The following is a 131943-nucleotide window of genomic DNA, read 5'->3' as shown; positions in this document are numbered from 1 at the left end:
GGGCAGGGGGTGGCACTGGGTGGTGTTTCGGGTCCCTTCCAACCCGAACCGTTCTGCGATTCCCTATGGGATTTAGGGTAGTGTGGACAGCCAGGGGGTTGCTCAAAATATTTTAGAGGCTGGAACCAGCTGCCACTGGTGCACTGGCGCACGTGGACCACCACGACACTGCCTGGACCCTCATCCCAAATCCACCCCAGCCCCCCGACACTGCCCCCCTTCTCCATCCCAGAGCTTTAATGGAGCTTTTCTCCCATGCGAGGAGCTCGGTGCCCTTTGCCTGGTCCTCGCCCCCCATCCCAGCCCCACTGGGCATCCCCCCCCCCCCCCAGTACCTTGTGACTGAAGGGGTGGCACTCGTCCCCCTCCTGCCCCAGGGGGGTGCACATCCGCAGCCCCCGCAGCCAGAGGCTGACGGCACAGCAGGTCCCACTGCCGCACTGGGGGTCCCGCTCGCAGGCCTGGGGAGAGGGACCACGGTGGGTTAGTGAGACCACCCGGGAAAGCATCGCTACCCCTCTTCTGGAGGGGGGGCAGTGGGGAAACCAGCCCGCACCAAGCTGGTTTCAAGCAGTTACAAGCTGCTGCGTGCAACCCCGGAGTGGGGATTTAAGGGAGGGGGATTTGCTGTTCCCAGCTCTCCCATTTGGGGTTTGGGGCAGGGCACAGGTTGGGTTGGGGGTGCTGGGGTTTGCAGGAGGTGGGGGGAAATCAGGAAAAGTTTGCAGCTGCCCAAGTGCCAAGTCAGAGCAGTGGCAGGGAGGGATAAACTCACTGACTGGACACACCCCCCCCCTTGCGTACACGTCGCCCTTCTGAGCCTGCAAAACCTGCTGAATAACGCAGGTGCCCAGTGCTGGGGGGGTTATTAGCAGGGAGCAGGGTAACGCCAACAGCTCAGCCTCTCCCACCCAGGGAGGCGGCAAATGGAAAATGGTCACCTCTTCCCCCGGGATGGGGAAACTGAGGCACGGGTGGCACTGCTGCACCAGCTCACCACCACACCTGGAAGCCCCTGAGGGTGCTGAGGAGAGGCAGACGGGGGCATCCCAAGCACCAAGCAGGTCCTATCCTGCCCCCCCGGCTCTGTTGGGCAACACCAGAGCAGCTCATCGCACCCCCAACCCCTTCTCTGACCCATTTTCCTGACGTTGGGTTGGCAGCATAAGAAGAATCGATGGGACTCACCCAACCCCCCTGGGGCTACCCCCTCCTTGGGGTACCTCACTCCCAGGAGCTCCCCACCCTAAATCCATTGCTCGAAATTGCAGCTGGGGAAAAAAATCAACGGATAGAGCACAATCTTGGGGTGCAGCTCTCTCACAGGGGGGCAATAAGGGGATTTTTGCAGAATCCTCCCTGTCCTGAAGGGAACCTGATTCTGCTTAAGCATCCAAAGTACCTCATAACACCCAAATACCATTAAAAACCAGATCTCAGCAATGATGGACCCTCACCTGCAAATGCTGGGTGGGGGGGAGGGGCGGATGGGGGCTGCAGGCAGCCAGGGAGCTGCACATCCCACCGCTCTCCTCTGGTTATGCAAAATGAGTCACTGAAGCCCTGGGAATAATTTCAAGAGCTGCTGGATCTATTGGGCTGTGGCTCCCCCCGACCTGGTGTGTGTAGGGGTTGGGGGGGTTGGGGGGGGGACGGGACGGGACGGACATCCAGCCAAAAATCTCATGGGCTTGAAAGAAATAGGTCTGACTATAAGGGGTGCCTGGGAAAAAGAGGAGTCAAGAGCCAGCCGAAGTCAACCACTAAATTTCCATCGGTTGGGAAAAGCTGGGAGGCAGAGAGGCACCCGGGAGGCGAATGCTTCGCCTTGGTTTTAACCAGAACATTTTTTTCACTGCCAGGGGAAAAAAGGGGGAGGTTTGGCCAAGCTCAGCTCTGCTGAAAGCAGCATCTGGATTCCTGAAGCACCACAAATGCCTGATTCTGTCCCCCAAACTCACTGCTCCTCTTGCTTTTTAGCATCACTCTTGGTCCAGCACCTGCTCAGCAGCACCGAGCTCCTGGCCACACCAAGCCCCAAGAGCCCACTAACACAGCAGGGTAAGCACCGTACCTGTCCTTTGCATTCCAAAGTTCCCCCCCTCTTTTAATAATTTCTCTTAATTTGGGAGGGAGAAAGACAACCTGGGGTGCTCAAGCCCTTGTCCCAACTGGGAACACGCTCTGGGGGATGCCCATTATGCCCATAAGATAGATTTTTTTCCCCTGCTGGAAAACTTCCTAAAATCCCTTGTTTCCCTGACACGGTGCTAGAAGAGAAGCAGGAGGAGCAGCCCACCCATACGACTTCACACTCACGTGAGCTGGGGCTGGCTGCGGGATCAGCATCCACACATCTGAAAAATAAGTAAAAAACTGTGGGGGGGGGGGGGGGAAACAACCAAAGCCAACAGCGAAAGGGACCGATTCCTGCTTTATTTACCCCAACAACATAAAAATAAATCAACCTGCCAGGCTGGGGATGGAGCTGGCACTTACCCCGGTGATAATGGCGCAGGGGCAGGAGGTGAGGAGCAGGAGCAAGCAGAGGGTGTGCAGGAGCCAGCCCATGGTGCCACCGCGCTCTGCCGCAGCCCCGCGCCGCCCGCCCTATATAGCCCCTTCCAGCTCCGCCACCGTGGGGTCTGATGGGTTTTCCCCCTCCCCGATGATCTCAGAATAAACAGACGAGACGTGAATCTCTAATGGTATAAAAGAAATATTAATAAACCACATAGGAAAGGGAAAAAAAAACACCCCGCACCACCCGCACCCGCGTCCCAGGGTTATTTTTCAGCTAAGCCAACACAGCTGGATTTTCCAACTACACCTCTATATCCATATTTATCCTTGACGGGCGTACTTAAGAATTGAATTAAGAATTTGTGATTATTTAGCTAAAAGAAAACACAGGAATAAACTTAGCCTGCTACTTCTCGGCTCGTAAGAGCACAATGTGCAATAATGTGGCTCTGTGATAAATATCCTGTAGAAACCGAGACTTGGCTGCATTTATTTGGGAGAATAAAAGGCGGCATAGAGGGGATAATATCTTTTTCAGTAATGAGGGTGTGTTTGAATCTGAATATAATGTGTAAATCTGATGATTTATGGTTTGAAGTATATCCCCCATACCTCAAACTGCATTTGGTGCATCTCCTGGGAGCGCAAGGGAATAAGACCAGGGATTGCTAAAGTGGCTAAAAAGGTAGGAAAAGCTAGAAATACTGGCTTCTTCTTTAATTTGTACATCCTGAGGGGATGCGAGGGACAACATCCCAGTGTGCTCGGGGATGGGGGGCCTTGACAAAAACACCCACTGGCCCCCACGGCCGCATCCATCAGGTGAGAGAGAAGCAAGAAACCTCTGAGCATCTGCGACGCTGGGGCTGTTCGCCACCCGCTGCCTCATCCCGTGCAGTGCCTTTGGGAGTCCAGCTATAAAAAAATAAAAATGATTAAAAAGTTAAATACCTTCCGTGGCCAGTGCATGGTCCTGGGCTCCCTGGATTTTTCTGGGACTCCCTGGACCAAGCTCCCAGCGCCTGCAAGCAGAGACCATGGCTAAGACGCTTTGCACAACAAGGGCAGGAAATAAAACTCCATTTTTTGTTCCCAAAAATAAAGCTGGGTTTGTAATTCTGACCCAGCAAGATGGATTTTTCCAGCCCTGGATAGCTAGGTAGATTGCCATCATCCCCATCACGTCAGGGCTCCTCACCAGCATTATGAATTTAGTCCTTCCTGGCTTTTCCCATCAGGAATAAACATCCCCAAGTCTGATTTTGGGGCTAATTCATGCCTGACTGGGTCCATGGGGACAAATTAGGGACCAGGAGCAGCTGGGGGGGCTTAGCCCCAGGGGGGAAACATGGCCCGAGGTGATGGGCTGGGATTTTAAATATGGGTTTGATCAAAGCCATGTGGTTTAATCAGACTTTTGTGTTCAATTTTTTTGGTAAAGTATCAGCCTGGTGCTAAATCATCTATTTAATTAGTTAAAAATAGCCCCGGCATTTCCCTGCCCGGAGAGCAGCACTTCTTTTGATGTGGCAGCTGTTCTGCTGCTTCGCTGAAGTCTCCTCTACCTGGGCTTGAATTAATTAATCCCAACTCTCCCCAAAATCCCTGTTTCCAGAAATCCTGCAGCCGGGAACGGTTCAGGAGAGGTTGTTGCAGAGAAGTTTCCTTGTGAAGGTGCTGATGCGACAGGGAGGATGCAGCCCCCATCCTCCATAGAGAATATTTCTATTTTTGTCCTGCATTGCTTCCTAGGACCGGGTTGGGGGGCGGGGGGGGGGTGGGGACAGGCAGAATTCCACAAAAAAAAGGCAATATAAATCCAAGCTATCCCAGTGTGATAGGATGCAGTGGGGAGCACCGGGGCAGTCGGGGTCAGATGCTGCCTGGGAGAGCTCCCAGCTCAAGGAAGAAGAAAAATAAAATAGAAAATAAAAAATCCTGCTGCACTTTACTTCGCCCATCAATAATATTTTAATTTTTGGACCTGACAAGCCAAGATCTATCGCCAGGCGCAGTCGGGAACAGCTTCAGCCGGTACCTTATTAGCGCCGCAGAGCTTTGCCATGTACCCACCATAAATTACCTCCCACTCCCGCTGGCAGCGGGGCTCGGGTTTGGGGGGGCTCCTGGCACAGATGCCGGGCTGAGCATCGCTTTTAGCACCTCTCTGCCCCATGGGAACAGGATGGAGGTCCTGACCCCCCAACACCATATGCACGAATCCAGCGTGGTCCTTCTCGCTGCGAACATCGGGCTCCAGCCCGTGTCCCCGCATCCCCCAGCCCGCATCCCTCGGCGTGGTCCAGCTGCGAGGGGATGCTCTGGCTGTGGGGTGGGGGTTGCTGTTAAAACACCCCTTGAATTTCATCTTGCCATGCAAATCCTGAGTGGTGCTGGGTGGGGGGGAGGGAAATAGAAATAAAAAGTTGAAAGGGGGGGGGGGAAAAACCAAGTAAGAGCACCGATTGTGCCGCCTGCCCTGCAGGGGGGCAGGGGCTGGGTTTGCTCTCTGAGGGCACCAGGCCTCGTCCTGCACGCCCCCCCCCCGCTTTGTGGGCATCAGGCCTTTTTCTGCAAGGCCCCCCCCCATTTTTGAGGGCATCAGGCCTTGTTCTGCAGGCCCCCCCCTTTCTGAGAGCACCAGGCCTTGTCCTGCATGCCCCCCCCTTTTTGAGGGCACCAGGCCTCGTCCTGCATGCCCCCCCCCCCTTTGTGGGCATCAGGCCTTGTTCTGCATGCCCCCCCCCCCCTTTTTGAGAGCATCAGGCCTTGCCCTGCATGCCCCCCCCTTTTTGAGGGCACCAGGCCTCGTCCTGCATGCCCCCCCCCCTCTCTTTGTGGGCATCAGGCCTTGTTCTGCAAGGGCCCCCCCTCTCTGGGGGCACCAGGCCCTGCCCTGCATAGGACACCCCCACCGTTATGGGCACCAGGCCGTGCCCTGCACGTCCCCAGGATTAGGGGGCGGTGTGTGTGAGCCTGCAGCGGCTGCTTCACGGCAGGGAGCCCCGGGGGGCTGCCGGAGGGACTGGGACCGTTCGGGGCGCCCCCCCCTCAGGGCGCCTTCGCGCAGCGAGGCCTTTTGGCCCTGCGGAGCCGCCGCCCGCGTCACGTGGGCGAAGCCGCTGCCGGGAGCGGCCGCGCAGGGCGGAAGTGGGGGCGCGGGCCCGGCGGCATGGAGGGGACGCTGGAGCAGCACCTGGAGGACACGTACGGACACGGGGGGGGACGGGACGGGACACGGGGGGCCGGGACAGGGCTGGCCGTGCGCCCCCAGGGCCGTGGGGGTGGCGGGGGTGGGGCTGGGCCGGCCCGAGGCCTGGCGGCGGAGGGGGGGCCCGGCCCTGACCGCCGCTGTCTCTCCCTGTCCCCCCTGCAGCATGAAGAGCCCGGCCGTGGTGGGCGTCCTCTGCACCGACTCGCAGGGGCTCAACCTGGGCTGTGAGTAACCGAGCGCCGCCGGGGGTGGGGGCACGGGGGGCTGCCACACTGGAGACCCCTAGCTGGAGGGCACCGGGCCCTGTCCTACTCGACCCCTCCCTGTTTGGGGGGTACCAGGTCTCGTCCTGCATGGCCCCCTCCCCCTCTTTGAGGGCACCAGGCCTTATCCTGCATGGCTCCCCTCTCTCTGAGGGCACCAGGCCATGTTCTGCAAGGCCCCCCCCCCCTTTTTGAGGGCACCAGGCCTTGCCTTGCGTGGGCCCTCCTCTCTTTGTGGGCACCAGGCCTTGCCCTTCATGGGCCGCCCCCCCCCCCCATCTCTGAGGGCACCAGGCCTTGCCCTGCATGGGGGCCCCCCTCTCTGAGGGCACCAGCCCCTGCCCTACTGTACCTTTCCCCCCCCTGCCCTGCCACCCTTGGGTGTCCCCAGGCCCCCCCAGCACCCACCTGCCCCAGGGTGCTTGGCTTCCCCCACACACCAGAGGAAAGCTGAGCCGCCTCTCCCTGCCACTGGAATTCAGGCTTTTTGGTGTTTGAGGGCAACAGTCTGTGGAGACCCTGCATCAGCCCACAGGGGAGGCAAAGGGGCGCAGGCAGGAGCAGCCCCCCTTGGTCCTGAGGGGGGGCTAAGCTGTCATGGCACGCGTGGCTTGTCTCCCACCTCTCACAGGCCGAGGAACCCTCTCGGATGAGCATGCTGGCATCATCTCCGTCCTCGCCCAGCAGGCAGCCAAGCTCACCTCCGACCCGACTGATACGCCCGTGGTGTGCCTGGAGTCAGACAGCGGGTGAGTTTCAAGCCTGGGGGTGTTACTTTTCCCCCTGTTTGCCTTCACCCCTCCCCATCCCTCCCTGGGGTCCTCCTCAGAGTCGGATCCCTAGAGCAGCGGTCCTCATCTTGGGTTAAACTGGCAGCCGTGGAGGAAGCCCCATCTCTGAAGCCACAGGGGGGGCGGCAGTCACTGCGACAGGCGTGTGAATCATTAGATTAGTGGGACCTCAAGAAGCAGGAACTGTAAAAGCAGAAGGAAACCTTTCAGGGCAGGGTGGTTACTGCAGCTCTGTACTTCCTCCACGTTTGGGGTCCCTATTGATAATAAATCCCATGCTGTAGCCAGCCAGTGTGGTGGGCAGAGTCTTCTCCAGCACCGTTCGTGGGAGGGGGCGGGAGAGACGCAGCAACCCACAGGTCTAGCACAGAGCTGGGGGTTGCTGCGGCCACTGAATGATGCCCTGCCCAGTTCCCCACCCCCATCAGCTCCTCCTCAGCACAGCTGGCCCCTCAACTGCCTCAGCACTTTTCTTGTTCTAGGAATATCATGATCCAGAAGCATGACAGCATCACTGTAGCAGTGCACAAGCTGGCATCCTGACCCTCGGGAACCTGTGCAGCACTCCACTCCCACCTCCGGCCCAGCTCCTCCTCACTGGACAACCACTTTCCTCTGCTGCTCCAGCGCAGAATGTGCTTGTAGTACCAAACCTGGGCTGATGGCTCTCCCTCTCCACTTAACAGCTTCTGTGCAGCTATCGGGCTCTCCAACTCACATTTTAGTACTTGTGCTGGTGAGGGTGAAGTGTGGGTCACTCACCAAGCTTGTGTAATCATCAGATACTACAAGGTGTATGTGTGGCGTGGCCTTATTTGTTGGAGAAATCAATAAATGACCTGCAAAAATCTTTGCTTCTCTTTGCTCCAGTGTGAAAACTGTGCTCGTTGCTTTGCCTTGTTTCCAAAGCCAGGCAAGGCAGCTTCTCCCAGTCGCTTCCTCATTAGCATTTCTCATGAGGAATATTGCACAAAAATTTGAATTAATGGAGGCTCCTCCAGTAGAAAAGGTAGGCTTTCTGAGGAATTTCTCCTAGGAAACGTTTACCCTCCTCTAGTTAAACGTTCTGTGTGAGAGTTACTTGCTTACTACACCCTGGATTGAAGTTCAAACCTATACATGCTGGCCTGCCCCCTCCCTCTGTGAACTGTAAATGAGTGTTGACAACATCCTCACAAATCCAGGCCTCTCTCCCTCTTACAGATTTGAGCATTTCAAATGTTGTAGGGAAACAACCCTGCAAAAAGGCTTTCCCTTTGAAAAAATGCTGCATTCGCATTCTTCCTGTGTGTAAGGGAATAAAAAGGAGCTAGCCTGCAGCTGTCCTCACACGTGGAAGGGAAGCTTCACAGCGGAGCATGAGCTAAAAAGTTGGGCTGGGTCAGATAAAACAACATTCACGCTACTTTGACTTCACTACTAGGAGCAGCTCCATTTATCAGCGATGTTCAGAGTCTTGCAGTTGTTGCTGCGTATGAACCAGGCAGTTGGGATGAGCCCACCCTGCGTGGCTGGGCTCTGTGCTCCTGTCCGGGTCAGTGTTGATTCTGCCCTGACAGCCTGGCCCCAGCAGCAGGAGTTGGTGCTCTTGAAGGGGTCCTCCTCCCCCTCTCCCCGACAGCTCCCTTGCGGAGCTGGGAGCAGCTGGAGCTCCGGACATTCGACAGCTCCCAGTGCAGATGCTGCACCAGATGCTGCTGCCAGCACCAGCACCCCCAGCCCCCACGTCCTTCCAGCCCTTAAACCATACTCGCTGCAAAAATCATTCCACTTCAATAAAAGCGTCGCGCACACACTCGAATTCCTACTATAGGGAAAGCTCCTCCGTAGGCTCAGATATATCCTGGGCTCCTCCGGTAAGATGGAGCATCGCCTCCTCTGCCAGGGGAGGGGAGCAGGGATCGGTATCACCATCCTACAGTTTTATCTGACCTCAGGAACGCGGTTGGGGTGACAGGTCAACCGAAACGGGGCGGGGGGGGGGGGGGGGGGGGGGAGGGGAGGAAGCGTGAGGGCTGTATTTACCCGGCAGTTTGTGCATATTTACAATAGAGGCGCGGAGCCAACTCAAATCCTGCTCAACTACCAGCTCTGCTCAAGAGCTGCTCTGCTCCAGCTGCTGAGCATCTTCAGGCTGGAAAGCCTAAAGCTTTCCAGACTTATCCCCTCCTAAATGACGCCGCTTCCCAGGCCGAGGGCTGCGCAGCAGAGGCAGGACAGGCAGGGATGGGGCTCCGCTCCCCGCCACCAGCAGCCCCAGGCTTCGCTTCAGTCCAGCATTGCCACCTACTGCTCTGCTCAACGGCTGGCGAGACCCAGGGCTGTGCCTGCAGCTACAACCCTCGCAGGCTTCCCCTCCTCTTACCTCCCAACAGGATTTCTGCTCCCAAAGCCCTGGGTTTCCTGCTGCCGGCTGGGGAAGGGGAGGGACTCCTGGTTTTGCTCCCAGTAGCGGAGGAGGACGGGCTCTGCCCACCCGGCCCTGGTGGTGCCGGGCTCCATGTGCCGCTTCGGGGCTCCTTGGGAAGGACAAACACCTTTGGCCTCACCAGCACGGAGTGAAGGACCAGACTTCGGGCTGCCAGGTCAGGAAGGGGGGATTTAGCCTCTGGAGTAAATGAAGAGACGATTCCTCTTTGCAATCCACCATTGCGGGGCGGATTTTCCGGCATGCAGCAGCAAGGCGGTAAGGAAAAGCTTCAGGTTCCTCAGCAGGACCCTGCCGCTGCCAGACGGGATGTTCCCGCTGCACAGGACGGGTGAGAGGATGGAAGGGAGCCCAGCAGGGAAGGATGGGGTAGGGAGAACTTCCCACAAGAGCTCCAAGCTGGATACAGACAGACGGTGCCCCCCTGGCTTCTGGCACAAACCAAACCAAACTATCGATGCTCGAGCGGCAGGAAGGTGCTTGTCCCTTGAAATGCATTAAAGTCGAAGTGGTTACAGTAATTTGCTGGGAAAGAGAAAGGATATTAAACTGTTTTCAGGCAGTGATAACATGCAACTTAACATCTGTTGGCAAAAAGGTGGGGAAAAGCTTCGCTCACCCTCACAAGCTGAATGAAAAATCCCGGTGCCCACCCTGTTAACAGCCAAGAGGCTCCGGGGTTCCCAGGCAGGCGATGCCTTCACGGGAATGGTTTTTCAATTGAAACAGCAACAGAGCAAGTTGTTAACGTGTTCTGAAATTCTCTTCACCAGGAGAAAGAAGGGAGGAAGATCCGGAGGCTCTGGCAGCCGGGAGGAGCCCAGGCGCCGCAGACGGAGGGTGGGCATGGGGAGTGGTGCTCCACTTCTTCCTGGTAAGCAGAGAAGGGACCCAACCGAACCCTCCCGGCGCTGGGGCGGATGGAAAACCTCGAGTCCCACTCACAGAGAGGAGGGGACAGGCTGATCCCACCGGGCTAAGGGTGCTGCACCGAGTGCCATCGCCCGTTCCACAGGGGGCCGAGCACAGACACACACCTTCCCTATGGCAATAAGGTGACTTTCCCTGCTGGTGCACAGCACCACGGTGGTGTCAAGCCCCAGAGGGGTGTCTCGTACCTTTAGGAAGGGCATCCTGGGGCAGCAGAGGAGCGGAGCTGCGATGGGTCCCAGGGACCGACTGCAGGAGCGGCACAGGGCGCAGGCAGCACACACACACTTGGCTGCTCTCTCCCAGGAAGACCGGGCATCTTGCCACCACTTAAAAGCACTACTTCTCCACGCTACAGGCTTTAATGGCACACACCATCCTCCCAGCAGTGATGAAGACAATGCCATCTCCCAGCTAGGAAAGCTGGGAAGAGCAGGACAGCTTTCCCCATTCCCACTCCATCCGAAGTAACGCGCTGCCAATCATTAACCACCCACTACCGTGGAGGAGGCAGAGTTAAAATTAAGGACACAAAGCGTCCTTTGGCCCCGTGGCAGGACAAGCCTGGGAAACTGCACCGGCTAATGTCCATCCCCAGTTCACACAAAAGCTTTGAAGAGTCCCTTAAAATGAAACCGCAGCGTGGCCACCGCCAGGCCACCCTGCTGATACTCTCCCAGAGCCACCCCCACCCGCACCCCCCAGTTAATGTGTCCCAGTCAGTTTCTCCCACAACCCAACAAGTTAACCACACAAGAAAAGCAGAAGGAAAAGCTTTTCCTGCCCCTGACCCCTGCGGCATCTCCCCTCCTTCCAATGCAGGTCAACGTCCTCGTGATAGGGATGCTCAAGACCTTTGGGATTTTCTTCGTGGCTTTCCAAGAGGAGGTGGGGGGCTCCTCCGAGCAAGTCAGCTGGATCGGCTCCATCATGTCCTCCCTGCGCTTCCTCGGAGGTGAGCCGGCATCTCTAAGGACTGGGGCAGCACTTCAACCTCAAACCCATTTGCTTTGATATAAAGGGCCCCAAGGACGCTCTGCGGATCCCATTTCCATCCCAGACTCTGCAAGCCGGACACGGCTGGTACCCGCACGTGTCTTAGCAGGAGCGTGGTGCAAGGATGGGGATCGTGTGTGTCACATCTCGCTGTAGCGGGTTTATCACGTACATCCAGAGCAAAACCTCCCCCTAACACCGGTATTATCGCCTCCGACAAGCCAGCTGCTGAGCAGTTCGCAGTCACTGAGCATGGAGTGCATTAGGCTCACAGGATCACGCAGGTTGGAAAAGACCTTTAAGATCCTCAAGTCCAGCCAGGAACCCCTAACATTGCCAAGCCCACCACCAAACCGTGTCCCTCAGGGGCCACAGTTTTGCTAGATGATGCAGCTTTCTCAGGACGTCTGAAAGTTTGGGCTTCGATTCCTTCCCCTGCCCTGTCCCCCGAGCTCCCAGCAAGGTCTCTTGGCTGCTCTCCTGAGCATTAGCCCATCCCAAATTTCTTGTCACTCCCTCCCTCCCACGGTGGCATGTGGACCATTTGCCGGGGCACCAGATGCACCGAGCCCCGTGCAAGCCCCCAAGCCCTGCAGAGCAGCGTTTGCCACCCTCATTCCGAGATGTTCTCCTTCCTCTCCCTTCCAGCCCCGCTCGTGGCCGTGGTCTGCCGGAGGCTGGGCGAGCGGCCGACCTCCATCATCGGGGCCGGCTTGGTCGGCGGGGGCTGCCTGCTCAGCACGCTGGCCACCAGCATCCCCTTCCTCTGCGTCTCCATGGGACTTCTCCTGGGTGAGCAGCCTGCGACGCGCGAGCGGGCAGGGATTTTCCTGGGCACCACCAGTAAAAGCAGCTCCTTTACCGTTACACCAGGCACCCTTTCACAGTAAAACATGCCCCGCTCCTTTCTAGACGTGTGAAACCCCAAAGCTCCGTGCTCAGGAGCATAAAATACCAATTCCAACATGCTAGTCCCAACTAACCTTGATTTTTTTTCCCCGGACCTAACATGAATCCTGACCTTTTAAAATCCCTTGCTAAAAGCACACATCCTCAAAACATCCAGATACTAAATACCACGCATGAAATCTTGTTTCTGCTGCTTGCAACAGCTCAAGTCCCCCCCCCACTTCCAGCCCACCAACCCCCCCGAGCAGCCCCACTACGCAGGCAACGAGCTTGGGGTGGCACGGCTTTGAATCCCTAGAGCTCGCGACACCAAGCAGCCACTTTTGGGGCACAAACCTCTTCTTTCTGTCCCTTACCCACAGGTGTGGGGTTCGCCTGCCTGTACCAGGCGGCGGCAGTGATGACGGCCAAGCGCTGCAGGACACGGCTGGCTTTCTCCAACGCCATCGCCCGCTCCGGGATGGGGCTGACGTTTCTGATAGCGCCGTTCACTCAGCTGCTCATCGATTTTTACGGCTGGCAAGGTGAGCGCATCTCCCGTTTATTCAAATTCATCAGCACCGAAAGGGCGTGTGAGGACATCTGGGCAGGGTAAGAGGCTCTTTTTTAGAATTGGATGCGCCGAGGAACGGCTCTGCCTCCTCTAGGATAGTTTGGGGACATGATGTTAATCATTAAACACTTCATCAGTCATTAAAGTCAGAGTCAAAACAGAGACCTCAGAAGCCAAAAGCAAAACTGAAAATCCCTACTTTTACTGCACCGTTTCAAGCCACCTGGAAGGTCTGTCAGGCGTAATGGACTTCTAATGAGGGAAAACAAACGAAATTCCCAGATCCCAGGGGTAGGCTCAGGATTTATTGCATGCATCCGTGTGGAAGGGGCTTCCCGCTGGAAAACCAGGAATAAAAGCTATTGTAACACACCTCCTCCTTACGGCACAGCTTTCGCCGCGTTCAATGCAAACTACCCCCTGTTCTAAAAGATCATTTCCTACTGCCTCTCCCCTCGCATCCCAAGGAAATTGCACCTTCTCTCTTCCCTCAGGTACCCTCCTGATTTTTGGAGGCATCATGTTAAACCTCGTGCCTTCCAGCATGCTGCTGCGACCCGTCAGCACCCAGCTGCCTCAACGCTGCTCTGCTAATGACCAAGACGGTGGGTTTTTGATGGCAAAGAAGGATTCAGACACCCTCGGTGGATGCTTAGATGAAACCACCCGTGGGGAAACACGGCTCTGCAGTGCGCGGGACCTTTCTGCCACGGAGGGACTCATGATGTCCCATGGCAGAGATGTTTCTGGTCCAGGAAATACATCTGCTTTGGGAAGGCTTGAGAAGTCGCCCAAGGACAGCTGCTCACCAGAAATAGCCACCGAGGCCAAGAGAAGCCACCCATCCCTTCCAGCGACCGAAAAAAAGAATTCACAGCCTCTCCTCGACTTCTCCCCGCTGAAGGATCCCATCTTCTGCATTTTCACGTGGTCTTTTTTGTTCAGCCACTTGGCTTACTTTGTGCCCATCTTCCACCTGGTAGCAAGAGCCAAGACGCTGGGCATCAGCAGCATGGATGCCTCTTACCTCATCTCAGTGGCTGGTAGGCAAAAAGAATCTTTTCAACCCATTTATAATTACAATGAGACCAAAACAGAAAAGAGAAGCAACACACATCTTGCCAAGAAATAGTCCCAAATACATCCTAGAATAAATCTTCATGGAAAAGGTTTAGCTCGCAGCCCTTGCCCCCCTTCTGTATATATAGCGTCGCCTTCTGTACATGTACAAAGTCGCTCTCACATGGTGGGTGGTTCTCTCAACCTAACCTACATGATCCCCCATCGCTGCACCCAACACACACACGTTTCCAATTACATAGGTGCTATCTGTCCTCCTAAAGCCTTCCCACCACAGTCCCTGCTTTGCTTAAACCCACGAGCCACAGACATCCGGAGCCACCCTGCATTCAAAGACCTCCCATTTGATCCAGGAATGTGTGCAGAGAGAGAAAAATTCAGTATGGGGGGGGGAAAAAAAACATTAACTTGCATCTAGCTATTTGGATTTGGCATGTTCACCCCTGAGAGGGAGAAAAAAACCAACCTACAACCCCCCAAAACCCAAACCCATACCTGATTATAAGCAGGGATTAACACTAAAGTCGCATTGGGTTAAGAAAGCAGCTCCAACCTCAGTCATCATCAAATATTTTATTGTACAAAAATAAATCTTACTTCTACACTGCTGTATAATATTTAGAAATGACGTACGCTGTCAAGGCATCCAAAAGGAGAGTGCAGCAATGAATCTGACATTTTGAATTAAGAGTAGGAGGGACACAGCGGTCAGCAAGATATTAGCTGGCAGCGAGCACTCCTCTGATCTTTAGTTCATAAAAATGTATCCAGAAATGTAATAACCAAGTATCAAAAGTTTGCTGAGCCTTTAGAAATAATGCCAGGCTTCTGTACGCCTTTGCTTCTTTATAAAAATTAAAATGTCATAAGCATATTTCTGCTCAATATTCTGCTTTTTCTCTATCTTGAAAAAGAGATCAAACAGCGAGCTTATTTTCACTGAAGGGCATTTCAGAATTTTCTGCTGAGTGCACAGCCCTTAATTGAATTTTTACAGACCACTTTGGTGCACCCACAGGCACTTGGCAACAGCAGGCACCGAGGTAAAGAAAAAAAAATAAATAATAGCATGAATTTTACAACAGGCTAAAAATGCCTTCTCGTGTAACTTCCCAGCACCTCGGCCCTTTGTGGTCACGCTCTTAGAGCGAGCGGCAGGTGGAATTGGGGGGCGCTTCAGAGCGGAGCAGTGCAAAAGAGAGAAAAAAAAAAAATTAAAAAAAATCTTCTTTGAGGCTCCAGTGAACTCCTCTTCCCCCCAGGCATCACAGAGACTGTCAGCCAGCTGCTCTCGGGCTGGGTCGCCGACCAGAACTGGACCAAGAAGTATCACTACCACGTGGCTTACCTGGTCCTGGGTGGCATCACCAACCTGCTCTGTCCTCTGGCCACCACCTTCCCCTTGCTCATGACCTACGCGGTGGCCTTCGCCATCTTCTGCGGTGGCTTCATGGCTCTGATCCTCCCTGTGCTGGTGAGTAGGAGATTTCATTCAAAAAAAAAAAAAAAAAAAAAAAGACGCAGTAGGTGGCATTTCCCACAGTATTCCAAAATTATCCCAACCCCCTTTCATGAAGGCGAATTACCCCAGGGCTGCTGCAGACCTGCACGACAGGGCTCTGCCCCCCAGCCTGCCCACTCTGAGCCCCACATCTCTCCCAACCGGGATCCATGGCCCAGATGCAACAGAAGCATTGGGAGCTCGTTGCAGATTTTTAATGACCTGGCTCTGCTAATTGCCTTCCACATCCTCCTTTCCGAAGGAGACTGCTCCAGCTCACAGGAGCCACAACGAAGCCATTCATTGCCTAATGTTAAGACAAGAGGGTTGAGCCTATCTGCTCCCCATCCCAGAATTATCTTTAACATGCACAGCTCGGTTATGGCAGGATCCGGAGAAGGAGGCATCGTTGTAATTTGGCATTTCTTCCTGGGAAATAATTCAGGAGTTGAAAATACCTTCCCCAAAGCCTTAGCAGCATGACTACTTTCAGAAGATGCCCAAGCCCTGGAAGGCAGAAAAGCATCTCGCATCCCGGTAATTTCTATGCTGGCCTTAAGGAGGCAAGCGGATTCCGGGCTGGATCAGACCTACAGGTGTAAAGTTGTTTCAGAGGAAACACCCCAGGGGAGAAAAAAAAAAAATCTTAGTAAATAATAATAATTTAAAAAAAAAATCAATCTCTTGTGCTTGCACATTCTCCTGAATTCAATCAATAATGATGCACTTTGTTTGACGAATAGGTAGATCTTGTGGGTGTGCAAAAACTCCACAGCTACTTGGGGTTTGCTGCTTTCTTTGCTGGGATAGCAGCCGTCGGCGGCCCTCCACTAGCAGGTAATTCTTTTAAAAGTTATATATAATATATACCCACTGCACGCATCCAGGGATAAACCGTGGCTGGTTCATTCTCCTGCCCATATGCATTCCAAGGATGGTGTTTTCTGTCCAAGTGGGAAAAAAAAAAAAAAACAAACCAACAAACATATTTCAATTTGCAGCAATTTATCTTTACAGACAGGCGCTATTTGTCTCGTGAATTTGCAAAACACAACTAGCAGTTTGGAAAACAGCTGCGTGGATAAAAGGCAGCTAAACCCCAGGGGCACCTCTTAACCCTGACCACAGCAGAAGAGCAACGACCACGTTTACCGTGGATTTTACCCCAAGTGGGGCGTTACAGCACTGAACCCGGGGAACAGAGGGACTGGAGGGGAGACAGGGGGAGGCAGGTACGGCAAGGACGGGCTCAGCAGCAGTCCCACCAAGCAGAGACACTGAAATATAAGGAGAAGCCTCAGTAATCTCGTTGTTGAAGAAGATTACACAGCTCAGCCCCAGGAGCTCCTGGGCCCAGAGATAAGGAGGACAAACAGCCTTTCCTCCTCTTTCTCTGCCAGAAAACCAAGGCAGTCTTGAGTATCTGGCAGATTTCAAGCGCTTAGAAGTCAGCCTCCAGTCTCTGCTTATGAGCAAGGGACTTGTTTTCGTAAACCATCTTGGCCAGGACAAAGCTTTTCCTTCCCTGCTGTCCCTTTAGCCATACCTCACTGCTGGAAACAGGATTGGAGCTCTTCCTAGGTCCTCATGATGCAAACAAACTAGAAAAAGCCGCAAGGTCAAACGCCAGCGTGAACAACGCCCCATCACCCACCTAGCAAACGTAGCCTGAATAAATTAAGAACAAGTTGCCAGCTTTTATTGCTCCGTGCCCTCCGCTGCCCCACGCCTGCAGGGGTGCTTTGCTCGAAGCTCCCAAGGATTCTGCAAACACCAGCTCCGTGCAAAGTTTTAGCAATGCTGCTGTACCACGAGCGCGGGGGAAAATTGATTTCCCCAATCGATATTTCTAGGTTGGTAAAACACTGTATATGGATGCAATTTCGAGCAACCAAAGCGTTTCATTGACAGGGTGCTTTACGCTGTGACGGTGATAGATGCCCTACAGGGGACACGATCTCTTCTGCTGATAGAAGACAGACGTCCACCAGAAAGCAACACCCCCACTGCAGTAAATCCCCTGACGCAGTAAAATCCAGTTTGAAGAGAGCTAAAGAACTTGGCTACCTCTTCTCCATGCATCACGTATGCTGAGATAGCGGTTAGACTTTCATCCGCTTCCGATATATTTTCGCTAATTGGAAGCCGTTTGCTTTCTGCCAGCGCTAGTCCCCTTGCCACGCAAACGCCTCTGAGTTTTGTGAAGCAAGCAGGTTTCCTGCAAAAAGCCTTAGACAGAAATCAGTCTTCTTAATCCTGGTGGGATAAATAAAGGCCACGCAAAGCCAAGAAGCAAAACTCCGTCGGATCCGTCTCACTGTAGGGCAGAGTGAGAGGGAAACGATTCCCAGTTCAGGATCGAGGTTTGTGATCCCAGATAAATTCTGCAGTTTTCTCTTCCAATACAGCTGTCCTAAGCGTGAAAACCAAATGTGACCAGAACCTACTGATTACCCCAAGTGTCCAAACGCATCAGCTCCTTTCAAAACACGCAACAAGATCCCAATGCCGTGTGAGACCCTGGGGTTCAGTGCCTCTGACTGCTGCTGGCCTCCCCAAAACCTTGACTTAATTACAATTTTATAAAACTCCGGGATTTTTATGCAGCGAAACCCAACAATGAGAACTGCAAAGGTTAAAAATGCTTATTTTGAGTACTAGAACAAAGCCTGACCGCAATGGAATGAAAAGGTGACTTACCTGCAAATCTGTTTCACTAAAAGCCCTTCAATCCAGAGGCAGATGGCCCGACCCAAAGCCCAGGGTGACAAGTTTGAAGGTTCCTTCACAGCTCCTCACCTGCCAGCACTGCTGGGTGCTTCTGCCACGCTGAGAAAAAAAACCCACCCAAACCAGAACAAGACAGGATAAACACTATTTCAGCAAGCCATCAGCAAGCTAAGGAGAGAAGAGTCCCTTCGACTTCCATAAGCAGCACAAATCAGTCGCTCAGACTGCAAAAGAAATCGAACCAACGACGTAAATCCAAAATTACAAACCAGATTCCAGCAGCCAGGGCGCAAACGCCAGCCCCGGCAGATCTGGGTGGTGAAGGGGGAGAGGACGCAGTGGTTTGAAAGCTCTGCTGGTACACGGACTTCGACGCTCTCATCTAAATTTTTTCCTGCATCCTCACACTAGGTGCTGCTAATTAGGGTGTCAGGAACATGCAAAACGCTCGATTACGGACGGGCAGCACAGTTCAAACAGCCTGACCGCAGCCTGCAGCACCAGTGTGCACCGTGGACGGTTAGTGTGGAACACTCAGGGATTTACCAGCTTTGCTTACAAAACTGCTGCTCCGCTGAAGTTTGCACACCATGAGCTTCCAATTCAGCTTCTGCAGCAACAATGATTTTTTTTTTTTTTTTTTTTTTTGGAGGGTGAGAAGTGGGGGCACAGACACTGTGCTTTAAAAGCGCTTTAAAAGGCTGGGGTGTGATGCAGTGGAAGGTGGTCGCTGTGCTGCCAGCGAGGAGGCAAGGCTGGTCTTTCAGTGCTAAAAAAACCTAGAAAAATTTAAAAATACCTTAAGGATATTTAATAAATAAGTTAAATAAATCAGAGCTCAACTGGAGCACTCTGTCCTACAGACCTTACAAACGACTGTGTTAGCATCCCTGCTCCTGTCCAAATCCCAGAAACTTTCAGACAGCAGGAACAGATCCCACCTTGGTGGGAACAAGATCCCACCTTGGAGAATAAACCACTCCGCAAAAACCTACGGGTCCCAGGAGGGCCACCCACGTCACCAAGTCCGGCACCACGGGATCCTCCTTTCCAACAGCACGCTCCATCCTTGCCTGCACCGTGGCTCACACTATCCCTGAGGAAAAAAAAAATAAAAAAAAACAACAGAGCTGAAACACCCCTGAGAAAGACACGAGCCAACAGAAACTGGAAGCGGGGCAGAGCGAAGCAGCCCGCAGCTTTCCCTCTGTTTTATAAAACCTTCCTGCTGCAACGTAAATCTACAGCAAGGGAATGTCACCCCCTCCGCTTTGTCACAGACCCCCCCACGTTACCAGCCCTGTTCCTTTCCCAACCCAGAGCTCGCAGGGAACAGCGGCAGCTCTGCTCCCACGCAGCGAGACCGGCATCTTCGGGGACCACGTTATCCCCCCTCCTAACCACAGCTGCTCTTAAGAATTCCAAATTTGGGCCAGATGGTGCAAGTTCACGGAGGAATTCCAGTTTATGCCAGCAGAAGATCTGGCTCAGCTGCAAACCCACCCCAGATACCCACCATCCCGTGCCAGATTTGGGAGTAAATTAAGGTTTTTATTACGTGCAGCAGCAACTCCCGTGGCTTTGTATCTTTTAGATTCAAATGGATGAATCACCCGCTTTGAAAATGATTGTCTAGACACGAGATGTTACGCCATAACTAAACAAAACACTTCAAGGTCATTTTAAAAGGTGACCTGCTCTCCTTGCAGATTCCAGAGCCTTTATGGAATGTAGGTTTTCCTTTTAAGTGCTCACAAAGTTACTTTTAAGTGAGTTTGCTTCCAGCTCCTGGCCCAGGATCTCTCACTTTAGACAGTTGTATTAAACTGGGGCTGCTCACGAGAAGGCGATGCTGAAGAATCTGGAGTTTGCAGCCCAGATGTTGCAAACACCAACACATGCAAGTCATCTCATTAGCCCAACGGGATCTCCCATCTGCCGCAGCAGCTACTTTTGGCCCACTTATTTAAACAGGAAAAAGAGCCAGGGATTAAATCAATCAAAATTAAGACCCGTGTCCGCTATACGGATCAGGAGAATTTAGCTCTGGGAAGAACGACCTCCACGTCTGCCTGTTGCACCAACGGCAACGGCCCGAAGCATCCACATAAATGCTGCACAGCAGCAGACATACAAGAGGTTAAGATAATTCAAAGAAAATACCCGAGGAATTCTTAAATAAGAACACACATCCTTTGCTTCCCGCCCACCTCCCCAAAAGATTATTTTTTATTTTTTTTTCGGTGAGAAAAATCCAACAGCTTTAATAACAATCTTTTCTCCTGCAGGGTGGCTGTATGACTACACGCAGACATATGTCTGCTCTTTCCTCTTCGCTGGAGCCTGTGCTCTCGTCTCACCTATTTCGTTCTTCTTTGAGCCCTCAGCCCAGAAATGGAAGCTAAAAAAAGCCAACCTGAGCAATGGCCCTAGGCTCGGCTGAAGCAATTCCTCGGTAGGAATCTTAAAGGATGCTCTTTGGCTGCATCTGTGGTTCGAAAGCGATCGCCAGCACAGACCTGCTGTACTGGGAAACACGAACAGCAGCAAAAATGAAAATAGGGATTTTTAGATGACAGATTCACAGTTTGCATATCTAGATTATTTCTCCTGCACGCGTGATTAAAGCCATCTGAGAAATACATAGTGTAAAGCATTATTTGATGGGACAAAAGAAGTCCTGCAGCCCCAATGGACGTGGGCTTCCCTTCGACTCTGCTCCTGAGCCGTGTCTTTCTGTATCCCAGCCTGTATCTGTATCCGAGTCTGCCAGCTCGGCATCGCAGCGGCAGAGCCCCCCCGGCCCCCCCATCCCCCCAGAGAGCAAAGCTGACTCACCTCTTGGCACCAGGCAGCCCAGGACCTCCAAAGTGCCAAACCCCAGCAGGAGGTTTTAGCTTATTCTATTCGGATATAAATAATTAACCCCCGGGAGGGATGCGAGGACAGAGGCAGTACAGGGAGATAAGGATTAAACTTCCGTGAGGATCCAGCCGTTCCATCAAAGCCTCTTTTTCTGCGAGAAGGATGCTGCAGCACGGCCACTCGCTCTCCCAGGCACAGTGTTATTTGCCACAGCACAGAGGACCTGGAAGCAAATCCAATTCTAATTAAAGCCAGTACCACAACCCAGCAAGTTGCAAGATCAGACCCAGCTCTCGGGCTCCTCTCCCCTCCTCCCCACCCTCCCAACCACCCAGCAATCCCCTGGGATTCCACGAACGCACAAAGACAGCTTCCAGAGGTAGGCAGCACCGCTGAGCCTGTGTTCAACCAGCACCCTACGGATTTAATCCGGATGGGCAACGTGGAACACTGTTCCTTTGATCCTCTTGTCAGTAGTGAGATCGCAATTTTTTGCATTATCACCAGGTATTTTAAATTATTACATGGATCTGGCATACGATAAGGGGTTTACAAGCAACCATCCCAGCCACTGGCACTGACTTTTTTTTTTTCCCCTCCCCTTTTTTTAAAATACCAAACTGTCAAGTTGTTTCCCCTATAGAAACACTCCTAACTGTCAAATGGGTTATCTCGAGCACGGAATTAAGTGGTCTATATTTAATAAAAAGCTACAAAACATTACAGCGGTATTAAGAAGCTAAAATATTGCCACAGGCAAGAAAGTTTGCTCGCAGATAACGGGTCAAATTCCGCAGTTGCACAACTACACAACGCCAAAGAAACTAGAGCTGCTTAAACAAGGGGAAAATTTAGCCTTGAATTTGCAGTAGATGGGCAACATCAGGGCTACAAAATGGTTAATTTTTCAGGTGCTAATTCACGGTCTGAACTCCTGCGGGAATCCACGGGCAGCCAGTGCTTCCCAAGTTGTCCTTTTACACCACATCACGCACAGTATGCCCGTCAGCTGCACCAGTTAGTATCTGTACCCACCACAGGATCTCCAGTGGGTTATTTTCTGAGCCACTGGGGTTTAAGGATAAGACGAGTATTTAAGAAGCGTTTAAAGCACTGGGAGTTGGAGAGGGGCGAGCGGGCACGGTGTGATTTGGCTTAAGCCAGTCCCACACGAAGCCTTCAGCTGAGACCTTCGGTAGCAGGGATGAAGCTTTTATTTGCAAATTTGGGTTTTCACCTCTTGAAAAGTTACAGTTCATCGCTCTCCTGCTGAACAACTTAAAGACGACCAGCAGCGCTGCTTTGCTGTCCTAACAGCAACTGTTAGGAACACCGGGCTTCGGGTTTTCCAACCCAAAAAGCTTAAACTCCCCTCTTATTCTGCATCTTTTTAACAGGTATTTGAGCTCAGCAGTGATTTTCGCTATTAACAGCGTGAGACCCAGCGACTAAAGCAATGTGGGGATGAAGAGCAGCCAATACACCACAGCTTCGTCCCACTGCTCTTGCTCCACACGATTTATAGCACCTATCTCCATGCTCTGATCTCTGCCTCTCCCTGTAAATAAAGCCACTCTGCTCAACACCATCTGCCTTTCAGCGCCAGCCCTGTTACATCTTCCCCCATTTTGCCACCAAGAAACGAGTTGCAGTGGGATGCGGTGTCCACACCTCCCATCCCATCTGCTCCAACAAACAGGCTCCCTTCCAAACCTCCAGGTTTTTGAGGAGGAGAGTCCTCCCCTGTCCTCTCCACCAGGCTAACACATGCCACCAATTCTTTACCTTATTTAAAGAAGCTGGTTTCCCACTGTACCCCCTCTTGCCTTCTGCAAGCAAATAGCTGAGCTCCCACTTCCCACAGCACCTTACCCCATGGATGGGCACCACCAGCCTTTATTTGCCCCCCAAAATAATTTTGCACAGGAATAATTAATCCCTAGCCCAAATTACCTCTTGTCTATCAAAAGAGGTCGAGGAAACCGGTCCCCACAACGAGGAACTCCTCCCAGCTGCCCTGCACAGTCCTGCCGTCGGGCTGGGAGGTGGGAAAAGTGTCTTCAAGCCTTTGTCTTTGCAACCGAGCAGGCTCAGGACGACGTCTGCCAGCCAGGACCCTTCTCTCCTCTCGCAGCTTTTGCTGAGAAGGCAAGCACAGAACAGATGCTTTAGTTCTCCTCGCAGCTCTGAAAACTAAAGGCATTTATTTACTTGCAAAATACACGCGTTAGAGAAACAAACGGCTGTGACGATGGGAACATCTGCCCGGAGGAAGACTTCTCCATCCCATTGAAGTCACCTTGCAAATAACTTCATAAAGCCAGTTTTGCATAGCAAAAGAGCATCACGTGCTGTTTGGATAAACACAAAACCAGGGTTTGCCGGGACGCAAACGAGTTTAAAAGCTTTCATCTCTTAGGTTGACTAGCAAATCCCCTTCGTGCCCGTTCCCTCGCTCAACCATAGGACACAGGGTAGGGAAAATGAGCAGCAATGGCTTAATATGATTTGCAGCATGAAAAACACTTTGCTTAAATGAGGTGTCCTCCCAGCCCTCCCTGGTCCTGGGAAAGCAGCAGCCCAACAGCAGAGGACTGGATCCTCTCGGGCTTTCCAACCCACGTGCACCTCTCCAGCATCATCTCTGCACCTTGCGTGGGAAAGAAAATGCTAACAACCTCCTAGAGATCTTCCCAAGAAAATAATTGAACTCACAAGAAATAAGAAAAATACTGTAACACTAATGACAACCTCAGCACTCCGTGCTGAGTCACTCGGCGTAACCTTCTCCTGCCCCAAGCTCCTTCTGTGCCTGCGTGATGCCCGGGGTAACGCGCTACGGCAGGCGGCACTGCACCTGTATCTCCATGAGAAATCGGGTTTGGAAGCATTCTAAAAGATCTGTGGGTTCAAAAACCTTCTAAAATTCATGCCAGGAAAACGGGGCAGAGAAACCAAATGCTAAGGATCTCTCCAAAAGATACAGTGGCACGGCACAGTGACATGCAGGCTCCCAGCACATGCTGGCGAAGCACCCGAGTGACAAAAGGCTTTTGCACGAAGCCCAAGGAAACAGCCTCCAATTTTCCCTGAAACCTGGCACAACACCCCAAGTAACTCTGAAGGAAAAAAAAAAAAAAAAAACAAAAAACCAACAAAACACTTCATTCAGATAAACAGTTTTCTGAGTACCGATGGACGGGGGACCGTTACCCCGAATCCTGATTAATTTTAGCACCGAAAGATGAAGAAAGCAAGAAGAAAACGTGGAATTGGCTTCTCCAAGGCACGGCAGCACACGCTGCTGCAGTTAAGGATTAGTCACTCCTGGGTTTGTTTCATCCAAACAACTCTGCTGCCAGGCGGCCACCCTTCCCAGGCGCTGCGGGGCGGGGGAAATGCTTTTCCCTCATTATTCAGTGATTTATTCCCAGGTATAATCCTGGAGCTCCGGCCAGAAAGGGAGCCAGCAGTCACCCTGGAGCGTGGGGACTTTGCTTCCATCCCAGCCGTGCCCAGAAGAGCCTGGTGTCCCCCCCTCGCCTGCCGGGACCCGCTCCCAGCGCCCATGCCAGGGATTTCGGCAGGGCTGATTTACGGGATGGGCACCTGCTGCATCTTAATCCCCACTGCAACCGAGTTTACACAAGCCAGGATAAAAAGCTGCTAAGACTCAGCTCGGGTCCATCAAAGCCACGGAAGTCGGTGCAATCGGAGAAGCACGCCACCCAAGTCCTTCCCTCACCCTGGAATTATTTTATATTATTATTTAATACAGTCATCGTACTGTATTAAATAATAATATATTTTATTTGCACGCTCCCCTTCCTTGCCCTGTACCTGTGGGAACCTGCTTTGGGTGACGGAAAGTCAGGGCAGATATTTTAAGAAGTGGATTTAGCCCTCGCTCAGTACAGAAAATAAACCTCTCCCTGCCTCGTGCTCTCCATGGTCAGAGTCTCTCCTCGAGAAAAAAAAATAAATAATAAAAATCTACTAATAACCAAAGCTGGGACTTCCCCACCGCTCTTCTCAGATGCCAACAACAGATAAATCCAGGCACTGAACACATAGAAAATTGATCCTGACATTTACCATATAAGAAGGGACAATCCTTTTCTCACAATAAAATCCCATTCCCGCGCTGGAAAGGGACCGTTTCACTCCTTGCTCCAATGTGCTGGAGCCAGCCAGGAGCCACGCAGCCCCTCGGAGGTCCGACACCGGTAGAGGGGCAAAAAAATTTTGGGTTTAACCCATCACCCGGGATCTCACGTCGACCCTTTCTCAGCACCTCAGTCGCTTTCTGCACAAAACCACTGCCAGACCTCGCGCCAAAGGTGACACGATGAGAAAACCCAGCGCTGCAACACGCTCGCCAAGACAGGGCGAGGGAGGCAGCTCCGTAATTCAGATTTTAAAGCAGAAGGAGAAGCTTTTGGATGGCTGCAGCAGGCACAGGTCTGGTCCTTGGGCTGTGCCACACAGCGCAGCCCAGACGGGACGCGCCAGCCACCAGCGCTCCTCAGGTTTCTGCTTTTACCTTGAGCCGCAGGAAGCAAACAAAAAGCAATTTAAAATAGCTGGGTAAGGATATGACAACCCGGCCTTCCAGCAACAGGAAACAAGGCTGTTCTTCCTCCAGCCGCTTGTTTGGCAGATACCATGTGCAGTTTCGGCTGTTTACTTGCCCTTACGCACGCTGATAACAGGGACGCCCGGCTTGTTTTGGTGCTTGCTTCCCTCCCTGCCTGGAACATGTCCCACAGCCGTGTTTGCCCGCTGAAACTCAGCAAAGCCTGAATTAAAAAGTTTCACTTCCAGGGAGATGAAAGCCTTCCCAGGAGGTGGAGAGGTTTGGGTTGGTTGGTTGGTTGTTTTTTTTTTTTTTTTCAAAAACAAACCCATCTTTAAAGGTAGTGTAACTGTTTTCATTGAAGCGGATGGGAATTTATCAGCTACCCTAACAAAAAAAAAAAACTTAAACCAGATGTTGGCAAAGCCAGAAGTTTTAGCTTGAGCTAAGAGATCCTGACAGAAAAGCTTTCCAGCCTGCAGTAACCACAAAGATGGGAGCTCTTGCTCACGGCCACGGACAATTTCAGAAGCAATTCATGGGTCAAAGTCTCCACTTCCAAAGCGATACAGACTTTGCCTCTGAAGTCACCACCGAGCTTTTGCAAAACTTTCCCCTACCAATATTTCTCATGTGGGCAAGACAGGGCAAGGACTGCACTCCGCTTCGGGAGAGGCAGCGGGTGTCTCTGCAATGCCTCGGTGACTAATACAGCACCAATAAATCCATCTCCAACCCCTCCAGCCTTCGCCCAAGCAGGGAAAGGGAGCGACGGCCACGCTGGCTGAGACAAGGATGGTCGCAGGGATGGCGTTATCGAGGACCAGGCTCTGCCAGCCTCAACCTGCGTGCGATGAGGAAGAGCAGAAACAATTCTTAAAAGACACCTGCCAGCCGGGAACGCACCCGTGCCGGTACGCCTTAGCAAGAGCAGAAAGCTGGGCTGGCGGAGGTGAAACATGGCATCTTGGATTCATCCACCCAAGAGGAGCAGCAGCAGAAACAACGAGGTCCCCTTCCTCGCCGTGCCCACCCCGCAAGCCTCAACGGCAGCAGCTCGGGGGGGCTCAGGAGTTTATCCTGCACCAAACCTCTGGCCAGGCTAGCAGCAGCGGGGGGCTCCAGGCTGGAGCACCCGGGGGTGCCGTGCCCACGCTGCCCCCCAGCCAGCCGGGCTGCACCCCCCATCACCACCCAAAGGGCAGTACCTCCCCGCGGGCAGCCAGAGCCCAGCAAGCACCCTGGTGAGACCTCATTAGCTTCCCTTAATGAGCAACCTGCCCGCACCCTGCGTGCGTCCCCAGGCATACCTAAACCATCTAATTTTACAGGCTTGGAACGCAGTACCCGTGGGTGAAAGGAGAGGCAGGGTGAAGGATCCAAGTGCTCCCTGGCTACAAATGGCAGAAATGACAGGGAGAAGTGCCAGTTGGGGACGGCCCGCAGGATCAGGCTGCACGCCTCGCTGGAAGCCAGCCTGACCCGTCCCTGGAGCTGGGGACAGGAAATACTGAGGATAACTAAAAATCTACAGAGCCATGGTCAGATCCGATTGCAGAACTGGGTATGAAGGTCAAGGCAGGGAGATAAGTAGCTGGAATACGTTACCCGCAGTGAACCTACGGCTCACCTGCTCATCTGTGCAAGCCAAGCACAGGCGTGCACACCCCATCTCCCAGTCCTGGGACATCACCGAGGAGCTCAAACCCAAAAGCACGAGCACAGGAGCTGGGCTAGGAGGCAGCAACTCGTTAACCCACAGCAACACCATCACGTTTGATAGCATCCCTATCTCCATTTTTCAACCACATTTAATTAATGCATCCCTGGAGCGGGATACAGAGGACTGACAAAACAGCAGACCTTTGTGCCACCACGTACACATTCTCTGCTCCTACCAGAGACACCTCAGCTCCACCAGGACATGAACAAATAGGATGAAGACCAGCAGGCTCTTGTTAATCTGCTCCAAGTAACCCATCACACCGAGTTCTTCAGCAGCTTACCCTGCCTTAAGAGTTTTTACTTCACCCAGTTCTCAAGTCAGCTATAATTAAACTCAGGCACACAGCTACTAGACAATAACCCAAGCACAGACAATAGGAATGACAAAGCCATCAGTCCAAGAGACTTTCCACTTCTCTTCCCGGCCCTTCTGCAGATGCCTTGCCTGATCGACTCGCACCAAAAACCAGGACACATGGTGAGAGCATACCCTCAAAGAGCATTTGCCATTCCATAGCAAACCGGCAGCACGAGGCGAACATAAGCTAGTTATTAGCAAAGAGCAGAATCTGGGCCATCTGATGTTTTAAACTTATTAATTCAGCCACGGCTGGTAAAAGCACAATTCTAAAAAAAATGTGTGAATTCAAATAACCGGTTCCCTTGTCTAATCCACTCGCATCGCTTTCCACCGCAGTGCAGTTAATTAAATGGTTCTCTTTATAAACCCACTTTCCCCAGAAGTCTCATTAGCCAAATTAATATGATGCATATAGAGCACTTAACCCTTCGGAGAGACTAGTTTTAACAAAAGCCTGGTTTACCTGGCAGCCGAAGCATCCCTCTATCCAATTCTGAGGGCAGAGGGGCAGAACCAGTGCACAAAAACCAACTCGCTATCACAAAGCAGCCATAGGAGAATCATCCCACGATACCTCCAAGTTTCCAGCATAAATACGGAACGTAAAGGAGACAGTTAAATACACAGCGAAACGTGAGTCAGAGAGGCAGACATCTCCTGGAAGAGCCACCAACAGCCCTGCTTGCCCTCACGCAAGCCAAAGCATACCCGACAAGTGGGAGAGTGCTCGGCTAGCCAAGAGGCTAGCCAGCTTGTCAAACCCACCTCCTTTAGCTGAGTTACGCTGATAGATCACTCCTCGCCTCTTGGCATCAACCACCCGGCCCTGTCAAAGAGGCTGAAACACGCCGCCCGTTCCTACCAGCCCCAGAACGTTCCTCCACCGCTTCCCATTATACCTGATTCAGAGGTCATATCTCAGCAGAACATGAAATACATTGCAAAAATATGAATTTTAACTACAAACAGCAATTTCTAGAGGTAAAAGGCATCTCACGAGCCTCCCCTCCCCGCTTCCCTCCCCTCATTACCATCAACATCTACAATTATGCCCATTTACAATAAAAGGCTTAATTTAAACGCTTACACCAGCACCCCCAAATGCATAGACAGCTTTGCCTAATCATCAGCTTGGCTTTCTGTATCAACATAGACAAATTACAAACAGTCTTCTGGGTTAAAGCAGTGTTAATTCAAGCAGCTCACAAAAGCAAAATAACAGCTTCAGCCTGCCAAGCGGAAAACCTGTACTTTTATCCGCGCGCCACCTTGCCCCAGGTGGGCAGAGAAACCTCGGGTTCCTCACCGGGAGCCCCCAAAGCAAACACAGAAGCTACATCCAAGACTTTGCTCCTTCGCTGCCATCCCGGAGCAGCCGGAGCAACACGTTGACCAAAGCAAACACGTTAGTAAAACGTTAGTAGACCAGAGAATCAAGAAAACAAAAGAAAAAAAAAAAAAAAAAAAAAGGCAAACAATAAAACCATCTTCTTTTACATGACAATTCAGTTCAACCTCTTAAACCCCCTTACCTGTTTCAGGGATTTACTCAGCTCTCTGCCCCAGGAACAGCCACCTTGCAGAGCACAACCGTGGCATCCTTTTGTTGAAAGGCACCTGCAGCCTAGCAATGATCCTGCAGGGCTGCAGGACAGCACTAGGTTCGTTATCCACGGGAGGTTAAAGTATGTCAAGGCAATCAGGGCAAGGCTTGCATTTCAAGGTGTCTTCATCTGCATGTCACATTAATTCTAACAGACCGGCAAGAATAACACGAGAGGTTTCTGAAGCCAACGATGCAGCAGTGTTAGCTTCCTCTTGATGTCTGCGGTTGTCAAATGCGCCCCGAAGTCTCCTGCAGCAAACATGGAGTTGTGCTCCTGCGCTGGAACAGCCTTTCCACAGCTCAGGAGCCCCCAGTACAGGAGAACGCAGCAACTACAGCACACAACATTTTCAGGCCGCCTCCATTTTTTTCCTCTCACCATCTGTACTACACCGTGCGGCGACTGCAAGCAAACATGCAGCCGTACCTGGGACGCGATCAGGGTGCATGCACATCCGAGGCGTGTGGAACCATTTGCTTCAAAACCGGTCAAAATAAGGCACTGAGACACCAACGCAAAGGTTTTAAATTACCGACTCTATCGCTCTCGGGAACTCTTCATCCATTCAGCACTAAACCCATAACTGCTGAAAAGCCCCTGGAGATGGAGGAGCGCCTCACGTATGTCAGGAATGGCTTTATTAACAGCATTTAAACACTTTTAAGGACTCATTTCTCTTTTTTCTTTTGGCAATTTGGTTGCAAAGGTTTACGTGCAAGATTCAACGCAATCTCAAACTTTTTTTCTTCGAAATTAAAAAAAAAAAAAATAATCAAAACTAAAGCCAAACATGTTGGGTGAACAAAATAAATCAGAAACTTAAAATTCAGGAACTCCAGCTCTTCAAACCAGCGAAGCCCCAGACTTGTACACCGTTCTGAGATGCAGGGTGGTGCTTCCCTGCTTCTTGCATGCCAGCATCAGCACCGCTTCCCCGTCAAGGTGAGGAGTAAAGCAGCAAGTGACCCCCTTTTTCACTGCAAACAAAGGGGGTGCCACAGCAAGACAATCAACTAGATTTCTTCAGATTTGGTACACCAGGATGGTCAACGCGAAAGTGTCGGTTCTCCCTGCTTCTTGCTCAAGACCCACAACTATCAGATCAAACATTGAGCAGCAGCAGCAAGTAACCCCTCCGCTGCAAACAAAGGGGTCAAAACGTTTGTCGTCAATTCACTTCCAGGCAGAAAAACCATTTTCCTCAAAAGAAACAATTTATTTAGAATGAAACAAAATCAGCTCAACTGTGAGCGCATGTTTGAGTGACAGCTACTTTTAAGCTGTGTGAGCCATAAAAAGGGTATTCCTTTACTTTTCCAGCAATCTTGTGTACACAGCACAAAGCAAAGAGGTCATTTTTTTTTCCACTTAAAACACGGGCATTGGCATCACAATAGCAGATACACAACTTTTTTTTTTTTTTTTAAAGCTGCCATTTTAGTAAAATGCACAAATACTAAACAGATAAGCTTTCTTCCATCGAGAGGCCCATGTAAATTCCACATAAGCCACAGCTTCTCTTCCCAAAGGTCCATTAGAGCTTGGTATCCTATGCGGTTGTCTTCTGCAGTCCACCAGCTTTGCTTGCAGGAGGAAAGAAAATGTTATTTCAATACAAATGTATACAACAGGGTTTTGTTTGTTTTTGTTTTTCCCCCTCCCTACATTATACAGATGAACATAAAGAGCTACAAGGCCTTTCTGAATATTCTACTTGGACTTCAAAAAGCACCAATACCACCCACGGGCACGAAACCTTGAAATGAAGTCACCTTCTATGTATAGATGCATAACAAGTAGTGCAGGGCTTCTTTTTGGACCAAGGTTAAACTAGACTTACAGTACTGCTGATTATTCAACTTTCAGTAACAGTTAACGGGACGCACGAAAATAACCATGAGAAAAACCAACCAAATTATTGGTAATTGGGTTGACTTTCCTCAAAGACCATTTCCTGAAGGCAACTGATCAACAAAAACGTGAAATGTAGTGTTAACACGTTTCTCTTTTGTTCTCATTTTGCTGCGCAATTCTAACAGCGGACAACTCCAATACTAAAGGAAAGGTCAAATCAAAGACACACCTAATATAATTTAAAGTTGTTACTATTCAAGTAGTATTTCTCATCCATCGTTTTCACACAATTAAAACTGTATGAAGTTGAATATTCAATTAAGCATTCTCTGAACCATATGGTCTGCTTTAAGCCCGATACAAAAGTCACCTCATCATTTCGTTTATAAAATCATTGGAATATCTGTCCTTCGGTGCTATCTGCAGAAAGTAATAAAGGGGCAGACGAAGGGGAAAGAACCCCAAAAGCTCAATCACACGGCAATTATTTCTTCCACTCTTGTTTCTGTTCAACAAGCATACAGCAGACTCCCCAGGAGTACTGCCCTCAACACTGTTTTTCTTAAAAGCCAGGAACTATGATTTTCCAAGCCATTTTTCCCTGAGTCCTCAGAGTTTTTGAACCTGTCTTCACAATTTTGATTCACTCCTCCTCCCCATTAATACTTAAGGCCTTTCACCTCAGTTACCATCAACCAGATGGTTCCCCCAGCCAATGCAAGAAATCTAAAACTCTTCTCCGCTCTCCACAGGGGGGCTGAGCAAGTTGTTACCAAAACATTTCAATCCTTTAACATCCTTGTTAAAAAAACAAACAGACAAAAAAAAAAAAACAAACCAAAAAAAAAAAACAACCAACCAAACTACCACCAAAGAACAAAAACCAAAGAGAGAGGGGAAGATTTGTCTGCCTGGCACAGAATGCCCTTCTCTCTCGACAATGCTTACAAGGATGCGTCGGTATTTGTAACCAAGGGGCCTGAAACCTCTGGATTTGAGGGTAACCTCAGTGCTCACGCTGCAGCCCCAGCGTACAGCAGGCTGTACGCTAGATGGGAGCAAACAAAGCCACTGGCCGGCAGCCAAGGAAGTTGCATAAAGTTTCCAATTAAAAAAAAAAAAATACAACCAAAAAACAAAAACCCAAAACCAACAACAAAACACAACCAACAATCAAACCCAACAAAATACTAAAAATCTTAAAACAAAAGTATGAGTCATTTGAGGTTCTTTCCCCAAAGCATAAAGCACAACTATGAAATGATTCAGGAAAAGGACATCCTTTTTCCATGCTAATTCAATAAACTAATGAAATATAGGAACATCAACTGCACACAACGTTTAGAAGAAATACTGAGCTCTCGCTAGAGCAACGTAATGCCAAACACGACGAGAGAGCTAAAGTCTGCTACATCTGTTTTGCTCTATACAGAAGTGGTATTACACACGGACTTCTACTCGTGTTCAGCCCTGGCCAAGACAACTTTGAGTGGACAGTTACTCCAATGGTGCACACTTCAGAACCTAGAAGAAAAGCACAGCCGACCAAGCTGTACCAGCCTTGATGGCAGCACGTGAACTTAAGTGCCAGCAAAAAACCCCCAACGTTGCCAGTCAACTATGTTTTGACATTAAGAACCCTCAAAGGGTGTTAAAAATCCTTGCTTACAAAACAGAGCAGCAACCACAAATAAACCAGATTTAAAGAAGCAGGTACTCCATTAAATAAGGAACCAGAAAACCTGGAGTCAAATTCAGCCTCGCCTGTTCCTTATTACCCTCCAGCGCAGCACAACTTTGACTCATAAAAGCCCGTGGCAGGTATAACCACCGCTATTTTACAAGGAAAAAAAAAATATGGAAGTGCACCTAGGATGCTCTTTCCAAAAGGGTTCCCACACTGAGTTTGCTTTGACAAGCTATGTTGACCCCAAGTTTTATGGGTTTTATAAACAGGTGCCTACTGCATATCAGCGTAACAAACACCGTTCTCAGCACATGTAAGTGTTGAACACAAACAACATTAGTGCTTCTCTTTTCTTCTTTTTTTTTTTTTTTTTTTTTTTTTTCCTAATTTTTGGGCAGATTTGAATTCCCTGCAGTTCAAGTTTCTTTCCTTTAAAACTCTGCGCTTGCAAATGACTCAAGTCAGATGCAAGGAGAAAACTCTCCCTAAATGCAAGCAGCACTTCAAGGGAGTTAGCAGCAGTGTTGGTTACTTGCTGACACGCAACAGACACCTGCTAGAATTAAAACAGACATTCTTTGCAATAAGTGATAAATACGCTGTATCTTTTAAAACACAGTTATTTGCGTTATCGGTGTCATTTCAAAATATTCTCATTGTTAATAGGAAGATGAACAGCTGAATTCTGCCATCTATTACATTCACGCTGAAGGACAACCCAGAAATCCTGGATTTTACCCTCAAACATTTAAAAGCATTAAATGAGGCTTCGATGTTTCTATTCAGAAAGAAAAGTAGCTATAAAAACAAAACCATCCGTTTTTTCAAGATTATGTGGCCACATTCAAGTTCTCAGATCATCGCGATGCTTGGGATATTACATCTACTCATTCCGGTCAGATAAAGGAAATCAAAGCCCACGCAAACCAAAGCACTCTCTGACGAGTGGTTCTGTAAAGCGGGTATTAGAGGTTCATATTTTTGACAGCGACTCTCAAGCAACTACAGTCACGCTTCAGAACTGTTGTGCCCGTAAAATACATTCAAGATATTTTCTCCTTCACCTGCTACTCGCAACCGATTCCGCATTTTGAACTCAATTTTTGCGGCGGAAGTTGAAACAGAAATCAACTTGTCCCTGCACCAGTTGCCCAAGGAACGTATCAGAGGACTGACCGAGCAAAGCAGCATCGCGTTTACGTTGCCCAAGCCTCTGAAAATGTGGCTAAGTGCAAGATTACATTCTGGGTTTAAGTGCAAGATTACAATTTTGGGGCCTGTAAGTAGAAAACAGTCAGATTTACGCTTCAGTTCAGAAGCTAGCTGCACCATCCTTTCGGTTGTTAAGCCAAACAACAGGGATCTTAATCCCTTCTCACCTCCTAAATGCCTGCATTAGCAAGGTGGCCAAGACAGCGGGTAAAAAAAGTGCCCAAGGAGTGGGCAAAAAAACATTAAGAGAAAATGAACCAAGTTTTTTGGGGAAAAAAAAAAAAAAAAAAAGCACGCAAACTGTTTTCTCTTAGAATTACAGGAACAAGAGCTCAAACCTCAGCATCCCAGACTACTTTTAAGACTTATCCAAGATGCCAAAAACCACTTTACTCCAAATGCCTATAAAATGATAAACCTCATGTAATGCCCACTGTACTGTACCTGAAAAGTCCCTAGCAGACAGCAGTTTCTTGCTATTAACAAAGAGGTAAAATGTTAATGAGAACTTTTATGTAATTAAATTATCACAGAATTAAAACCATCTCTGGAGAGAAGCACACTTGCTCAGAGTTTGCACTGTGGAACCAGACCCCACTGTACCTGCAACTCTTTGAAAAAAAGGCAGTAAAAACAAAAAACCACAATATAACTAAAGTTATTCTTAAAGCACCTCCTTGTTTCTTGCATACCAGAGTAAGCACAAGACATTCACGGTTTGTAACAAAGTCCTCAGCTATTTACCCAACATTGTCACTGCTACAAACCCAAAGTGCATATATGGGATACAACAGAACTCAGAGAAATAGGAGAAATACACCTGTTAAAAAAGCATACCTTCAGTGCATGCATTTTGAGGGGCTGGATGAAATTATCAAACACCCAATAAAGGAATTCAATGTTCTGCAGTGTACCCGAGAGCAGGTGCTGGTCACCTGAAAGACATCAACCTTGAGCCGTGCAACTCAAAGGGAAACCGTTCAGGCTCCCGAGGAAAGGGATCACGCGTGCCAAAGGGCCGCTGGCCTGAGGCCATCACAGAATTTCAAGGACTCGAAAAAATGAGTTGACACCAGTCCGCTAGTACGTCTGTGGTTTTCCATTTCAACTGAGTGCTTTAAATCTGGTCTTTTAGGTTTGAAACTCTATCGAGGATGAGCTATTGAACTCGCTTTAAAATACATGAAATGAAAAAAGGACACGAATCAAAATTAAGAAGACGGGAGTTTGTTCTTTCCACAACGCACACCCCCCTCCCAGTTTTTTTTCCTCTTTTTTTTCTTTTTTTTTTTTTTTTTTTTTCTTTTTTTTTTTTCTGTAAATCAAAGCAGGCCTAGCCTCCCTGCTGTCCCCACTGACAGGGGATTTTCAAAATATCCTATTCACGCTAATGACTAACCAACCTTCCTGGGTCCTAACTTTATAGAAAAATGTAGTAACAGAAAAACGGGCAGGGAAAGTCACCTACAAACAAAGATCTAATTTAAAATAACGACAGGGCTGGCTAAGGCTGTATCCCATAGCACCTGGCACACGCTGGAGGGGCTGTGTGGAGGAGTAGGCAGGGTTGGGTACAGAGAACACGAGGGCCTTAGGACGCCCCACGGACAATGATCATGACCAGATAGTCGTCCTCCGATTTGGCCAGCGCCTTGGCCGTGGAGTCCAGGAACTGCTGGGAGAAATCGCAGGGTGGAAAGGCGTGCAGGACCCCGCTGTTCTCCTTGTCTTTGTTACCCCCCACAGGGAGGCTGATCACCCCAGCAGCCTGCTTTTGCTTTAGATAGGACACCAGATTCCTGAGTGGCCTCTGGGTGGAGGTGGTGGCGGCCTCGCTAGCTCCGGCTGCGGAGCGGTTGTCTGATGCGCCAGGCACAGCCAAAAGGATGGCGTATCCGTTGGGACCCGCCACTTTGATGCGACGATTGACCTCGTCCAGCTTGGGCTGGTCCAGACGAAGACGTTGGGTGATCTTGAGCTGAGCTACTTTCCCACCAGTCGCTCCCTCCACGAGGAGACTGCTGGCAACACCGAGGTCCCCCTGAAGCAGATGCATGTTGGACGGGAAGTTGCTGTTCTTCAGCAGAAGCATCCCCTGCCAAGCCAAGCACAGCTTGGGGGCTCCCCCGGCCTGCGACGCTCCATCCTGCTGCTGTTTCTGAGGAGGAGGTTTGAGGCGGGAGCCTCCGCCACCTCCTTCCGTAGCACGCTCGTCCTTTTTGGCTGGACTTTTGCACTCCTGTGCGGCAGCGGCCACAGAAGCACGATGCTTCCGCTCCCGTTCAGCGGAGTTCTTGCGGTCACGCTTTTCGTTCTGCCCCCGATCCAGGCTGCCCCTGCGTGATTCCCGGATGGGCGAAGGCCGCTCCAACAAGAGCAAGCGGGAGGACGAGCGCTCAGGGTCACTACTGTAACGCTCCCTCCCTCCGAGGAGCTCGGGGCTGCGGTCCGGTGGAGAGGTCGTGGCTAAACAGTGGCGCTTACGGGAGGAAGAAGAGCGCTCGCTGTCTGGAGAGCGGTCCAAGTGCCGGCCTCCATCCTCCGCCAGTCTCCGTTTCCTAGGCTGATCCCTGCTACTACTGCCCAACTCCCTCTCCCCTCGGTCCCGCTCCAAGGACCAACCATCCCGGCGGCGCTCTAGGCTTTCCAGTGGGTCATAGGCAACTGCCCGATTACTCCTATCCCGTACAGGGGGTGGGGGGGGCACCCACTCTGTGTCAGGATAAAGGTCTCTGTCGCGGTCTCTATAGAGTAACGGTGGCGTCCTGTCCCGGGCCCCCCGAAGAGGATCAGGTGGGGCTCCCCGGTGAGCCCCAAAAGCAGCCGCCTCCGCCACGAGCTCGTAATGAGCAGGGGGCGGCAAGGGTAGAGGCTGCAGGTAGGGCTGCTGGTACCGGTGCTCAGTGTCAGCAAAGTCTACGCGGAGCCGGCGATCTGGCCCGCCCAAGGGAAAACCACGCATGTGGGTGCACGCTGCCTGCGCCGCATCCAAGCTCTCATACTGGATATAAGCCCACGAATCCCCTTTGCGGTAATCGATCGTGCGGATGGTGCCAAACCGATCAAACTCCCTGGCCAGGGCAGCAAGGGGCACCCAGGGCCCAAGGCCACCCACCCAGAGCCTGGTAGTCGGAGTGGCTTTCCCATACCCAATCTTGATGGGGTTGCGCAGCAGCACCTTCCCTGACATGGCCAACTTGGCCCGGTGTGCCATGTCCAGATTCTCAAATTTAAGAAAACCATAGGTGCTGGTCTGCCCGCGCCCCGGCCTTTTGATGTCCACCTCAGTGATGACCCCAAAACGGTCAAAAGCTCGCCGTAAATCTGACTCGCTGACCGTGATGTCCAGGTTGCCCAGGAACAACGTGCGGTTGGCCCTCTGGTCATCCTCGGGGCTGATCTCCTCCTCGCCAGCGGCTCCGGCACCCCCTCCTCCTCCACGAAAGCCCCCAGCAGCCGCCACGCCAGCCACCCGCTCCAGCCCGTAGGCTGGCCGCACTCGCGCTTCGTAGAAACCCCCGTAGTCCCTCTCCCTCTCCAGCTCCCTGGGCAGAGGGGGCGGAGGCGGCAAGCGGCCCAGGGCGAGCTGCTGCAGCCGGTAGTCTCGATAACCCAGGGCCCCGCCGCTGCCAGCGGGTGACAGCGCCCGCTGCGTTGCCCCGGCCGGAGGGTGCCGCACGGCCGCCGCCGCCGCTGCCGCCACCCCGACAGCCGCTGTGCCGTAGGGAGACTCCTTGTCCAGCAGTGCCGGGGAACGGCTGCTGCGACGCCGGCTGCTCCCCCCGCCGCCCCCGACGTAGACGGCCTCGATCTTCAGCGGGCGGTCGTAGAGCACAAGGCGGCCGCGGGCGTGCTTGGCGGCGCGGGCGTCCTCGGGCCGGCGGAAGTTGACGAAGGCCACGCGCTCATCGGCAGCGCCGGTGCCGGGCGGGAGGCGGCTGATTTTGACGCTCACGTCGCCGAAGCGCTTGAACTCGTGGAAAAGCCCGTCCTCCACCGCCTCGTCGCTCAGCGCCGAGCCCAGCTCGCTGATCTTCAGCGTCTTGTACTCCCCGCCGCCGCCCGCCTCCGAGGAGGAGGAGGAGGAGGACGGGGCCGCCGCCGCCGCCCGGGACTCACCCCCACCGCCGCGGCTGCTGCTGCTCCGCGACGCCTCCGCCGTTTTGCCGCCGCCGTAGCCGTGCCGGCTGCCCCCGCCGCCCGCCGCCGCCGCCCCGGCCTCGTACTCGCGGCTGCCGGCGCGGGCGGCCTTGTCGGGGTGCGGGCCGCGCCGGCTGCTCCCACTGTTGCTCTCGTTGGAGGCCGCCGCCGCCGCCGCTTTCCCGCCGCTGCCGTTGGAGCCGCCGGAGCCGCTCGGCTTCTTGCTGCTCCGCTCGCCCCGCGCCGACGAGGAGGAGGACGCCGAGTCCTCGCCGCCCCCGCCGCCCCGCGAACGCTTGGCTTTGGCCGGCGAGCGCTCCTTGCCCTTCATGGCGGCGGGCAGCGGGGCCCCCTCCCGCCCCCGGCCCTGCTCCCGCCGGCGGCCTCACCGACTGACTGACCGCCGCGCTCACGCACCCGCCGCCATCTTGGAAGCCGCGGCGGCAGCGAGCCCCGCCCCCCCGGCGCCCATTGGCCGTCCGGCTGCAGCCCGCCGCCCTCGTTGGCCGCCGAACGCGTCACCCCCACCCCCTCTCCCCCGCCGAGCGGAAGGCCCGCCCCCTCCCGCTCGCCGCCCTCTTCGATTGGCTCGGTCAGCTGTCCTTCCGCCGGCCGGCCTCGCGCGCCCGCGAGGAGGGGGCGGGAAGAGTTCCCCCCCCATTCCGCCCAGTCCCGCTCGCTCATTGGGCGATTAGAAAGGGCGCGGCCTTCTTATTGGTCACTGTTCCCTGTCAATCGTAGTGGTTCAACCACGGGCGGCCTTCCCCTGTTCATTGGCCATTGGGCCGACCTCACCCCCTCCCTCTGATTGGCTTTCTTACCTGCCACTTATAATGGTCCCGCTGCGGCCCCGCCCCGCCCTTCCCCATTGGCCCGCTCGTTGAGACGCGGGTTCCCGTCGTCCCTCTCAAATTCTCGCGAGCTGCTCTTTCTCCTCTCCCTTTTCTCATTGGTCACTGCTAACCTGCTCTGCGCTGCTCTGATTGGCTGAGCTCTACGCCGCTCCCGAAGAAGCGCGGGCTGCTGCCCAAGCTCCGCTCTTCGTTTATCATTGGGCGAGAAAAATCTCCCCAGGCATCTGACTGGGTGCCGTCCGAGCGCTTGCGGATAGGCTAAAGCGGAGATCAGTCACGCTGACTCTGACTCTGATTGGTCTCGGGGGAAAGAGGGCGGTTCCCCGGCAGCGTCGGCCGTGCCGTCGCGGCTGCGGGCCCAGATCGCGCTGGGCTGCGGCGCAGGGCGGAGCCTGCGGGTGTCGTGAGCTCCTCCCGTCTCCTCAGCTCGCAGGGACGCGCCAGCGGCCGGGGAATAAAAGTTGTCGGGGTGGGCTGGGGCTCAGCTTCACCGGAGGGGAGGGCCGCGGGGGAAGGGACAGAGCGTTCAAGCGGCTCGCAACAACTTGGGCCTACAAGGCGGTGCCTGTTGTGCCCCCGCCTGCTTCCTTGTACGCGCCCGTACCAGGACGTACAGGGAAGCGGGTCCCTGTGTGGCTGCGGGAGCCCGTCTGGGCTGTGGGCTGCCAGCGGGTCGGGGTCTGCCCGGGGCCTGGCCCACCCTCCCGGGTGCGGGGAGCAGGCCAGGGCTGCCCACATGTCACGGTTACACCTCGCCCTTCACTGCCTCACTCGAGGCCTTCGAACCATTGGCAATAATCCCCATGGGAAGCGTCACAGAAAATAGTTACGCTGATACATTTGCCTTTTTATCGCCAGCTTTCCCACCTTTTGCTCGGGAGCTGGAGCTGAGAAGGTGGCCGGGAACGGGAAGGAACAGCTTTGGCTTCTGTCTGCTGAGGCGAAGGGTTTGGAGCCGCTGTGAGCCCCAGGGCAGGGAAGGCCAGACCCCCTGAACAGAAGCGGCTCTAATCGGGGTATGTCGTGAGGGTCCCGCTGCCCTGAGCACTGCCAGGTGGGCTCTGGCACTTGCTCTTCTGCTCTCCCTGCTCTGCCAGTGCATAGTGCAGAAGGGGAAAAAGCAAGGCTCAAAGGGTGAGAAAGCTGTGGCAGGGGGAGATTACACCATCCCCAGTGGAAGCGCTGCCCCTGTATCCTACTATCCCATAAATCATCCCCCCCCAAACCCTAATTTCACACTCTTGGAGCTGTGCTGGAGAATTCCTGTTCGTTCTTTTCAGCTGCCATCAAAATGCATCAAAATCAAATGAATTGAACCGTTCTATGATTCTGTGAAATCCAGCAGTACCGGAGGAGCAAGAAAAACTGCAACCACACTGCAGTGGGAAGAACTTCATTTAACCCAGCAATGCTACGGCCCCCCTGAGCCATGTTTTATAATCACAGCCTAAGTGGTTTGAAATAAGCAGAGCAGAAAGCACAATGTTCCCTCCCTGTGCCTCTGAGTGAAATGTCCTCGCGTCTCTGTGTCACCCCCTGGAAATAAGATCGCTCCCCAGGAACGTCTTCATCCAACAGAAGGAGAATTGAATCAGCTTTTTTAATAGCGGTCCATTAGGCTGCATTTCTCCCCGTCATATCATCTTCTGACAGAGATGGTACACAGAAGCTCCTGAAATTGTGGGTGGGTTTTCAGCGGTGGGTAAATAGATGATGTCTAAATATAGACCTAGGAGTGATAGAAATTGTGTTTGAAATATATGTTGAGCTTCTGAAAATGAGATCGTCCTATGTAACAACATGGAGTTAACCTAACAGGCCTATCAGAGACAGACCCGCAATGATACAGGAGCTCGGCTCATGTGGATATAATTAGCGTAAAGTATATGGAAGACAGACACAATTAGGTGGATGTGGATCATCCAGATGAAGTGATACAAAGGTATGTGCAGGAGGGGCGGCATCAACCAGCGTGGAGGAGCCTCGGCTGAGGGAGACATGGAGTCTGTCAGACAGGCTTATCGCAACCGCTGCTCTCGTCTGGGTCAAGCCACTTTCCTGGGGAGACACCACCAAAGGATAAAGCTCAGGCATTACTGTTTTCCCCTAGAAAAGTTGCTATTCTGTCAAGGTGTTACCATTTTACAGAAATATCCCACTTCCAGGGCCAGGGTCGCTCAAAAGGTTTCTGGAGGCTGGGTTGGAATTAATTGAGGAAGGAGGCCCAGCCCACAGCATGCTTTGGGGAGCAGAATATCCTAGTTTACAATAAAAAAAAGCATCACTTTAGTCTGGATCAGATGCGCCCATATCCCATGCAGATACCCCTTCTTGCCAGCTCCCCTCCTGCGTGTCCCATGGCATCCATCAGAGCATCACAGAGGAGCTGAGAAATCCCTCCTCAGCTAGGTAAGATAGAACTGAGGGGAAAAACCAATTTTTCCATATTTCAGCTTCACCTTCGAGGTTACATCTGGTTAAACCTGGCACAGCTCCACCGGCTTGAGAGGAAATGCATCACTTTAAACAGCTAGTGATAGAGACTTCTATCTGCCAAGGTCCTAACCACTTCCTCGTGGTGCCTCGAGTTGGGAACGAAAGACAGAAATTAAAATTCCTCAGCTGATGAGTCACAGCGTAAAAGACACCTTGGGGGATCGCTGGGCCACATCACTGCAGGGACAGGCCCTCCTGATGGACGTTTAGTGTGATTTCGGTCCTCCTGACCCGCTCCTTCCAAGGAGGAACTCTTCTCCTGGATTTTTCCACCTCCGCATCAGCCGCCTTCAACGGGGATCTCTGCAGCGCCCAACTGGGTGGCACTGGTGTGTTTTGGAGCAGGTTTTGGCACTGGGAAGGGCACCAGGAACAGGCAACACAGCACCAGAAAGGAGCCCTGGAGAGGATCATGCTTTGTCAGGCCATGAGAAACAGCCCAGCATAAGCGGGACTCTCCCCCCAGGCCCAGGCTAGATCAAGAGCACTCTGTCTGTGCTTATATATGTGTGTATGAATAATTAAGGTGCCAGATGGCCCTTGAGCCCCTGGCCTAGATATAAACATCTAATTACATTTGGTGTCCATGGGAGTTGGGCATCCAGGTACCTCTGTGGAGATGGGCTCATCCTAGAGGATGCTTGGGCATTACGGAACCAAAGAAACTTGCTGTTTTCCTGCAAAAAAAAATTCTCTAGGAGTTTAACTGTGCATCTTCCTTTCAAAACCTGGCTGAAGGTGGTTGCGGAGGAACAGGTCGGTCTGACAGAGGAGGAGAAGCAAAGAGGGCTGCCTGGCAGGACCCCAAAGCCCCCGCTCTGAGCCCTACAAGCATCTCGGCTGGGGAGGCAACAGCTGGTTTGCAGTTTTGCATTCAGACAAGCTGCTTTTCTTCCTGGAGATGCACTTGTATCCCAGTTGGCCATTAGAGATGTCGAAACACATTAGCTTCAGTTAGGCGAGGCCACGAGAGCCCTCCCGGGACCAGAGCTGCCAGCCCTGAATGAGCTGTCACGCACTTTGACCCAGCAAAGAGGCAAAAGCTTCCCCCAAACGCTCGCTGCAGTTCTTGCCACGATCTCCGCAGCGGCCCAGACCTTGCCTTCGCCAGCAGGAGAAAAAAAAAAAAAAAAAAAAAAAAAAAAAAACAAACACCACAACAACAAAAAAACCTGGAGAACATCCACCCTGCAGGATGCTGGTGAAGTTTGGCAGCGAACACCAAGGCAACTCCCAGCACCTCGAGGAAAGCTGGGAGAGAGCAGATTTCTTCCTGCGGCTGGGAAAGCGGGCTCCTGCGCTGGCTGGCAGCGTGGCAATGGGGTCAAGTTCAAGGGTCCTCACCCTGCCCCGTGCCTCTGCTGGAGTTAACCGCTGCCAGGCGCCCTTTGCCGTGGTCCAGCTCTGCTCAGCACCATCCCCGCGGGCCGCAGGGACAGCTTTTGCAGCATCTCCCCAGGCAGGGAGCTCCCTGAGCCCCATCCTGCCCGTGCTCTCCTGGGAGCATCCTCGCAAAGCGCAGCCCCGGGCTCCCCGGGGTCCCCCAGCTCCCTGCCCCCGGGGACCCCAGCCGCACGCCCCGGGGCTCTGCCCGCTCCTGCCCGTCCCGCTGCCGGCAGAGGGCAACGGCAGCCCACGAATTGCCGGGGCCCGATCCGGCCCTGCTGCCGCAACCCAGCCCCGGGTGGCTGCAGGAGCAGGGCCCCCTGCCCTGGTCCAGCCCCTCCTAACCCCCCCTCCGCTCCCTTTTCTTCTCCATTTCATCTCTTTTCCTCTGCTGCGTGGGGAGTGCTCAGGTTTAATAAGTAATGAAGGAATTTATGGAGTCATTAGCACAGTAATTGTTCGCTTTCCACCTAATATTGGGAGATTAATGGAGAGGGAAGAATAAACCCCCAACGTACAGAGAGAATTAAGGCAGGATTGGGCATCCAGCATCACACCGCAGGGCCACATCCTTCACCAAAGCCCTGTGTCCTGAGGACAGCGGGTGCACGGACGTGAATCTATAATTACAAACATCTGAGCACCCAGGGACCCTCCTGCCCTTTCCAGTCCCCACCTTCAACCCCTGGAGACTTGCCAAGGATGGCCCCACTCAGGACAGCGATGTCTGTACAGGATGGAGGCACCCAATTTTGGGTGCCCGCTCCTGGTCCCTCCTGGCAGGGCCCCGTAGCTCCTCCTGTGGGGATGCAGTCCGAGGAAGCCAAGCAGGGCCCTGGGAAGCTGCGTACATCCATGGCCTTCAGGTGGTTTGGCTGGTGACCATCCATCTGGTTTCCAGTCCATCTGCCCCCTGCAAGCTGGTGCCTTTGCCTTCCAATCGCCGCCAGTGCTCGGAGAAGCCCAATTTTGCATCCCGCTCGGCTCAGAGACCCTTTCAGTGGGAGGCAGAGATCTGGTCCATCATCACTCTGTGCCTCAGGTCCTCTCCCTCCTCGAAGCCCGGAGGAGCAGCACAGCCCAGAAGGGCTCAGCCCGGCTGTGCTCCCACCAAGCAAAGACAAGACCCGTCACGATCCTGGTAGGCAGGCGCCTTTAAACGGTGGCGCCTCTGTTTGAGCCATTGCCATGTCACCGCACAGTGACATGTCACCGCACAGTGACACGGCTGAGACACGACGAGCACGCAGCAGCCTCGCATGAGCTGGGTCTGGCTGAGCAGATGGCAAACAGGTGGCAGCTCTGGAGGAGGGGGACTTCACATACCCACAGGGCCCCAAAACGACCCAGACACCCGAGATGTGACTTGTTCTCAGCCAGGGCTCTTGGGTGTGTTTGGTGGAGGAGGCTTCTCCTTGGAGAGAGACAAGGGAAATATGGGGGGGAACCTGAGGGGGGGAAATCCCCCCATCTCTGCTCTGAGCTATAATGTCACCACCGAGTGTGACGTGTTTGCAGAGTGAGTGGCACTTGCTCTGGCAGGGAGAGGCAGTGCTGAGGGCTGCTGTGAAAAACCAGCATCGTCTGGCTCCCAGCTGAGACCTGCACCCATTCCCTGTGTCCCAGCGGGGAGGAAAGCAGGGACACAGCCTGTGGCAAAAGCCATTTCCCAACCATTTGCACAAGCAGCCGGGAAGGCAGAAGCTGGACAGAAGCTTGCAGAGAGCCCAGCACTCACACGGGGACACCGAGGAGATGGCCCTGTGTGCCAGCCAGCTCCCAGGCACCTGGCACCTCTGCTCTGCACCTGTAAGGATCAGTACCTCGTCTTCTGCTGTGCTGAGCACTGTCACAACAAGTCCCCCATCTCCTGTCAGTCTTCAAGGCGGTGTGTGTCACGTTCTCATAGCTCTTCCCTGTGACACGCACCAGCTGTGGTGGGAGCAGAGAGCATCATGCCAAACAGCACGTCCTCTCCTGGCCCATCAGGGCATCTTTGCAGCCCTAGAGGAGAAAAGACTTGGTCTTCACGACATCTTCCTTCCAACTTCTTCCCAAGCAGAAAAGGTGTCGTGCTGAAATGCATTGCCCTGTGCGGCAGGCGAGAGCTCAGGAGGTGCCTGGAGCTCCTCTGCTCTGAGGACACATGTGCTAACCACAAAACTCTGGGTTTTTTTCCTAGTTTCCCCCTTTCCCACCCTGACACCCCCCACCATGCACGGGCAGCCCAGTGCCAGTTTCTGTTCCCTGTTACCGGTGCACAATTTCCCACCTGCTCCTAACCAGCCTCAGTTTCCCCACACTGCGGGTTTTCGGAGAAGGGTTTTTCTTCCAAGGCAGGTGGGGATGGACGATGCCCACAAATGCCCCACAGCACATCCCAGCTTAGGTCCTCTAGCACAGGTTTGTCACGTCTTTGTGTAGCTAGCAGGAGGGAAAGATAGCAATTAAAATAAATCAGAGGCTGGCAGCTCCATTTGTCATCTCGAGGGGAACAGTTACAAGCTGGATGGGGTGGAAACTCGGGCAGAAGATAATCAATAAACCTGCAAGTCTGTAAGGAGACACCCACCAACCTTCAGCCGGGGCCCCAAAGTCAAAACCCCGCCTGACTCTGCTGTCGGAGCGATGCTGGACCCGAGGAAGGAACGTGCGTGTTGGATTCCCTCGAGCTCTTGGGTTTCCAAGCTGCCAGCTCTGGGCAAGGCTTTGCTGCTCAAGGAGACCCTTCTCCACATCGTAACGGGATCTTGCACACCATGGAGGAGCGGTGAATAATTCACGGGCTCTGGCTGATCACACAGCTCCTGGGGCAGAGCTGGGCAATGAGGGCTGCTCCCCAGATGGGGTCTTTAGCCCAGGGTGCTCCTAGGAACAAGGGGGTCTTGTAACTTCTAAAAGGACTGGGAGCTGGAAAACACTTTGGAATCTCAATGCCAATGGACCAGCTGCTGCAAGGAGCATAGGGCTGCCCCCGGCCATCCCGGAGCTTCACACCCATCCAGCATCATCCCCGTGGTGCCATCGTACTCTTCCTCCGGTGTGACCATACCTGCCACTTGTGTCTCCTTATGGGCGCTGTGTTACGGATTTAGCGCCCTGCCTTTCCATCCCTCGAGCTGGTCCATCAGCAGTTCACTTCCACAAGGGCTGGGCTCTGTCCAGCACCTCCTCATCCCCTCTCAGCCTTCATGGGGACAAGGACCCAAGCCGGGCTGTCCTCACTCAGGCAGAGGAACTAGAGCAGGTTATTCCCGAAGAAGGAAAACCATGATGGACGGGGCGGTGGCATCACAAACCTGCCACACACGGGCTGGTGAGAGCCCGCAGGGCTCCGAGGGTTGCATTGCCAGCCCTATCCCATCAGCAGGAATCCTGAGTCCGGCCTGTGGGGGGTCCTTGTTTTAGAGACCCAAAAGGCTCAACACATGGCTTTATGCAGCAGGGGGGCAGTTCGTGGGCACGGGAGGGTGGCCGAGGGCAACCCTGCAGCCTCCTGCCCCTGGATCTCCCCCATCTCTGTCCCACTAAGAGATCCCACTATCCTTCCCCTCTAAGCTGCGCTAGCTCCCATGGGTCTTCATCAAAAACCGCTCTGTACATTTGGTGCCTGGAGCTCCCTCAGCCATGGACTATGAATTCTTGCTAAATATATATTTAAGGGAGTTATGGGGATATTTTTAAATGACCCCTGAAGCTATTTCTGCTTAATTTCCCTCACTTTTTCCTCCATGCCTCTCCCTGATCTTCTCCTCCACAAAGGACAAGAGCTCATTTTCATCTCTCCTGTCTGGGAGACAGGGTGCCTGGCTGGCTGAAGACAAAAAACAGTCCAAAAAAAGAGCAGACATGGCTGAGCAAGAATAGCAGCTGGGGCTGGCCCAGGGCAGAGCGCGGCGGGGTCCGTCCCCCCTCCTGCTTCAGGGTGCTGCTAATCACCAGCCAAGAACAACCAGGTGAAATATTCCCCTCCACAGCCCTGCCCAGGTACCCAACAGGGCTGTTAGCCCCTCTGTAGTCTTAAATTAAATTAAACCTACACAGTCAGGACAAGATCTGCTTGCAGACCTGATGCTTTGGGCCAGTCTTTAGTCCCCGCTCAAGAGCGAAGGCACGTGCCCGCCACACTCAGCTTGCTGCAAGAAACTGCGGGTCCATCCATAGCCCCAAAACCAATTTACTTTCCACCCTGGGCCAAACCCTTTCGCTGCTTTACATCTTCAGTTTTCCCACCTGACACCTGTGGATAATCACCCGTTCCTGGAGCTAATAAGAGCCCGGTGCCTCCTGGCCATGAGCCACGCACGGACCCCGCAGATGGAAGAGGTTATTTTCCAAGGCAGCCCTCAGGGGAAGGGCAACGTGTATGTACACACATGTGGCTTTATTGCATCTAAACACTGCCAGGAGAGAAATACAAGCGTGGAAAACCGAAGTCTTTGCTGCTGCTGAGAAACTGGTTTGTTAGGTTAACCTTTCCATCTCTGCCATGGTCTCCTGCCCCATCATCTTCCTGCTGACGCCCTTGAGAAGCCACCGTCATTCATCTTGGCCCATTGGCTCGTTCATCTTCCATGCAGGTGTGATTTACCCTTCAGGCTCTGCCCCTCACCCTCACCATTGGTCCTTTGCACAGGCGATTAACTCCCAGCACTCTGCTTCGTCCCACCTACTGGTGGCCATCTCCCCCCGCATCAGACTCCCCTCATCCTGCCTGCTTCGGTTTGGCCATTTCCTACGTGGCCATTGGGATTCTGTCTGGCTCCTTTGGGTGGCCTAGGTAGAAAGCAGCGGGATTGCCTGCTGGCTTCCAGCAGAAAAGGGAGAAATGCTCCTTGCTTCTTCTCCATGGCTTTCCGTCCCTGTTTCCCCTCCCAAATTTCCTCACCTGCAGCCCACTTTTAGCTTTCTTTTTGGTTTTGGCACTTCCCCAGCTGCTCAGGCATCTCCAGCCCTTGCAAAGTGGTGACTCACTGGGATCCCTCAGAAAATATGGACAAGAGCGTGTAGTAGCCCAGGAAACAGGGATCCCAAGAAAGGAATGGGTCCCTGCCAAGGTCCTGCCTCCCGGGGAGCCCCCCCAGCCCGGGGGCAGGATTTTAATCTGTGCCTGCACCATCCCGGGTGAGCAGCCCCAGGATTTCACCGGTGAGATTTAACCACCAGGGTCCAGCCTGGATTTCCCACCCAGGCTCCTCCGAACTGTCCCACAAGGCAGGTGGAGCAGCACAGATACAGGAGCAAACGCATCTCAGAGTCTGAGGACACTCAGAGCTTCAATTTTGGTCCAGAACTCTCCAGAAAGCTTTAAGGGACCCCAATTGCTCTTTCCTGGTGTTTAATGACCCCAAGGTAGAGGCTGCTGGTTAACATGTTACCATCGCTCCACTGAGACGCAATAACCATCACCAACACTCTCGGTGCATTCACAGCAAACTAAATTGCATGAGCTGGTGCAACCCCTTCCTCCCTGGGCGCTTGCTACACGTCCGGGGTTTGGCACTGAGGTTGTTTCTCACACCTCACTCAAAATGCAGGCTGGAGCTGCCGTGAATATTTGTCTGCTTGTTGGAAAAAAATTTCCCCAGGTTCTGGCTGGGAGGTGGGACAGAGAAGCCGAGAGCAGAGGAAAGTGCATGGCTCACTGCAAAACTTCTCAGCCAAGGTCCTCTGAAAGTCCTGTTGCACTTGCAGTCCTGGAGATGCTCCATCAACTCCTGCATCTGTATTTCCACGCAGGATGGATCCGGGATCCTTCTCTGTTAGGAGCTCTGCGGCACACTGAGACCAAGCACGGATGGGGCGAGATGCCCTGAAATACCTCTAAGAGGGGGAACCAGGAGACAACCGAGACGTGGAGAGGACACCCTACAGCTTCAGAAAACATACCAACTGAGAAAAGTTAAGTGCCACGACCCACGCACCAGATCTAATCACCCTCCCCAGCATCACGCGGATGGCCACAAAGCCCTGGGTGTTTCTGCTGGGCTGGGACAGCCCCGGCCCACAGCCTCGGACCAGCCAGGCCGGCTGCCAAGGGCTTCTGCGAAGGCGAATTGTTTGCAGATGCTCTTGGTGCTGGTCCAGGACACCCCGAGCTGCTGCAAACCAGAGCCAGGCACGCGGCACAGAGCAGACCCACGCTGCCCGCTCCTAGCTCCCGCTGGGCTTAAAGCCATGCGGATGCCAGAGGGATGCAAGAGGTTGAGCGGCGGAAAGGCAGAGGGAGAAAAAAGCCTGGAGAAATGGTTGCATCACTATTTTCTCAGTTTTAACCGAGGGAGAGCAGTTGTCTTTTGCACTTCTCGGAGCTGGTGGCTGCCATCGCACAGCAGGGCAGAGGCGGTCTCCAAAGGCCCTTAGCCGGGATGCTGTGCACTGGGCAGGCTTTTCCCTCGAGTACCAGCACCCATCCCTTCCCCGGCTCCTCAGGGGAGCCCAAGTACATGGGCTGGGGTTTTGCCAGTGACCAGACTGGCAGCCCCTAACGCCGCCTCTACCTCCTGATGCTTTTTCTTCTCACCTGCTTCTTTCACCCCAATCCTGTCCCCCAGCACCGATGGTCTCCCACCGCATCCCCAGCAAACCACAGCCCCCCAGCTCTCCCCTTCCAGTGATCCCTGCTCCTGCAAAGACGGTGCTTGTGGCAGAAGGTGGCTTACGGTGGGCTGTGCCCAGTCACCCAGCATGTCCTTGACCCAGTCCTGCCCCCCACCCCCCCCAAGACCTCACAACTCGTTACAGCAATGACAAGAGCCAGGTCTCAGCAAGAAGCCGGCAGTAGGCACCAAGAGCCCATGTCCTCCCCAGGCCCAGCAGCTATGCAGAGAGGGTGACTGGTTTTGGGGTGCTGGCACAGCACTGGGTGCTGCACGGAGGGCGAGGTGGCAGTTGTGTGTGTTGCTAAATGGTGGCGCTGCCACAGGAGACCAGCCAGCGTGCAGGAGCAGAGGGGACAAGTGAAGCTGAATCCGCTGCTGGCAGCCCACAGTCAGGGTTCGCAGAGCTGGGACCCTTCAGCAGGGTTGGAGACTGGCTCCGAGCTGCCCAAAGGGAAGAAGGTCCCCCGACCTTGACTGCGGGTGCTCACCCAGAGGAGGCTTCACCTCTGAAGACATCCCGAGGACCGGGAAGATCTTTCCAAGCTGAACAACATGGAGAAAAGGTCCTTCCTCAGCCACCAGACCAATTCATATCTCCCCTCTTTGCAGGTACCACTTGCAAAAGCAGAAATGAAGCAAAATCCCACCCTGAGCTAATCCGGGTCTGGCTCAGCCCCAGTTTGCCATTCCCCATGGTGGCTGCAGACCCTCCGTCCTGGTACGCTGCATCCCTCCTTCCTCCGAGCCACAGCATCACAGTGAGAGCTCTTATCATCAAGCAGGTGCTGCTGCTCAGAAAAGGACTCCCAAGGACACGAGCCAAGGAAGGTCACACCCCGCTCGGCTTGATTAGATGCATTAGAGACCAGCCCCTCACCCTCCTCCAAGGCCAGCGGAGCTGGGCTGTGATCTCCCCGAGTGACCGGCTGTGGTTTGCCTGGAGCTGATTGCCGGGGTCCAGAAGGGGAGATGACACCTACCTCCATGGGAGCCACATTTTCCCCAGGTCCAAAGGTGCAGCCCTGCAGAGTTCACCCTCTCCCCCAGCTCCTCTGGTCACTGTCCCCCCAGGGAGACAGACAGCAGCTGAGATAATTTACCATTTAATGTGGGCAGATGGCTTAATTTAAACAAAATCAGACAGGAGGGAAGCCAGTCTGTGAGTATCTCGATGCACTCAGCCTGTTCTCCCATCTCCCCACCTCCCTGCACTGCCCTTCTCCAGCAGCAGGTAAGGTCCCCACGCTGCCCAGGACATGGCAAGCACCTTGCTGCAGGGCTGGATCTGGCCCCAAAGGCTCCTCAGGTCTTTTCATCCTTTCTCCTCTCCAAGTTTTGCTATGCAGGAGGGAGAAAAAAATAATTCCAGGTACAGCAAAAATGCCAGCCTCCCCCCAGCCCCTTTGCAACTCAGTTTGGTCTACAGAAGCTCTTGAGATCTTCACTTTGGGGGCTGCGTTGACCAACGACAGGTATTGGTATGGTTAGAGGTGGTGGCTGTAGGGGCAGAGACCGCCCAGCCAGTGATGGAGAGAGGGGCTGAGGTGGGCAGAGTCAAGGGAAAACTTGCTGGGGTGGGAGGTGGGTGTGGGGAAGCTGCTGAGCAGAAGAAGGGTGGGATAGAGACCAATAGGACTGCAGCTTCTCTGCTGTACCGGGCTAAATCCCTTCTTCCTTCTGTCCTGCTCCTCGGGGACACCCCAGTGACCATGATGCCCAGTAATCCCTTCCTAAACTCCCCTCCAAGCTGTGCCCCTCAGACTCTGCACCTCCACCCAAGACTTCATCACGCTTCCAGCTCTTCCCCATCTCAAGGTCCTCCTCCACCTCAGGGCACCTCCTGGCTTTTGCCTTCCACCCAAAACCCAAGCCTGCTCCGATACTCAGGTCCTATTTTATGCCCATCGAGCCTGGATCCTGCCCAGGCTGTAGCTTCCAGTGCTAAAAAACACCAGTGCCCCCCTGGCCAGACTGGTCAGCAGGGGCGGAGGCGGCAGATCTGAGCCAAAACCATCACCAGAACCCACCGGCAACCGCAGAGGATGATCAGGCAAAAGTATGATCAGGTGTTCAGCACTGCAGTTTGCTACCCAAGAATTAACCCAGCACGGCTCCCCGTGCTCACGAGGAGAGCCAGGCAGCCAGCCCCAGGCTGGGCAGGCATCGCAGAAGCAAACACAACACCTTGGGTTGCCAACCGCTACCATCCCCGCCTGCACAAGCAAAGCAACCCTGAGACGGGGGGGGGGGGGGGGGGGGGAACACCCACAACAACTGCACCGACCCCCCTAATTTCCAGAACAAACACGGCAGGCTCTTATCTGTCAAGAGATGGTGATTTTCCTATAATTACCCCCATCCCCTATGCACATAACAAATCCATCCTGGTTATGCGGAGAGTTTTCATAACAGGTTGCATGGCCGTAGGTGATTGCTTTAAAAAGCTCCCCACCCATGGAGCCGCGCTTTCCGTGCCTGTTCCCTCTGCAGTAATAAACGGTAATAATAAGGCTGGGTACCACGCAGCATTTTATGGCCTGTCTAATGCAGGAAGTCAAAGTTACTGAACACAATGGTCTCTTCTAGCCACAAAAATAAGCATAATCCCAAAGAAAAAGACCAAACAGCCCTTTGGAAGTGGCAGAGCCTGCTGGCAGCCTTGATTTGGAATATCAAAGCTGTGTCTGGGAATTAAGCGATGTGCCCGAAGCTCAATGGTGCACCGGTGGCAGAACCCATGGCTAGTGATTTGCTCCTCTCCCACCCGTGTCCATGAGCCTGCCTTGGGCACGATGGGTTTATGCCAAATGTGGCTGGATTATTCCCATCCCCCCCAAGCAATTTTCTCCCCCATTAGACTAATTAGACTCCTCCCAGCCCCAGCGAGTTGCTGTTGTTCCCAGCCTGATCGCGTGGCTCTGCCAAGGCTGGGGGGTCTTGGGGAGCTGCTCGGTGCCATATCAGCAAGAAGCAGCTGTTCTGCAGCGGCTCAGGGCGGTGATTAGCAGGGCTGATAGTCAGCCAGGACACACTGATCCGAATTTCAATCAGGCCAAGCAAAACCCATCCATCTGCGTCCTCCACAGGGGAAATTTGGGGGGAGAAACCCAGAAAAATGCTTCATCCTGCATCTTGGGAAGATGCTGATCCTTTGGAAGGGCAGTCGGCATGGGATGTTGAGGTGACACAGGGTGCGGGTACTGGCTGGGGTGGCAGGGTAGAGGGCAGCTGCAGAGGGGATGGGTTTGTCCTGCAGGCTGGAAACTGGGAGGGTAAAAGCAGCAAGGAAACGTGGGGAGAAGAGCCAGGAGCAAAGGTGATGGGGCTCCCTAAAACTTCTCTTTTTTTCCTTCCTCCTGGTGAGGTTTTGAGAAGGATGGGCACAGACAAGACCTTCCCTCAACAGCACAGGCAGCTTCTTGCTCACTGTGGAAGTTGGGGATCCCCACCGGCAGCAGCGAGGGACCCAAGTGCCTCAGAGAGACGCAAGCCACCCTGATTTACACCTACACTTAAGCTCCCCCCTGCACCCCCTTCGTCCCTGCCCAGCCCACCGCCCTCCGCCTGCCGGGGTGGTGCCATCTCTGCAGCAGACACAACGGGATTAGCATCGATTTGCCAAGAGCAGCAACCTCAGCACGGGCTCTGCCTGCTTCCACGAGCAGCCGAGAGCACCCACCGCCCCCATGGCTCCCTCCCCACCCCTCTTCCCCTCCAGCCACCAGCAGATGCTTTTGCAAAGCACCTGGGTTCCACATTGCCCATCAGAGGGTAAAACAGTGGGTCCTGACCCAAATATTCTATGCAGCTTTGAGACCTGAGCCCGACATGTGCATCACCTCCCTCCTGCTGGCTTGGCTTTCTGGATACAGCCGATACAAGAAAAAAACTGTTTTCTTATACCAGAGAGAGAAAAGCATCCCTGGGACCAAAGCAGCCTGTTTCATCCCCAAATGGCTCCCTGACTCCAGTAACGTCTGTGCACAGAGGGGTTGAATGTGCAAACAAGGCAACTCCTGGTGCATGTGCTGCCGTTTGGGATGGGGAGATGCCTGCAGCCCAGATTGCTCCTGCATTTAAATTGCTTTTCATAGGAGCCCAGTCCCCGTTGCGGTCCCTGGGGGCTGGTGTGGAGGGGAAGCTGCAGCACAAGGCGGCTCCCCACCACCACGCAGAGGCCAGGCAGTCACCAGTGATTTCAAAGAGGTGCTGGGGAACCGAGGCACTTGAACATTTTTAATGATGCATGTCCCCGTCGGCTCTGGGAAGCCTTTAAAGTCGGGCTCCCTTTGATTAGACAATGGACCTGGAGAGACAAATGCTTCCCCTCCTCCCCCCCCCCCCATCCACCCCCCTCCGTACCCATCCTGCCCCAGAAGGGCTACATTTAGAAGCAAAACCACCCATGAATTGTGAGTAAGGGGCGAGGGATGCTGCCGGAGAGCCGAGCAGCAGCCTTACATCCAGGTGCATTTAGCCCACGGTGTCTCCTGATGGGTTTTAGCAGATGGGGGACACCGAGGGGGCTCCTCACCATCCACCCCTAATTTACACCCATCATTTTCTGGACTACAGGAGCCCTCGTTCTGCTGCACAGAGCCACCACGCTTCCTCTGCCACAACCAAGCACAGAGAGCAGAGAGAACCTTCACCTCTCCCAGCTTCTCCCCAGCGCTCCCGAAGCTCTGCTCTGGAAGGGTTGTTTCAGTTCAGCCCCAGCTTCTTAAAAGGCCATTTCTCCCCACAAAACCCAGCTCTGACCAGCTCGTCAGCTCACTCTGGCTTTCAACACGCCAGTCAGCACCAAGGACACGTTTGAGCCAGTTACGGGAATGTGACGTCCTTCTCCAAGAGGGACAAGCGCTCGGGAAGTGTGAAGAGCCCCCAGCTCCAGCTGACTCCCAATTATTCTGCTCAGAAATTGCTCTGTGGTATTTTTTGAGTCGTTAACGTCCCATTAAAAGCATCCCGTTAAGCAGAGCTGGCTGGCAGGGAGCTGGGCAGATGCAAGGCTGGAAGGAACCCCAGCTCTCCCATTATGGTAAGTTTTCCAAAACCCACTAGTTATGTCCCTAAATAGTTTCCTTCCACAAACAGCGAGATGGTGTCAGCTGCTTTTTTTAAATGAACAGCAGAAAATAACAAAAGAGCTGCAAATGGCAGCTATAAATGCAAAGCAGAGGCTGAAGTGTGGGGGTCCCACAGAGAGGGACTTGGGGTGGGGGGGGTGGGGGGGTGTTGCAGGGAGAAGGGACATGTTCAGAGAGGATGATGCTGGCAGTGACCCTGCGAGGTGCCACCACAGCCTGGCAACGCTGCTTGGCCACAGCTTGCTGGCAGTCTGGAAGGAGCTGGTATTTACTCCAGCTGGAAGCAAGCAGAGCATCCTTACTGCAAGCTGCTCTCAGGGCTTCTCCCTTCCAGCCCTGGCCAAGCCCCCCACAGCCTCCATGCACAGGGGAGGGCACGATGCTCTCCTGCACACAGGGCGATGCTTCCCCAGCAGGTTTAGGATGTATCTCTGCTCCCCCCCATGTGCTACCCACCCCCTGCCTGACCATCCTCGCTTCCCACCTGTGCTGGGAGCCAAGGTGCACAAGTCCTCCTCTCCCAAAGGATGGCCACAGGCTCCTGTGGGAATGCAGCCAGGTTACCACAATAAAGTCAATAGATAGCTGGAGTGATGCAGTTTGTTTGGGGTTTTGTTTGTTATTTCTTTAGGGTTTTGGTTTGGGTTTTTTTGGTTTGGTTTGTTGTTGGGGTTTTTTTGTTTGTTTTTTTTTTTTTTTTTTCCTGCAGACTGTTCCACAAATACCGTTTTTCTTTGAGCAGAAAGCAAAGATGAACGCTAGCTCACCCCGGGGAAAAAAAAAAAAAAAGCCTGATGATGGAGCAGCCCGGGCAGCTGGCAGTGATAAGAGGCAATTCATTTGCATGTGTTTCATGCAGCCTTCAAGATACACGTGGAAAAAAAGCCCCTTGTTACCACGGAGCAGCTGACAGGGTCAAGAGTCTGGCCTCAAGCGCATGGTCCCCAAGCCCAGGGACACCGGGGACTCCCTGGGACACTCCGGCTGTGCTGTGACACCATCCCCAGGCACCCAGCCCTGTCACATCTTGCATCCCAGCAGCATGGCGAGTGCTGGGGGGTTAGTCCTCTCCCAACCCGTGCCAAACACTGGCCAAGACCAAGCTCCATGAGCTGAACCACGAACCTCAGGCAACAATGTCCCCCTAGTAACACCCCCATGACTCCATGGGGAAAAGACACCGTTTTACAGGACTACACAAAACCAAGGAACTGGGCTGAAATATGACTTTTTCTCCATTTATTACCCATAAAAAGGTAGACAGACCATTTTCTGAAAGCAGCCTGAATAGGAACAAGTCTGCCTAAAATCGCTGTGGACACAGATAAAAGCCCATCGTGTCGGCTGCTTCCAATCCTGGAAAATCACCCCTTGGACAGGAGCTGTTTCAGGCATGCTGAGTGCAGGCTGGGGGTGGGAGAACAGCTATTAATGAAAGTGGAAGTGGTTTTCAATTAAAAAAAGCAGATGACAACAGTTTTTTAGATCAAAAGAAGCCTTCTCACAGAAAGTATTCTGCTCGGGCAAAAAATATTAATCAATCAGGCTGAGAAATGCTGCAGTAAAAATAGTTTTGTTTGGTACAATTTCTCAACTCTGATTTTGCTGGGAGGACATGGGGTTTTAAACATCCATTTCTTTTTTCATGAAAATGCCTTTGAGAAACCAAAAAAGTCTTAATGCAGATAGGATTTCCCCCCCCCCCCCCCCCCCCCTTAGGTGAAGGATAGGCAAGCACAAACTGCTTTGAAATCTGAGTAGATTTGCTCAACCGTGGCTGCTCTCGACTGGTTTGAAAACATTAAAATGCCAAACCATGTTGCAGAGAACGTGGCCTTGAGGTACCCGATTGCATCGTGGGTTTGGTGGCTCATGCCTGTCTGTGGTTGCAAAATCTCCATCTCCCTGTGAAGCTCATCTGCCCTCAGATCCAGCTGTAGGACAATATCTCACCAGGAGCAGCTCATCCCTCCAGAGATGCTCCATCCCAACCCTGCCCAGAAGTGGCACCACGTCACCCATCACCCACGGACCTGTCCCTGCAGATCCAAGGGAGCATGGATGGGGCCGGTCACTCCAAGAGCTGCCTTTGCTTTGTGCTGTGCAGCATCGTGCTTTACTGGAGGGGTTCAGCCCCTGCTGGGGGGGTCCCAGCCTGGGGTTTTGAGGTTTCTACACACTGGATCGCCACATGGAAATGTCTCATCATAGTAAAGAGAACACAACTCTGAGGAAACGCCTTGGCTCCAGCTTGGATCTCGGTGGGTTCAAGGATGGGGTTTGCTTGGAAAACTGATGACCAAGGCAGGATGATGACCACAGCCCCTACTGCTGGGGGCTATATGAGCAGAGACCAGCTCCTGGGGTCCCCCACAGAACCCACACCCACATCCACATCCCCATCAAAAGAATATCTCCAGGGGTGCCACCAAATGCATCCACAGAGCTCGTGGTTATTAGGACAAACAAATGACCATCCCGTTGCTGCATACCAGCCAGTCCTGGGTCTGGCTTGCCAAATCTTCCCCAGTGCCAAACTGGGAGTGCTGGGTTTTCTGTACACTGACCTGCTTTGCCACCCAGCGCTGTCACTGTGCCAGCAGGGATGTGTCCTAACCACAGTGCTGGGGACAGACAGGAGAAAATATATATAAATGTCTAGCAAGAATTAGTATTTTTCTTTTTTGTTTTCCCCTAGAAATTTCCAAGATTGATGCAGCAAGAAGGGGAGAAGGGAAGATTTCCCGAGCTAGAAAATAAAGGAGAACAACAATGTTCCAGTCTCTTCTCCATGGGAGACTCTTGTGGCTGATGTCTGTGTTGGCCAACAGGCAAACCGAGACAGGATGGTCCTGCATGTGACCCTGAGCAATCACCTTCATCATCATCATCATCATGTCCTTTTAGAGTATCTCTGCCCCCACACTGTGGACTGGAGACAACCAGCCCCTGGCAAAGCTGCTTCAGAGGCTCCTCAAGGCAGAGGAGAACACTGCCCCAACATGGGTAAGATCTGCTGACTTAACTCATTTCATTCCTGGAGATGGGGGGCAAATTCCTCGTTCCACCATTCCAGGAGAGCAAACTCAAACCCATCTCTTCAGCACCGCATTGCTCCTTTTCCCCCGTAGCAAGGCACCAAGACCTCCCACTAGCCTCCGCCACCAACCAAGCACCCAGAAAGCACATCCAACCCCCAAAAAGCCCCACCAAAGGGGTACGGGATGGGACAAGCAACGCAGCTCACCCCCAACCAACTTTTAACAGCATTGCACAACCCAACGCCCCCATCCCGGGTGGGAAAGGACCGGGATTTATAGCCACCATTCTCCTTCTGGAGCCAGAGCTTGGCCATCCCTTGCATAAGCTCCCTACCTGCTGCTTTTTTTTGTCTTTTTATTTTTTATTTTTTTTTTCCCAAGGAAAACGGGTTGCCCTGGAGCTGAGTCTCCATGGAAACTTGGGTTTTTCAGACACTCAATGGAAAAGGCTGGCACGGAGACGCTTGTGCAGGAATACTGATTCAGCCCCAGCGTCTGTAACACTGACTGCATTTTAATCCCGCTCTGCTACCCAGCAAGCTAAAAATACCCTACACGCTGTCGCCTCCTGAACTCGCGTAAACAGCTTAAAGCAACATGGTGCTGCCAGAGCAGAAATTTCATGAATCAGCTAAAAAAAAATATATAAAAAAAATAAAAGGGTTGGGGGAGGTAACGGTGGGGTCTCCTCCTCATCACGGTGTGGGGAGCACCAGCGTTGTGGGGAAGGGCATGTCCCCACCCCAGGGATGGAGAAGAAGGAGCAGCGGGAGATGTGCACCGCACGGGTCCTTGGGGTTTTGTTTCACCTCTCCAAGATGCCCCTTTTCCAGGTGTAAAAGCAAGAAAACAAGGTTTCTCTGGGTGCCCAGCCAGCTGGGAGGAGCGGTGGATGCATCGGCACGCCAAGCTCAACACGTAGCACTAACGCAGGCTGAGGGGAAGGAGCCAACTGTCCCCAGCAAGGACTTTGGGGACAATCTGGGGAAGGGGTGACCTTGGCTGCCCGCTAGCGAGCTGGGACCTGGCACAGTGCTTTCCATTCTCACCCCCATCATCTTTGAGGGGAAAAAAAAAAAAAAAAAAAAAAAAAAAGGACAAGGTCCAGCAGATGGTTACCTCTGGGATGCGGGACATGGGGGCTGCCTACGCTGCCAGCGCCCTCGCTGTGCTCACCACCGCGTCAGCCCAGTGTTACTGGGACCGTAATAGGCAAATAAGATCATGCTTTCCTCTCTCCAATTAGCTGGGACTGTCCTCAGCTGACTCCCAGAGCTTCTTATTGCAGAATACACAAACACCTTTTTTTTTTTTTTTTTCTCTCCTTTTTATAAGGCTTTCTTTCAGCAGCACACCCTTCCCTGGGAAGGAACGCCCAGAAGGGGAAACTGAGGCACAAGCCTGTTTGCTCAAGACCTGTCTGCAAGCTGGGAGCAAATCCAGGTTTCCCAGTCCCACCAGCCATGCTGGGAGCTGGGTGTCAAGTATTGCCCTTCACCTCCAAAGCATTGCAGCCTACAAACCCTGCCCCATCCATCGCAGAAACTCTCCTACCCTCAATTAGCACTGCCTCATAATTAAAAGGCTCTCAAAAGCCCAGAGCAGGGGGATGAACCCACATCTGGGTGGCTTTGTGGAGGCTCATCCAATGCAGCAGCCAGCTGGAGACTTGGGGTTGATTTTTTCTGGGGGAAATTCTGCATTTACACGTTTACTTTTGTCTCGGCTGCAGGGGAACAGCCAGCATTCCCAGGATGCTGCTTTAAAGCTTTATTTCCCCTGGGAATGGGAGAAGCAGGGCACATGCCATGGTCAGCTCACAGTCAGAGGATCTAGGGTTGGTGCTAAACAGGGACATTTCCCCCCTGCCCTGCCCAAAGTTCCCCAGTAAAAACCATTTCAGGGCTCAGCCATCTCCAGCATCCCCTCCTAAGCCTCTCCCCTGTTTGTCTGGCTTTCTCAACACAGATTACATTAGTGCAAAATAGGGATGGGGGGAAAAAAAACCCAAACATTTTTTGGTCACTTTTTGTGGATTCTAAGAGCCAGAGCAATAAATCCACGCAAGGCTTGTGCAGCCCAGCTCAAAACAGGCTGCAAGTCTCATTCATTCCTTGATGGTACAGAAACGTCATTCTGGGCTTGAGATATTTATTCAGTTTCATCACATTAGAAGAGTGGGAACTGGACACATTCCCCGCCACCATCCCTAGCCCTCCACGCCAAAACCCTCAGCGCCAGCCCCATTAAACTAAGAGCCTGAAGCATCGCTGCTGGGGGATGCGCAGAGATGGGGCGGCAGGGGACCGCTGCCCAGTTCAGCGGCTGTAAATCTCCAGGGGGGGCTTGAAGAAGGGGGGAGGGGCTCATCCACCCCAGCCCCACGTTTGGCTCAGCACCCTTGCATACAGCAGCAGTTTGCCAGGCAGAGACACAATGGGGTGCTGGGACCCCAGTGAGCTCACTGGGCACTGAAACCCCATTGGGGGGAAATCTTGGACCCCCCTTCCCAGCAGCAAACTGGTTCCAGTTGCTCTGAAGTGTTGCAATGCACCGGTAGAAAAAAAAAGATGGTGGGAACAAAGCTGCCAGGAGGCTGGAGATGGGGGGGGGGGCTCCGAGGGGTTTCTCAAGTGATCACACCAAGCGTGGGGAGAGGGATCCCACCCAATGCTGACAAGCACCCAGGGCTCTGCAGGAGAAAGGGGCTTTGCAGGGTCCCACCGATCCCAAACAGAGCAAGGGAGCCCCTTGCAGCATCTCTCTTACCTTCGCCATCCCTGCTCTGAAGCCACCATCAGTGATACCAACTGTACCAGAAACTGGGCAGCCCCCACAGCTGCTGGGGGTGGGTTTATAAACCCCCAGTGCCCCCAGCCCCACCTCCTGCAGCCCCCAGGCTCCTCCAGGCAGCGGCAAGCACAGGTAGCCTCAGTGAACAGCTGGGATTAGGGCAGCCTCCTCCTCTTTCCAAAGGTATTCAGTAGGAAGGAGGAGACACACCTGGCTCCCAAGGAGCCTCCCCCCTTTCCAAATCCCCCCCCCCCCCCCCCCCCCGGCAATGCCACAGCCCCAGGGATGAGCCTGCTGTGAGGCCAAGTCAACCAGGCAACGCAGCGCACTGGAAGGTGCCCCCTGCTCGGGGCTGTTTAAGGGAGCGAACACGTGAGCATCACTGCTGGGTTCATGTGCACCTGGTGGGGACCTAAGCAGGTGCCAGGGGGTTGGAATTTCCCAAATCTGGGGGCCTGCGTGGCCACCAGAGAGCTGTCACCCTGCTCAGGTCACTGCAAGAGAAACACGGGGGGCAGCAGGGCGAGCTCCTCCCGGCCAGGGCACAGGATAACTGGATAACGCTGATTTTTATCAGGCGTCTTCCAGCCGGCGGGGAAGCGCGCGTGGGTCTGCTCACGTCGAGCTGTGTCCCCACTCGAAAGAAGAAAATCTTTCTTAAAGGGGTGACTAAGCATCTTCACTTAGGAAAGGGGAAACTGAGGCACGGGAGAATGGTACCCGAGCAAACCCGCTGCAGAGAAACCCAACAGCCCCATGCAACGACCTTTCCCCACCACCTCCCCCTGAAACAGGACCCCAAAGGTGGCCTGGCTCCGGGTGGGAACCACCTCTCCCAGCCCGGATCCGGCCCCTCCGTTATCCCTGGTGTGGATGCAGCTCTTCGGGAGCCGCTGCCCGGCCGCGTGCTGTTCCCCTTCCAGCAGCTACTTTCCTAGATTAAAAATCATGCGCTCATCGCCTTGGCGCGGTGCCACGGAGCCTCTTGCTTGTTTTTATTGATGGCAGCGTCTTTCACTGATTAAAATTCCTTTAAGTGCACCCAATGGCTAATCCCAGCCCCGAGGCCGGGGATGCTGTCGCTGTCCCCCACCTCTAGATCAGGTCCTTCTGCTTGTGTTCGCTCCCCGCTGTGCGTCCCTGTGCCTCCTTCCCTGCTTGGTCTTTTCTTGGCTTCAGAAATAAAGGAAAAGTGTTAAAAATGCTCCTGGAAATGGGGGAAAGGGTGATTTTTATTTGGGAAAAGAAAGGGGCTGGTGTCAGGGTGTGCGAGGCTCTGTCCCCATCCCTTGTCCCCCTTCTCCCACTTGGCTGGTGCTGGATTTATACCTAGAGGGATGGAGAGCCAAGAAACTCGGGCCAAGAGGGGAGTCGTGCCAGCAGTGCCCGGACCCAAGCCTCATGGCTCCAAATGAGCAGCAGCACTAACGAAATCCCTGCCAGCCTCGGGCTGGGACTGCTGGAGCTGGGCTCGGTTGGGATCACCCACCAGCAGGGATGGGCTGTTCCGTGGGGATATGGGGAACGCCGGGACCATCCCGCTGGGAAGCCGGATGCCTGGGTTCAAAACCGGTTTGAATTCCTCATGGGGACAGCCGAGGCATCGATAAACCAGCCTTTCTGCTCCCCTCTGGGCTCTCTCATGGCTGGCCCTGGTGCTCCCCCAAGAGCCTTTTTGCCCCCACGGGGGTCTGCCCTCTCCCACCTCCACCCCCCACCCACCACGACCCTCCTGTGTCTCCACAGTCCGTTGGGAATTCAGGGTGCCCACGGCCATGCCCAGTGCGCAGCCCCAGCCCAGCGTGATGGAGCATCCAGAGCACGAGCTCAGGGAGCCCTGCGCTGGCTGTGGGTGTGGGATGGGGGCTTCACCCCCCTCCTGTGACACCCACGGTGTCCTGGGATGAAGGACCTTACCTGGGTGATGGCTCACGTCCGCCTTTGTGCAGCTTCAGAGAGGCTCGGCAGCACTTCACACCCACCCTCCTGCCCCACACCCAGGCTGGGGCCATAACACCCTCCCCCTATAGCCCCCGGGGGGGTGCAGGGGGGCTTACCTCTCTCTCCCAGCCAACAGCCAAAGAGGGAGGAGGAAAGAGAGGGGCACCCTGGAGAGCCGGGGGATCCCTGGGGACACACTCGGTCCCTGAGCCACCGGTTTGTCCCTCCTGATTAATTTTTTGCACAGGGGTCCGTGGGGAACGAGTTGCAAACAGCCATTGCGGTACAGAAGGGTGATGGGAAGAGGCTTTGTCGAGGTGGGAGATGGGACCTCATCCTGCTGCTGGGGGACACTAGAGGGGACATGTCCAGCCAGCTTCATACTGACCACCCTGTCCCTAAACCCACCTCCCAAAGAGTCAGGCTGTCTCAGTCCCCTTGGGGCCACCCTCAAGCATCCTGGCAGGTCCTGAGCACCACTGAGATGCTCTGAGCGCTCACGGTCCCCAAACGCTGCATGAGCAGGACCCTGCAGGGGGGATGCAGGTGCTCAGCATCACTTGACCGAGCATCCCGGCTCAGCCAACCCAAGCAGTCCGCATCGATCCTGACGATCCATCCGTGACCACGGCCATACCGGGGAAGGGCCCGGCACGCTCAGCAGCACCGCGGGGCTCTTGCCTGGGCTCCCTGCAGCCGCAGCGGGAAGCAGAACACCTCGCTCCCACCCTCGCAGGAAGGCTCTTGCTTTAATTACTCTTTGGCCCCCGGCCACTGATTGCTCACACTTGTGATGGCTTCCTTGGCAATTTTGTGGCAGTTTTTCTATTCCACCCCCACCCCCTCGCCATGGTTTTAACCATCCCAGCCTCTCCCTGTGCAACAGGTCTCAAATAAAAGACCTCGTGCCCTTGGGGTGGGTTGTCAGCAGGTAAAGCCTCAAAATCTCCATCCTGGCGGTGTCAGCTGAGGCCCCTCCAAATCACTGCAGCAGTGATTTAGAGCATCGGAGCGGTGCCAGGTCTCTTGGGCAGCTCACGCTGTGCCTTGGGGGGTGCAGAGTGATTAAATCTCTTTGGGAGCCGGCCAGGGGGCACCCCAGCCCCCCAAAGGGTGGGAAATATTAACCCCAGACCCATGAATCAGCTTAGTGCCATCTGCTCGGCTCTGTAGCCAGGCAGCCCAGACAGCCTGGGGAGGGCCAGTCCGTTCACCTCAATGCAGCGTTCACTCTGAAACCTAAGGATGGCACCGCTGTGGCCATAATGCTGATTATTTCAACTTTGATAGTCAGAGCGGGCAGAGCCAACGCGTTTGTCAGCTCTGCAGCGCCTTTCCTTCAACAAACGAATATCGCGTGGATGTTGAAAACAGTCTGCCATGGGCTTTCCAGTGGGCTCTGCTCCAAGCCCTGCAAGAAAGCCAGGAGCTCGGCCACAACATCCAGGCAATGCCGCTGCTGAAGTCACCATCCCTGCTGCCAGGGACATGCAGGGTGGGGACAGGGCTCCGTGGGCACGCAGGGAGCTGGTGGCGAGGAAGGACGGAGGCGGGAGGGGGTACGGGAGCTGACTCAGTTCGTGGATGTCTTTATTCGAACTCTAGTACGGTTGGACAGGTAGAGGCATGCGTACAGGACAGACGGAAATGGGAGTAGTATTGCCTTGATCACAGAGATATGTAACAGCATTAGAAAGACACTGACCCTTCCAGGCCAGCCAGGTTCACCCCACCTCACTCACCTATTGCACCCCATCCCCATCCCTGCGCCCCAACCGACCCGCTCGTCCCCCCCATCCTCTCGGGGTCTGCACCCCAGGGGAAGCACCCATGGGAGGGGGGCGATGGTGCAGCGACCCACTCACGGCACCTCGATGGAGCCTTCGAAACCCCAGAGGGGGGTCCCCAGCGGCCGTGTGACGATGGAGGGGTTCAGAGCATGGATGGAGCCGCGGGCGACGACGACGTCTCGGTGAGCAGCTGGCAAGTCTCCGGAGGCGGAGGGGCGAGGTGCATCCGAAAGCATGGGCAAGGGGAGGGGGGCAGCCCGGGGGGGCGCTGGGGAGAGGCAGCGTGTACGTGGCAGGGCTGGCAGCAGGCAGGGGAGTGGGGCCGCCCCCAGCACCCTGACCCCCCCCTCCCAGCCCTGCTGCTCTGCAGCACCTCGCGGGGGGGGACGAGGCTGCCAACCCCCCTGGCCACAAAGCTGGCGGCTGGAGCTTTGGGCTGCTGTGGTGGGCAAGCAAATCTCCTTGGGGAAGAGCATCCCTCAGCCTCAGGGAGAGCATCCCTGGGGAATGCATGTCCCAGCCTTGGGGAGAGCATCCCTGGGCTCTGGGGAGAGCATCCCTCAGCCTCAGGGAGAGCATCTCCCTTGGGGATTGCATCCCTCGGCCTCAGCGAGAGCATCCCTTGGGGGCATGCATGTCCCAGCCTTGGGGAGAGCATCCCTCAGCCTCAGGGAGAGCATTTTCCTTGCAGAATGTATCCCTTGGCCTTGGGGAGAGCCTCCCTGCACTTTGCGGAGAGCATCCCTGGGGGAATGCATCGCTCAGCCTTGGGAAGAGCATCCCTTGGCCCCAGGGAGAGCATCCCTGAGCCTTGGGGAAAGCATCCCTTAGCCTCAGGGACAGCATCCCTCCACCTTGGGGAAAGCATCCCTCGGGGCACACATCCCTCTGCCTCGGGGAAAGCATCCCTCGGGGTACACAACCCTCCACCTAGGAGAAGGCATCCCTCAGGGAGAGCATCCCTCCGGGAAGGCATCCCTCGCCGGGGCACTGCCTGCATCCAGCTGGGGCTCAGGAGAAGGTGACCACCTCACCCTGGGGGTAACTGGAAGAGAGGACATCTTGACAGGTGTCTGCAATTAAAAACACAAGTAATAAACACACCGTTAGACACTGCTTTCATCAGCTATTTGTGGAAAAATAGGAGAGGGAGGGTGAGACTGAGCTTCCAGGGGACGCAGGCTTTGCAGGGTGCAGAAAATAGTGTAACTACAAAGTGAAATGGCCTTCTCCAGAGGGATAAAATGCTGCTATTCCATCAGTAAATCAGGAAAAAATGTTTTAAAAAAAGCCTCAGAATGGACCCAGAGATAGAGACTTGGGAAATGACTCTCCAAGAGAAACCAGACATGGAGTCAGGGTGATTTTGAGGGCAAAAATGAAGAGGAGAAGAAAGAAGCCATCCCTGCAGCCCTCTCCTTCCAGAAATCTGCTCTGGACCAAAACTTCCCAGGCCAACCCCAAGCCAGATGTCCCAAAGCCAAGCCTGGTGCATTAATATCCCACAGTGTTTTTTCTTGTCTCTCTCTCCTTCTCATTCGTTATCATTGAATTAATTAACATTGATTGGAGTTCTGAGTCACAGCACCGCCTCTACCCATGTGCCAGGACCCGGCTTCCAGGCGAGGGGCCGTCAGACGGAGAGACGGCACCTGATCCACCCGATAAGCCCTGGAGCTGCCCTTCCCAGCCAGGGATTTTGCTGCAAAACCCAACCTCAGCTCCCAACCAGGGGTTTGACCCAGCTTCCCCCTCTGCAGACCCAACACCGCTCCAAAAGTGTCTCCTTTTCCCCAAAATAAAGGTCGCATCCTCCATCGAGCATCACTGCGCAGCTTGGGTGAGTAGTGCCCAGACGCGGAGGCTTTTCAAAGCCCCACATCCCAGAAAAACCCTTGGGATTCAAATCCCTAAATCCCAGGGCTTGCAGATGTCCCCACCTCCCGGGCTGCCACGACGGACCAGTTCAGGGGACCCAGCATCATCCCCCAGCAGCAGTTTGGGGACCAGCCCCGGCCACGCACCAAGTGGCTGCTAAAAAATATCACTGCTCCTGGTTCAGTCACTCCTGCAAGCAGCTAAAAGCTCATGGCAGGGCTCGTGGCTTGCTAGAAACATTCCCCACCAGGTCGATTGATTTACCAGGGACACGACTCAGCTTTTAACTCCCATCTCCTCCTCTCCGTTCAAAGCCATTTTGTGCGCTGGCTCAAGACCTGCTGCCCGCATCCCCCGGGGACCTGCCTTGGAAAGCAGCTTCCCAGCCTCGGAAAAAAAATTAGCACGACTAAAAATAAATAACAACAGCCGAGCTTTTTGTGTGGTGGTGGTGGTGGTGGTGTTTAATTGCTGTCCCCCAGACAAAGCCGCCGAGAGAAAACTGCTCGCCTGTCTTGATTTATCATGATCGGCTCGATTGCGCGTGGCCGGCGGGTTCCAGCCCCCCTCCCCCTCGCAGACCCTCCGTGGGACACGGGTCTCTCCTCAGCCCTTTTTTTTTGGGTGCAGATCTGCCACCCGACGACAGCGGGGTGATGCCCCAAGGCGGGAGGCTTGGCACAGCCCGGCCATCAGCCAGCCCCCCAAATCCCCAGGGTTTGCTGCGGTGCTGCCGGGGCCAGCCCCTCCACATTTCCCGGGATGGTGAGTTCACACAGTCCCACTTGCCCCCTCCAAGCACACACCCCCCCCCAGCCCCCTTAAGCGCTGCCTCCAGCTGCTCCAGCACAATGTTTGGGTAGGTCCTACACTAACTCCGCTTCGGTTTGCTGGTATGCTCGCTTCTCTTTTCCCCCTTCTTCTTTTTTCACCTTTTTCTTTTTGTTTGCAGCCAAGAGGCTCACCTCCCGCCAGCATCTCCACCCCCACACACACCCCCTCCACCGGCGCCCATCTCCACAGACCATGTAAAGATGGGGGGTTTCATGGCGATGCAGCAAACTCCCGTGCTGCAAGGACCACAGATGCTGCCCTGGGGGGGTGCGCAGCCGCCTCGAGCATCCTCCACACAATCCCCAGAGCTGGTCCCGAGCCTCGCATGGTGCTGCTATCGGGCTGGTTCCCCTCTCACTCTCCAAAGCCAAAGAATTATTTATTTTATTTTATTTTTCACAGCCTGCAGGACGTGTTCCCTGCCCCAGCCTGTCCCACACGAGCATGAGATGCTCCCCAGCAGCTCACAAAACACTTTCTGAGCCTCCATTTACCTTTTCGTGGGGGAACAGCGTAAGGATCGATTGCCCGGGCGGAGGTAATGAAGTAACAGACTGGGAGCGGGGAGGCACCTATTTATAAGCTCAACTGCATCTTATTTTGCATCTGCCTCTGCTCTCCCTGTTCCTCGTCAGCACGGGGAAGGGATGGGGTTGTTATATTATTATTTTTTTTTATTATTGTCATCAAATTTTTTTATTGTCATCAAATAAGCACTGAGGATTTTTCCTGGCAGTGCTGGGGAAGCCAGAAACAGGCTGCTTCTGGGTAGAGCAATTACTCTCTTGACATTTTAACCTCCTGCCCGGCTGCCTGACAGGCCTTTCTATTTTCTCAGCTCTTTCAGGCATCTCCTGAGAAACAGAGCAGTTGTTGCAACAATAACAATTAATACTTTGCACGCAACCAGGGATGGCAGCGCAGCACTGGACTCCGGGTCTCCCAGGAGGGAAGAAGAAGGCAGAAGCTGCTGCTGGAAGGGGTGAAGTGCCCCCAAATCCCTCCGGATCCAAAGGATGAGGCTGCTCTGCCTTTGCTCCTTGCACAGCTGCTTGCTGCACCGGCTGCAGGTGGTTACAGGGGTCCGATCCGTGTCCCACAGTGCCGCCGGTCTCGGCAGACAGACACACAGACGGAGGGATGCAAGGACTCCAACAGCACCAGGGCAGCCCGATGCTACGCAGCATCCCTGATCCTGTTCCCGCTGTTGAGGATCACGTCGCATCTGCAGCCACGACGGGGAGAGGAGCACGGGGCGCTAAAGCTGCCCTTGGTACCATGCTGGGGGCATCACACTATACATTGCAAGGGGCACGTATGGGTGGTATATGCAGTGCTTTATCCCTGGGTTCCTGCTCAATCACAGCATCCTGCTGGAACAAGGCAGCAGCTCAGTCCCGACACACTCATCCCATCCCATGGGAAACTCTCCTTTCCAGGCTGGGATGCTGGCAGCGAGCTCACTGCCCTGACAGTCGCTACACACCAATTTTGTAATATTTTTTTTAATGCCATTTTAGGACTTGGGCAGAGGCAGCCGGACTCCTATGGATTTATTCAGTTCGTCAAGAATAAATCAAACAACCTTGCTTTCTCTCGCTGCTTTTCGCCTTCGCTGGAACGTGCGCTCCTCGCCAGATCCCTAAACATAGATAAGCGGCTGGGAGGATATTCAGGGGAAGTATCGTATATTCTTGCTCTATTCTTATCCTATTCTCTAGGCAGCCAATTTTGGCCACGGTTTGAGATAAAACCCTGGGCTACAGAGATATTTAGAGGTCTGCTCTTCTGATCCACTACAGGTCCTCTCATAATCCTACCCGGGGAAATAACTCCTGCTAACTCACACACACACACACACACACACCCCCCAACCAACCCAGACCCCACCTAAAAATAACAAGGTGCTGTTTTCCCCCTCCTGCATCCCCCAAATCACTTGTTCAGAAGAAGGCGGGGAGGAAGAGGGAGAAGATGCAATGGGTTTTTCAACAGTTTGGTGCCTCCCACTGAAATCCCTCCGTCTCCCATTCGGGGCTCGGTTGTTTTAGAGGAGCTTTTTGCACATTAGTCATCCCTTCTCCCAAGTTGCATAACGCCACTGCTAAAAATTGCATCGCACCGGCTCCATGTCAGCTCTCATAGTCAACCCGCATCGCTCCGGCGGGGATGAGAATTTGGGGGGGGGGGGGGGGGTGTCCACCAAGGGTTTGACACACCAGGCAACCAGCTCCAGCGGCTGGATGAGCTGCTTTGGGAGCCTGGGGTTGGGAAAAGAGAGGATGGGATCTCTTGGGATCTGTGGCTGCCTCTGCTCCAGGGTTAATCCTCTGCTTTCAAGAGACTCAAACCCCAAAGTTTGAGTCTTTTGATCCGCTGCTTCTGCAAAAGACAGGGCAGCAGAGCTGGTTTTTCATGCCTGGCTCATCCCCAAAGTCAGCGCATGACCTTGGTTAAATCATTTATGATTCAGAGACCACTGAAATCACAGAGGGTGACCTTCCCTCTCGCACCGGCTGGGGATATTCCAGCTCCTCCTGCCTCGAGAGGAGCCCGCTCCAAGGGGGAGGATGCGCCAAAGGTGCCACCGTACTCACCCCTTCGCCCAGCTCACAGGGTTTTGGGGCGATTCACAAACCTGCCGAGTTTCCCCGGCTATTCGGTGTGGGAACACGCTTTAATTACAGAAATTCAAGGGATGCAGCCACACCACCAACACACGGTAAACTCAGGTGCTGCTGGCGAGGGGTGAGTCACCACCATAGCACAGGGGTTGGAAACCACCACGGGGCATCCCGAGCAGAGCATGGATGCAGCTCATCCGAATTTCTCCTCAAATCCAGAGAAATTCCAGCTCCAGCACTAGGTCTGTGCGGTGCTCGGCTCCTGCCATCAAGCCCCAAGATCCAGCTCACGGCACCAAGTGTTTTCGCCTCTTTTCTGGGTCCCTTCGACTCTTGCTGCTCTGCTCACGCAGCTGGGGCAGGGGAAGAAAAAAAAACCAAATTAAAAGGTGAGGGCTTCTTGTGGGCCCCGGGCAGGGCTTGGATGGGGGTTGTTTTGGAGATGTTGTGACTGGCTCCTCCTGGCAGCTCCTTCAACTCAGTGGGGAGGAAAAATATAAGCCAGGTAAGGCATTTAATGCTTCCTCCTCACCTAGTCTCCTCCACTGTGGCAGCAAGGAATTTGGCTGCAAGAGGCTCTCGGTCCTAACCGTGCTCTGCACAGAGGGAAACTGAGGCATGGGAAGCCTGGGGTGGAGCAGGAGAGTCCTGGCTGTGGGATGTGCCAAAATCCAGCCTGGCTCCTTCGGGGTGCAGGGACCAGCCTTGCACCAAGGGGACCCTCACTCCGCATCACCCCCAGAGCACCAGCTCTGGTTTGGCTGTGATGGAGGGGAAGAGCCTGACCCCCAAAAAGCTCTTGGGGCTGTTGTCGGGTTTTTTTTTTTAAACACACCTAAAGCTAAGCTTTGCTCCCCATCCTCCAGCTGGAAGTCCCCAGGCTCCAGCCCCATGGAGGTGGACTTGCTTAGAGTAAGGGAAGGGGGTCGAGAGAGCAGCAGGATGAGCATGGAGACCGGGGCTGCCCCCCCAAAACCAGCCCCTTACAGCCCCCCCAGACCCAGACACCTCCGGGGGAGGGGACACGCAGAGCCAGGGTGACAGAGCTACAAATGAGCCCCAAGTCAGGGGACTGAAGGTGTTGTTCTAGTTCAAGAAGACACCGAAGATCATTGAAAATCATCCCAAAAAACCTAATTAATATACCTGAGCAAAACCCAGCAGCGCAACAGGGAGCTGGCGCCCCACCCTCACCCTCCGCGATGGGCAAGGACCTGGCTCAAACCCAGCTCCCATCCCCAGGGGGATGCTCTGCCCCACCACCCTGCATCCCATCTCAAAAGAGGATTCACACCCCCACCCCCATCCATTTAGGCATCATTTTATCTCAAGTCTCTCAGTTCCTCAGCACCCAACAGCTGCAGCAGCTTCCCCAGCCGCTCCAGGGACCCACATCCCTCTCCCCACCACCTCCCACCTCTCCATAGGAGCATCACACCTATATTTTGCCAATCCTTTATCCCAGCCTCCGCATGCTCCCCCCACCCAGCCCGGGGCCCTACAGCCTCCGTGGGACCTCGGGGCTGGTTCCCAAGGCTGCCAAAGCCACCTGCAGCCCCAGGACCACGCCTGAGGTTGGATGGAGAAGCAGACACAAGCAGGGAAGGAGCAAGTGTGATTCAGGCAGAAAAAGGCACAAAACAAGAGGGGAACAGCTGCTGGGCAGGGAATAGAGGTTTATTCATCTGTTGCCTCCAGAAACTTGAGGCTGTTTTTAAAAAAAAAAAAAAAAAAAAAAAAAAGGCCTAAAATTATATGAACTCAGCCATTTCCAGCACAATAATATATAATTTTATGAGTCAACATGTCCTCCTTGCATTTCCACCACCCTTTAGCCCAAGTGCAAACGGCCCACGGGAAGGAGGGCTCGACACCAGAGGGAACCGCATGGGTTGGCCCAATTTATTTAGGATGAATAGGGTTTCAACAGGGGAGGGGGGAGGGGAGGAGGAAAAAAGAAGCAACCAACACCTACTTCAGGGATTGTCCCAGACACGTGGACATGAGACAAGTTCAATGGAGACGTGACACGTCCTGCAAACTGGGCAAGGGGAGCAGGGCAGCAGCGCTGGGCTGGCGAGGGTCAGAACCCGCTTCTCGGGGGTGGAGATGTCCCAGCTCAGCCTCCTCTGGGCACGGGCACCGCTCCGGAGACACGGCGTCACGGGGACCGGGGGGGACAGAGCGACACATACACACACGACACGACAAAGCAGGATCCGGGCGGCGTTTTAGAGGATGGAGGGGACGGGAGAGCAGGGACGCCGCAGAGGACAGGGAGAGCTGCAGCGGGACGTGAGGGGAGCCAAGCCCACCGTGGATCCTGCCACACCATCTATGCTGCTTAGGCTTCGGGATTTTCCATAGCCTTGGTGAAGAAAACGGACAGGTTAGAGCCGAGCAGCCTCCTTCCCAAGGCTCGGAAAGCACAGAGCGCCAGGGAGAGCATCGCCCAGTCCCACACCCCGGTTCAACCCCCTCAAAAAATTCAGGAAGGGCTTCTGGAGGGCAACCAAGCTTCGGCAGATCCTCCAGACCTTCCCCTCCCTACCCCTCGGCTCCCCATGCAGTCCAGCAGCGCCAGCCAAACCCAGGACCCAGGAATCATCCGATGCTGGGAGACCGAAGCGGTCCTGGGGGCGGTGGGTTTTGTTCCCCAAATTGCTCTGAATGAGGAATGAGTCTGGGGATTTTGTGGGCTGAAGCAAACAGGGAAAAGCAGCAGAATTCAAACAAATATGGGATTTGGAAGGAGTTATTCCCCCGGCTCTGTTTTTCAAGCTGGCTGTCGCAGCAGGCTGCTGCTGACACCTTTCTGTACGGAAAGGAGCAGGTAGACGTGCTCATTATTTTCCACAAGAAATTGCATTAAAGAGCAAATATTTCTATTGCTTTAAGCACAGGAACCCTTCACATTTCCCCAAAGAGCCAGAAATTGCTCCAGCTGTTATTGAAAAGCAACAGCCAGGAAAAAAAAAAAAAAAAAAAAATGCTCTCACAGGTCAAAAGCCCCTTTTCTTTCTGGAAAGAAACTAAGTATTTGCACTGAAAATTCCATTTTTAGGTCCAAACAGCAGCCCTGTTCAAAGACGAGACCCAAGATCTGCTCTCTGGATCATCGCACCTTGTGGGGACAGCTCTGCTGCCAAAATATGGAAAATTAAGGATGCTCCCAGCCGCGATGAGCCCAACCTCCCTGCGCTGTGCCATGCTGGCTGCGTCTTCCCCGAGAGCGCCCAGGCAAGCGAATCCAGCCGAGCCGTTCCCTTCCCCGCAAGCACAGCCAGCTCCGAGCTTCAAGCCTGTGTGCGCACACGGCGGCTCCCTGACAGCAGAAAAACAAGGTGATGGATGGCCCCTTCGGCAGTGCCAAGCTTGAAACCGTCCCCGCATCCCTCCCCCCGGGGAGTGAATGGCGCATCTTCGGGTTCTGCTTTGATGCGAAGGCACCAGCGGCGGGTGCTGGCCTGGCCAGGCTGCTCCAGGCTCGGATCGTGGATTAATGCTCCCACCGGAGCGATCACGGCATCACCCCCCACACACACGCCCCCGAGGAGGATGCTGAGACATGAGCAGCGTCTGGAAAGGGCTCCAGAGCATTACCCATTTAAATCTGATTTTTACCCCCTTTTTATACTTTTTTTTTTTCCCCCCTCATCATTTCCCAACCGGAGCAGCCGGCAAGGAGGCACCGGAGTCTTCAACCCCTGAGGATGCCCTGCTCCTCCGGCTCCGCAGCAGCGGCAGGGCCAGCGGACAGAGGGCCATCTGCCTAAACCTGTTGCTGACTTCAGCAAAGCTTTTCCAGTTCCCACAGTGGAAGCGAGACCAGAATCAGGCCCCGAAGAGAAGAGCAATTTCCTTATTTACTGTTTGGCACGAATCCACACTTGCAAGGAGGGAAGCGAGCACAGACAGCCCTGAGCCGGAGTCGGGGCCGGGGGAAGCTGGGGATGTTTCCCACCTACAGCAGCTGATGCGAAAACCTCCGGCTCCCCCCCAAAATCCCCTCAAAAATCCCCCGGGCTCCCCCTTCAGCAAACCTTGCTCTTTTCCTGGGAGCACTGAGGCTCTTTGAAGGGCTCACGCGCTTCCCTGCCGCCCTGAGCCATGCACATGGGAAGCAACCGTGCCGAGATGCAATCGGTCCCCGAAAGCTTGGGGCTGCCGGTGGCTCCGGCACCCCAACAACATCAATTTGGCAGGGAGGTGTTATGGGGTCGGGGCTTGCTGGCAGCTGCCTTGGCGATGCGAGGACCCACTGATGCGGCTGAGCACTTTATAGGGATGCTCTTTGCCTTCTTGCTCAGATGACTGAATAGAAAAGGATGCAAATGGGCGTAGGAACAGGGCCAAAATCACACTGCCAGTTTTGATTAAGTCTCAAGCATCACTGTTTGGGGCAGCACTTCATAAAGATGCCTGATTGCCCCAGGGCCCCTCTGCAACAGGACTCCAAGGGCAAACCTGCCCCAAACCCAACACTTAATTTTCTCCATCAATTTATTCCCAAGCCATGCTCACCGGAGCACCTGGGAAGGAGCTCAGCAGTCCGTCCCTCAAGGCCATCACGGTTTTCCACCAAGCTCAGGGCCAGGTGCCACCACGGATTCAGGCTGCAAAGCACCAGAGGGTTGTGATCTGCTAATTGCCACCGGTTAACGGAGCCAGTATTCCAGCAACTCGCATAGGTGCTAAACCAAGGGCACCGGGATTGCTTTGTAAACGGGTTTGTTGCCAAGGAGCCGTATAGAGGCATCTTCTAAAGAGGGTGGTGGGGCAGCGTGTAACCCCCGGGGGCTCTTGGCCAGGCCCTGGCGACGCCGCGCTCCCCACATGCAGACGCTCGCGGCGCCCAGGCGCACGTGCAGGCTCGCACAGGCTTGGAGCCGGCAGCAGATGGGGACGGGGTAATGCAAGCAGGCAGCATTGCCCAGGAACGCCTGTGCTTGTTTATAACGGCGGCCTGGCGCTCGTCTGTGTGTTGCACGCACTCACACGCCTGTCCCCGTGCAAACGTGGGCTTGTCCTCGCTTCCCCCCGCCCAGCCAAGGATCACTCCCGTGAGCATCCCCGCGCTCGATGCCACACCGCCCAAGCCACATGCTGGTCATGGCCCTGCGCGGATAGCAAGCAGCGGAGTAAAAGGCAGCGGCACGATGCTCTGGGTTCTGGCAACCAAGCCGAACATTGCCGCTTTGCCATGCCGGTGTGCCGTCAAAGGAAGGTGCTGGAAGGTAAATCCCCTTCCCTCCATTTAACCACATGCCCTGTGGCTCCTCTCAAAACCCCACTCTGGTTTCAACCACTACCATTTCCTACACCATCATAGCCAATCTTGCTGGCAGGGGGGCTGTCGGACTCATCCTGCCGCCACATCCCTCCATCCAAGCAAAGGACAGGAGCTCACATGCCAAGACAGACCCACGCCAGGACACATTTTGGGGAACTGCTGAGCAGGACTTGAGTGCTGAAGGGAGATAAGGGGTCCGAAGCCAGCCCCAGCAGCAAGGCACCAAGGTGACACCACTGGAAGCAGCGATAGGGACAAGAAACACATGCCACATGCCGATCCACTGCAATCCAGCTCAGACTTCTGCAGGGCCCAGGTCCAAGGGGTGGTGGGCAGGGACTAGCTCTTCTCTTTGAGCTGCCCCAATGAGACCAACCGCTGGAACCGGGCTCCAACCATGATGGATGCCGAGATCTGCAGCATATTCCTGAACCAGCTCCATCTCCTGATTTCCACAGCTTGTACAGACATCAGTACCTGTCCCAGGATCTGACAGATGGCCATCAGCAAGTCGGGCTCAGAACCAAGCTCATCTCAATTTGCAGAGCTGCCAACATCCCAGTACCAGAACAAACAGCCTCAGCAGGAGATAAATCAGGACCGAGGGAAAAGGCAACTCTGTGGCTCCCAATGGCTTTTGGCCGGAGCACAGGAGGCTGCTTTGCCCCTCTGACCATCTCTGGTCACCACTAACCCTGACCACCCTGGAGCATTTCACCAGGGAAGGCATCAGCCCTGACCTCCCAGGACCATCCCACCGGTCCACCCCCAACAGCCCAAGCAGGACGCAGCTGTTGCCATTTCCTCTTTCCCCAAATTTTGGTCTTGCACGTCATTCAAGCCCCTCTGGACACCAGATCCACCTTTCTCCAGGTGCAAGACCGTTTCAGCAAGGTGGGGATAAGTGATCCACATACACATCTACTTTTAATTGTGAAAAGCACCCTGATCTTGGAAGAAAGACACCCGAACAAACCAAGAAAGCTCCCCGAAGTGCCCTTCCAAACAGCTGTTGCTGCCACCGTGCAAGGAGAAAAACCTCCTGGTCTCCCGCAACCGAGTCCTGCGATTCGGGAGCCCGGTGAGAGCAGCACTGGGTCCTCAACTCCTGGATCTGCTCTGGTTCTTGCTTCAGCGGGGACTAAGCTCAAATGCTTCAGCTGAAGAGATGCCTGACTTGAGCATCTTGTAAGGATGAAGATCAGCGCTGGCTCTCATCCCTGTCCTTCATCCCATCCAGTTCAGCATCCCCCCCAGTCGGGAGTGGGACGAGAGCCCCCTCACCTCTCTGCAGTAGCAGGTGTTAAGAAAAGAGACCAACTTCACAGAAAAAGGCACTTCCAGGAAACAAACACGAGGCATTTCAAGCAAGTATTTGTATAGTACCCTTCTGCCTGAAGATGAGCAAAGCTTTTCATTGTTTTCCTCTTTCTGAGGGATGAGGTTGAACAGGAATGGCAGGGGGATTCCTCAGTTTCCCAGGAGGAAGCAACCAAATTGCTTCTACTGATGTGACAGATGTGACTGCCCCCCAAACACCTCCCTATGCCCCAAGCCCATCCAGTCCTCACCATCCCAAGCAGAGCCACAGCAGCAAACCCTTGAGGGTCTCCAAAGCAGTGACACCACAAGCCAACAGGTCCCGGTGCACAGCTCAGGGACGTAGCCCATCACCTCTTCTCCTGCCTGGTGCCAGCTCACATGCACTGTTCCCTGTAACTGGCATTCGACAGTACCAGGGAGGTACCGTCAGAGGTAGGTCAGCTCTGCAGCTGCATCACCCCACACCACCCCAGGCACACAAGAAAATCCACAGAACTAAAAAAACTGAGCCGCGTCCTGAGAATTATCCCAGCGATCAAGGATGTAGCTGGATTTTGTGGCTCAAGGTAGGTGCTGGATTTAGCCTCCCAGGGGCTGGGGGCTGGGTGCTGGGCACAGGTCACGCTCACTGGTGGAGCGGAGAAGGCTGGAGGACAGCGTGAAGGGACCAGGCTGAAGAGGACTGTTGTTTTGTCATGGGAAGAAGAGGTTTGTGTTTTCCTGACTCATCTCCCCCACAGTTTGCCACAGAAAACCTCAACCCTCAGCAAAGCTCCCTTTCCAAACCCAGAGGAGACAGCCTTCCTGGCAGCCCGGTGCTTCTGGCACGGCAGCACTCGACACATCGCAGCTCCCCATGCTCGAACCCACCAAGAGACATCAGAGGGGGAGAGGAAAGGAAAAGCCTGGGGATTTTTTTTCCCTGCCAAAAGCCTTCTTGACCACCTTCACTTACCCCCTCACCTCACTCCACCCCGAGATGGGTGGGTGAAGCTGAGGGAGAGGAGCTGGAGGGATGGGAGAAACTGGAGCACTGGGGAGCAGGGGGACAGAGCTGTCCCCAGAAGAGGCAGCGCGGCCAGTGTGGGGTCACAGCCCCCGGATGGTGGCAACCAGGGAAGGAGAAAACAAAAAGTGTAGAGCTAGCAGGGCGAGACGCGGTGGACGGAGATGCAGCAGATGGCGAGGCAGGAAGGCAGGTGGATGCCGGGAGCAGAGACCGATAGCCAGGCAGGCAGATGGAGATGAACCACCCTCTTGGACCAATGCAACCAGCCACCCCACCCGCCCCAGCCCACGGAGCGGCTCACACCTCCAGCACCAGCCATACCTTTCTGGATGCCTCCGTCTGCTGCGCAGGAGAAGTCCCCCGTGGCCAGCAGGAAGCACGTGGAGGATTTCTTGTTCTTCTCCCGGGTGCTGGAGCGCCGCATGGGCCGCTTCTCCTCATCCATCGGTGACAGCGGCTGCTCCTCGTCTGCCAGCACCACGTTGGCCTCACCGTTCTGCTTCGAGTCTGCAAGAAGGTGGCACAGACCCATCAGCAGCTGATAAACCCAGGGGACAAGGTGCTTGGGGTGGCCCCAAGGGTTTGCTTACACCACGCAAGGAAGCAGGAGACCAGATTGCAGATGGTCCAGAGCAACACCTGCAAATTCAGGTACGGATCCCAGCCTGGAGATGCTAACTCAGAGTGACCAGGGAGCAGGACCACGCCAGATTTTAATCCCAAGCAGCAAACAGCAGCTCTTGGTCCTGCTGAGCGTTATCTGCCCTGTGTGAAGCCCAGCAGGGTTCTAGCCAGCGGAAAAACCACCCCTGGTCCTTGAGAACCACCCACCTAATTGGTGCGAATTAGCTCTCCAAAATTCACACTGCTGGGATACTGGCTGCTCAGGGAAGTGCTAATTTATGTCGTCTGACTCGGTGGTTCATTAGCTGGGAGGATGCTCTACCAGGGGAGGGTCTGGATGGGTGCTGGGGTGGAAGGGATGGGGCTGACCTGCCCCTCCAGAGCAGGAGAGCTGCTCTCCCTGCTCAGGATGCATAGGCACGTGGAGAAGGGATATTTATAAAGGAAAAGAGCATTTGGAGCTCCCTGTGTCCCCACAGGCGAAGGACCATCACTACAAAACACATGTGGCCAGATGTGCAGCTGCTCGGGGCTGACCTCAGTGAATGCCATGTTGGCTCAGGACCCCATCCCACCGCGGTCCCTCCTCTTTCCACACTGCAAAGCTGGCTGCTCCAGAGGTGTCGCTGGCAGCGAACCAAGACGAAAAGGGGCCAAGCAGCCTCTGTGGCCAGCAACAATACTACAGCAGGGCTCTGGTGGTCCCCCAAGCTTAGCCCAAGCGATGCTGCCCACCCACAGCCCCCCACAGCTGGGGCCATGCCCTCTCCCCACCTGAAGGAAAGACTGGCCAAACCCCAAGCTTCAGCTCAGTGCACGAGACCAAAATATAAACATGCAGGGGCTGATTTTGCTCCTCTGTGAGCACAGAGAAAAAAAAAAAAAAACAAAAAGAAAAAAAAAGGATTTGGAGCAGCGCTGACCTTGCCATGCAGGGACGCTACTAGAAGATGAACGGGGAGGTGGGCCACACCCCGGGGAATATCCATGGATTTATCCATTTTGGTGAAGCTTGCCCTGGTTTATGGTGGGAGGAAGCAAAAGAAAACCTGATCTGAGGGCGTTACCAGGCTAAGATGGGAATGGGGACAAGGGTCTTACCTCTGTCAGCGTGAGGGAGAGGTGGGCGAGGTAGGGACACCGTGAATCACACCGCGGTGACTCCATCTATGCCACCAGGAGAGCAGGGCATGGCCTTTCCCCCCCCTGCCTAGCGGGGGATCCTGCTCTGCACCATCCTGGTCCACCAACAACCTGGACACCCAAGGGTCCCAGCCCCTTCTGCACCAACGTCTCGCCAACCCAAGAGCTGGGGGCCGCATCCTGTGGCAGGGAGGTCCCCAAGGACCCTGGGACACAGGGGGCTAAAAATGCTGCCCTGGGGTCTCCCGGAGGTCTGCCCCTCCCTCTGCCCCACCTCTGGGGTCTCACCTGACCCTTTCCGTTCAGCCGCCCCCTCCTCCACCGCCAACGGGCAAGTGTCGCTCTGGGTGCTGTTACGGGGGGAGTTTTCCTCGGATTTGCAGTAGGTAGGGGAGTCCAGCGGGGCCGGACGGGGTATATGCTTTTTCTTCTTCTTTGGCAGCTTCTGCTTGGCCATGGCCAAGGAATAGTACATCCCAAAGTTATTGACAATGACGGGCACGGGCATGGCAATGGTGAGCACCCCAGCCAACGCGCAGAGAGCCCCCACCACCATGCCTGACCAGGTCTTGGGGTACATGTCGCCGTAGCCCAGGGTCGTCATGGTGACCACAGCCCACCAGAACCCGATGGGGATGTTCTTAAAGTGAGTGTGGTCGCTCCCACGGGGGTCGGACGTCTTGGCTCCAATCCGCTCGGCGTAGTAGATCATAGTGGCGAAAATCAAGACCCCCAAAGCCAGGAAGATGATGAGGAGCAGGAATTCGTTGGTGCTGGCCCGGAGTGTGTGGCCCAGCACCCGGAGACCCACAAAGTGCCGTGTCAGCTTGAAGATCCGGAGGATCCGGACGAAACGGACCACCCGTAGGAAGCCCAGTACGTCCCGGGCAGCTTTGGAGGACAGGCCACTGAGACCTACCTCCAGGTAGAAGGGCAAGATGGCCACAAAGTCAATAATGTTGAGCAGGTTTTTAACGAAGAGAAGCTTATCTGGACAGCAGATGATGCGAACCAGGAACTCGAGGGTGAACCACAGGACGCAGACCCCTTCAATGTAGGTGAGGATGGGCTCCGTCTCCACTTTATGCGTCAGCAGGATCGTCGTGGTGTTGCCAACCACAAGGGTCTCCGTCACGTTGACGTCGATGTTGAAGGCTTCGTGCGTCTCCAGGCAGAAGGTCGTGATGGAGACCAGGATGAAGAAAAGCGAGGCAAAAGCAACTACCTGCAAAAGCAGAAATTACATGGGCCGTTAGCTGATTGGGGTCAACCTCCCCTCTTTGGAGGAGAGCAGCAATTTTATGAACCACCACGACAAGAACTTCGGGGCAGCCCAAGACACACTCCTGGTGTCACCTGCCTTTGGTACATTTTTTCTAATCCCTGCTAGTGAACAGCAATAGCAGGGATGGGAGAAGCCCTCATTCAATAAAAACGAACACAACAGACTCAAAACCACCCCAGGAGCTACACTGCTGCCACCTGCTCCTCAAGACCAAGGATGGAGAACGGGGAGGGTTCCCTGGACCTGTCGCGTGAGTTGACAGCAAACCTCAGTGTCTGGGGCCACCAGTCCAGAACCTTTCTTCAAGTGCTACAATAGATGCAGGGGAAGGTGCTGAGCTTCGGCTGCGGCTGGAGATGGGTCAGAAATGACAGCGATGGGGATGAAGGGAGACCTCCAGCAGCCTGGGTTTGGAGCAAGCCTCCGCTGGGAACACACATGAAAAGGGAACTTGGAGAGGACTAAGCCGAAGAGCTTTCCCCCACATTCCGCCTAACCTCCCAGGTGAAATGTTTGAGCCATTCGTGACCTGAGGTTTGGGGTCTGGATGTATCAGAGATGTCCTTTTGCCACTTCCCTGCTCCCTAAGGGTCAGTGGGGGATGAGGTGCCCACGAATGGTCCCAGTACTGGGCGGGCAGGATGAGGAGGAAAGCAGCAAGCAGAGCTCAGGGTGCCTGGACCTGGTGACACTCAGATGCTCCCATTTCTCCCCCTCTGCCCCACCGGTGAGACCTTTGTCCCCTTCCCTGCCGCCTCCTCCCCACGGCACGCTGCCGGGATGCGAGCGAGGAGGGACCGGCTGCACAGGGTGGAAATCGCAGGCTGTGTCAGAAAGAAAACGCTTTGTCCCCCCCCTCAATCCTGCTCAGCCCTCCTCCCCGGCAGGATGAGCTCATGATGAGTCCATTACCCAGAGCATCTGTTTCCAAGAGCCCCCGAAAAAAAAAAAAAAAGCCTCTGAGCAGAAAAGCCCTTCTTCTACCTTTCTCCAGCTCAAGAGCACGGTGGGTTTGGCTTCCTGGGAGCAGACCCTGTGACAGCACCTTTTGCTGCTAACTCATCCCACCCGCACCGAGCAGGATGTGACCTTTTGCTGGCAAACCCACCCGACCGGCTGCGTTCAGCAGGCAGCCGCGCCGCGAGCCTGCTCGAGATGACAGCCCAGGTCCTCGGCTGGAGTGAATCAGCAGCAGAGACAGCCTGAGTCACGCTGGAGAAAAACCCGGCCCTGGACACCAGCGGTAACGTGCCAGCAGCCCTGAGCCTGCCAAGAGCATCCTTGAGGGGTGTCCCCAAGGGCAAACCTGTGTGGGTCCGGCACAGAGAGTGTCAGCTCCCCAAAAGTTAGGTGTGAAGTTTAAGCCAGGCTCTAACTGATGGAGAAACCTCTGGAAGGTGATTCTCCCCTCCTAGTGACAGACGCCTGCTGGGAGGGTGGGCTGAGATGCTCCAGACCCCACAGGTCAGACCACTCTGGACCACACACCACGATGGGGCTCTGCTGCTGGCATTCCCATCAGCCATGCACAGTTCGGGAAGCAAACCCAACCAAAAAAAACAACAACCAACAAGGCCAGTTAACCGGGCAAGTGTGTCTACACGGCGGTGCCATGGCCAAAATAATCCACTTTTCAGCTGAGGGCTGAGCAACATGCCCGAGCTTCCCTGTATGGGGAATCTCAGGGAAACTTGAAGAGTAAAAGCGAAGTCAGAAGAAAAAAAAATTGCCAAGGAAGAGAGTGAGACCCTGCGAACACTCCGACAACGAAGCAGCGCTGCTGCATGAGCCGTGGAGGTGAGATCTGATTTAGCCCCAGGAGCAAAAACAACCTCTAAAAATAGGAGAGCCAAGTTCACAGCCAGTGCCAGCCATCGTCCCCCTCCGAAGTCAATAATGCTGCTCCAGTTTGTGTCAGCTGAAGATCTGACCTGAGATGTCTCACCTCAGCTCTGGCCTCTGCTCCAAGCTCGAGGGTTTTTTCCCAAAACTGTCTTTAAAATAAAAAAAACAACCCTACGGATACACCCAATAGCTACCAACACAGCACCAAAAGTCGCAGCGAACAAGTCCTCCAGGACCTGCTGACGATTTGCATGATCTCAGCATGCCCTCAACAGCTCGAGATGGGGGTTCCCAAAAACCGTGACCCTACGGGGGGTCACCAGCCTGGAAGTCCCAATGGAAGTGGGGTCAGGACCCCACAAGTCGGTCTGCAAAGGGAAAAATAATGAGGATCTACAAGTAGGCAGTTTGGAAGTAGAAGGAAAATCCCAACCAGGGCAGTTTCCCATGGGGAGAAAAAAAGAGTTTTAAACTCCAGCTGGGACAGCAGCTGCACCAGGGACCACATTTTCACCGAGCCTGGACCAGACACGCAGCCAGTGATCCCGTGGGCATCGATGCTACAAGGAAAAAAGGCTAAAAACCAGGGGGGGGGGGGGTCTATCCACATGCAGTTGCCAGCTCAGGAGGTGCTGGGAAGAGACATGTTGGAAGGAGGAAAGATGGAAACAGCCAGGAGCCAACTGAGTCAGGGCCCGAGGGGCTGCTCCGTGGCCGAGGAGGAGCAAGAACCGGAGAAACTCAGCCCTGGAGACCCTTAGTCACGGCTGCCGCAGATCCAGGGAGCGGGGGCACGCACAGGACCTGGGGCCGCTCTCCTTCCCGCTGCTGCCGAGCTCCGGCAAGGCACACCGGGTCAGCTGCTCCGGCGCTTCCCCGGGCCCAACGCTGCGGCCGGCAGCACCCCTTTTGCTCTGAAAAGGGAGGGGGAGACTCCAAAATGGAAAATCCCACTTCGGCCACCCCAAAATGCCCAGGCGGCACCATGGACATTGCACCTGCAGAGATGCTCCTGGGTCCCGGAGCATCCATCCATGACTCCACACCAGTAAGAGTTCCCCGCATTAACTGGGTGCACGGGGCAGGTTGTGCTCATTTGGCTTGGTTGCGCTGCTTCGTGCCTCAGTTTCCCCTTCTGCCAAAGCAGTTCTCCTAAGCCACTGCAAAACTATACTGATATTTTAGGGTGGAAAATACGACTCAGGAGAGCCCGTGAGCATTAGCACTGGAAAGAGACCATCCCTGTGGCAGTGCTATGTCCAGCATTTATCTTAGAGCAGTAAGAAGGAAGCAGGGAGCTCCCAGCGCAGACTGGTCCCACTCCAATCCCAGTCAGGGCTCACACCACAGCCATCTCTGCTCCCTCCAGCATACTTCTCCTGCTGATGCAAATGCCCTTCCAAGAGCAGCCCAGCACATGGCAAAAGCAGAACCAAATAACAAGGTGAAAAATTTTGAGTTGAATTACTGTGCTTGGGTTTGGCTTTTATTTTTTATTTTTTACGTGGAGCTTTGCAGAGCATCTCTCGGAGGCGACAAGCCCTCAGAGATGGGCAAAGGACTGGGTACCCCTTTTAAACCGAGTAAAGCTCTTGCTGCCCAGGCATCCTCTGCATGTGCGTGTGTGTGTTGCTCTTACGTTAGCTGCAAAAACACCGCCTTGACAAGCTGACCCCCTGCCCCGCGCGCTGCTGGTGGGTGTGAAATGCCTGCAGGATTTCGTACCATTGATGGGTTTTTTTGCACCTCTAAATGTATCCAGGATTCATTTTGATCCCAAATGCCTCCATGTGTGTGTGCGGCAGATTTATAGGCTGGGCGTGATGGGAGATACGCACGCAGGGATGGGACTGGATGGGTATGGGTGGGTGTCTGGGGGTCGGTGGGCAGCATTTGGGGGATGATCTAGGAGTAGCTGGGAGAGGAGACGCATGTGCAGAATAGTGCCCGTGTGAGGCTGGGAGCCCAGAGATGCGACTGGTTATGGGGGATCCGTCCTGGGAATGTCAGTGCCTGTGGGTAGGGATCGTCTCCATGACCAAGGAGGGTCACGGGTGGACATTGTGCACGTATGCGCTCACGCCTACGTGTACGTGGTGCACCAGCTCCCCAGGGATGTGTGTGGATGAAGGGGGCTGGGGGGGGGGGGGGGGGGGGGGGCTCTGCGTTAACGCGGCTGAGTGCCTGCGCTTGCACGTGCTGATGGGCACCGTAGACTGCGCAGGGGCAGCATCGACGCGGTGACGGTGGGGGACAGGGGTGCGGGGACAAGGGCACTTGTGTGGCACAGGGAGAGCTGCTTGCGCAGAGGCGCACAGTGTCCTTTGGGGCTGCCGCTGCTGTAGAATTGGAGCAGGAGATCCTTGGGGACAACCATGAGGATCCCATTTGCTTCAGGACCTGATCTGGGTGCCAACAGGCACCAGCCCTGTCCCCCCACTCCACACCTGGGCCACTAAACGTGGGTTTTGGCATGGGCACGCACACAACCCAAGAGGAACCCAAACAATCCTGCCTGTTCTAGAGCATCCTGAAACTCCGCCAGGACTCAGCCTGGCCAAGGACAATCCCTCATCCCTGTGTGCCCAGCAGGTGCCCAGGCAGCACCCAAGGGTGCAAAGGAGGCAGGGAGTGGGCCTGTCCCCAGTTTCAGCCCAGCTTCCCCCGATGGGATGTGCTGGGAGGAGACGGGGAGGCGATGGAAGGGACTTCCTACAGGATTGGAGATGGGAGAAACTTCCCGTAGGATGGGAGATGGCTGATGTGCCCCATGGTAGGAGAAGAGTGGCTATGGAGGGGAGGGGGCATATAGCCCACCAGGAGAGCTCACCTCTCCCACGGGGATGGGGAGATGAAGACGCAAGCCCAGCACGGCCCCATCCCGCCTCCCCACTGGCACGTTTCGGGAGCTTACCCTTGCTGCCTTGGACGAGTAGGGATCCTCAAAGAGCGCCCACATCCTGGGCTGCCAATTCCGACAGCAGCCACCCCCTCCGGCAGCCCCTGCCGCCCCTGGTGGCCTGTCATCCATGCCCAGGCGCTGAAGGGCCATCTCCCTACCCCCTTCCTCTTCAGGCTCCTCTCCACCAGCCCCTCCACCCGGCTCGGGACTCTCGAAGATGTCCAGGGCCTCTTCGGCATCCCGGTGCTGGCGGTAGGTCATCCAGCAGCACGGCTCCACGTCCGTCTCGTCGATGCCCCAGTAGGTCAGCTCCTCCTCGAAGAGGGGCCCGCAGATGTCCGCGGGGCAGTGCAGCTTGCCCGTACGGTAGTAGTTGAGCACGTAGGAGAAGATCCCAGGGTGACGGTCGAAGAAGAACTCATTGCTTTTACCATCAAAGTCAAAGTTGCTCTGGGCATCGGGGTCAGCCAGCCAGGCCAGGCGGGTGCCCGGCAAAGTCCGTAGGGTGCTTTTGTAGGTCTCATGCCGGGTACCACCTACGTTGATGGTGATCTTGTCCGACTCTTCCCCTTTGCCCATCTCTTCCTTCAGGCATGTTTTGGAGGGTGGTTTGTTCCCAGACTTGCGTCCACGGTAGGAGGAGACACACACCGAGCTGATCATAGATTTCGGTGGATGGGAGATGCACGCTACACGCACCCTTCCTCCGGGCGAGGAGCTGGGGGTCGGCGGAGGCAGGAGAGGGGGGCAGAGATGGGACTGGGGAGGGGAAAAGAAGGGGCTCAGGCTTGGCTCTGGCCTGGGGGGGGAGCAGGCTGGAGCCGAGCCGGGCACCGCTGGCTGCTGGGGGACAGCAGGGGAGGCTGCAACCTCCACCCCCTCCAAAACCACCCACCCCCACCCCCCCGAATAAAACCGCCCTAAACCAGGAGCCAGCCCAGCCCCGCCGGGCAGCAACAAGTGCCCGGAGGAGGGGGCGGCGGGGAGGGCTGGGGGGGCTCCGCCGCGGGGGGATGCGGGCCGGGCTGGGGGGATGCTGCTGCCGCCGCCGAGGCCGGGGGGGCCGAGCCCCGAGCCCCGCAGGGCTGCGTGTGTGCCCGTGTCCCCGGTACCTGCAGCGCCAGCGGGGGGGCCCCGCCGCCCGCCCCCCCCCCCGCGCCGGCAGCGCCGCGCTCCCCCCGACCCCCCGGGCCGCGCTCGGGGAGGGGGCGGCGGTCGGGGGGCGCCTCCCCGGTTCCCGGCCGGGGGGGGATGGGCCCCCTCCGCCTCCCCTCCCGCTCCCCCCCCCCAGCCGGGCCCTGCCGGCGCCGGGGGGGCTGCGGCGCCGGGGGGGCCCCGCTGCCGCCGGGCCGGGCCGGGGGGGCCTGTTGCGCCCCGGCAGTTGCCTCCCGGCGCGGGGGAGGCGGCGGGAGCGGCTCCGGGGCTCGGCGGGGGAAGCGCCGCCGCCCGGGGCTTTTATAGGGCTGGGAGCGAGCGGCGGGGTTACGGGAGCCGGCACCGCCCCGCCGGGGGGCCGGGGACCCCCCCCGCCCCAGCGCCCAGCCCCACAGCCCCCCGCCGGCGCCCCCCGCCGCTGCCCTCCCTCCCAACCACGCTCCCGCATCCCCGCATCCCTCCCTCCATCCTCCCATCCTTCCATCCCTCCGGCCCCTCCACCCCATCCCAGCGCCCCCTCCCCCCCCCTCCCCGGCCCCCCGCGGCCCCCGGCCCCGGCTCACCTCCCCGAGGGGCAGGTGGGGCTCTCGGGCGGTCGGTGTCAGCGCGGAGTGAACCCCGGACACCCCAGCTCCGCTTCGCGCCGGAGGGGAAATGCAGCCCAGAGCTGCCTGCGGATCTGGAGCCAGCTCTTGGCAGAGGCTCGAGCAGATCCCATCCCTCCCTGGCTCGCGATCCCTCGCTCGCCGAGAGGTCAGGAGAGACCGACCCCGGGAGCGGGGCCGTGGCTGGCGGGGAGCTGGGGGGCCGCAGGCAGAGCTGGCCCTCCTTCCCTCCCCCGACCCTCCCCGAGCATCCCCCGCTCCTGCCTCAGCTTCTGTGTGACAGACGCCCCTTCCCCAGACCTGCACCCGCAGGCACCGAGGCTGGCACTCAGGGTACCAACCCCCCCAGCCCCAGGGGCCCTGTCCCTAAACCCCCCTCCCTGGGGGGCTCTTACCCCCCTCCCGGGGTGCTGGTGATGCTCAGCCCCATCTCCTGGGGCTGGGGAGGAGCTGTGGTGCCCCAGGGGACAAGCCTGTCACCAAGGCGAAGACCAGAGGGACCTGGTCCTGCCAGCGCTGTTTACTCCCACGCTGGCGCTGCTGGTGCTGAGGGGGTGCAGGTGGGTGCTTTGGGGTCACAGGCGGGATCCAAGCCCAGCAGAGACCTGTTCTGGGGGGTGAACCCGGGGGGGGTCAGCGCTTGGGTAAAGGCGTCCTTGGTGCAGGGCAAGGGGACAGTGAGTGGGGGATGCTGCCCGCTCCAGCATCCCTCTCTGCAGCTCTCTGGGCTCTGTGGAGCATCCCCACCAGGGCCCCCGGTCCCTTCCTCACCCCCTGCCCAGCTTTGTCCCCTCGGTGACATGCTCACCCCCTTACCAGGGGGTGGGGGTGGGGGTGGCTGGGGCAAACGCTCCACCCAAAAAGCCAGGAGGCATGAGAGCCGCGCTTAAAATCTTACCCCCAAGAAAGCCCTGCTCCAACTGTAACTGCAACTCGACAGCTTCCAGGGCCGGATCCTGAGCGGGTGGAGGCTGGCGTAGCTCCACACCCAAACCACCCGGGGCTGCACCAGCGGGAGAGCCTGGAGCCCGAGGGAAAACCGTGCTGGAAAAATCGAGCCTTGCATCACCAGCCAGGCATCGCAGCTCAGCTCCTCATCATCGGTAATGCGAGTTTGGCCAGGAGGAAGGAATGCTGCGACCTGATGCTAATATTTTATCCGGCGACTTTCATCCCAGGGAGATCTTCGTGCACCCAAGCGCGGCCGTTCCTGGGGTGGGAGGAGGTGGCCAGGCAGACAAATGGGTTGTATCTGGGGAAGGAAGAGATCTTTTAGCCAGCAACACCCGCCCAAAGCTGTCTGCTCTCTAAATATGCCTTCAGATTTTTAATGTCCATGAAAAAAAAAAAAAAAAGAAAAAAAAGAAAAAAGAGAAAGAGAGAAAATAGAAAGAGCTTGATGAATAAGGGCCTTTTTGGAGCAAGAGGGAGTCACTTCTGCAGGGACCTCCTGCCAGGCTGAAGGCATCTCGGACAACATCCAAGTGAAGGATGGAATGAAGAGCAGGACCTGGAAGATCTCAAGGAGGATCAGCTCCAACCTGGAAAGCCACAGCACTTGGGTGGGTCCTGAGGATGCAGTAAGGGGTCTCTGGGTTACCCCCTCACAGGTCTCTGCACTGTCTCTGCCCCTGCCCTGGCACAGCACCCTGAGCCCTGCCCATGGCCCAACACATCGGACACGTCCCCAGCTTGGCACACCGAGGCCAACACAATGTGGGATGCTCGGACAGCTGTGTGGCCCAAAGGAGAGGTTGGGGACACGCTGGGATCATGCAACGCCTCCATCCATGGAGGGATGGAAGAGAAAGGCGGGCTGCAGCTCACTTTAGGGAGAAACAATCCTGTTTTGGGGTAGAGATGGACAAGCCAACCTCTTCAGGTGCCTCCAGCTCCAGATTCCAGTAATAAAAAGATACGTTGACCTCAGCAATGCCTAGGTGCTGCACCCAAGGTCTCTGCCCTCTTCCCTTCTGCTTTGGGTGGGACAGGTCCATCCCCAGCTTGTGGGTGGTGGCAGCCACGGCGCCGCAGGGTGCTGATGCCCCAGGCAACCTTCTGGGACGCTGTGTTGGAGGTGGGTCTTCTCCAAGAAGCCGTTGCAAGCCACGGGCAAGGTTCATCACTGCCGGGTGAATCTTTCCGCCACAATTGCTCATCACCAGCTGAGCACGGGTGTTTGGGCTGCGCCGGCTGCACGGACAGAGCCTGCAGCCCCATCCCTCCGAGACCTCCATCTGGGAGAAGAGCTAGCTCATCCCCCGACCCCCACGTGGGGCCTGCACCCCAAATTTCTCCCGAGGCCGCGGGTGGCAGGGTCCCCATGCTGCTGTCACACAGTGCCACCTTGTGGGTCCTGCAACGGAGGCGAGAGCCGAGGCAAGGGAAGGAGCGGGCGGCGGAGGGTGACAGCGAATCTGGCTCCATCCATGTCATCATTGATGCAATTTGGCTCCGTAAAAGCAATTTGGGAGCGGGAGGAGGCTCGGCTGGAGCGGGGATGGGGATCGTCTGCCTTTGGAACGGCTGGGAGCGGTTCATGACCTGGTGCTGTGCCTCTGTTTCCCTGTCTAGAAGAGTCAGGATAACTGTCTCCGTTTTTCTTTCTGAGATGTTTGGGGAACCACAGTGAGATGTTCCTGTTAGCAGCTCCACCGTGTGTCCATACCCTGGTCCAGAGCTGTTTTGAGATGGGACATCGGAAAACCACCCCTCAATCCCATGGCACCAGCCTTTGCCTCCCACTAGTCTCCGAAGGCTCCCTGCCTCACTGTCACGGGAAATTCAATTTTATTATATTTTTTTTTCAAAGCATGTATTTAGCTTAAATTTTACATCTGGTCCCATCTCTCTGGATCTTTTTTCTAGTCCCGCAAGGGCCATAATCACCCTTTTCAGTTTGTTTCATCCATCTGTTTTGCAGGGAGCCCCTGGCACCGGGACCTGCATGTTTCTGGCCCCTCCGGACCAGCTCCCAGTCCTCATCGCTCTGCAGGGTGGGTGAAGCCAAACCCTGCCCCCCTCACCCTCCTGGCCAGGGCTTTTCCACGGCAGCAGCTTGCCCAGACACCCCCCACCCCGAGCAGCCACGATCCCAAAGATGCAACAGAGCCACTGCTCAGGGGTTCTGCAGGGTTTGCTTTTGCAGGCGCTGAGGAAAGAGGGATAAAACCAAATGAGGCCCCTCCACGCTGGGGGTGGCCTGGGGACAAGCTGGCGTGGCAGCAGCCTGCCAGCACCTTGTCCTCATGGTCTGGAGGTGGGGACATGTCCCCTCCCTGGGTCTGGGGTCCAAGCCTCTCCCCAAGTGCAGAGCCACCCAGCGCACCACAGTGGGAGCAGAGGGGCAGGCTGAGGCCGGCCAGCTCAGCACAGCAGTGAGCACCACATGTGGGTACCACAAAGCCCTGGGCATCACCCTGAGCCTGGCTCAATGGGTGCTGCACCTGTAATCCTGCATCCCTCCACCGTGCCACTTCGCTGAGGAGGAGCTGGGAGCATCTTGATCCCTGCTGCCACAGACCGGGCCGTGCTGGGGTCAGCACTGCCCTATGTGTGCCGTCACCCTGGCTGTCACCCCTGGGGGACGTTTTACCCCCAGAACCAGGTTCTGGAGAGCCTCTGGGCAAAGATAACCCGTGTGTCACCACGAGCAGTGCTGCTCCTCCAGCCCCAATCCTGCACCAACATCTCCAGGTGATGCAGAGATGCTCAGAGAACCTGCCCTGCTCCTACGCGGCTGCCACCACGGTGGGGACAAGCTCAGCTCACAGCCACAGCCGTACCCCGACAGCATCCCTGGTGCTGGCGGATCTCACCTGGTCCCCTCCATTCTGTTTTCTTCCCCCCTTCCTCATGCTCCCTGGGGCTGAATCAGCCCTGGAGAAGCCAAACAAAAGATGGGAGGGAAGGGAAGGGAAGGGAAGGGAAGGGAAGGGAAGGGAAGGGAAGGGAAGGGAAGGGAAGGGAAGGGAAGGGAAGGGAAGGGAAGGGAAGGGAAGGGAAGGGAAGGGAAGGGAAGGGAAGGGAAGGGAAGGGAAGGGAAGGGAAGGGAAGGGAAGGGAAGGGAAGGGAAGGGAAGGGAAGGGAAGGGAAGGGAAGGGAAGGGAAGGGAAGGGAAGGGAAGGGAAGGGAAGGGAAGGGAAGGGAAGGGAAGGGAAGGGAAGGGAAGGGAAGGGAAGGGAAGGGAAGGGAAGGGAAGGGAAGGGAAGGGAAGGGAAGGGAAGGGAAGGGAAGGGAAGGGAAGGGAAGGGGCAGCCCTACTCTCCACCAAGCTAATACCCAGCAGCTGGAGTCAGCTGGGGCTGCTGGAAATCTCTGGTCCTTCCCCAGGAAGGGTGTCGAGACTCCTAGTACTTCCATTGCCAGCCTCCAGACTCCCAGTACCCCCAGTGCTCAGGAAAAGCCACCAGCAACATTAGCAGGGCATTGTGCAGAGGAGTAGACACTACGTCTTACCAGTCTATCCATCCCATAAAGCCAGTGCGTACTGGTTGAACTGGTCCAGGATCGAAGATCACCTCCACGATGGTCCCGAAGCATCTGCGGGGAGTTGTGCCCCGAGCGACCCCCTTGCAGGGGCTGATGCTGGGTGGAGGAAGGGAATCAGAGGATGAGGGGAGACAGAAGGACAGTAGCGGTGGCAGGACAGGTGAGGATGGAGACATCGACGCGCATGGGTGCCGACAGCCCCAGTTCCATAGCTTTAGCTCTCTGTGACCCCCAACCTCAGAGAGACCCCAAAGCCCACCCCAAGAAAGGAAACAGAAGCAGAGAAAAGACTCGGTGAGAAGAGATTTGGTAAGAAGAGACTTTTAATCAGACTCCATTACAGCTGTTACAGGGTTTCTCTCGACTGCCGAGGAGTCCGGCCGGCACAGCACGGCACGCATGGTAAATACACCGGCTACGAGGGTACATGGGACGAGTTACTACGAGATCTGTGCTTTTACCTGTAGAGGAGGGGGTTGCCAGCATTGTGCTTGCCCACAGGGGAAGTGGCCACATCCTGCTTACTGCCATGGCTCTGTCTGAGCTGTGCCATGTCCCTCCCCAGCCACCAAGGCCACCCGGCTCTGCTCCCCACTCCCACCAGTGAGACCCAGGCTCAGGGAAGGCTGGGGGACAGAGGGAAGGCAGTGGAAGTTGCTCCAGGGAGGTGCTGGGGTTTAACATGACCTGCCAGGGTCTGGGTGGGTGCCAGGAGGTGAAGCAGGGGCTCGTTCGGAGGGATTGGGGGGAAGGGGCCAAGGGACACCCCAGGATGGTGCAAATCAGCAGAGCACAGCCGGCTCCAGCCATCCCCTCTGCATTGCACCAGCGTCAAGGGCAGATCCAGCCCCTGCCCACAGCACCAGCAGCAGAGCCCGGGGACTGCACATACCCTCGGACCCACAGAGCCACCGTCACGGGCTGGGCACCCTCCTGCAAAGCTCCTTTCTGCCCTCAGCACCAGCCATCCCCTCTCCAGACCCACTTAACCCCTCCCCAGAGAGGGGATGGGGTTTTGACCCCTCCTGATCTACCCAGCACCTCCCTGTCCCCCAGCCAGGGACCCCATCCTGCCCCCCAGCAGCAGGATCGGGGCTGGGAACCAAGCGGGGAGCTGACGTGGGGGGACAGGAATATTGGCAGCGGTTCCCCCCTCCTTCTCCCACTGCCTGGAGGAAAACTGAAAAGTGCCTGTGCTCACAACTAGCAGCTATTCCCTGTGCCTCTGTGGAGAAAAAAAAGAGGATAAAAAGTGATTTTTAAGGGCTAAAAGCCACGGGGGATTGGCCTGATCTGCAGCCCGGGACCCCGAGAAGGTGTGTGGAGGGAGAACCTGCCCCAGCGAACGGGAGAAACCCCCAACGCAGGCTCCAAAAGTGACCGAGTACAGCGAGAAGTGGATCCTAAACAAACCGCACCCGCGCACACATCCACGCACGCACAGCCCCACGCACGGCATCTACGGACGAACACGCGCACGCTCACACGGTGACGACACGGATCACTGAAAATTTTAACACGCGCACACACACAGACCCCCAACACCCTGTGCCTAACACCGAGCAAATGCCACGAAGAAATACAGTATCTCCACGGATAAAAATAAAGGCGACGTCCCTCCTCCTCCTCCTCTTTGCTGAATCCCCAGGGCAGCTGGACCCCCTGGGGCTGGGGCAGGGGGGGGATGGACGGCCACCCACCACGCACGAGAAATAAAAAGGTAAAAATATGTCCCAGTATACAATGAGAATTGATCTGTACAGCACGGGGGATGAAAATAGGTCACAGGCCACTTTGGAATACGTTTTGTCATTTAACAGCATTTACAGTGACATTTACAGAATAAATATACAATAGAAATAGAGAATCTCTACGTTATTATTCCATCTCCTCGCTCTGTATATATTTTATATATATATAATATAGCTTTTTTTGTTACCTTCTTATTGACTTTGCCTCTTATTGATGCTGCAAGAAGAGGGGAGGAAAGCAAAACGCCTCCCTGGCTGGTTCGGGAATGGTGATGGGAGCGACGGAGGGCCGGATCCTTCCTCCCAGGGCTCGAGGAGCATCACGCCACGGGAGCGGATGGCACTGAGCACTTGGGCCACAGGAGGTGTCCTGCTCCGTTAACTCCATGGGAGCTATGGTGGGAATCCGGCCCCTGGGCTCAGGGGCATCGGGAAGGTGACACTGGGCAACGATTAGGCTCATCCTCTGTTTTGCTGGTCGGGTGGAGGAAATTGGGGACAGAGGGAGAAAGAAGAGATGGGAGGGGACATCTTGGCTAATGATGGGGAAACGCCACGGGTTTGTGCTTCTCCCATTCAGAGATGACGCCGTGGGGATATTTCTGCGTCCCTCTGCACGGGCAGGGGAAGGAGAAAGACGGCGCCGGGGATGGTGACAGGGGGACTGCTGGAGGAGGGACAAGAGCACGGCTGATCCTGACCTGGCGCTTCGCAGAGCCATCAAAGACTGGGCTGCTTCCATGCCTCCATCTTCCCCCTGGAAAATCGGTTAACGAAGGACCTGAGCTAATCGTCCAGGAAGAGTCTCCAGGTCACCAGCCAAGCCCATGGAGAAGGACTATAAACAAGGGATCACAACCCACAAGAGAAATGTCCTTGTGGGGCACCTCCTGGCCCCAGGGAGGCTAAGAGGAGTCAAGGACGTGGCAAGTGGACCAGGATAATTTCTGCCTTCACCTCCCAGCCACAAGGAGAATCAAGGTGGAAGAAAGCCCATCGACAGGAAAGCGGAGACAAGGGCTCCTGGCCACAAACTTGGCCTTCCGACTGGCTTGAAATACCATCACGCACGATCCAAGCCCAGCAGAACCAAGGATGAAGAGCTCCCTCAGCTTCTGGAGGCCACAGCAACGTGCTGAGAGGGAGAAAGGGCGCAAGCAGGCTGCTGCTACCCTGCCCCATGGGGAAAGGAGGAAGATGCCATGAATACCGGTACCCTTGACAGAAATGCTTGGCTACACGTAGGATTCAGGGAAATGACCTTCATTCCCAGTGGGAGAGACTCGGAGCTGGGAGATGCCAACCTTTCCTAGCCAGCCTGGGGAGACACAACGTAAGGTCCCATCAGTCTGGTCCCCAGTAACATGGATGGGCACGACAGAGGCTCCTAGGCTCTAACAAGGGCTCACCAGCCTGGATCGAGAGCTCCCTGGCACTGACTCCCCATAACTGCTGCTCAGCAGACCCCAGAGCTGGTTACCCCCATCTGAAGGTCGGGGAGCTCCTGTGGAGGGGCGACAGGAGGCCATGCACACCCCCCTGGCTCGAAGCTGAGAAATGAGGACGCACGTCCAGAGATGCTCACTGTCCAGCTCACCTCAGCTGGTGGGTGCAAGGGGGGTAAGCCAGGGGGTGGTTTCCTGAGAGCTAAACCAGGACTGTGGGAGGACTCGATGCCCCACAGCTTTGCCTGTCCCTCTGGGACATCTAAAGAGAGTGGCAAGAGGAGACGATCGCTATGCCAGGGATTTTGGTTCAGCAGAGCATCCCGTGTGTCACGAGTCCTGACCCCCATCACAGTAGCCCTACCCAGATCCCACACACGCTCACACATCCAAACCACACTCGCTTCAGAGGTCCTTCTGCCACTCAGCACGACAGCTGCCCAGCCACGGGGCATGCCGACCACCTCATCCCACGGACGTGGCAACTCCGTGTCTCAGAGCAACCCACAGACGCCGTCCCCACACCGGTGGTAACGACACCAAGGAGCCAGCATCCACCGTCTCGCACGTCGCAGCATCTCAGCCAGCCCCGCGCTGCTCCCTGCCAACCCTGGCCAAAACCTGGGGGTTGTCCGGGTGTGTCCACAGCTATAAAAACCTACAGGAGATACAACAACAACAACGATGGTGACAACAACAGCACCTTTTTGTGCTATGAACATCGATGGTTAATTGTGCTCGTTGGAATAAGGCCATGACTCCTCCCGGCTAAAGGACAACAAACTGGGAGGGAAGAGCACTGGGATGCCAGGTCCTTTTTCCAACCATCAGCTGCTTAGGAAAGAGAGATTCTTTGCTTCAGATTCGAGCTGCGTGAGAACAGCTCTTGGAAAAATATTGCAGCTTCTCTTGTTCCTCCTCCATTCCCCGAAGTCAAGCCCGGGGGATCCTGCCCTCCAGCCGAGGGTTGTCGGAGGAGTCCTGCCCCTCCCGCAATCCCTTCTTCCCGATGTCACCTTAGAAATGGCTGCTTTTGGTTACGATTTTAAGAGGGGTTTCTTCTTCGTCTTCCTTATTAATTAATTTTCCTGTTGCCTGGACAGCCAGGATCCACTCCCCCGTGACCTCCTCTCCCGGTGGGGGTGGTTGGCAGGCAACCATCACAGTTCGGATTCAGGGGTACTGGCCAGTAGGTACCCGCTCCCGTACCGTCCGTTGGGGGCACTGCTCATTTCCATGGGGGAATTGCTGCCAGGACCCAGGTAGGAACGGTGCGTGGGCATGGGGGATGGGGTCTCGCTGGGCACTTTGCTCAGGATGAAGCGGGTCTCGTCGTTATCTTCCAGATTGGAGATGTCCTTCATCATCCGGCCCTTCTTGTAGGTGACCGAGAGGGCGTTAGAGCCATCCGACACGAGGTGGAACTGCCGGAGGATGAAGACCAGAGGCAGAGGGAGGGATGCCAGGATGATGAGCGAGATGAGGATAGCCATGGCCCAGGTTGGGTAGAAAAGAAACTTCTCTGCAGCCTGGAAGAGACAGATATTAGCATCAAGGGGCTGTTACAGCAAGGGTGATGCACACCAGGTACAACATCTCCGTGGCCAGACAGAGTACAGGTACATCTCCAGCCAGCAGCAGCTCCTCAGGGTCACCACATGAAGGTATCAGAGGGTGGGTTCAAATCAAGGAAAAGGACATGGTCCTTCACACAGCGCGTAGCTGTGGAAGCAAACCAAAATCCAAGCTCAAACTTGTGGTCAGACCCAGCTGGAGACTTCTGGGCAGCGCGGACAAACCTGGCTCCTTGTAGAGGATAAACAGCCACAGGCAAGGTGTCTCCCAGCAGGAGCAGGGAGGAGAAGCAAGCAGAGCTGTGAAGAGCAGGGTGGTCTGCAGCTCTTAGCTCTGCCCCTGCTCAGCCCGGACCTGGGCTGGAGGTGGCTGTGGGGGGGGAGCTGTGCTCACCTCCTCTCTGATCCACGCGCTGTAGCCCGGCGGGCTGACCCCCAGCTGGATGATGCTGGCGGTCATGAGCACGGCCATGCAGATGGGAGAGACATACTTCCAGGTGTAGTAGTAGAACTGATAGGGCCGGAAACCCAACATTTCCGTCAGCTCCTGCATGAACCTGCCGAGAAGAGGAGATGGAACCACGCCGTTCCCCACCTTCAAGTGAGAAGTTCCCTCCCAGGAACCCCCGTTGTAAATTATGCTCAAGGTAGAGCCTGAAGAAGAACCCAGCTCATCCAGGTGAGCATGTCAGGGTCCCTCAAGCCTGTAGGAGGGAACCTCCTAAGGAAAAGGACATTTGAGCATTAGCCACAGCCTCCTTTGCTCTGGCCAACCTATGAGCAACAGAAGCAGGCACTGCGGGGAACAAGGTCACCTTCCAGAAGGACCTCAAACCTCAGACAAAAGGGTCATCAACAAGCAACAGAGCATCACAACCAACAGTAGATACCCCCGGGAAGGACCTGCTCCTGAGGCTGGGTTACACCTAGGGCAGGGCCAGAGGATCAAGGTGAACTGAGTTCCTGCCTCTATAAGGCAGCTGCCCCTGGGGCATTCACTCCATCGGAGTTGGCCTCTTGGGGAAAAAGTCATATGGAAAAGAGCTGGAAGGAGGTTGGGGGTTTTAGCCAGGAGTTATGGCACAGTTATTCTTTTTGTTGTACTAAACGTCTTACTTTTTGGTGCCGTAAATCCAGGCCACGGCGATGTTCTCCAGGATGACCACCACCGTGAGCGGCAGCGTGGCTGAATAATCGTCAAACATGGTGACAAAGTAATTCCCAGAGCGCTGCACAAAGATCAGTCCCACTACGAAGGCGAAGATGCAGCAACCAACTGTGGGGAGCAAACAGGCATGGTCAGCAGAGCACCCCAAGGGGAACCAAGGTCTCCACCACGAGGTCCGTTCCCTGCACCAGCCAGGGCCCAGTACGCATCCATTATGTCCACACTCTTCTGGGGTGACTCCCCAGGGCAATGGCGACCCTCTACCCCTTCCCCAGGAGGTGGCAGGAGAAAAGACCTCACCTGTGAACACTTCCTTCCGCACCTTGAAGGTGTCGATGATGGGCGTAGTGATGCCTGACATGGTCCCGATCATGCTGCCCAACCCCAGGTTTATCAGCATCAGGAAGAACATGACGGACCAAAACGGTGAGGCTGGGAAGTGGGTCATGGCTTCCGTGAAAGCAATGAAGGCCAGACCAGTTCCTTGCACGGACTGTTCAGGGGGAGAGAGCACCAAAAGATGAGAAAAAACACGTCAGGGACACAGCCTGCAAGCCCCTGCATGCCTCAGGTGTCTCTCACTGAACCCCTCTTCAAGGAAAGAAAACTCCAGGCTGGGATACCAGCCTGGAAGCAGTGATGACCCCACTAGACTTGCTATGGGCAAACCTTTCCCCCACCCCAGGAAGGACCACTGTGTGCTGAGGAAGATCACAGCAACAGGGAACCCTCATCCTTGGAGAGTCTCTAAAAACAGTTTTTCCAGATCCATGTGCCAGGAGTGATGCAAGTAGAGCGGCTCCTACCAGGGGGAGGCAACAGGATAGGTGACCTCCTGATCCTACCAGGAGTGCCACCAGGTACCTTGTTGAGTTCGTCCTCCAAGAGGCAAGCATCCAAGCCCAGTTCTTTGAAGTGCCCCTCTTTCACGGTCATGATCACCCTGTACATCTCATTGTAGTCTTTGGCGGTGAGGTGGGAGAAGTTCACGTGGGGCGGGATGAGGTCGTGGCTCAGCACGTTGGTGTTCAGGTAGCCTAAGATCTTCTCAGCGTTCCTAGGGGAGAGCAGAGCCTGGTTACCCAGAGGTGTCCCCTTCCTCCTGGGGGGAAGGACAGGGTCTGACCGTGCAAGCCCTTTGCACCAGGCAGCATGAACCTCCCTGGGTTGCGTTACCCAGGTCTCAGCCCGAGGACCTCTTCGCATCTTCCCAAGGCCACAGACAGAGAATGCAGACGGGGTCCCACCAGTGAACGGGCTCTTTACACGTCCATCCCAGGTTTATCTCCTGCTCCGGGACTCCACACTGCATAGCCCGGACTTTTATGGATGCAACTCACTGCCTAAAGGTCACACCAGGTGCCCAAATCCACCCTCCCGCAGCTGCTTCTGGGGTACAGCACAGCAGCTCCCCTTAACCCTGCAGGCAACTGGACCGTGACGAGTGGCAACTGGGGGATCCCAGGTGAGGTGACCAGGCATGTTGGGTTCACCTCAATTTACAGACTAAGAGCCCATCTAAGGGCTGGATTTTAGCTTGGAGGAGCTAATCCCCAACTCCCTCGGCTACAATGGGACATCGCTGGAGATCCCAGGTCTTGACCATCAGCAACCTGGGTCCACCAGAACACAGCATCACCCAGCTGCAGAGCACTGACTCTACTGCCTCCAGACCCACCACGACCAGCAGCAGCAAAGACCCACCCACCCCAACGAGAGAAAAAAGCAAATCTTACTCCACCACACATTTCTCATTCATGATATTGGCCTTGAAACCCAGCACAGCAAACACAACCAGGGTGGCCAGGACAGATGTGAAGAAATTGATGAAGGAGACAAGCGTGGCATCAAAGTGGCAGTTGTTGTCCTGCTTGTTGTAGCTGGAGAAGGCGATGACTCCCCCAAAGCCCAGGCCCAAGGCGAAAAAAACCTGCGTAGCTGCCTCCCGCCACACCTGGGGGTCCAGCATCTTGTCCAGCTTGGAAGGAAGACATAAGAAGAAGTTAGGGGGTTTGGTGGTCCCACAACTCGTTCCAGTGGTGCCAGAAGCAAATTAGAAGGCTGCTGTGCCAACAGCCTGGGCTGGTTTTGCAACAGACATGGGGATGCTTTGACCCACCATGATCAGGTCTTGCATCACCCAGCACTGGTAGGTCCTTAGTGTCTTCCCACAGATGGGGAAACTGAGGCAGAGAAAGGTAGATGAAGGTTTTACCTGACTCCGTCTGCCCCAGAGCCCAAGCTGGGTGCCCAGTCTCCCAGTGCAAAGCCCTACAGCTTCCCAGTGCACCACCCCAGCTGCCCTGGAGAGCTGACGTCCCCGTCCCTCCACCCAAGGGAGCCACATGCCACCCAACAATGGGGTCTCCATCCTCCCCTGGCCATCTGCTGCCTCCAGAGTGTCTGGAGCTCTGGAAATCAAATGTCTTGGCCAGCGGGTTTGTTCAGCCTCCCATTCCCCACCACCACATCCCCCCCACCCCACCCCGCCAGCCAGAGCTGCAGGCTGGAGGCCTCCGAGCATCATTCGTCAAGAAATCATAATTAATATCTTCTAAAAGCCTCACCAGCTAAGCTGACTCATCTATATTCTGCTTAATGAATTAATTAGCTTGTTAATTAATGGATGCATACCACCAGCGGAGGTTTTGCTGCCAGCCAGCATCTTCCCATGAAGTCTTTAAATATATCGCCTTGGGCACCCCCACCCCGCCACCCTGGGCACCTAAAGGTGACGGGAGTGATACTAAGGCTCCAAGCAGCTCCAGGGCGGTGAGTCTGCGAGGCTCTTGGCTGTCCTGGCCACGTTTAGGGTGCTGCTGGCACATCCTGATGATGTATCAGGATCTCCGAGGTGGTTTGGGGTTGGTACTCGCGTTTTTTGGGGTGGGGAGCATGCGGAAAACCAGGGTGCGACGAGCCGGGAGGAGAAGCTGCTTACGAGTCTGGTTAGGAGAACCTGCTCAGGGGTCTCTCACCTTGGGTGTGAACATGTGCATGATCCCATCCACCGCCCCACGCAGCAGAAGTCCCCGCACCAAGAAGCAAACCAGCACCACGTAGGGGAAGAGCGAGCTGAAGTACATCACCTAGGGGAAGAGGGATGCAGTGTGGGCACGGGCTCGTTTTACTGCCTGCTGAGCTCAGCCACCCCCCCATCCAACCCAGGGACAGCACAACAGGGGTGAGGAGGGGGTGTCACACCCCCAGATGAGGTCTGCTCCTCGGGCAGCACAGGGCTGAGCTGCGGGGCGCCTCGGTGCGGGATGTAACAAGCGTTGATGCTCAGGTGGGTGCGCGAAGTGCTTGGGCACACTTAAGAGAGAAAATCTGTTGGGGCTGCTGAACAGGAAGATGCTGCTGTTGGCTCCCAAAATCCCTGAAACAAACTGGTGGTGCTGGGGGAGCCCGAGGGAAGGACAGCTCTGCACCCCCACACCCCCTCCCATCAGCACTGCCCACAGCCCCAGCTGGCCCTGGCATGGGGCACGTTCCCAGGGCTGCGATGAGCACCTGGGACCTCATCCTGCCTGGGGGAGACCTGCTGCCGTGGTCCTGTGCCTGCAGCTCCCTCCCACCCCGCCGCTCTCAGGGCCGTGGGGCAGGGGTCTCATTGCCCTCTGCTACCTGCTAACACACCAGATTGTCACAGAGCAAGTCTGGAGACAGGGATGCTCAAGTGTCCAGGGAGACCATACCCCTCTGCACCTGACCCCACTGCGGACGCAGCCTGGCTCGAAACCTCAGTGGCCTCTGCACGCGAACGGCATCCCTCTCCCAAAGCTCTCTGTTCCTCCTTGCCCTGCTTCTCCTGTGCAGAGTCCCCGTGCTCATTGTGCAAAGGGGGGGCTCAGCCCTCACCCCTGCATCCTACGAGCATCCATGGAGGTGGCACACATCAGGGGACCGGACCGCTGATGGCCCCTGAACGCAGGGGCTGGGCAGATTTGGTGGCCTGATGTGGCTGAGCCCTGGGCCATGGCTACAGGTGGCAGCTGGACTCAACCCCTTCCCTACACCCTCTTTTGACCTTTTTGAGATGCCCCCAGCTCTGGAGCAGGCGTGAGCATCCCAGGGGACACAGCACCCTCCAGCCACCCCAGCTCCGGGCAGGAGAGTGTGGTCCAGGCAGGAGGGTTCTGCCTTGAGGACAGACCCCAGCCAGGCTCAGGTGGCCACCAACACCCACCTTCCCCGAGGACTGGATGCCTTTGATCATAGCCAAGCCAACAAGGCTCCAGGCCACCAGCAGACACAGGGTCATCTTCCAGTTGAGCCCGCCGCTCTCCGAGATGGAGTTGGAAATGTCCAGGGTCTCCCGGTACCAGAAGTAGGTGGTGGCCGAGCTCCTCTCACATTCGGTCTCCACAACTGCAACCGAGCAGAGGCAGGAGAGCATGAGGGGCTGGGGGAGAGTCGTTCGCTGCCTCTTAGGGAATGAGCATCAATTAACGTCAAATTCCTGCCAGAGCCAGCCAGGGAAGGCAGGCACCCCCCGTAACTAAAGGACAGGAATTAATGGGGCTCATTTTTAGCAGAAAGAAGAAGAGACAGGACATAAAGCCATCGTCAGGTAAAAATAAGATGTTAAATACAGGGAGAGACATTTACATTTGCTATAAAGCCTCCCAGAGTGTCCCAAGGAGATGCTCCGATGTGATTAAACACCATTAGCACCATCAGCATCTCAGTTAGGCACTGATGGAGCAGCCAGGTGAGCCCTGCCTGGGTCTCACCGCCTCCCTCCACGGCCCCGGGTCAGATCCTGGCCCCAAGCACCGAGGCAGCCTGGAGACCCAAGCTCTGGATCTCCCAGTTGGCATCAAATCCCACCAGTGGGGACAGACACCAAGGGGAAAGCATGGGGGAGATTCGTCCAAGGGAACCATCTCCGTACGATCCAGGCAGCTGGACTGGAGGGGACCCAGTGCCCCAGGAGACACCTCAACCTCCGGTGTCCCCAGCCTGATAGCTAGAGATGTTGGAGTCCCCAGTGTCCCACAGCCCCCCTTCACTGGGAACTGTCCCCTCGCAGCCCACCGTGCCGGTGGCCGTCCCTTACCGGCCATGGAGCCGTTTTTCACAATGGGACACTCGCTCCAGGGAAGAGGGTACTGGAAGGACTTAAAGAAGTAAAAGATGCTCCAGCCAATGATGACGTTGTAATAGAGACCGACAAAAAAACAGACCTGGGGGGACAGAGGAGGACAAGGTATTGTCACAGGGCAGTGACCACGTCCCCAACACACCTCCCACTGGGCAGGGACCTGGGGGTGGGATCAGGGGATGGGCCCATTCCCAAACCAGCCCCAGACCCACAAGTGGAGCTGGAAAAACTCCCTTTGACCTCTCAGACCTCTGCATGGGACCCCTCGAGGTTTGCTTGCAGACCACCCCCAGCTTTGCAGCTTCCAAAGCCATCCCGCACACCCCAGGGTGGGGGTCCGAGGGGACCCAAGGGTGCACTCACGAGGCAGCTGGCATAGCCGATGCCTCCCAGGCGGGGGCAGATGTAATTCCAGACGCCGATGCTGCCCCTCCGGATCCGCTGCCCCACTGCCAGCTCCAGGAAGAAGAGGGGGAGCCCGATGATGATGAGCAGGACCAGGTATGGGACCAGGTAGGCACCTGGCAGGGGACAGAAAGCTCATCACAGACCCGTCTCTGCCTGCTCTCATGCAGCCACAGATGGACGGACAGGGATGGACAGGCAGAGCAGAGCTGGGACAGGCGCTGCCTGGTCCACCGTTTCGTTTGCAACAGATCTGGGAGTGCAGATCAGTGCTTGGGAGCAGAGAAGGCAGCAATGGAGAGAAGCAAACACGCACGGAAGGAAAGGGTGCAACATCCCCTGCCAGCGTGGGTACATGTGGGATAGATCCCAAGGCACCTAAGGACACCGCGCATCCCTACGGGCACATCGCCCCATGCACAAGGAGACCCTCCGTAAGCCAATCCATGGGGACACATACATGTTCCCGGCTGTCTCGGACACACAGGCGTGCAGGAGCCCTCCTGTCCACCCAGGTCCTGCCTGCACAGGCATGTGTGGGCACAGCCAAGCCCCCTGCACCAACACACACCCCCCCACAGACACCCCATGTCCCCAGCAGCAGCATTCACCCCACCACGTGCCACCCGGCACAGAGCAAGGTCCTTCGGTAGAGGTAGAAACAGCTCCAATTAGAAACTCGGTTAATCTCTACCTAATTGAAGAGGCCAGAGAGAAATTAGCAGTTCCTGAAGCATAACCAAATGGCCGTAAAGGATGCGATGACTCACGCTGCAGCGTAAATTACTCCAACCTCCTGCCAGGGGCTGAGGAACAGGCTCGGAAGCGTGTGGCTCATTCCCACAGGGCGGCAGGCGATCCAAAGGCATATGTACACCAGAGCCTGGTTGCATTGAGCAAATTCCCGGCTGGATTTACACCTCGGTGACAGCCACCACCCCCTGGCCGCAGACAGGACCTGTGGCAGCTGATGCTGCTCCGCGCAGTGGAACCACAAAGCAGCTCAGCCCACAACAGTGTCCCAAGCCCAGCGCCGCGGCAGCAGGGTGGGGATGAATGTGTTAGGAACACAGGTGGGGAGAGAAATGAAGAGGCAGCAGCCCAGCGTGATGAGGAGGATGGAAGGAGAGGCAGAGAGCAGGACAGAGCGTGGTGTAACCCGGGAAGGACCACGAGTCTCTGCAACACCCTCCTGGGCATCCACACTCAGCCCGTGGACAGACGGATGGAGATGAGACAGACGGACAGATTCAGATGCAAATTTGTCCAATATTGGAGAATTTCTTCCTGTGATCTCTGGGAAGACGGGCGCCAGCACGGTGGTGCACCACGGACACGATCCGTGCATCACTGCGCTCGGCAGCACCGGCGTGGAAGCACGGCAGGCAGCGCTGCCAGCCCATGCTGGCTCCTGGCACACCAAGTCCTGGAAATTTGGCTCCAGCCCATCCTCCTACCAGCACGCAGCCATCCTCCCCCGCAGACACCTGCTTGGGGACCAGGAGAGAAAGCAGCAGCCACCACCCCATCCCGGGGCTGCTCAGCACACCCGGCGGGGTCTGACCATCAGTCCCCAGCTCCCGCATCCATCTGGCACCGGCCTCACAGCCCGGTGGGAACCCCAGCCAGGGGCCGAGAGGGTTAAATATGGTTGGAAGAAAAGGCAGAAATTCAGCGTCTGCCCCACGGGACAGGGGAGATGATGCCACTTGGCCAAAAGAAAAAGTGCAGGAAAGCTCAGCGATCTGCTGCTCAAGGCAGTTCCCAGTTTGTGCCTCAGTTTCCCCACCTGTAAAACAGAGCAATGCTTGGGGCAGCTTGTAAAGCCGTTTTTGAGACCCGCTGCAGGAAGATATTTTGCAACAGCAAGGAGCACCTCAAACCAGCTCCTTGTCCTGGTCCCTGCCTGGCTCCGTGCCCCTGCATCCCACCGCAGGATGGGGCCAAGCTGCCAGGTTCAAACCCAGCACACCCGTCTCCTCTGCTGCAGCAGGTCTCCGGGCTGCTGTAGTTTCAGTTCTCTGTCCCCATCTGGCCTTTTGTCTAAAACCACTTGCTTAATGCTCCCCACGGATAGACAGCAAATTCAGCCCTGGGTTTGCTAGGGAATACACCAGGATGAATCCCAGCCTGGGAATACAAGCTGCTCCTCCCGTTACCCAGCACCTGAGACAGCCGAGGCTAAAGCCCCGCAGACACACAGGACAGTAGAGACCTTGGCATAAGTTGAGAAATTTTCATTCATTGCACTAATTACAGTTAGCTATTGACTGCTGTGCCAGTGGGGAAACTGAGGCACGGCTGGGTTAAGTGCTTACAGAGAAGCAGGACCGTGGATCTCCAGCCTCTGGGTCTGAGCTCGTTCCTAATCTCATTTAATCAGGAAAATCTGCTTGGAAGTCAGAGGCCAGATGCTGAGAGCTTTGTAATGAAACCAGCAGGGACGTATCGATCTATCCCAGCCCCGAATTTACCGGGGCGCTGCCCCCACCCTCCTTCAGGCCAGTGTACAACCCTCCCCGCCACATCCAACGCACACGTGCACCAGCACGTGCAACGCAGCTAACACGGGTGCCCGAGCCCCACAGCGCCCGCGGATACTCGCTGCAACCCCAGACCACGCTGAGACACCCCCCAGTCAGTTTTGCAACGCGCCGTGCAAAGCTGTGCTGCACCGAAACCCAGCCTGGCCTGGACCCAAACTGGGGCGCAGGGAGCTAAGTGTGCCAGCGGCTGGGGAGATGCTGGGATGCAGGAACCGGCCGCAGCGTGCTCCATCCCAGCCGGGAAGGGAACGGGGGTGCGAGCAGCCCCCGGGTGGGAAGTGCTGACTGCACAGGTCTTCCTTTGGGAGAATGACTCATCGTGAAGATGACACCAGAGATGTTTTAATTATTGAGAGTGCTGCAGGCTTGCCAGCCCTGGGGCTGGGGGCACGCCAAGTGACGCAGTGCCGGGAACAAGGGGAGGGCAAGCGGGAGAGGGGAGAGCTGGGCTGATCCCGGCCGCGTTCAGTGCCTCTCGGCAGCGGCTGCTTCGCATCACGGCAAAGGTCAGGGCTGCGGTGGAGCGGTCTCAAGGGCTGCGTTTGGATTAACGATGAACACCTAATGATGCCCTCTCATCGCTGTCATGAAGGGTGTCAGGTCTCAGCCTGGCTGGAAGAGACCCGGCCCTCTGGGCTGCTCCTGGAAGCCTAGGGTGGGATGGGAGGACGTGCTGGCTGGAAGGAGGATCTGGGAAGGGACCGGTGCCTACCCAAAATGGCTTCAGGACCTAGGGAAATGGAGGGACTCTCTCTTCCTTTCCCCCCACCCCACACCTAGTTCCCACGTTGCCCCAACAGGAATTGAGGGCTGCAGCAAGAAATCCGGGCTCCTAGCCTGGGATTCACGCCAAGTTTGGAGCGGGCAGGTGGACACCCTTTAGGAAGAGGCCATTCCCGCATCGCTGAACTGATGAACGTGCAGCCGTGAGCAGCTCCTGGTGGCCCCTTTCCTCCTTCAGAGCCCCAGTAACCCCCGTCCTGCCCCAGGACCCACACCCTGACATGCCAGGAGGCAGGAATGGGCCATATCCCCCTCCCCAAGGGCTGAGCCCACCCCTGCCCATCTCTCACCTCCTCCGTTCTTCTGGCACAGGTAGGGGAAGCGCCAGACGTTGCCCAGCCCCACGGAGTAGCCGATCTGCGCCAGGATGTACTGCAGCTTGCTGTTCCACGCCGGCCGGTTCTCCGCATCCAGATCCTCATCTCCATCCTTCTGCTTATCCCAGGTCTCCCCCGTCACGTTGAGGACGCTGCGTTTGTAGTCCACGGGCTCTTCGTGGGCTAGCAGGTCGGCCACCGACTCGGTGACATGCTCGCTGCTGTGCTCCCGCTGCGTCACCTTGCTGTTCTTTGGCATCGGGACGGCTCCACGTGGCCCCGGGGGGCGGGATGGCGTGAAGGGAGAAGATAAACGTCCCGCAGGGAATGGCACCTGTGTGAGCTACAGCTCAGGTCTCACCTCCTCTTCATCAGCAGGACCTGGGGGGGGGGGGGAAGGGGTCAACAGAGGGTGAGTGGGTTTTGCCTTACCCCCAGGGTGTCCTGGTGCTGGTGGGACCGGCAGCACAAGGGGGAGAAGGGTCCCCATCACCCCACACCTTGGGGACCTCCCTCTGGACTGGGGGATGTGAAGGGCCCCCTTCTCCATGAAGGACCAGGAGCAACCCCCTGGTTCAGCCTTCACAGAGCATCCTGTAACACACATCCCTCATCACGGACCCACCTTGTCCGGAGAGCACCACACCAGTCACACCAGTTAACACCAGTTTGCCCCCACCGCCTCATTCCCAAAACCAACGGCAGCAGATGCCATGGGTGCAGGCGGGGTGATTTTTGGACCCACGGAGGGAGCGTGGGTGGGAGCGTGGGTTCGCCGCCGGCGTGGTGACGAGCGGGTGCGCGTGGTGACGAGCGGGTGCGCGTGGTGAGCTGCGTTTGCAAACAGGCAGCTGCACGTTTGCACCGGGGACTCCTCCAGCTGCGGAGCGATGCTGCACAGAGGCATTTCAGGGGGTGCCCACAACCCAGCTGAGCACTGAAGTCCTTGCCCCTGCCTCAAAAAGCTTGGGGGCATCAGGGAAATCCACTCTGCTGGGGATCCCCAAGCCAGGAATGAACCACATCCCTCCTCTTCATACTGGGAGAACTGGGGTCAGACTGGCAGCTCCCACCCCAGCTGGGAAGAAAACACAGAAACCGCAAAAGAAGCCCCATGTCTTGAAAAAATTACTATCCCCAAGGGTCACACTTTCTTTCCCCCCCCCTCCACCCCTATTTTCCAGGGGACAGCAGGCTGGACACTGGCTGCTGGCAGAGCGATGGTGCCGTGCTCTAGGACCTGTCCCACCCCGACCAGGCTGCAGCATCATCTCCCCCTCACCCCGGGGGCTTTCTCATTCAGTCCAAAGCTTGTACAAGACCCAGGTGCCATCTCACAGGTGACGCTGCACAAATAACCCATCAGCACAGGCTCGGGGCAGCCAACCCTCAGCGTGGGCGGCTGGTCTTTACCACGATGGATGATGCAGGATGGGCGATGTGGGATGGATCTCCTTGCTGTCCCCTCTGGCGAGCCAAAGGAAAACTCTCCCGTGATTTTCCAGAGCCATCCCCAGCTCTTCTTTCCTTTGGACAAACATCCAGCTCTTTGACCCAATTCAGCCCACAATCCCAAATCTTTTCACAGCAGCAGGTTCAGCCCATCCCCAACCAGCACCCCGAGGTCCCAACGTGGTGTGGGAGGAAGAAAAGCACCTGCAGCAGGAAACCTCACCCTCGTCACCCTCACCTCGGTGGTTTTTCACCCCTGAAGAAAGTTCTCCCTTTGCCAGGCATCGTTCCTATTAGAAAAGCTATTTTCGGCCGTCGGCTGCATCCGTTGCCAGGCAACTGTGTCAGCTCCAAATCTTTCCTGGATCCGGCTCCTCCGGAGAAGCCGTTTGAATTATTCTTTCAAGCCTGGCCCAGCAATGTTTAATTTCCTAACGAGGGCTCATTCACGTAAACCGCTCATGGCTTGATAGAGGCAATTATCGGCACGTGGCTGCCCAGGGCTGGAGCATCCTCAGCCAGGATGGGGACAGGCACAGAGGGTGGGGAAGGGCCTCATCCAGCAGCCAGGAAAGGAAATCATTGGGATTTCCATCGATTTTGGATTAGGCTCTGGATAAATTAGCACAGACCTGGCTGAATCACCCCCAGATTGTTTGCTTCACCCTGTCTGCTCAGCAGCCACTGAAGCTCCTTTGGAGCAAGGGTGACTCAGACCTTCAGGACAGCCCAGCCTTGGGGGATAAATATCTCTTTACATTAGGGAATAGCGCCCAGAAGACCTAGGATCTGCTGGCCAAGCCCCCACAGCTCGATGCCCATGGCAAGGGCACACAAACTGCTCTCCTGGGACAGCTCAACCCCTTGGAACAAAGCCTGGGAGGTGCCCAGCCCCGGGGAAGGTGGTGTTGAGCCAGGCCAGTGCGACGGGGTCAGGACAGACCCACAGCATCTCTCTCTGGATCTCTACCTCTCCCCCCTCCTCAGTTTAGGTCCCCCCCGGCGTTATCCTTAGGAGCTGAGAGGCAGCAGGACAGAGGGTCCTTGAGGAACAGGTTTCTTCAAACACCTCCAAGCCTCAGAGGCTCTCGGAGCCTTAGAGGATGCTGAAGACAGCAACTTTCCCACCAATGGGAATCAAAAGGGGTGCCTGGCCACTTTTCTGGGGCTACGGCAAGGGCTCTCTGGGCATGGGGATGAGGTGAGGGTGAAGGAGCAGAGGTACAAGTCTTCCTCCCCGTGGGAGATGCACCCAAATTGCACTAGAGCAGGAGAAACCCAAGGCAGAGGTCCAAATCTTGGTCCCGGCATGGCTCTGTCCCTGTGTCCCCATGGCTTGCCTGCGGGAGGTCCTGCTGTCTCCCTGATGGCTCAGCCCCAGCCTGGAGGTGGTGGTGACGCCCAGAGGAGATCCAGGTCTAAAGGAGAGAGGACCATTCCTGACAGCAATGTCCTGAGCATACTCAACCATTGCTGTCCACATCCCTGCTGGTACCGTGGGATGAAACCAGCCAGAACCAGCACAAAGCCACCAACCCACAGGGCACAGGGACCCAATCCAGGGAACAATCCAGGGACCAGTGAGGCCAGCGGGGCTCTTCCTATCAACTTTCCCAGCATTTTGCATCAGCCCCAAGGCCCACACCCCTCAAATTGGAAAGCGCAGTCCAAATCCATCTGAGAAAAGTATTCCCACTCATTTCTTTGATTGAAAAGGCAATTTAATCAAAAATTCATCTGCCAAAAATAATAACCACCCTGTGAGAAAGACGAGGCAGATCAGCTGACAACCAGGAGCTTTCCGGGCTGGAAAGAGATAGAAAACCCTTGTCACTGACAGATGGAGATTCAGCTTGTTTACTTAGCCCTCATGGCCTTAATTTTCTTAAATGTGCATTTTTTTCTTTCCCTTTAGAAGACAGATTAGGGTCTTTCAGAGCCCACGGCTTGTAATAACCTCCCTTGCACCACCAGACCAGGGGTGCCTTTGCACCAGCCCTCGCCCGTGTAAAACCAGTGTTGATGCCACCCACATCGGTGCCTGGAGAGGGACCACGGCTTTTCCCACAGCAGGACCAGGGAAAGGACCGGTCTGTGCTCGGTCGGTGACGGTGTCTCTAGAGACCACTTGAGAGCAGATGCCACCACCCTGCAGGGCATTACAAAGGGAGATGTTGAGGAAAGCATCACTGGGTTGTCCCTGGGAATGACCTACCTCCTACATCTCCCACTGCGCAGTGTCCCTGGGTATCTCCTTGAACGGGATTCCCGCTTTCACGGTCCCCAGTGGGTGCCTTCATGTCTAACCCCGTGCAGGACCTCACCCTCCGTGCAAAGCAACCATCACCCCCCGAGCCCCGCTCCTGCCCCAGACTCACCAGCTGAGCCTGGGGCTTCTGCCTGCACAAAGCAGCAATCCCCCATCCATGTCCCCCCTGCCCAGGTGACACAGGTGTCACTGACAGTTCAGGAGCCACCACTGCAGCAGGTCAAAGGCACACAGCGATGGTTTGCCCTGGTACAAGCTGGATTCACCCCACTCAGGGAAGGGACGGAGATTAAGAAGCTCCTGCTTTGCTGCACCCCGGGGGTTTAACCACTGCCCAGAGGTTCCCATCGATCCCAGTTGGAGACGGAAACACTTACTGGGGAAAAGCTGCTATTTGGGATGAGTGAAGAGCTCCGGGAGCAGAGGGCACTGCATCACCCAGCCCAGCCCTGCCAGCAGCATCGCAAATGGTTCAGCGGAGGAGAGATGCTCCAAGCTGTGTGTCCTGGCTTGGCCCGTCCTTGCTTTCTCGGGATGCTGGCTGGGGAGCAATAAAAGCAGGCTGGAAGCATGTCAGCAAGGCTTTCAGCTAGGCCTGGGAGCACAGAGGCAGGCGAGGAGATGGGGATTTACAGCAGCCTCCGGGGAAAACAGCCACCACCAGCAAACATGCTCTGGGTCTAGAGGATGGCCACAGGGGGAGATTTCTCCTTTCCTGTGTCCAAATTCTATACTTATACCCTGTTTGGGTCCATAAAGGGGAAACTGAGGCAGGAAAAAACACAGGCTAAGATTGGGTGAAATCAAAATTAACATCTAAACCATGGGGACTCCCTGCTGGTCCCTCCCTACCCTGCTGCCTCTTCTCCTTCAGCTGCATCCCCGCCGCACTCAGCTTCCAGGCAAATCCCCTCAGCTCCTAAAGGAGAGAGGGAAGATGCTCCTGGTGAAGCATCCAGCTCACCAGACCCGGGAAGGTTCAGCTCAGTCCATCAAGGTCACAGGGAAGGGAGGGAAGAGCAAAGGAGCCAGAGGCACAGAGGGATTTCAGGAGGTGGAAGGCCGCTCTCGGGTTCAGGCTGGGAGATCTGAGCATCCATTTGCAGCTCCCCATCCTCCCCAACACGCACGGGGCCAGGGAAACCTTGCACCGGGGCCAGGCTGTTTGGCGCTGATGGGGAAAACGAAGCAGGGAGGGGAAGGGATGGATCCAAGGTCACCCAGGAAGCCAGAGAGCCCGGGAAGGAGAGGCAGGGGGAAGGAGCAAGCATCCCTCTGCACACTGCAAAGCCAAGCGGAACAGGGAAGAAGCCCTGGATGCACATCCCGGTTTTGAGGCCAAATCACGAGAAAACCAGCCCCAGGCCCCTAGCTGCTGTTCCCCATGGTAAGAAGCGCCTCTGCAACGGGAGAGGGATCGCCTGTGCGGAGCAGGTCCTTTGGGGGGTATCCCACTCTTACAAGCCACAAGGAACCAAGGGCAGGACGCTCCCAGCAGCATCCAAGCTCCGCTTCAAAGCCCCAGGAAGAGATTTTTGCCCAACACAGAAGCCCTGCAGCTCTGACGCCCACCCCAGCCCTGCCCCAAGGACCTTCCTCCAGCCTTGGTCATGCAAACCTCCCTTCCACCAGCCAAGGCTGGTCCAGGATGCCTCCATCTTAAATCTATTCAGTGCTGGGGCTTGCTCCTCCCCGTTCATCCTCTCTGGCTGCACAGGGAAGATTTTTTTGCCATCTGGGCTCATTAGGGCTGCTCCCTCTCTCCCCTTCTTTAAACGATCCCTGTTAATTAGCGCCAGGCTCTCACCGCCCTGTGGAGATGACACACAGTGACTCAGTCCCACCAGCCAAGCTGCATCCCGGTGTGCTCCCGCCCTTACACCCACGTGTGGGGAGGCACAAACTTTGGGCAGGGCTGGCGTGAGCAGATGGGAGAGCGCAGGGGTGCCCAAGGACAAGGGCACCCGCAAGAAGCTTTTCTGGAAACCAAGCTCCCGGCACCGGGTTGAGAGCAGCTCGATGGCACACACCGGGCATTTCCCTGCCAGAGGTGCTGGAGATGCTCTGCACCGCATCCTTCCCGTGCAGGCACTCAGGCCTGCTTGATCATAGACTCACACAAAGGTTTGGGTTGGAAGGGACCTTAAAGACCACCCGATTTCATCCCCCTGCCACGGGTGGGGACACCTTCCACCAGACCAGGTTGCTCCAAGCCCCGTCTAACCTGGCCTTGAACATCGAGGGATGGGGCATCCACAGCTTCTCTGGGCTGCCTGTGCCTCACCACCCTCACAATAAAGAATTTCTTCCTAATATCTAATCTGAATCTCCCCTCTTTCATCTCAAAGCCATTCCCCTTGTCCCATCACTACATGCCCTTGTAAAAAGTCCCTCCCCAGCTTCCCTGTCGGCTCTGTTACGTACTGGAAGGCTGCATCATGACACAGGAGCAGTTCACGTTTGCTGATGAATCAGAGCTGCCTCCGCTTCTGTCTTACACCTACCTAAGTGGCTTTCGCCAGCAAAAGCGCCCAGATGTTATAAATAACCCCCAGCCCCTACAAAGGCAAGCAGAGGTGGGGCTACCCCAGACACCCGCTCCACCCCAAAGGTGGGGGCATCTCCCACTGCCCCCAGTTCAGGGGGTTTTACCCTCCCCGTGGCAGGCTGTGACGTTACACCAAGCCTTTTCTTCAATAGGTGCCAAGAAACCTGCGGAAAGGGCAGTTTTGCGGCTGGGTCATGAGACAGACACAACAGCGCCGGAGGAAGGGAAGACTTGGCGCTTGGGTTTGTCACGAAGCGTACGAGCCCGTTGATTCATCGAATTTAGTCTCCTTTCATGTCTCATTTAGTATCATGAAAACATACATCAGCTGCAGTAGCGTGACACCGTATCAAAGCCAACCATCATATGATTCCTTCAGGGCTCCGCTTGATTCACCAGATGATCTTTTTCCAGTTAGATCTCCGCGATCCTTAACTCACCCCCTCCGGCTGAAGGTTAGCAACTGAACCCAAAGCCAGCCCAGGTTCATCCTAAAAGGCAGCAAAGGGGCAGCACCCAAATCCCCCTGCAAGCTCTGCTTTTCCCTATTGTCATTCACGAAGCTGCTGCTACGTTTGTAAACAAACGAGTCCAAACACAACCCAGGAGAGGGTAAAAGCAGAGCTTCTCCTCCCGAGGCAATGGTTTAGTCTGGATACACACAGGTCAGCATCTGATCCAGGGTAAATTTGGTCCTCGTGACTCTGGCTCTAGTGTAAGCCCAGATTCCCAGCTCTGTGCAAGCCTGAAGTAGCAGGGGAGTCACTCCGGATTTAAACCAATCCCTTTTATTCCTATTGACTTCAGCGGAGCTGGCTCCAATTGATCCCGGAGGACAGCTCAAGACCCGCATTTTATTTCCCTTCCAGGCAGCTGATTCGCAGTCAAACCGCCATCCAGGTTCCTTGACCTAGTCCCGACACCTCTAGAGAGACATTCACAAGGAACTCTATGCCCTGCCGAGAATAGCTCAGGCATTTCGGGTTTTTTTCCTACCAAAACCAGAAATAGTTGCATCAGCTCCTGACGGATACAAACCTCAGGTGCCTCAGACACAAGGCAGCCGAAAAGCCAAAGGATTTCACCTTCTGGGTCCTTCACAAAGAGCTAGGACCAGATTTCTCAGCCAGTCTAAGCCCCACGTCCCTGGAGCGATGCAAATCGGCGCTTGGCCGAGCCGCCACCCTGAAACATGCACCTTTGGGCGCATCTCACCATGCAATAAATGCACAGCACGGAATGAGGACTCCCCACACCCAGTATCAGGAATCGCACAAAACCAGGACCCCAATCCCCATTTTTCTGCCTCCAGCCCAGCCATCCGCGTTCAGGGAACACCATAAAAATCAAAGACGGGAAAACAAACCCCCAAGACTTCAGGGGCCGGGAGTGAAACACCTCTCGCAGCCGCACGCTTGCTCCCTTCCCAATGTTATTGTCAAGGTCAACCTGGAAGCTGCATTTCTGCCCATCCTCAGAGGGGATGAGCCCACCACCACCCCCAGCCCCACAGCCGCTGCCACCCCCCCGGCGGCTCCCCCCAGCCTCTACGGGGTAACCGAGGCCATTTGCTGTCCCTGGATGTCCGTGTCCCCCGTCCCCCCCCCCCAAGCCCTCGATGCCACCACCCTTAGGGCCACGCCTGGTGCCTCCAGGCTTAGGTGTGCCCCCCAGCAGCCCCCCAGCCTGGCCCTGAGCACCTGCCCCCGACAGCAGCGCTGGGGAGGGGGCGAACAAGGCGGGGGGACCCCCGGCAGCGGGACCCCGGGGGGGTGGGGGAGGGGGGGACCGGAGGGCGCAGCCTTACCTGGGCGCGGCGGCTGCCCGGAGGGGTGGAACCGACCCGGTCCCAGTGGAAACCGACCCGGTGCCGGTGGAAACGGAGCAAATTCCCGGCAGACAGTGACCAGGTTCGGCCGCCCCGGGGTGGGAGGGGGCTGAGCCCGGGCGGCGGCGGGGCCGGTGCGTGGCTCCCGGTGCTGGAGGGACCCGGGCAGCCGCCGGTAACGCGGGAGCCGCCTCTGCTGCCTGCGCCCCCCGCGGCGGACAGGCGGGGAGGTACCGGTAGCTCCGAGCCCGGTGGCCGCTCGTTTCCCCCCCCCGCCCCCCGCCGCCACGGCGGATGCGCGCTGGGCTCGGCACCGCCGCCCGGGGGAGGCGGCTCCCTCGGCTCGGGAAAAAAATACAAAAATAAAGCAAAGCAATAAAAAAAAAAATTAATTAATAAATAATAAGGGGCACGCAGCCCCTGACGCAGGCTTGAGTCACCAGGGCTGCACGTCAAAGCTGGGGTGCCGGGTTGCACACACCAGCCCCCCCCCCTCCCAGATCTCCAAGGGGAGCTCTTGTATTTAAAATAAAAAATAGCAGCGAGTGCGGGCAGGGGAGGGGGGTCAGCTTTGCCCACCCTGGTGCTGCTGGGAAAAGCAAAACTCCTTTTATTATGCTCCCCCCTACCCAAAAAGAGCCGCCCCAGAGGTGCCCCCCTGCCCCTCCGCTGCAGCTCTGCCCTGGGGAGTGCTGGGGGGGGGGGGGGGGGGGGTATCTGGTCACCCCTTTCCCCCAAGGATCAGTTATATCAGAGATATATATAATATATCAGATCTATTAGAGGGGTCGCTTTGTCTCAGCCCCCACCCAGGGACAGGAGGGGCTGCCAGGACCCAGGTGCTGCCCCCCATAACCCGGTGTCACTCTGGAGCCTTTGAACACGGTGACACTGGGGGCTGGCCCAGAGCCTGGTGACACTCAGGAACCCCAGACCCAATGCTGGGCTCAATCTCCATCAATGCCCCCCTCCAGCCCCCCCCCGTTCCCTCTTGCCCAGGGCAGCACAGGCTGAGCGAGGGGCATAAACCAGCTTTGCAGGACGAGGGATTTGCATTAATTAACCCACCTTTGATGCCAACGGTGCAATTCTGCAGGCAAAGGGGTCCCGCTCCCCACCCCAAGAGGACACGGAGCGGCACCGGGCGGTTCGTCAGAAGGCAGAAATACGCAGCACCCACAGCAATTTGGGGCAAGCAAACCCCCAACCCAGCTTCTGAGACAGGCTTAATTAATTAAAACGGCCACTTAGGCTGCTTTGATGCAGTCATTGCCGTGTGGCACACCTGGAGAAATCAGCCCTCCCCTTCCATTCAGTGCTGCCCACAATCCTGCCCTCAGAAAACATCTAATTGGGTTAATAAGGAAAGCCAGAAGGCTGTTGGGTTGGTTTACTGGTGGGGAAAGGGAGTTTTCAAAGGAGTTCCTTGCTGATTCAGTATCCCGTGGGAAAGATTAAGGTCTGTGGGTCCTGAAAACCCAGATTCAGTCTGTCCTAGCAGGGTAGCCTGGACACATCGCCACAACCAGTGCATTACTGGTGCCAGGGATACTGGTACCCGTATCCAGCTCCCAGGCCTGTGAGAAACCCTGACGGGAGGAAAAACATATTCAGAAGAGACAAACCCCGGAGGACTCAGACCTCCATCCCCAAACCACGCTCTTTCCAGCTCCCGGATCTCGACGTTGATGCACGTTTCTGGCCTTTGGTCCCGTTTCCCTTTCCAGCCTATTGGGCACAAAATGATCAATTCTCCCAGGTAGCTGGGAGCTCCGCCAGCGCCTGCACCGAGAGCCAGCGGCAGAGCGATGGCTGTAACTCTCCCCCCTGCCCCCCGGGAGACATGAAGCCAGGCTCCGCTCCGTTAAGCCTGTCCCGGGCAGGGAAAAGCAGCTCCACACGTGCTGGAAGTGGAAGAGACGCGTCGTGCTCCTGATTTACCGCCCTGCAAAATCCCCAGCGTCTGCTCAGCTCATTGCGACGGCTCCGAGCATCTCACGGGGGCCCCGGCGGAGCTTGGCAGGGCAGAGGGGAGTTTGGCGGATGCAAACCAGCCTGGGAGGGATGCGGTGTGGGTCAAAGCCTGCCAGGAGCCCCTCAGGTTTGCAGTCAGCTTTCACCCCCTCTCCGAAGGCACGATGCATTCCGTGGTTTTGATGTGGAATCTTGTTGCGGTCCCTCCTGTGGAGCACGCTTGCTGCTTGCAGGGAGAAGCAAACCTGGAGGGCAAGGATGGAGGGCTGGGCTGGGAAGGGAAAGTGAGGCTCGGAGCCTCGATGGGATCCCCTGCCCCTTCCTGTGGGGACACACGGGGGACAGGCACTCAGGTGTTCGTCAGCAGGGAGAGAGAAACTTGCCCCACAGCATGTCACTGCCATGGGGGACCAAGATCCCTCTGTGGGGACGCTCCCACGCGACTGCCCAGGGGTTGGGGTGCAGTCGGGGGTCTGGGACAAAGCCATGGGGGAGAGAAGCCAGGAGACATCACAGGTTGTGGAGGGGCTCCTGCCCCCCCTGAAATTCAACCCAATGCAGGGCTGGTGTGAGGACAGACTCTCCCAGCCACCCCAGTGCAGACCAGCATCAGGCTCGTCACACGCACCGGGAAGTGCCCAGCGGTGGGAGAGAAAACTTCCTCATTTCCAGAGGTGGAGGTTTTTATTGCACCCCGACACTGTCTCCATAGGGAGATAGGTATGAGCTTGGGAGGGCTGGGGAAGCTGCAGAGCCCATGGGCTGCAAATCCCGGCAGCAGAAAGCTCTCTGCACACCCAGAGATTAAACAAAAGAAGATCAGGTGACCTTATTAAGGGGGTCTTAAGCAAAGGGAAATCAAGCAACCTTATTAAGAGGGGCTGAACCAGCCATTCAGCTCCCCTGCTCCTGTGCATCTCCACAGCGAGCAGGGATGAGCCTACTCGAGCTGGGGAGGGGGCAGTTCCTGGGGCACAGGGGACTCGATGACACCTTGAGGTGTCACCAACCCTCCCCTGAGGATGTAAAGAACTCCCTTTGGCTGAGCAACTATCACCAAAGTGTGTTGCTGACTGGGAAACTGAGGCACAGAAAGATTCCCCAGCTGTATCAGAGCTAAAAAAAAAAAAAAAAAAAAAAAACAAACAAAAACCTAGACAAGGCTGGGTCCGGGCTCTGCCATGAACGTGCACACTCAGGACTGGAATTTCAGGTGATGGCCCAGGCTGTCATGCTGCAGACGGTGCCAGTGATGGGCACAGAAGATGCCACAGGCAAGAAGCTCTGGCTGTGGCTGAGGTTGATCCAGAGACTTGGGCTCCAAAGGAAAAAAAAAAAATAAAAAAAAAAATATATATATACCCCAAACCCCAGAGAGCCCGGTACTTTTCCAACACCAGCCTGAGCAGCGGGAACAGTCTGGATTAAAGCAGAGCATGAGTAATGTCTCCCCTGGAAGAGCAGTGCTCCGGAGAGCCAGCGAAGGGCTGATACCACGGTTGAACACAGACGCATTTCCATAAACGCTGGAGCAGCAGCCTATAAATAACCGCCTGAATTTACCGCTGCTCTCATGTGACCCTGATCCCCGCATTTTCGGCTGCCATCTGTCACCATGGAAATGGCATCACAGGGCCACCAACCATTCATTCATAAGACTGGTCCAGGGGAGGGGGCCCGGCATGGGGGAGACGTCGCCAAGGCTTTTTAAAAGGTGAAAGTTGTGACTGGGGGAGGAGAAAAATACAGCGGGGCGAGTGGGTGAGGATGGAGCGGTCCTTCGCAAGAGGGATGCGGCACAGCCTGCGTTTCCCAACCCCCTGCAGCCAGGCAGGGGCACCCGGCAGAGCCACGGGGAGGGAGGGACAGTCGGACAAACCCAGATGGACAGAGAGCAGGGATGGACACAACGTTTGCAGGGATGAATGAATCCCTCCCTGGTCAGCCCCCAGCAGTTTGGAGCATCATGAGGGTGCTGCCAGCTTGGAGAGATGCATTTACCCCTCCCGGCCGCAGGCATCACCCTGCACCTTGGGGAGGAGACGGCTGCCTTAATAATTCACCTTAATGCCTCCTCCGCTGGTGGTTTCCCCCCCAAAGCAGAGTGCAAACAGGGAGGGATTAACAGGACAGTGAGCGTGGAGCTGTCAGTATGCTCAGAAGATGATTTTCCACCTAAGCTGTCAAGCCGACCTACATTCAAGTGATAATAATCGAAGGGGATAATGCCCTCCGGTTTCTAAATATGTATTTGCCTGCAAAGCCAGGGCCTGTCGCGGCTCGTTCGAGGCCGGGCGCTGCTAACGCGGAGGGAAAGGAGCAGAGCCTGGGAAAGGAGAGCCCGGCCTGACTCAGAGCAAAGGAATTTCTGGCTCTTACAGAGCATTTTCCATGCGAGGATCCCAGCCCGCTGTGCCAGGCTGCTTCCCCCATCCCATGGGGCCAAGGGATGCGCCCAAGGTGAGGCGGTGGCACAGCCGGGATCCCAACCAGACCATTCCTCTTGGATTTGTCCTCTCTATCCCAGAGATGCCCCCTCATCATCATCACGAGGGGGCACAGGGACACCTTGAGCCGGTGGCCATTAAGCCCACGCAGACGTGATGGCACATCCCAGGGCTCCCAAACCTGCCGGGTCACTCGCGCAGGATGACAACACCCCGGGGCACCGTGTCACCAAAAGAGGAGAAAATGCCAGACAGCCCCAACTGGAAACATCATGAATCATGGAGAAAATAACCTTTAAAAGAAACCTCCACCGTTTATTAGTGATCTTAATGGACCCAGCCCCAGTGCCCCTCCATGCACTCACCTGTTGGTTGATGTTCTCTGGGGCTGCAAGGAGCAGGGACCATCTATTTTTGGCCTGGAGCTCATGTCTAAAAACCAAAAGGGTGGTTGGGAGGAGGCAATAAGCCGTGTCTGAGCGCAAGAAGAAAACCACACTGTTTCGTTCAGCCCCGGGGGACGAGCATGCAGGGAATAAAGGGGACTCTGCACAATAGAAGGAAAAATAATAAACCCCAGCACAGGCGTAGGAATGAGAACCATGTCCCATCGCCCCTGGGCAAGGGCTCCTAGCAGCGGGACAACGCGCTTTAAAGAGCTGCTGCTCCTGAGTTCTGGTCTTAATTTTCTTCACATGCCGAGCTGCCATCGGAGCAGCCGTGGCCAAGTCTGCGTTGTGCAATGGGGCCAGTTCATGAGCGCCGGGGCCGGGTGGCACCACAGTGGCTCCAGCTGCAGCAGCGGAGCAGGCTCCGCTTCCAGGTGGCTCTGGTGGTCTGGATGGGTCTTTTCGGAGGGGCTCTGGGTGATCTCAGAGAGTTTTTGCCTGTAGCTTGGCTGATATTTCTTCCCTACCCCAGCCAGCCCCATGGTCCTGCCCCTTGCTGCCTGCGCCCCCCGGCTGAGCCACCTCCATCCTCCAGGAGGGTTTGCAGTGGAATAGACCCCAAAATCCCCCCCTCACAGCCAGATCCAGCCCTCCCTGCGCAGTACAGAGGCCTGAGTCAGAGACCTGGGATGGTCCCAGCACCTGGCCCTGCTCTGGGGAGCCGCAGGATCCTTGGACGTTCTGTCCTTGGAAATGAAAACAAAAACCCTTCAAAGGGCTGCTCGGCCTCAGATCTTCTTGCATGACCGCTGCCGGCTGCGCCATTTGTTCCTGGAGGAATAAAGAGAGATCTCAGCCTGCCTTTGGGCCAGCTTCTTTGAGTGGTGACTTGACCCCTTTCTGGGTCCCAAAAGCAGGACGCAGCCCGGTGAGGAGGGAGTTTGCTACAGCCTTGTCCAATGCTGCCCAAACCAGCACATGGCTTGTTCCTCCGATGCTCACCCTGACTGTGCAACCTGCCTGGCAGATTCAACAGGGCTCAAAGTGCCAAAACCGGAGGATTTTCACCCCAGCCCACATCTTCTGGGGACAAAAAGCATGTCCTGGAATCCTGAGCCACCCCTGCCAAGCTGCTCATCATGCCCCTGCCACCCCTGGGGAGATAACCCCCAGCCACTTGGCACCTGGCATCACTCCCTACCCAGCTACGGAGAAGCAGCCAAATGCCATCCAGCCGGTCCCCCCCAGTAGCTGCTTTCAACAGAAGTCATGGAAAAACTGCCCCGGGGCCGTGCAGCCGCAGCCCTGGCTACCGGGAGCAGATGGGAACCAGCTGGCCACCTGCGGTCCCCAAACCGCCCGCCACCGGCCAGCCCATCCCGCGGTCCCCAGCCTGCCCATGCAGCTCCTGGGTCACCGCAGGGGCCGAGGGAGCCGCTGGAATAAGGGAACGGAGACAGCGAAGCTGCCGGCTTCAGCTGGGGGATGCTTCCCACCGGATCCTCAAGGCTCCCACGGGACTTGGTGCGTGGAGCGTCGGCTCCTGTTTCACCAGCTGCCATGTGATTTTGTCCTGGGTATATTTTAAGCACTGCCTTTGACGTCACACCTTCTTCCCCAGGATGCTGCTTTTCATACGTTTCAGGCAAAACGGTCCCCAAATCTCCCCCTCAGCTCCCCCTCACCAGGCACTGAGCTCCCCTGGCCTGAATTCCCCCGGCCCCTGCGGTATTGCCTCCCCGCAACCAGGTCACCCCTTAGCAGCTGAGTGGAGCTGAGGATGAGGGAGGTGATGTTTAATTATCTCCCTTGGAAAAATAAGGAAAAGGTGGAAAACACACAGGCTGTGAGATGCCCAGCTCACCTCGGCAATCAGACTCGGAGCAGGACCGGTCCATCGGCCCCACAGGGTGGATGTGGGAAGCAAGGCATCGCGAGATGGAGCCGCCCAGGGTGGTGGGTTCACTCTGCTCCCTCCTTCCTTTTGGAGCTGGGTACGAGTGAAAAATCCCACCCATGCCCCAACCCACCACCCTGACCAGCCCCATTGGGCCTGACATCGGGCTCCCTGCATCAAACTGGGAGCCAGACCCCATCCCTCCCCTCCATCCCAGCTGCTCTCCTGCATTCATCCCAGCCCCAAGTGAATTGCTGCATCCCACTCCAGACCGGGAGCAAGCCTCCAAACCCCTCACCTCCCAGGCCTGAGCACCTCACAGAGCAGGATACAGCCGTGTGGGGAGAAGGGCAGGGATGGAGCAGCACGGCCGCTGCGCTTGCTCCAGCGGCTGGGGAGTGTTTGCAGCACTGCAGCACAAACACACCCTGAGCTCTGAGCTCTCCTGGCTTGTCCCAGAAACAGCCGCTGCCTGTCCCCAGAGACCTTCACCGGAGCCTTGCTTCACCTCCCGGCGAGCTCTTCGGGCTGACCCACAGTCGGTGGAGAGCAGCAAAGAAAGATCCGGCCTGTTTTTTCCCCGGGAATTTTTACCTGCAGCTCCATCTCAGCACATCCCACTGGATCTCGGTGCCAACGCCGGGCACACAAGTTGCCTCCTTGTCCTTCCTCGGAGGTCCCCAAAGTCAGGCTGCCACAGAGATGCCGTGGGGGTACCCACTGCCCTGTACATGGCACAGACCCACCTCCAACATCCTTGCAAGCACCCCTGGCCCAAAAGAAACCCAAAATATCTGGCCAAAGGAGTTTCCTTACCCCAAACCCTGGGCACAGTTATGTTTTTGTCTTTGCATCCCCTGGGCATCACCCTTCCAGGTGTTTCCATGGGCTTTCCGGCATCTCACCTGCTGATGGGATGTCTCCGGCTGCAGTTTAGCCCCCAGTGCAGCCATATCAGTGAAGGGACAAAACGCAGGAGGTCTCAGGGCTGGGAGAGGTCACTCGGAGGACTGAAGCAGCTGATAAAAAAAAAAAAAAATCCCATCCCAGCAGTTCAGCTGGAAATGATCATCCACATGAAGACAAGCGGGTTGGGATGAGCTGCCCTCCCCTCCCTCCTGCCCCTCAACCCTCCAAGCTCCCTGCATGAGGGGGTTTCACTGCGCTTTCAGGACAGACCAAGCCCCAAGGTATGTGAATCGCTGCTGGAGAGAGGAGCCTGGATGCCATCCCTCGCCCTCCCCGCTGAGCATCCATCCACCCAGCGAGACAGTCGCCCGTGGGGCTGCTTCTCCCCTGCCTCGGTGCCGAGAAGCCGCTGATGCTCAGCCCCTCTGGAGCCCTCTCCCATCAGGAAGAGCCGGGCTGCCCTACTATAGCTGGCACGAACAAAGCCATCTCCTGGCCCTTAGGCCCCCTGGGGCTGATTCTTCTTCTCTCCCACCCAACAGCACAGACCCAGCCCAGCTGGAACAGGGCCAAGAGGAGAAATAGGCTCGGGAGAGCTCTGAGGAGCATTTCTGCCTGTGAAGCATCTCCTGGGCTGAGCTGGGGGGGTCCAGCATGGCCATGCTGCCCCGTCCCCCTCACACCAGGGATGCGGGCTTATGACTTGGGCATCCTGCACCGAGGCAGGATTTGCTGCAGCTTTGCAAGATGTTGGGAGAGGGGAATTTTTCAGCCGAGGCAGGGCTTGCTGCAGCTTTGCAAGGAGCTGGGAGCGGGAGATTTTCCTCCCCCAGCCTCCTTACCTGGACAGGGGTGACAGCAGGAGATGGCTCTGCTGAGGGGAGACGTGCTGGCCATGCAGGGTGGTGGGTGGTACCCCTGGCCAGAGCGGGGCTGGCTGTGGTTTGGGTCTGGCTTTGTACCTGTTCAATCCTCCCGTGTTTCTCCTCCTTTTTCCCAGTGCCTTCTGTGCCAGCTGCAAAGCAGGAGTCCCCCTGCCATGCCCCATCCCTTCCCCTGAGGCTCCAGCACCGCCTGGAGCCAAGCAAAGCTGGAGACAGCGCTGACATCAAGGAACGCTTCATGGGATGGGGAAAGGATTTACTCAGGGCTCAGCGAACAGAACTTCAACAGTGCTTGGAGCTTCTTCAGCGGTGACACAGCAGGATCCTGGCTGGGACCCTCCAGGGCATCCTCCCACAAGAGCACCTCGAAACCAGCCATTCAGGGACCTCCCAGGACATCTTCCAGTGGAAACACCCACCCAGCTCAGCCTTTATGTGGGAAACCATCCAAGCAGCAACCGCCTGTCGGTCCCCATCCCGTCCCCCCGCCAGCATCCCCACGGCTGTCGGCACACCGAGCCGCTGCCAAGACAGCAGCACGCTCCATTGTCCGGGTCAGGCTTTAACCGCTGCCACCCGAGAGGAGGTTTGGACACCCAACAAAACTGGCAACGCCAAAGAGACCCCAGAGGAGGTGAAGAGACAAAAAAAATGGAGAAATCAACCTCCAAAAAACAATGCATCTTCTGGAGGATGGGATAAATCCTATCGTCCCCGCTGCAGGGCTCAACCTCGGCTGAATGACACGGCCACCGCCGCTGAGAAAGGGACCGCAGAGGAATGCGGCCACGTGGGGGTCCCCGGCAAGAGGGGGGGGAAGCATGGGGGATATTCAAGTTTGGGAGAGAGGATTGCAAAGCCCGTGGCCTTTTGAGCCACAGCCCAGTCAGAGGCCAGTTCTCCTGGCTCAATTTCAGCTCACCACCTGGAAATGTAACCCCTGGGCAGAGCCAGGGGGGCTGAGTTCAACCCAGGACCTGGGGAGGGGGCTGTGAATCAAGGGGAGGGCCGGGGGATGCAGAAGGAACCTGAATAAAATAGGAACCATTCAACCAGGCTGATTTTATGAACATTTTAACCTTCCTTTCTCTGTTACCTAGAATTTACAGCCCCTACAGCATCTTCTGATGCTCGGAGCTGGAGCCAAGGGCACAAAATACACAGCACCATCTCTCTGCAGCTGGGGATGGGGGGGAATCGGATGGAACCAGGTCCCAGCCCCCATTGTGCCTTAGTTTCCTCACCTAAACACCTGAGCTCAACAGATGAGGCTTTGGGTTTGCATTGTGCACCTCCATTCAGGGTGGAAATAGGGGCTGGGGATGCAGGTGAAGGCAGCGGTCCTGCTTTGGGGAAGGGTTGGGAAGTCCCAGGGGGAATAAGTCAGCAAAAATAAGAATAAGAGGAGTGGGGAAAAGAGAATGAGGAAAGGGAAGAGTGAGGAGGTGGCAGTGGCAGGGAGACAGACTGCAGCGACCATCTGCCGCGGGTGCTTTTAATTGCTTGGGCTTATTTCAGCTCCGCTACCTTGGCTCTGCTGCAAGAGCTGCCGGTGATGGGAGATGGTCCCTAGCACCTGCCTGGACTGCAGGAGACCCTCAGGGATGGCACAGGATGGGGCTTAGCCCCCAAAGCAGCCCAGGTGCAATGGGGGAAAAAGAAAGGAGCCAGGGTTTGCAGGGCTGAGCTGGGGAGAGCAGCATCTGTGCCAAGGATGGGACCAGCCAGGCTCCATCACCAAACCACCCACTGGCACCAGGGACCTCCAGCAACCGGCTCTGGCAGAGCCACACTGGAGCAGGGAAGGAAGAGCTGCTCAGAGCAGTCACAGATGCTTTACACACCCAGGCAGATGCCCCAATGCCTCACAGCTTTTTAACGGTGCCTCAATTCAAGCACTCGCACTTGAGAAGAGGACATACACCTGGGGCTGCTGAGCTCTGCTCCAGGCTATAATTATCCCCCCTCTCCCACAGCAGCTCCTTCTGTACCATCTGCACCTCCCAACACCTGCCTCTCCCTTCCCATCGCTGCCCTCCTGCCTGCCCCTTGCCCAAACCCCTCACGCAGGGATCCCCTCTCCTGCAGTGTTGCTTTCCCCGCACCCCCAAATCACTTACTCCAGCCTGATGCCAACTGGCAAGAGTGGACACACACACACACAAAAAAAAAAAAAAAAAAAAAAAAAATCACTGGCCATAAATTTGGGCATCCCCTGCCTTCCTCAGCCTGGGATCTCTCTCGCCAGATCATGAACCCCCATCAGGGGACCAGTGCTGTGCTGGCGGCCAAGGCCACCGGCCCCTGCCACGCTGCAGCTCACTCTGGGGGGCTTTGGGGGTCCCCACCACAGGTCTTTGCCTCAGCCCTACCATAACACAAAGAATAACAACAAGCCACCAGGCTCCCCTTAGCCCTTTTATCCTCCATTTGGGGGGGGGGGGGGGGGGGGGGGGGCAGCGTGGGAGGGAAAACCCAGCTGTTAATTATCCCTTCATCACATATGCAAAAAGCCAGCTGCCCATTGGCTGCACTGCACGAATCTACTCATAGGATGGAGCATCCACTCTCCCACTGGCTTAGTGGCCAGCGCTGATTTACAGGCTGAGCATCGCCTGCCCTTTGGGGGGTCTCCAGGCTCTGGAAAGGCCCCAAATCCCTGGCTGGGCTGGTCCGGATCTGCCCACCACCTCCGCAGATCCCATTAACCAGGGCCTGTTAATTGTTTGCATGCAGCGGGGACAGCCCTGGGTGGAAAACGGGGAGGATGCTGCTCCACGACCCGCATGTCTCCATGCGCACAGGGAAAAAACAGCAGGAGCTACAGATCCTGGCTCCTGGCACCGTGGGGTTTTGCAGGGGAATCCTATGGGGAATCCCAGTATCTCCATACTGGGAACGCTGGGAATGCTGAGCTCTCTGTGTAGTCACAAGGATCACCTACATCCTGCAAAACTGCTGGGGCTTAGGATTCAAAGGGGAAAAGACAGCCCATCTCCCCACATCGGAGGGGATCAGGGTGGTCCGGTCGGGAAGCTGAGGGGTTTGGCCAAGCACCGGAGCTGTGCATCCCTCACCTGAGTATTTCCAAACAGGATTAGTGCTGCCAGCAGATTAAATGTGTTGTGCGTGGGGTTTAATGTCCTTCCCGAGCAAAGTGTGATCCTGAAACCCAAGGCTACGGTGAGCTGCAGCGTCCGAATTCCAGCTGTGATGAGTTTGTCAGGACTCTGCTAGTGCTCCATCTCTGAGCCCCTCACCAAGCCAAGCGGGTGAAATCATGCTGGAAAAGCCAAAAGCTGGGGATGGACCTGGGGGCATGGGTGGAGGGGAGGGCAGGGGGGGGGGGGATTGGCGAGCCCAATCAGTGTTGTGTGTTTCAGGGGGAGCCAGCAGGTCCCCGTTAGACCCTAAGCCCAGGCACCTTCTGTCCAAAAATCTGGCCCAAAGGGACAGCCGAGGCAAAATTGAGAAGATACAGCCAAAGTGATCACTCACCAAGCGGCTTAACGCAATCAGCTTAGAGCACCGATGAGAAAAACCGCCACTGAAAGAAGCCAGATCCTTAATCTTGGAGCTAATCCTGCTCCAAGCCCTCCCCTCCCTGCCCCATCCATCTGCTTGGGACTTCACCCTCCTTTTTCCAGTATCCCAGGAGGGTTTATCCAGGAGGGAGCAGGATCAGGCTGAGGACAGACCAAGTGCCGGGGACATCTGCCTGCAAACACACGGGAGGAAAGGTGAAAGCGAGCTGGTGGGAGCCGTCTGTGACCCTGTCATGGGGAATCCCGCAGGTAAGGTGGCAGCTGGCACGCGTGGAGCTGGGGAGAGAGGCCGATATTTGGGGGGAACCCACTGCTGCTGTGATAAACCCTGAGGGTCGGGAGTTTGAGCGTTAAAAGGGGGGAAAGGGATGACTGGAAAGGGGTGTCTTCAGCCGCCGCGTGAGCAGGATGCGGCCGAGGCATCAACCTGCACCCACAGGGTCCCCTCCCCAAGAGAGGCACGGACCCTGCTCCTGATTTACCCCTGGACCAGGAAGGTATCCCAGGAGCTGGGATAGCAAGCCAGCTCTTCTTCCCATCTCATTTCACCAGGTAGTTGCCTCTCCCAATTACACAATTAGCACAAGCAAAGGTAATTACAGAATGGAGGTCTATCAGCATACAGCCACCGCCGTGATTTTGGGTGGCAAGCGGAGGAGTGAGATGTTTGGGGGGGACGATGCTGGGAGGCAAATCACCTCCAAAAAGCGGGGAAGGGGGACAACAGGGCAGCCTCGCACGCACATTTGCACACGCATGTGTGCTAACAGCCGCTATGGGCACATTAACAGCTTGGTGGAAGGATGAATTACGGAGCCAGGCAGCCGCCAAGCAATTTGGGATCACGGTGAGTTAATTACATTAGTGCACACAGGTCCTATGCCCCGATCCTCCTTTTACTCCAGTGCAGGGCTCAGGTTTGCAGCATTTTTCAGCTTTATAACCGCCCGGAGGGAGGCATTAATGGCCGGGTGGAAGGATAAATTGCAGAGCCGGGCAGCTGCTGGCAGTTTAAGATTGTAACGTGTTAATTATGTTAAAGGCACTAAATAATTTCACTGCATTGATGAGGGAAGGGAGGGAGGAGGTGGTGGCAGGGAGATTCTCCAGGGAGATGCTCCAGGAGGCTGTGGCATGTCCAAGGCACTGGAGGGGATGGGGTCCCCACAGCCAAGGATGCACAGGCACCTTATTCCCACCGGTTCCTTTGGAAAAGGCAAGGTTCTGAAGTGCAGTAGCCTGAGCTAGAGCTGTTCAGAGCCTGAGCACGTTGCTTTGGACAGTCAGGGCTGGAGAAGCCATCTCCCCCGCAGTGATGCCGAGCCGAGCCAGGCCGGTGCCGGCAGCGGGCTGCACGGGGGAGGATGGCAGGGAAACACTCCGTCCTCGCAGAGAAGAAACCGGCAGCCCCGGAGAAGCCCCTTTCCCCCGGGAGACCCCCTTACCCCTGGGGACACGGCTCGGCTGCGCGGCCCGGGGGGAACGGGCAGGACCCGCCGCCCTCCGGCAGGGCTGGCCCCGGGCCACCCACCCTCCCCGCCGGGGTCCCGCTGTCACCGGCTGGCCGGGGTCCCGTTGTCACTAGGTGGCAGTGGAGCATCTCCGTGTGGCTCTGGGGGGAGCTGGGAGCCTCGGGAGACACCCACCCCCCCACCCCCCCGCCGAGCTTCCCATCCCCTCCGGGCAGACCCCGGAGTGATGCCCGGCGCCATCCCATCCCAGCGCTGGTCCAAAGGGATCCCAAACTGGATCGCAGCAAACCCAGGCTGCAAGGCACCAGTGTTGCCCTGGATACAGCCCGTTTTTTGGCTGAGACTTTATTTGGGTGGAAAAAATGAAGATCTTGGCTGTTTAGCAGGGATTTCTCCTGCAGCCGTCTCGGTTCTGGACTCACGTGCGCTGCCCACGTTTCTGCCCCAGACAGACCAGGCGCAAGCGTGATGCGGGTCCCAAATTCTCCACTCGATCCCAGTGCTGGATATAAACCCCCAGCCTGTGTACAGACCCCAGCTGTCCCCTCACAATGTGGGCCAAGCGTGGGGACCCCGTGTTATACCAGCCATAAACAGAGGAGACAAGACGGACCCTGGCGCTGCCATCTCGCTGGGGTAAAACCAGACTCTAACACAGGCACAATCCCATGGGAACAACCCGCCATGAGGAATTAAACTGCCCAGCCGAGCTGGCAGAGGAGCAGCTGGTGCCAGCATTCCCAAACAAGGAATTCCCCAGGAAAAATCAGTTTAGTTCAACCGCTGCAGCAGTTGGCACATGGCTACAAACCCATCTAGGAAACAGGTCCATTAAATCAGCCTGATTTCTGGGCATGCATCAGCTCTGGTTTTACAGTCCCTCGAGCACAGCACTCCATCTACAGCAGAGTAGATTTTTGGAGATGTTTTCCTGCCTCAGCATCACACCTTCCCCCTACCCTCCAGGACCAACTGCCAGGATGGAGCAGTCCTGGAGTTCAGTCAATTCCTGACTGGGAAAAAGATACCGAACCTGGAGCTGGTCCCTCTCCAGCACGGTCAGGTCTGGGATGTGCAGCTCCGGGCTGAAACACCTGGTCAAAATGCACGGAAATAGCTGAAAAGGGAGAAATTCACCCCAAATTCAAGACTAGCTGGAGGGGCAAAAACCCTCAGACCCAGCAAAGCTGAGGGATGTCACAGCACAGGGAGGGGACAGCGCAGCCTCCAGGGTACAGGGATGGGGTGGGGTCAGGGAATGGATTTACCCTGAGCCGGGTTGATGAAGGAATGAAATAAGACAGAATTGCTCAGCTCCTCTGGTCCATGCTGTGCAGAGAGCATCGAGATGCAGAGCTGGTGTGATACGAGACAACCCCTCCAAGACCAGTATCTCACCGGCACTTTTATCTGGCAAAATCCACAGTACCATCACCTGCCCAATATAGGCTCCCAGACCAGTTTGGGAGGGAGATGTGAGGGTTCATTGCTCTGTTTGGGCACGGCCAGGCCAGACCCCACGCGAGGGGAGGTGAAGAGGTGTGGGAGAACCGGGCAGAGCCTTGTTTTGCAACCCGACTCTGATTCTACCAGAGCACAGGTGGGATCTGCGAGTCCCTGGGGGCTCAGCGGCCACGGCAAAGCCGAAAAAAGGGGATGACATTAAATCACAGCGAACATCCAGTTATTTACTGGGGGCTTCGGTGGGTGCAGGTGTGTCTGGCAGCTTTTAACCATGCAGAGCCAGCGCCGCTGGCAGAAATCCGGGTGATGCAGTCCAGCCGCAACGCCGGAGAGCGGCACTAAGACCACATCCATCCTCCAAAGGGGTTTTTTTTTTTCCTTTGGCAGCGAGGAGGAGGAGGAGGGAAAGCAGCGAGATCTGCTCATTCTCAGCTGTGTTTCCACAGTCCCCCAGGACCTGCATTCCCTGACACCAGGGCATCGGATTTCCACGGCTGAGGATCAGCCTCTTATCACCGGGGTCTGCAGGAAATTGGGACTGATGGGGGGCCCTGGGAGCCAGCACCAGCTTTGGCGGCTGATGCCTTCGGATCGGCTGCTGCTGGCATGGGCACAGAGCCCGGGTCCCTTTGGGGCAACCAACCCTACAGGTGGGGTAAAACATACTGGGGTGCATCCCAGGGGGGTATTTGGGATTTACCCTGAGGGTTGCTTGTCTGGGGAGGGCACAGCACTCACCTCCTGCCTTCTTGCATCCCCACACGGCTCCTGGGACCGGGATGTGAAATAGGGTAGCAGGGAGAACAGGAGCCTGTGCTGGGCTCTGTAGCCAGCGTGGCAGGGAGCCCTCCTCGTCCTCCTCCTCCTCCTCTTCTACAGGCTGCTCTGACGGGAGAAGAGAGGAAAGATATTTGCAGGGAGCCTCCAAGAAAAGAAACCCTAAGAGCCTGACCCCACGTCCCGTTACCCCTTGGGAGCTGGGTTTAGCCCTCAACCTCTGCCCTAAAGCAAGAAGAAAACAGGAGACAGCAGCTCTTGACCAGGAGCCTCTCCACCTGCTGTCAATCACCCTGCCTCAGGGCAGCTGATGCCAGTGATTGACAGCAGCTCAGGATGGGGCTGAGCCCCTCCACCAGCATCTTCCTTGCTCTCCCTCCCTCCCAGCCCGTCCAGCTCCTCGGAGGAGAGCTACCCCACACCGGATCCGTCTGCTCCGTATTTATTAAAACAACAAACAGGGGCTGTGCCTCCAGGTGCCCCCGCGCATTCCTGTGGGGCCGGCAGAAGCCGGAGCCGGCAGCGGGTGCCTTGGAAAAAAAGCATCATCCTGAACCCAGCTGTCCCGCCGAGCCACCCTGTGGGATGGGGCTCCCCATGGGAAGGGAGGGGGGTTGTGGCAGCCCTGCAAGGTGGAGGGGTCCCAGCAAGAAGCCGAGGGGTGGTGGAATCATGGACCTCATGGTGATGCACGACTCCTGCACCTGACTCCTGCCGAGCAGACGCATTTTTCCTTCCTATAGCAAATGCATTTTCTGCCCTGTTCCCACCCAGGGAGGGTGTTTCTGCTGCTCTTTTGGGGCTGGATACAACCCCTCGCTCCTGCCTTAGGCGGCTGCTCTCACCCAGAAGCTGTTGTGTTAATGGGCAAAAGTTGGGGGGGGAGCAGAATTATTCCTCTGTGCAGAGCCATGGGGAATCGGCTGGGCTGGGAGATGCCCCTGCTGGAATCAATGAAAGGATGGATTTCACCCTGCAGGACGACACAGCCCCGATAGGGTCAGCGTGTCCCGCGCTGCCGGCGTCTGGCCTCCTTTGAATGAAATAAATTAATGAAATTACTGCAAGTTGGACGGACACAGAGGAGGCTCTGTGCCTGCCTCCGTGAAAAAGCATTCCCACATTCAGCTCCCTGGCGTCGCCTCTGTGCCAGGGACTGCAGCATCTGTGGGGCACGCTACGCAGGGCAGGAGCAAGGGGATGCTGCAACATCCCCACCCCCCCCCCAGCATCTGCTCTTGGTGCCCTGCTCCTGCCCAGGTTGGTTCAACAAAGGACGCTGTCATGCTGGAGGGATGGAGAGCAAACCCACAGAGCTGCAGCAAAACAGACAGCGGAAAAAAAAAAAGATTCTGCAGCACCCTTATCGCTCCCAGCCGCCAATTAACCTTCCCCGTGCGATTTTAGCCTCTGCTCAGATCAGCAAGTCCCCAGGCATGGTTTGACTTGGGTTGAGAGGATGGGGCAACCTCTTCTTGGCTCCCCGGGGAGCAGAGGCACAGAGAGGGACATTCTGCCTCCCCTCTGCTGCCGCCGGCCCCGGCTAACAGCCGTGACTCCTCCGTGCGGCAGAGGAAGCGGGGTTAATGCCGAGGAAAGCCTCGGCCAGCTCATGCCCTCGGTGAAGTTATTGAATTTACTTCCCCCCAGCGAGCTGAAGGGAAGAGCAGCGGGGGCTGCCGCAGGGCACGCTGCGCCTGGGAGCCAGGTGGGACCCATTAAACCCCATCCTGGGGACAAGGCAGTGCTGTCCCACCGGTCACATGTGTCCCCAGGAGAAGGGTGGGGGGGCTCCGTTTCCCCTCACCCAAGCCACATCCTTCCAGAAGTGGGGCCAGGAAAAAAAGCCAGGAGCAAGGAAGGGTGGAGGGACAGACAGAGACGCGGTGGGGAAGGCACGAGGGGGGCAAAGGGGGGCTGCTGGTGTGGGTCAGATCCTCCTCCTGGGGTAGCTCCATCCATCAGCCTGAGCTTTAGACCAAAATATTAAGGCTGCTAAAATCTAGCCTGTGTGAGCACCTCTGTACCCCGAGAACCTCTGCC

General features: G+C 55.7%; 5 protein-coding genes and 2 long non-coding RNA genes across 17 annotated transcripts; 2 read left to right on the top strand and 5 right to left on the bottom strand.

Moving 5' to 3' along the window:
- Positions 1-2415: 2415 nt before the first annotated feature.
- Positions 2416-6690, bottom strand: LOC308054682. Of its 3 annotated transcripts, XR_013924203.1 has the most exons (3): positions 6409-6641; positions 3136-4916; positions 2416-2702 (listed from the first exon to the last, which is right to left on the bottom strand). It is a non-coding gene; the product is annotated as an uncharacterized lncRNA (long non-coding RNA). The 3 variants fall into 3 exon arrangements; XR_013924201.1 differs by having other exon boundaries at positions 2416-4916; positions 6441-6690; XR_013924202.1 differs by having other exon boundaries at positions 2416-4916; positions 6409-6644.
- Positions 5582-7639, top strand: LAMTOR5 (late endosomal/lysosomal adaptor, MAPK and MTOR activator 5). The gene is made up of 4 exons (XM_080367890.1): positions 5582-5730; positions 5900-5961; positions 6632-6749; positions 7274-7639. The coding sequence occupies exons 1-4, from the start codon at positions 5696-5698 to the stop codon at positions 7332-7334; spliced, it is 276 nt and encodes a 91-aa protein (XP_080224016.1). The 5' UTR covers positions 5582-5695; the 3' UTR covers positions 7335-7639.
- A 133-nt stretch (positions 7640-7772) lies between these two features.
- On the top strand, positions 7773-20562 carry SLC16A4 (solute carrier family 16 member 4). 4 transcript variants are annotated; one of them, XM_080367889.1, is made up of 9 exons: positions 7773-9376; positions 9993-10093; positions 10972-11104; positions 11794-11937; positions 12417-12578; positions 13102-13650; positions 14950-15161; positions 15932-16025; positions 20207-20562. In XM_080367889.1, exons 1-9 carry the CDS (start codon positions 9292-9294, stop codon positions 20359-20361), a joined length of 1635 nt encoding a protein of 544 aa, XP_080224015.1. In that variant the 5' UTR covers positions 7773-9291; the 3' UTR covers positions 20362-20562. The 4 variants fall into 4 exon arrangements, with proteins under 4 accessions (XP_080224015.1, XP_080224012.1, XP_080224014.1 ...); XM_080367886.1 differs by lacking the exon at positions 20207-20562 and having other exon boundaries at positions 14950-16062; XM_080367888.1 differs by lacking the exon at positions 20207-20562 and having other exon boundaries at positions 7773-9477; positions 14950-16062.
- Positions 14245-25471, bottom strand: LOC308054684. 2 transcript variants are annotated; one of them, XR_013924204.1, is made up of 5 exons: positions 24879-25471; positions 22737-22923; positions 20757-21006; positions 16059-19014; positions 14245-15158 (listed from the first exon to the last, which is right to left on the bottom strand). It is a non-coding gene; the product is annotated as an uncharacterized lncRNA (long non-coding RNA). The 2 variants fall into 2 exon arrangements; XR_013924205.1 differs by having other exon boundaries at positions 25327-25471.
- A 4772-nt stretch (positions 25472-30243) lies between these two features.
- RBM15 (RNA binding motif protein 15) lies at positions 30244-38873 on the bottom strand. The gene has a single exon (XM_080367881.1). It carries the CDS (start codon positions 38274-38276, stop codon positions 35397-35399), a length of 2880 nt encoding a protein of 959 aa, XP_080224007.1. The 5' UTR covers positions 38277-38873; the 3' UTR covers positions 30244-35396.
- Positions 38874-60457: 21584 nt separating this feature from the next.
- KCNC4 (potassium voltage-gated channel subfamily C member 4) lies at positions 60458-90375 on the bottom strand. Of its 4 annotated transcripts, none has more exons than XM_080367884.1 (5): positions 87357-90375; positions 84711-85457; positions 78955-79891; positions 77221-77406; positions 60458-65011 (listed from the first exon to the last, which is right to left on the bottom strand). In XM_080367884.1, exons 1-5 carry the CDS (start codon positions 87522-87524, stop codon positions 64950-64952), a joined length of 2100 nt encoding a protein of 699 aa, XP_080224010.1. In that variant the 5' UTR covers positions 87525-90375; the 3' UTR covers positions 60458-64949. The 4 variants fall into 4 exon arrangements, with proteins under 4 accessions (XP_080224010.1, XP_080224011.1, XP_080224009.1 ...); XM_080367885.1 differs by lacking the exon at positions 60458-65011 and adding an exon at positions 66262-69618 and having other exon boundaries at positions 77212-77406; XM_080367883.1 differs by lacking the exon at positions 60458-65011 and adding an exon at positions 69537-71642.
- A 1110-nt stretch (positions 90376-91485) lies between these two features.
- Positions 91486-123884, bottom strand: SLC6A17 (solute carrier family 6 member 17). Of its 2 annotated transcripts, XM_080367144.1 has the most exons (12): positions 114122-123884; positions 106019-106426; positions 102358-102515; positions 101950-102076; positions 101077-101258; positions 99866-99976; positions 98624-98865; positions 97752-97944; positions 97188-97380; positions 96836-96995; positions 96114-96276; positions 91486-95674 (listed from the first exon to the last, which is right to left on the bottom strand). In XM_080367144.1, the coding sequence occupies exons 2-12, from the start codon at positions 106302-106304 to the stop codon at positions 95306-95308; spliced, it is 2184 nt and encodes a 727-aa protein (XP_080223270.1). In that variant the 5' UTR covers positions 106305-106426; positions 114122-123884; the 3' UTR covers positions 91486-95305. The 2 variants fall into 2 exon arrangements, with proteins under 2 accessions (XP_080223270.1, XP_080223269.1); XM_080367143.1 differs by having other exon boundaries at positions 96836-97380.
- Between the last annotated feature and the right edge of the window lie 8059 nt (positions 123885-131943).

The sequence above is a fragment of the Falco punctatus genome (assembly GCF_963210335.1).
Source record: "Falco punctatus genome assembly, chromosome: 17".
In the NCBI taxonomy this organism is placed as follows: domain Eukaryota; kingdom Metazoa; phylum Chordata; class Aves; order Falconiformes; family Falconidae; genus Falco; species Falco punctatus.
Note: the sequence above shows the minus strand (reverse complement) of the source record. Positions and strands in the feature narration are given on the sequence as shown.

What these genes read in the sequence shown, in the direction of transcription:
- LAMTOR5 (XM_080367890.1), top strand. Translation starts at nt 5,696, where the DNA reads ATGGAGGGGACGCTGGAGCAGCACCTGGAGGACAC. An exon ending in GAGCAGCACCTGGAGGACAC is followed by an intron (nt 5,731 to 5,899) that starts GTACGGACACGG and finishes TCCCCCCTGCAG; the next exon opens with CATGAAGAGCCCGGCCGTGG. An exon ending in GCAGGGGCTCAACCTGGGCT is followed by an intron (nt 5,962 to 6,631) that starts GTGAGTAACCGA and finishes CACCTCTCACAG; the next exon opens with GCCGAGGAACCCTCTCGGAT.
- KCNC4 (XM_080367885.1), bottom strand. Translation starts at nt 87,524, where the DNA reads ATGCAAGGCTCGATTTTTCCAGCACGGTTTTCCCTCGGGCTCCAGGCT. An exon ending in GGAGCAGGGCTTTCTTGGGG is followed by an intron (nt 85,458 to 87,356) that starts GTAAGATTTTAA and finishes TCCCCTCCCCAG; the next exon opens with TCCCATCTCTGCCCCCCTCT. An exon ending in GGCTGAACGGAAAGGGTCAG is followed by an intron (nt 77,407 to 78,954) that starts GTGAGACCCCAG and finishes ACCTTCTTGCAG; the next exon opens with ACTCGAAGCAGAACGGTGAG.
- SLC16A4 (XM_080367886.1), top strand. Translation starts at nt 9,292, where the DNA reads ATGTGCCGCTTCGGGGCTCCTTGGGAAGGACAAACACCTTTGGCCTCA. An exon ending in CTCCCTGCGCTTCCTCGGAG is followed by an intron (nt 11,105 to 11,793) that starts GTGAGCCGGCAT and finishes TCTCCCTTCCAG; the next exon opens with CCCCGCTCGTGGCCGTGGTC. An exon ending in TTACCTCATCTCAGTGGCTG is followed by an intron (nt 13,651 to 14,949) that starts GTAGGCAAAAAG and finishes TCTTCCCCCCAG; the next exon opens with GCATCACAGAGACTGTCAGC.
- RBM15 (XM_080367881.1), bottom strand. Translation starts at nt 38,276, where the DNA reads ATGAAGGGCAAGGAGCGCTCGCCGGCCAAAGCCAAGCGTTCGCGGGGC.
- SLC6A17 (XM_080367143.1), bottom strand. Translation starts at nt 106,304, where the DNA reads ATGCCAAAGAACAGCAAGGTGACGCAGCGGGAGCACAGCAGCGAGCAT. An exon ending in TCGGCTATGCCAGCTGCCTC is followed by an intron (nt 102,077 to 102,357) that starts GTGAGTGCACCC and finishes CTGTCCCCCCAG; the next exon opens with GTCTGTTTTTTTGTCGGTCT. An exon ending in TGGATTTACGGCACCAAAAA is followed by an intron (nt 96,277 to 96,835) that starts GTAAGACGTTTA and finishes TCTTCTCGGCAG; the next exon opens with GTTCATGCAGGAGCTGACGG.